This window comes from Pyrus communis, chromosome 14 (assembly GCF_963583255.1).
Source record: "Pyrus communis chromosome 14, drPyrComm1.1, whole genome shotgun sequence".
Classification (NCBI taxonomy): domain Eukaryota; kingdom Viridiplantae; phylum Streptophyta; class Magnoliopsida; order Rosales; family Rosaceae; genus Pyrus; species Pyrus communis.
The window spans coordinates 24,671,111-24,785,744 of record NC_084816.1 but is presented as its reverse complement, the minus strand read 5'-3'; the positions used below and the strand labels follow the sequence as shown (position 1 = coordinate 24,785,744).

Below are 114,634 nucleotides of genomic sequence, written 5' to 3'. Positions count from 1 at the left end.
TACCCCACAACAACACGAAATGAAATCTATCTCCACCTCTACATATTCAACTTTGTCAGTTTACCTTACCCCACAACATTAAAAACGAAAGAAAAGAGCGGACATATAGATGGTTCAGCTTGAAAACTGGTACAAGGGTTTTGCACTAAGCCAGTGCTGTAACCGATATACATCCCAGCCTCCGTATTTAACATTGGTGTCTAATGCGCGTAACCATTGTTAAATGTAGAGTCTCAAAATCCTGGACCCGGGTGGTCCGGAGACCACCCGGACGTCCGAAGAAGCGCCTGTGAGAACCTCTAAAGACCACCCAACAGTGTGAACGTGTAGTGGAAAACAGAAGACCACCTTAGCTCTGCTGTTCTTGGACCTTGGTTACAATGAAGAAGAAGGAAATTTCTCTCCATTTCCCAAGTGACCAACACTCTTTTTTTTTTTTTAATTGTTGTCCCATCAACTTGTGCAACCCTAGCATTTTAATTAGCAAACGGATGGTGCATCACTCAACAAATATTTTTATATCATATGTTTAACACCGTTACTTTTAAAAGTGCTTTATAAATTCATACTCTGAAAAGTATTTCGTAATGTACTATGAACTCGTAGTCCCTATCACTTTCATCTCTTACCATCAAATTCATTAAAATACTAAAGCAAAAATTATGATATTTTGTATGTTATATATTGAATAATAAACTTTAAATTCTCAATACAAGTATATATTTTTGTAAGTGTAAATAGGCACTTGCTTATATAATATGTAGTAAGTTTACTTAAATCACCTAACCTACCTATGCCCTTGCTTAGACTCCATCTAGGCGCATAGGAGGCTCAAGCCCGCCTTTGGACTAGCGCCTAATGTTCATTGATCAGGACCATCCGAAGTTAGAATCTTGAATCTGTCACTGCTCACCACTAAATTAAGTTGGGTAACCCTAGTAGGTTATACTATCAAAGATTTTGTAGATTGATAATGTTGGCGTGGCGCAGGAAAGAGTGGTGAGGGGGTTGAACAAATGCACGCTTGTTGCAGTAGCAGGGTTTGCAACGTTGCAGAATACAAGGATACGGTATGAGCTAATGCTTACATTAGAAGGAGCTTTGCCATGATCAGGAGGTGTGACATTGTTGAGGTCCTTATTTATGAAAGAAAGAAGCATAAATTCTGGAAGGGGAAAAGATGCATGAGGCCTAGTACGTATATAGGGAATGATCATATATCTATGTAGGGAGTAGGGAAACCCTAGCTGGCTACTTCAGAAACTCATCAAACAAAAACATAAATAAAATTAATACCACACTCAAAAGGTTGAGCCCTACACGCAAAGCCCTACGTGCACTCCTTACATTATTCATTTCATCTCTTCCCATGCTTGCACTATATTTCTTCCCAACCAAAAGGAAAAGGCTAGCTCAACCTCTACATGGCCCCATTCAAATTCCAATAGATGATCATGAAAACTTTCATGCAACAAGGAAGTTACTGTAACAATATCATTCAAGCTGGCAGTGCGTGGTTGATTTGAGATATTATTGGAACAACAAATTATAAGCTTTTCTCGTAATCTAGGGCAGCCTTGGAAGCATCATGGCTTATAGTCTTGATTGATCCAGGATTGTTATGCAACGAGAATGTTATTATAACATTATTTCAAACTTGTTACACAGTGACATGTGAAAAAGTTAAAACACATGACAATATGTGATTTATTTAAAATATTACCGAAATAACATATCTTGTAAGTTATTCTCGTGATCTAAGAGGCCTTGGAAAACATCATGGCCTGAGGTTCTTGATTTCCAAGGCTAGCTAGCAATAAAAGATTGAACAATATTTGGATATTCTAAAAAATATTGGTAGGTTCGGAAGGAAGAGATTGAATTTTTAAAGGTTTGTGTTTGTCTTCTTTGTGTGAGGGCATTGAAACTGAATCCTCCAAGACTCCAAGGAACCACACAAAATAATCGCATGTATGAATTTTATGAAAAAAGGCAGACAGGACTCACTTTTGGTCTCTCCTTTGATATCTCTATTTTGAAAATTTATTATTATCTTCACGTACTATCTTAACATCATGGCATGGCGTGGCTCGACAGAGCTTTCCTCCCTGCCATGCACTGCAGTACCTCCATCTTAATTACTCCTCTGCCATACCTCCTTCCTTCATCTCTTATCATGATGACACGATCTAAACCCTCTCTCTCTCTCTCTCTCTCTCCATTTGCAGCTATAAATACGTATGCTTCTTCCTTCCTTCCTTCATCCAATTCCAGTGAGTGAGTAGAGTTCCATTGTAGTAGCTAGGGCTTGAAACGGGTGAGACTCCTTGTTGGAGAAGCAGGGCACGTGCAAACCCCATTGGCTATGCTTCAAATGCGAGCGAATAAGTTCTTTGCACGTGCTCCCCCTCTCCAACACGGGTTCCTCACCTATTGCTTATCTCTCTCTCAGAGTTCAGACATCCATGCAAGTTCCTGATCTCCCGCTGTTACAGTGCAGGTAATATCCAGAACCACTCAAACAATTGTAACATATATTCTACTCTTTCTTATGCCGGAATTTATTTGCTCCCAAGTTCCGCAGGTGTCTATAAAATTTGTGTAAGTACTTAATGGGTTTTACTTTTTCTTTATCGTGCATGCATGCATTTTTTACTATCGGATGCATGCAAGCGTATGCCCAGTGCAATTCAATTGTCTTTTTTTTCCCTCTCTTCTTTACATTTTTCATGTACTTGTTTACTGGTACACAACTTTCTGGACCCTAGCTTATTAATCTGCACTGTGACTTGGTAAACCGACCAGTAAATTGTAAGATTCTGGAGCACTTCAAAGAACAAAGAAAGATGTCCCAGACGTTTTTTTAAAATTTCAAGTGATTTTCAATGTGAAATGCAATTCAAGTGGTAATCTTTACGATTGGAATAAATTCTATTTGTTCAAACAAATTAACACCGCGTGATGATTGTAGATATAATTCAACTTTTTTGACGAGTTCATGTTATTTTGATGTATTTATACTATAAAGTTATGTACTTATACAAGGACTAATGTAAAAGATTGACTATTAATTAGAATTTATACAGGTTGTATAGGCCAGGTATTGTGGAATAAGAAAACAAGAGAGGTTGGTGTTCTCCTCTTTCGTCGGATCATAAACTAAAACTTTGCTTGTTTGAGATGATTTTCCCTTACCTCATTAGGATGGGATTGAATCATAAATAATTTGGGATCTTTCTACCATTTTGTTTGAAACCTAGCTAGTGATGAATGTCTCCATGAAGAAAGGCTACCATATGAAGAAAGGATCTACTGCCATTGACATGATCGTTGCATGTCAAGATTTGTAATAAGCACTGTAAAAAATGGAGGCTTATAATAAATCTTGTAAAAATTTCCAAACTCGCCTTGAAAACGCAGGTTTTAACTCACAGTTTTTGCAATAAAAAAAAAAAAATTAATTTTTAGTTTAAAAAAAATATTTTGCATGGGAGCTAAATAAAATATTGCAAGACCCTTAGATGTATTCCTACCATTTATGTGGTCCCAAAACTATTTTTTATTGATTTTTAAAGTTGAAACTTTAAAAATCATATAAAATAATAAAGGGCTCCCCAAATATATTTTTAATCTTTAAGGTGTTGAAACCGAAATGTCCTAAACTAATATTAGCAAACATGTGGTGCGACGAAAATGGCTAAAATATTGTCTTATAATGAATCTTGTAAAAATTACAAAAATCTATTTGAAAACGTGAGTTATAACTCACAATTTTTGTGAAATTTTTTTTTTAGTAATTTTAAGAAATTTTTGATTGGGAGCTAAGAAAAATGTTGTGGGCTGGAAACTAATTTTATTGGTTTTTAAAGTTGGAAAATAAAAAAACATAATATAAACTAATAGAGGGTCCACCAAATATATTTTATGTGTCGAAAATCTTAGGATTGTGCTAAACTACTTTCAAGAAACATGGGGTGCAACAACAATGATTGGAATTTTGGCTTATAATGAATGCTATAAAAATTTCCAAAATCACTTTAAAAACGTGGGTTATAACTTACGATTTTTTGTAAAAATATTGAAATTTTTAGTCTTAGAAAATACTTTTATGGAGCTAAGGAAAATGTTGCAAGATTTTTTTTTTTTTTTTACGTGATTCTTCAATTTATGAGATCCTAAATGTAATTTCTACTAATTTTTTAATTTGAACAGTAGAAAAATAAAATAAACAAATAAATAAATTTTTATTTCTCTAAAATCTTTGAAATTTCTTGAGTAATTTCATGAAACATGTGGTGAAACGAGAATGACTCGAATTTTGGCTTATAATAAATCTTGTAAAATTCCCAAAATCACTTTTAAAATGTGGGTTATAACTCATAGTTTATGGGAAAAATAGAAAATTTTATTTTAAGGAAATGCTTTTCGTGGGGACTAACGAAAATGTTGCGAGATCTTTGGATGAGATTCTACAATTTGTTAGATCCCACAACTATTTTTATTAATTTTTTAAGTTGAAAAGTAGAAATAATTATATAAACTAACAACGGACCCCAAAATATATTTTATGAGAAAAAGTTCTAAATTAAAATAATAGGCAACGTGTGGTGCGAAGAGAATGACTTGAATTTTGACTTAAAAATTGAAATTTTTAGTTTAAGAAAACATTTTGCGTGGGACACAGGGACTAAGGAAATTGTTATAAGAACTTTGGATTTGATCCTACTATTTAAGTGGTCTTGAAACCATTTTTTATTGATTTTTGAAGTTGAAAAATATAAAAAAAAAACAATATAAACGAATAGAGGACCCTCCAAATATATTTTTATGTGTCGAAATCTTTGGAACATTCTAAACTAATTTGAGGAAACATGAACAAGAATGACTACAATTTTAAGTTATAATGAATTTTATAAAAATTACCAGAATCGTTATCAAAACATGGGTCATAACTTATAACTCATAATTTTTGTGAAAAAAATAAAATAAAATTTTTAGTTTTAGAAAGTTCTTTGCGTGGGAACTAAGAAAATGTTGCGAGACATTTTAATATAACTTTACAATTGACTATAACCCAGAATCGTTTTGAAAACGTGAGCGAGTTATATAATGTCACATTTAAATATTTTTACGCATGACATTTATTCAAACCGAAGGCGAAAAATAACTAAACTTGTTCAGTATAAGTCATTCTCCATCCAAAAATCACTTAAAATGACACACCCCGACCCAGAAAGTCCACTTGGACCCTGAATCAAGTTATGCTGGCCGACACCTAGAAGGTGACGAAACCATAAAATGTGATAGTGTACAAAAAGTGAATAAATTTGAATCTAAAAGTGTCTAAGTACCAGAGTGCGCTACGAGTGGGAGCGAACTCATTTCACACGCGATGTCAGAGCATAAGTAAGGTACAGTAGTGTGGGTAAGAATCATACCCTTAAAAGTAGCCACCAAAACTAAGATTAGCTATAGATTCTTGTCGATACAAACTCAGCAGCTAAAACCTGGAGGGCACCAAACAGAAGGTGTGAGTAAGCAATAAAACCAAGCTATCCAAAGTTATTACCTTTCTAAAAGTAATGCCCCTAAATGTAAAACCCGTATCGTTTTCCATAAGACAATACGACATATATACATATATCCAAACCATACTCAGAAATGACCAAAACCACGGTTTGCCATTAACTCCACCATACATTAATAAGTAGGCCAAATGAACTAAATCAATACAAAGTAATATATCAGTCAGAGTCATCTAAAATGACATGTACAACTTATCCGTATCTCATCAATCATGGCTAGCATATAAGTCGGAGTCACCTATAGTGACCTGTACGACTTATCCATATCTCATCAATCCTGGCTAGCATATAAGTCGGAGTCACCTCCAGTGACCTGTACGACTTATCCATATCTCATCAATCCTGGCTAGCATATAAGTCGGAGTCACCTATAGTGACCTGTACGACTTACCCATATCTCATCAATCCTGGCTAGCATATAAGTCGGAGTCACCTCTAGTGACCTGTACGACTTATCCATATCTCATCAATCCTGGCTAGCATATAAGTCGGAGTCACCTCTAGTGACCTGTACGACTTATCCATATCTCATCAATCCTGGCTAGCATATAAGTCGGAGTCACCTATAGTGACCTGTACGACTTACCCATATCTCATCAATCCTGGCTAGCATATAAGTCGGAGTCACCTCTAGTGACCTGTACGACTTATCCATATCTCATCAATCTTGGCTAGCATATAAGTCGGAGTCACCTATAGTGACCTGTACGACTTATTCATATCTCATCAATCCTGGCTAGCATATAAGTCGGAGTCACCTCTAGTGACCTGTACGACTTATCCATATCTCATCAATCCTGGCTAGCATATAGCTCAATAAGTATACCTGCACACGAGTCGGAACCACCTAAAGTGGTCTGTACGACAGGACTGGGTGTAAATAAATACGCTCAAGTGCTACGATCACGTGAAGACTGGGCGAATAATCGCGGGTCACCTACGAGTCGGAACCACCTAAAGTGGTCTGTACGACAGGCCTGGGCACCTACCTTGAATCCAAGGTGAGCATAAGGTGCGGGAGGTGAACATCACGTGAAGGACTGTGCCCTGGCTACGGGCGGGAGCACTAACACCGGGGGTGCAGGTTATGAGCTCTCAATGCATCTCAATATAACATGTGCAACTCATGGCAACCAGTACGACAGTATCGAAGTTGCCTAACACATAACTGTAGTCATGCTATAACGCAATCGATTCAACTAGTACCATAAACTCACCTGAACTTACCTGGGTGTCCTGAGTTCACCTTTGCACTTGAAAGCATTCCCAATAATTATATGCAAGTAATATACATATTGATATACTATGATGCAATCTAATACTCAACCATGTCGTAGCATGTTCAATTATAAACAATACAGTGAGAAGTGTACAATCAATAACGCATTACTCCCAAACTACTTATTTTCAAGGATAATTATCCATGACGACCCAATTAACATTAATTTAGCTAACTAATTCATAAAACTAAAACTTGCCTTTACCAATTTCCTTCGCCTTATTCAATTTCCCAAGCAAGGCTTTTGTCTCAAATATTTTATGGCTGCATCTAACGTCTCGTTAGACTGCCTACGTACCCTAGACAGGGATCAAGCCATTCGTAGTTCATATAGGTACTTCAAACATTCACAATAATTATATATGAAAGTAATATACCTAATCAATTTAAAAGTGTCGATAGAACTCTCAATAATATGTACGATAAAAAGGAAAAGATCCACTTACCTGGAGCCCACGCTATGATTCTCTAGCGCACGCATCGAGGCATCCTGAATGATTGGTCCCTGTGACCAATTATCAAATCACATCTCAGAACTCTTATCCGTAGAATATGTAATTCACATAAAACACAACCTCAACGACATTCTAAAATAGTTTGATACCCATTGACCACAAGTCAACCGTCGATCAAAGATCGACGGTAGGGTTTACAACCCTGTATAACTTGACCCGGAAGATCCGCATATCAGATTTCCAATCCGCAACTCCCAACGATCCACAATATGTTTCTAGAATAACATACTAAAATTTCATTACGATCCAACGGTCAGATCTCCGCCAATTGCCTAAAACAAGTGGCCGTGAACATTTATTTTACTAACTTACAAATCCAATTCAGGAAGATCCGTAAGTCGGATTCCCGATCCGTAAATTCCTATAATCTTTAAATATTACGTATTATAATGTATCCCATTTTGGTGACGATCCAACGGTCGGATCATCGATTCACATTTTTATCAAGTAACGTATCATAATGAATTTAGGTTCCAACTATCAACCTACGTCATTCAAATGACAAAACTGAAATCAAGACATTTGACATAGCCTAAAAATAGCATTGGCGGCCCACTGGCCACGCGCCGCCGCGGGTGGCGGTCGGCCGCCCCGACTCGCCGGAAAATTCAACTATTTCCAAAAATTCTCAAACTTCACAGAAATGAAGATCTCAGTGAGTGGAGCAAATTTCATACCTGCCACGAAGTCCAAAAGTGGACGGAAGATGGTCAATTTTGCCCACGAAGCCGGCGGGTGCCTAAAACTTCCCGACGTCGATTCGTCGTCCACGGTGGTCCAACGGGGTCAAGGTTGGTTGGGTTTTGCTCCTGGGATGATGGGCTACAAAGCCCAAGTGGTGGCATCGGCCATTGCTTTGCCGATTTGACGGAAAATCGAAAAGGGTGGCCGGAGCACCATTGATTTTCGTCAACTTTCGTGGCCTCAAACCGCCTCATGCCATGGTTAATCAAGGTGGTTCTTGGGTGGGTTTTGTAGAGGGGATTGAGAGCTTCAAGATGGTGGTGGTGGCATCGAAAAACTCCACCGGAGTTGGCCGGAATCGGCCTTGGAAGATGGGTGGTCGCGGGTTAGAAAAACCCACGGGAAAGCTTGTTTTTTTTTTTTTTTTTTTTTTTTTTCTTCTTTCTCTTTCCCCATTTCTGATGGGGCTTCACCTTAAATAACCAATTTCGAACGTCCGTAACTGTATCGTTATAATCCGGACTCGCAAACGGCTTTCGCCTATGCGTTCACATCCACAAGTATTACGAGAATATGTTAAAAGAATAAATCATACGTCTCTCTAGACGATGGTCAACGGAAGTCAAAGTCCTTACCTCTAGGGCAATTTCGTAAATTCACGCTTTTAAAATAAAATAAAAACGTAAAATTTGGAACGGGTTGTCACATAAAATGCTTTAAAACGATACATATTCAGTACATATTCAGACTAATGCATTCAAGATATCAAAATCCAAAACAGGTGCAATCAGAAGGCCAAATCTGACGATAAGAACCGAGCACATAAACATAAAGCATAAACTCTTTAAATTCCACCAACTCAAGTGACATTACAAAATCTAACATTAATGGATCCAAGTAAAAAGTTCAGAAAACAGGTAATTAACTAAAACAAAACTCCTTCGAGAACAGATGACGATTCTAGTGGCTCGTTGAAGGGTAAAAGTTCTCTATTTCTTTTCTTCCTTTTCGGCCTCAGCTGCCTTCTTAAGCCTGGCACCAACATGGCGTTTGTTCATCCTCTCCACACGGAGTTTGTCATATGCCTTGAATGACTTTAACTCATCAGTAACCTTCACAAGCTCAACTGTAGGCTTCTCGCGTGCAATTGGAAGGTAGGGGGCGTGGAGCTGGGTGGCATTGGCAAGCTCCTCTGCAGGAGAATCGCCGGCCTGTAACAATAAAAATTACACATGTAGATAAGACACCATGCACACACAAAAAGAGCTTTCAATTAATCTACATCAACCACTTAACATCACCTTGAACTGCTTAGCGCGTCTTGGGAAGACCACTAATTTGGCCTTGTATGTCTTCAGGCGCTGCACATTAGCTTGAAGTCCCTCAAGAGAACGATTCTTCCTGCGATGATCAACTGAAATTCCGATGGTTGGTGCAAGTTTCTTTGGAATCCCAGCAGACTGATAAGCAAGAAAGGTAAACAACTTGTTAAAACCATCATATAAAAATGCATTCGTTGAAATCTTAAGCAAATTAAACCAAAGTAAAGTTGAATTGCGAATTCCAATTTTTAGACCATATTTATAGCATGCATTCTTGAATAATCCAATGGAACTGAAATGTAAGGGAAGTGATCTCCACACACCTCCTACACTTGCCTATCAATTTCTAGCCATTAGATTGAATAAACCAAAGAAAATCATTCCCCTAACGTAATACACGGCAGATACGTTTAAACTTCTGATTTTCATAATTGACATGGGAAAAAAACCAAAGAACGAAATGAAGCAGTTCACATTAAGACATGCATACCAAAATCAACATATCTTCAACCCATAAGAAATAACACATGCATATTGTAAGCAACATATTAGCAACCCAAAAGAAATAACACTAGTTCCATAAAGTTATGGCATTGTCATAAAATGAACCGACCTTCAACTCCTCCAGAGTAAAGCCCCTGCCAGCCCTCACTTTCATGTTATACTTCAATGTCTGTCCATGAACAATGGGACGGAGCGGACCAGTGGTTGGACGGGGGAAGATCTTCACAGCCTTCTTCTGTCGGGCTGATGAAATTTCAGAACACTCAAAGTCAGTCGTACTACAAATTACAGTTCACAAAGTTCAGCAGACTTGACTTTCGTGTTATACTTGACAAAAATATACTGCCACTCACCAGTTCTTCTGCGGGTCTTCCTAGCAGGTTGGTTGAACCAGGTCTTGACATAGTTCTGCCAATGCTTCCTGAAGTGAGAGCTCGGGATAACGTTGTTGTGCTTCACCATGGCTTACCTATAACGCAATCGAATCTCATAATTCAGAACCAACCTCCATGGGAGCAAAATACATAATTTTCATTTTTGCAACTTCACAAAGAAATCCAAATGCACAAATCATGCAAAAAGCTCAGAATATTAAAAAACAAAACAAAACAAAAATTTCAGAAAATGCAATACATTTTCCAGCAGAAGCAGATTCCAACATAAAATTATTCTCCAGTTCAATCAATATATTGATAAGAGCTCAGTGACCTAACCGATACAAAACCAAAATTAAGGAAAATACACAAGATTGCAGAAACAATAAACCCTAAAGATTTGCAAATTAAAACACCTGGATCTTCGTTTGGAGACCCAAAAAACACATCGAAATGAAAATAACACTGAATCGAGACAGAAATAGTCATAGATTTCTACAGAAAGATAGATAGGGAAAGAGAAAATAGAGGGAGAACCTGATGAAATCGCCGGATGTTCTTCTTTCTCGCTCTCGCGCGGCAGTGAGGAAGACTGGTGTGCTAGGGTTTTTGGATTTTATAAAGATGGCATTGAGTCTTTTCGGGTCATGGGCCAGGCTTTGATGCTCATGACAGTTTAAATTGCAGTTGATTAAGGCCCATGAAGGCCCAATACACAAAGATGGTCCAAAACATATACTACGTTTGTTTTTGCTGTACAGAGTGAATTGCAATTCAAGTGATGGAAAATGAAACACACATTCTCTTTCAACTTTATACACACACGCTGTTTAATTATTTTGTTGATTCTGGAGACTTTGCGCAAAACATTATAGTTAACGGAGGACTTAGTGCAAAATCGAGTATACTGACGTTTTAGGATTTATACAGCTGACGTCACTTAGTGAGATAAAGTTTAATGGTTGTTGTTGCCCTATTGATTCTGTTTATTTATTTAATCTGCTACTAAATTTTTTATTTTACTATGGAAATATATGTAATTCACTCATTCCCTAACCCAAGGTGACCATTACCCCCTCCCGCTTCCAAAATATATTACTTTTTTTTTTTTTTTTTTGTTAACTATACAATGTGAACTTCACAAAATAAACTTAATCATGCCTACCACTCTGGAAATTCTTATCCGTTATATATGGAAAGGGATGAGAGAATCCCTTTCTCCTTATCCACTAAATTAAGGGATCCGTGCTGTTAAAATTTGATTCAATAGCTGAAGTTATTATAACTTTTAAAGTGGGCCCATGTTTGTAGCCGTTAGATCAAATTTCAACAACACAGATCTTTTGATTTGGTGGATTAAGAATAAGGGATCCGAATTCCGTTATATTTTACCATTAAATCACTGACGCGACGACGATGTAGTTCTATTGAAAAAAAAAGAAGAAGTAAATAACAAGACAGAACTTCCATGGGTTCTTATTAGAAAGGGAAAAATACATGGGCCGAGATGTGAGCCTAAAAAACGAGCCTAGATGAGTCTGAGAAGGCCCACTTCTTTAAGTTGGGTCAAATTTTTATTGAGAGATTATATTTACGCATTCAAAATTATTTCTTTTATATTTTTAATTTTTTTTAATATTTTTTACACACTATTAACATTTAAGACCAACTTCAATGGTGGGCTAAAAGCCAAATTACCCCCCAAAATTTCCCCCCAAACCCACTCCAACCCAAGGGGAAAATTGGGGCTAAATGCTAAATGCTAAACTAAGGCCAAATTCCCCCCAAAATTTAGCCCAGAAATCAGAGTGGACTCTACTCAATATTTATCAGAATTTAAATTTTTTTAGATTAAAATGTTTATAAAATTAATTTACGATAGTCTACATATTTATTTATTTTTTAAATTTAATTTAACAAAAAAAAATAGCCTAAGTTCATTCTTTAATAATATCGGGCTAAAATATTTGACTTTTAGCCAACCATTGGAGATGGTCTAATAAATAAATATTAAAAAAAATTAAAAATGTGTGAAACAAGTAATTTAAAATATGTGAATATAATATCTGAATGAAAATTTCTTCTACTTTTAATATTAATTTTTAAATTTATTGGAGGCCTGTTGACTCTGTTTCCAAGTAATAGGTTTGCCGAGTCCTCACTGCTCACCGTCACTACACAAATAAGCTGCAAATACGCCGCCCGAAACCGTGCCTTCCTTTCTTCACACTGACGACATGGCGCAGACGAAGCGAAAATCCAGGGACGGTGGCGGCGGAGACAAGGCAAAGGGAAAGAGAGGCAAGCCCGGCGGCAAGAAGCAGAAAGGCGCCGATGCAAGAGAGAGAAAAGGCCCTCGTTTGCCCAACGTTCTCCGAAAGGAGGTCGAACGCTTAAACCCTATCGAAGATGAAGAGATTGATTCCGATGAGGCGGAGGTTTATGGCCGGGACTTTTACGAGTACGAAGAGGAGCTACCGGAGGAGGAGAAAAGGAAGAACCGCCGGTTCGACCCGGTCGAGAACCTCGAGTACCAGCTTCCTGAAGAATTTGAGGTTCGCTACTTTTGGTTTACAATTTCTCATTCGTGTATTTGTGTGTTTTTTGTAATATTTTGCCCTGTAGTGATTGTTCTTGATTTGCATAGTACCTTGAATTTGTGCTATTTTCTCTTGAATTTCTGTTATCAATACTATCTGTATTTATAATTATACGATAGGAGGAAAATATGTTCTTTGAAGACGAGGATGTATCTTACTTTGCAGAGCTTGTTCTTGCGTTGTATAATAGCAAGAATTTGAGCTCGGTTTTCTCGAATTTCTGTCCTTGATACCATCTGTATTGATTGTAGGATGAAAATGTGTCATCTGATGATGATGACAATGACATGGGGGACGCTGGAGAGGGTGGGGATGAGGATGAGGATGAGGATGAGGATGAGGATGATGATGATGATGATGATGGAAGGCAAGGAATCGCACGTATTCCGGCTTTTGAAGGTAAGACAATGCTTACACTTTACAGCCAAATTTACTTTGTGTTTATGCTTTAGAACAAAATGGATGCAATTTCGAAGACGGGATTTGTTTAAAATCTTTGATTATGAATTCAGAGTTAACTACTCATGACTTGAGGATATTTGTTAGTGACTTGACTGCCTGTGAATATAATGTCTTTGTCAGGGAAGAAGAAGAGGAATACCAATGTTGTTGTATCAGAGGCATATCCCGAGTCTGAGTATAACCCTACTCGTGATACTTTGGATGGTGAAGGGCCCGTTAATATTGAAGACCTTTTGAATCCTCTACACGGAAAATCTGGTTATAGCAAACTGAGAAAGAGAATACATCATCTTGAAAAGAAATCCGTTCCTACTCCAGCTCCACTTCCAAAAGCAGATCAAGAGAAATTGGAGAGGATGGCAGCACATGAAAAATCAAAGGAAGAACTGCGAAAGTGGGAACCAATCATTAAGAGGAACAGGGAGGCGCCTACCATATATTTTGATGATGATATGGATTTACGGTCTTCAAGGGCATCTGATTTCAAACCTAGAACTGAATTTGAGAAGAAAATTGCTTCATTAGTTTATGATGACCAGGTTAAAGATGCTCACCTAAAAGACGGTTCAAGGCTTCTTGAATTAAATAAGGTATGTATCTCACAGGCGAGTACACTTGATTTAATTATTGTTTTATAAGATAATTTTCGGAAACTTAAGTGTCACCTATTGTTTTCACAGTTGTTAATTCATCTGGCAACTGTTGACTTGACACTAAAGCTCTATGAGATGATTTAAATGAGATTGTGATAGTTGATAAAACCTTCATGTTAACTTGATCGGTAACAAAGTGGCACCTGTTCTTCCTCGATTTTAACTACGATTTGTATTAATTTACTTTTCAGCTTTTTGTATCCTCTGTATGGTTGTCAATAATTTCTCATGTTCATATGACTATTTTTTACTTTTTGGTCTTTTACGATCTCTATTGAAAATGAACTAGTCTATGCTTGCACCAACCTAAATATAAATTCCTTGAACGTTTCTTGTTCTTGTTTGCTTGGCAGGTATCTGCTGAAGATGAAAGAGACCGCCATAATCGAATGGCCAAAATGCGCAGCCTTCTCTTCCGTCATGAAATGAAGTCAAGGCACATAAAAAAGATCAAATCCAAAACTTATCATCGTTTGTTGAAGAAAGATAGAGTGAAAGCAACATCTGCACAAAGTCAAATGGATCCAGACACTGCTAAAGAACTTGCAATGAAGCAAGAGTATGAACGAGCAAAGGTGATTGCTTTTTCCCCATATATAGGTGGTAGATTATTTGTATTGTGTCTTTAATGAATTACTTCCTCAAGAAACATTCTTGATTATTGAAGCAACAAGGCATGTGTTAACTTTTTGGCCCTTTTCAACTTGATCCAGGAAAGAATGACTCTGAGGCATAAAGGTACCTCCAAGTGGACAAAGCGCATCAAAGAGCGTGGTATGGATGTCCAAGATGAAGGTACTCGGGCTGCTATAGCTGAACAGCAGCACCTGCACGCTCAGCTGACAAGAAAAATGAATTCTATGAATGATGGTAGTAGCAGTAGCAGCAGTGATGACAGTAGTGATGAGGATGATATAGATGTATATTCACCTGGTTCAGACCATGCTAGGGCACTGAAGTTGTTAGAAAAAGCCAAGGAGAAGACACGTAATGTGCTAAAAGATGATGATGAAAATGAAGTGCCTAACTCAGGAGTGCTTTCATTACCTTTCATGGTAAAGCTTTGGATTTTCTTTCTAGTTTCAGAATATTAAAAAATCTAGTAGCAATTTACAACTACCACAGAACGAAGGGCTGTTAGTCGGATGCTTTTATGTGCGTAAATTAAAATATCTTCCTGGTTTGTTTTGACATAGGTGCGTGGATTGAAAAAAAGGAATGAGGCAGCTGCTGAAGAAGCTAAACTTGCTCTTCAAGAGTACGAATCATGGTCAAACCCGTTGGAGGATTCAAGTGGGGCAGATAATCTGAATGTGGGCCCTCCAAGTGGTAGAATGGTCTTCAATGGATCTAAAAAGAATGCTCCAGAATCAAGTAATAAGACCAAAACAGACAATAAAATGAGAACAGATAATTATTATGCTAACAGTGATAGTGAAGATGACTTGGAGCCCGAAGAAAATGTTGATGTCGAGAATGACAGAAGTAGTGATTTTCACAAGGATGTCAACATTAGTACTGCGTTACTTCATGAAGATTCTCAAAATCATAAAGATTCTCTTTTCAAGGTAATGAGGCTTCTTAATATTTCCTATCCTTGAACACCCCTCTTTTCATCCATGAGCATGAAATCTGCTATGTTGTGTTGTTTACAACAGAACTTCGGTGATATTGTTCAAGACCCAGGTCCAAAGACAACACATGAGGTTTCTATTTTTGCTTCAGGCTCATGGAAAAAGGTTAGTTTTGTCTTTCATTGATGAATATGCGCACTTCCCCACCACCCCCCGGGGGCTTTTTGGTAATTACCAGTGTTTGTGTGATGTGTGCAGATAAAAAGTAGCAATAGTGCGGATGCAAATGGTAAAAAGTCTACTTGTCGCGTGGAATCAGTTGAGCGCAATCAAAATTTGCAAGTATGACTTTGCATTTATAAAATTTAGATATCCTACATTTATGGTTGATTGCCCTGCTTAACTCTTTAAACACGTTCCTATTACAGGAACCTGTGGAGGATTTGGATGAGGATAGTGATGCAGGTAGCGAGGGGCAGATGGTAGATGGCATTCTTTCTTCAAATCCAAAAGATGAATACCGCCTTCCTTCTCAAGCTGAGCTAATTCGTCAAGCCTTTGCGGCGGATGATGTGGAGGATGAATTTGAGAAGGAGAAACAGGAAGTTCTGAATGAAGAAAACCCTGAACCTGAAAAGCCTACTTTACTCCCTGGCTGGGGTCAGTGGACTCATGTACAGAAAAAGAAAGGCTTACCTTCTTGGATGCAAAAAGAACACGAAGATGCCAAGAAGAAGAGAGAAGAAACCCTTAAAAAAAGGAAGGATGCACATCTTAAACGTGTTATTATCTCGGAAAAGTTGGATAAAAAGGTTCGGAATTTTTCCTAGCAGCATTCGCTTTTCATTATATTGGTGATATCGCATAGAAATTAATGTTTGAATTCACAGGAAACATTGAATGATAGGAATTAGTAGACAGAGAGCAATGGTTAATGGTCAAGTGTCTGCGATTCTGCTTTGGTGCTGAACTGGTTGTTTGTATTTGAATTTGACAGGCGGAGAAACTTTTTACAAAAACATTACCTTACCCTTTCACATCCAAAGAAGTTTTTGAACAGAGCATTCGCATGCCCCTGGGTCCTGAATTCAACCCTGCAAGTGCAGTTGGAGCTCTTAATCGGCCTGAAGTAAGTGCCTCGCTACAATTCTTCTGGAGATCGACAAGTATTGTAGTGAATTGTAACTCTTTTACATCTTTTACTATGCCATAAGGATATCCTTGAGGTTGCATCCAACGATGAAGTTATGCAATACCACATTTCATCTGTCTTTTGTTTCCTTAAGCCCATTGTTGGATGCTATGACGATTCTCATTCCTTACCTTAAATGCAATTGTGTGCAGGTGATGAAGAGACCTGGTGTAATTATAAGACCGGTCGAGTTTGAGGAGGTGAATCCTCAAGGAAAAGTAGAGGATCACAAACAGATTGGAAAGAAACAGAAAAAGAGGAATCAGAGTAATAAGAGTAGAAGCAGCAGCGACAAAATTGTGACAAAGGTGAAGACTAAGCTCAAGAGTTGAATAATGCAAAACTATTTTCGGGTACATTTTTTTTCCAGTTCCATTCTTTCCATGGCGTAAGCGTCATCAATTTTCTACGTCGTGGAAGATGAAAGAATGAGAAGAGAGGACAGATTGAGCAGGGAAACTTAAGCTATACGTGCCGGTTGAAATTTAGTTGCCATAATTTTTGTATCTTTTATTCTTTTCATTTCTCCTGTGATGCAAACAGTATATTGTTCTTGTTTAAGTTATAACACGTTAGTCGTTGTAGCTTGCTACCCCTGTGGGTTGGGTTGGGGTGCCCTTGTGACTCGATTGCCGCTACAAGAGGATAAAATAAATCCATCACTTGTATCTTTCTTCGTATGACCAATCGCTTAATTCTTACATGTTTTCATTAATTTATTTTTCTTGAATTCAAATTTTAAGTAAACGGTTGATTAGGGAAGTGTGTTTTCGTTATCAAGTTCAAATCTTTTTTTGTAAATCGATTTAGAAGAAAATATTTAAACTACATATTAATAAAATATTATTAGTAATACGATCTACTGTTATTCCGCTTCATTTTAAGTGAGAGGTTTTAGGTTCCGTTTTCGTCAAAAATGAATTTGAACTATATTATTGCTAGGTCATTGTAAGGTTAAGTCTACTCCCTCTCTTGTAGATAATATAAATTGTTCAAAAAAAAAAAATTTGTCAACCAAAAACTAATAAAGTTACTACTATACTCTTTAATACAAAAATGAAAGAAGATAAAAAAAAAAAAAAAAAGTGTTAAAGTAATTTTGGTACAAACAAGTTTTTGTCACTTTATCAGTACCCTTTCAACTCATTCTCTCTCTTCTCTAATTGCCAACCCCTATTTAAAAATATAAAAAATATATTTCTCGACACATAGAGTGTGAGAGTGTGTGATCTTTGCAATTTGCACAAATGACTTTTTATCATAATAGTAGAAAGGTGTTGAGTCTTTTATATGACGATGTGAGTTCAAACTTTATCGATAACTAATCTAACAAAATTTATCATTTAAAAAAAAAAAAAAAAATTGTGACCTTTGCTAGTTAGTTTTAAAGAAAACAAATTTCGAAAGAAGTATAAATTAAAATCCTAATAAACCCGCTCAAAATGATTGAAAATCCAAAAGCCCTCCCTCGTCTTTTCAATCAAGTAAAATACGGCCAGTTCCCACAAACCCGCCAAACTAGCCGGCGAACGGCGCTGTTTCGTACGTCTCCATCTTCCCGCTGCCCAGTGTCCGAGTCCAACCAATCGCTCAATTCGAATTCGCAGAGGAAGCAGAAGCAACAATGCTGCACGAGTTGCTCCTCGCACTGCTGGGCTACACCGGCGATCTGATAATCGACGACAGAGAGCACTCCAAGTCGCTCGGAATCGACGCTCCGATTTCCTCCTCGCCGACTTTCAAGCTCGCTTCCGACATCTCTTTCATCCAACCCAGCGAAAGGTGCATACACCCCCAAATATATTTCACCTAAACCCCTCCAACTTTCCCATATTCCAATTTCACACCCATCATTTTCTGCTTCACTTTTTGCAGGGATCTCGTAGAGAAGATCATCACATTAGGGTTTTACTACAGGGAGCTCGACCGCTTCTCCGTCAGGTGCCGGAATTTGAGCTGGATTAGGTCTGCAAATGCCAGTCCTGCGGCCTCCGATACCGAAAAGCCTAGCGTTTACAGGAGGGCCATTGCCAATGGCATTGTGGAGATACTGTCTGTCTATCGGTCCGCCGTGCTCCACATTGAGCAGAAACTGTTGGCGGACTCCGTCCCCATACTGGCAACTGTCACTCAAGGACTCAACAAGGTTGAATTTTTGAATTTGTATGCTGCTACATTGTTTGTTGATGGCAATATTGTTTGTGTTTTCTTATGATCAATTGGGTTTTGTTAGTTTTTTGTGCTTTTGCCGCCGTTATATGAGCTCTTTCTGGAGATTGAGCGGGATGACATTCGCGGTGGTCAGCTTCTTAACCTTTTGCACAAAAGATGCCATTGTGGAGTTCCCGAGTTGCAAACGTGCATTCAAAGGTATATGCCTCCTTGACAATAACTGTCAGTAACTGTTTTTTATGTTTTAGTGGAAAAGGGATTGTTAGCTGATCAGTTACCGATGCGTTTATTTCTCTGTGTTGGTATCGTAGGCTTCTTTGGCATGCACATCAGGTCATGTACAACCAGCTTGCAGCGTGGGTGGTGTACGGGATTCTTCAAGATCAGCATGGAGAGTTTTTCATTAGGAGGTAGAGACTGAAGATACTCCTTTGTTAGAAACTTGGCATTATCCGTATTTGTGAAACTTCCACAATATGTCTAATGCATTTTTTCTTCCCTTCTGATATTTCTTTCCACTTTTGAGTTACACACAACTTCAAATGGCCTATATGGCTGGTTGTATCACTTTTCAGGCAGGAAGATAAGGATGTAGGGCATGGCTCATCTCATCCAGACATATCTGAAAAGTTGGCACGGATGTCAACGGATGATACATCTTTAACAGATTGGCACTTGGGATTTCATATTTATTTGGTATGGCTGACCTGGTTTACTGCATTTATACAATACATATGCATGGCAGAACTGATGTTTTATTCCTATTCCCCCTTTAGCAAGGACTTCAATTTTTGTTATGACTGCCTCAAAGAGAAACCGAAGTGTGGAACTGTGTTACTTACACGTTGCATAATCTTCCCTTTTCTCTTTGTAGGATATGCTGCCCGAGTATATCCATATGCGTGTTGCAGAATCAATTTTATTTTCTGGAAAGGCCATCAGGGTTCTTCGCAATCCTAGCCATGCCTTTCGGTTCCAGGACATTGTATATCCTCAACAGGTGGCTAAAGGCTCTCAGAAAGTTCAAGGATTTTCAGGACGATTTCCTTTCCTCAAGGACCCTTTTGCGGATAAAGAATTGATTGGAGAAGAATTGCTTCCACAGTCTGAGGCTGATAAGATTGAAACTATGCTTCTGGAACTAAAGGTTTTCCATTTGTATCTTTATTTCGTATGCTTGCTAACTCTATCATGTCACCGCTTATGTGAAATAAGGTGTGTGAGATGTAATTGACAATCTTTATATTCGTGTCCTTATGTAAGATATATCTCTCTTAATACGAATTTCAATTATGGGTAAATTTATTTGTTCATTATGTGCAGGAATCATCTGAGTTTCACAAAAGATCTTTTGAATGTGCTGTTGATTCAATTAGGGCTATTGCTGCCAGTCATCTTTGGCAGGTGCTGAATGTGAAAATTTTGGTCCTACCATGTTGTAGAACAAAAAATTTAATGTATTCCTTCAATTTCTGCAGCTTGTGGTTGTACGCGCTGACTTAAATGGCCATCTGAAGGCACTGAAAGACTATTTTCTTTTGGCAAAAGGAGATTTCTTTCAGGTAAGGTTGGAATATATATAAAGATTGCTGACTTCTATGTTTTAAGTACAAAGTTCAAATTTTATTTTGGCAGGGGTGATGGTGTATTCCTTCCCAGAACATATAAACAAAAGTGGAAATTGCTATTTCTGATAATTCTTGTGAACACCTAGAGTGTTTCCTAATTAGACCTGATTCATTATGCCAGTGCTTTCTTGAAGAGAGTCGCCAGTTGATGCGCTTACCTCCTCGCCAGTCAACTGCGGAGGCTGACCTTATGGTCCCATTTCAGCTGGTAAGATTACTATGAAATTGTGAGGTATTAATTGCGTCAACATGGCTCATTTTCAAATGAATTCTAGTCATTTGAATCAACTTATTTGGCTCTACTTCCAATGCAGGCTGCAATTAAGACTATATGTGAGGAAGACAAGTATTTCTCAAGAGTATCCTTGAGGTTAGACTCCATATTTGATTGTTCTAGTGTCTGAATTAAATAAATTTTGATCACATTGCCTTTTTTTTTTTACCAGTCATTTCACTTTGAGGTTTCATAAAAGGTGTTTAGTCAGTTAACTGTCTGTATCTGCTAGGATGCCTTCATTTGGAATGACAGTAAGATCCTCCCAAGGAGATTTACCAAAGGCAGACGGGAATTCAGGCCCAAGTGCTTCCTCAGAAATCTCTCTTGACTGTTGGGATGGAATTGCTCTTGAATACTCTGTTGATTGGCCCTTACAGTTGTTCTTTACTCCGGATGTGCTCTCTAAGTAAGACTCTACTGCTAGTGCTACCTGTGGATGCCATTATTTCTTCCGTATTCTTTTAGTTTCAATATCGTTGGGGAACAGTCCTTAAAACTTTACAATAGTTTTCTATGCGCTGAAATATTTGATTATTATCTGAACTATTGAACTTCTTTTATGTGCATGCATGCTAACAGCGAATGTATCCCAGATACTGCAGGGTCTTCCAATATCTACTGAGGCTCAAGCGTACACAAATGGAATTGGAGAAATCATGGGCCTCTGTGATGCAACAAGATCACACAGATTTTGCCAAACATCGGAATGATCATGAAAAGTGCTCAGTATCTCAGCAGCGAAGGCAGCGATCTAGACCAATGTGGCGTATTAGAGAGCACATGGCTTTCTTGATTAGAAATCTTCAATTTTATATACAGGTTATGGTTTATTCCGTATAACTTTCACTTCCGGATACTCATAATTGTTTGGTTGCACACAAACCATGCAGAGGAAAAGTGCTTTGTACTTTCTTCACTCTTGTTATTCTCGCCTTACATGTTAACTGAAGTAGAAAACGAAGCAGTATAGAACAGAATCAGTGCAGAACCTAAAGTATTTTCTGTTTTTCAGGTGGATGTCATAGAATCCCAATGGAATGTTTTGCAAGAGCATATCCAAGACTCTCACGACTTTACTGGACTTGTGGCCATCCATCAGGAGTAAGTCGAATAAATGATTTCGTCATTCCTGGTATGATTTCCCTTAGTCATACTGTGTCCATATTTTATATTGAAGCATATGCTCACGGAATTCTTATATTTCATACAGGTATTTATCAGCTTTAATTTCACAATCTTTCTTGGACATTGGCTCCTTATCAAGGATTCTGGACAGCATAATGAAACTTTGCCTTCAGTTCTGCTGGAACATCGAGAACCAAGAAAGTAGTGCAAATACATCTGAATTGGAACACATTATAGAGGTTTGCGAAAATATTCTCTTGAAATTATGGTGAAGAATAATTTTCACATATTACTGTAACTATCCTGGGAATTGACTAACCCTGCATAAATTGATGGTTATGTTACAAGTTCTGCTTTCACCAGACTCATAGTGTACTAAGGACATAGCTTTGAGCGTTATATGTATATGTGGACTCATATACAATTCGTTTTCTTATCCATTGTTCAGGAATTTAACAAGAAATCAAACTCCCTATACACGATCTTGCGCAGTAGTAGGCTTGTCGGGAGCCAGCGAGCCCCATTTCTGAGGCGGTTTCTGATGCGTCTCAACTTCAACTCCTTCTTTGAGGTAATCAATCCCATACCACGTCGCTCATCCTAGATTCTTCCATTTTCGCACCGCAGTTTCCTAAGCGTTCATTCTTCCTCCTTCTCACAGGCAACAGCGAGAGGCGTGCTGAATGTTGTCAGACCGCGGCCTACACTTTCTGTCTTGAATCAACAGTAGCATCGTTTCTACTCAACTGCTTCAAAAGTGCCTCCTGCTAGTTTCTACAGTTTCAATATTTTTTTAGGGGGTGGGGTTATAGGGTGTTCTGGTTAACTCCATGCTGGTTGACTTGGGAGTGAACGGTTCTGGTAAGCTCCGAGACTCAGTTTCTTTGTGTCGTTCGCTTCTCGACTTTATGGAAAATGGCAATTAGGATGGTGATTTTGATTGGTGTGGGGCGGTTAACAGTCCAACGTTGCTGCATGCAGTTTTCCAGTTTTGCAGTTATACACTTCAGAATCATTGTGTATTTATGCGTGAACGACTTTTACTGGGTTGTAAACGGGTTTGTAACTGGTTCAGTTTGTGCATATTCTCCTAATTCCTTTCGTAGCACAATTAAGAAATCGACTCCAACTTCCGTTGTGTACGTTACATATAAGATTTTGTTGTACACGTGTAACAAATAGTGTACCAGCAAGTTTTATTCACATCAAAACTTATACAAGAAAGCAAGAGAAAGATCAACCAAAATTTGATTAAAAATTAATTTACAACGTAGCGTGACTAAATTAAAAGCAAGACCATAAATTAAGAAGCAAAATCTGTCATCTTAAGCTTGTAGCCCAAAATACCTAGTTATATTAGAGCTCTTCGAAACCTTCCTCATCCCCTTCTTCCTCGGTTCTTCGGAATTCCTTCCTCCAAGTTTCCATCTGTCAACGATAAAAGGACAGCGATTTCATGGACTAACGGTACTGATTCGAATGAGTAACTTTTGAGGAAATGCGGGAAAACATATAAAGTCGGAATATGAAGAGAGGATGAATTGAGAAGCTTGTTACCTGATCATCAGAAAACCGCAGTTGTTCTGCAGAAAATAGTATATTCTTATAGCTTCCTGGTGCTAAATCCTTGCCTAAACTCCTTGCAACTTCCTCATAGCAAACCATGTCCACCCGAAAGCCATTGTTCATGAATAGTTTCTCCAACCATGTCCTTGCACTAGTCTGTTGAAGATAGAAGGAAACAGGCGATGTATTTATTTATTGACAGAGAAGCAATTACGATATTGAGTCACACTTAATATAAGCAAACTGACCTTGGTCCCTACTTCAGTTTCTGCCAACCAAGCCGGCAATTCTCCCACAAAAAAACATCCGTTCATCGCTGAACCACTTACAGTAAGCAAAATGTCTTCAAAACTTGCTAATGTCATCAAAGGCAGCCCCTACAATAACACAGCGACATGATTTTCCTACTCGCGAAAACACAAACAGTTATAGCTACACACAAGAATATAACTATTGAATGATTTGCAGATAAATCAAGATACCTGCATGGCCCAAATACTAGGCCGGTTGCCGTTAAACCCTTTAGCACGCAGACTTTCCTGTATGTTGGAGGATTCCAAAGGAACATGAAGGGATAAGCAGCTTCTTGGAATCTTAGCCCCAACACCTGAGGGATTAAAGATAGTGCGATAAGAACTTTTAGCACTGCTTAATGCCTACTTACAAGCGGATAATGCATAGTAAAAAAATTATCCGATGATTTAGAATGCAACAAGGTCTGCATAAACAAAATAATCGATTTCCATGATATTAGAGTAACTTTTCAAGACGTGCAAAAGCGAATGAACTCAAGACTATGCCAGAACACAATGTCCTTTTTCAATCAGCCTGCAAAATCTTTAACTTCTCCCAATTGTCATATAGTTAATATTGTAAGTTTGCAATCACCTCGAAGCTTCTCAGTTGCTGTTTTGAACACCCGTTCCGGAGAAACATTAAAAATAATGGTTGAAGTTGGCCAACTGAGCCTATAGGGACGGGTATCCATTCCATCGGTTAGCAAAACAACCTGCATCACCAAGAACACTACGAGTGATAAAGAACAAGTCCATGAAGTTTCACCTATCTCCACATAAACAACCAAAAAGGATACTCAAGGAGCCCTTCCTCCTTTCTAAAGACGCATTTTGCCACATATGCAGAAATAACTCATCAAAAACACGAAAGGGTACGGGCTTGTTTGATACTTTACTTGAATCCAACCTTTTAAAGTCAAAAACAATTTTCAAGTTTTAGGCCTTAAAAACTTGTTTGGTAGAACTATTTTAAAAAACTGAACTCAAGACTAACTTAAAAATATAGTCTATTATCTAAAAACATAAAAATTGAGTTTTTAGAGTTTTTAAACTTTAACTCACTCATTTCTTTTCTCTCTCTCTTTTCTTCTTTCTTTCTCCTTTTTTTTTAATACCTTTTTCGTTTCTTCTCCAATCTATTCTCTTCATTCTCTCGATTCTTTCTCTCACTCCTATTCCTCTCTATCTCGTCTGATCCTCTCTCTTATTTCTCTTTCCTTCAATCATCGCTTACTTTCTTTCCCCCTCTCTCCTCTTTCTCCCTCTCATACGACCCCCTCTTTTTAGATCTTTTTTTTTAATTTAAGTCGTAAGATTTAAAATTTAAAATTACAAACCAATCAAATTTTTGAGTCTTAAAGAAAATTGTTTTCAAGAAATGTTCTTAAAATTTTGTGAAATGATAAATTTTTTTAAATAGGATACCAAAAATGCCCTAAATTTCTGCACGCGTGCCAAACTGCGATAGGAGCAACTTATCGTCCACGAATTTACCTGCTTAAGTCCATCAATATGGTTTACTGTTCGAAGCAACTTATCGTCCATGAATTTGGTAGCAACGCAATAATGATGTGAGCATTGCTTCATATCCATCTGAACATTAGGAGGAACAAAGCAACCAGCATACGGATCAACAAACAGAGGCTCTGCACATGAAATTATTAATCAAAAACTTATAAATTGCACAAATTTAAATAAAAAAAATTTCATCTTTCGAAACTCTGCGTCTCAACGAAACCCCACAACACGAACCATCCAACTGTTTGATAAATTCCCCAATGAAAAAACAAAGTAATAAATACGAAATCCTTTAGGATATGGGTTTACCTGGTCGATGGGTCTCTCGGAAACGAAGAGAAGCTGAATCAATGGCGGATTTCAGTATTGGGTCGTTTTCCTCGACGATTTTGGCTCGCAATTTCAACCCGCCATTTCTACCTGTTCTTCTTAAAGCGGCGTAGAGTACCGGTCGGCGCAAGATAGCAGTAGCCGGAGCATGTGAAAAACCCGCTAAACAGTCCATACAATTCAGATTAGTCTTCAGTCTCCGCCTACGAAAGAATGGGAGCGATCATCGTCCGCACGATGAGCTCAGTATTGAGTTGCAGTCGTAATCAGCCTCTTAATCTGCGCAAGGAGCGCCTTAGCGCGATGCGCGCATCCGACCCGACCTCCGGTCAACAAAGCCCAAAACGACACAGCGTTTAACTGCCATCAAACGGTTTTGGGATAATCAGAGGAGTATCGATTAGTAATTTTATTTTATTTATTTATTTATTTTTTTGTCAAGAGTATAGATTAGTAATTAAATTTCATTTATATTTCTCTCTTTTAAACATAGTATTAGTGGATAAATATTAAGAAGGCTCTTTTAAAATTGCGGCTATAATTCGTCACTTCATGTTTTTTTTATATAATATTTTATAATATTAATGCAGAAATTAATGTTAAACTAAGAACTTGCATAAAATTTAAGGAAAATTAATGAAAATGACTTGAAAACTTTGAGTTTTAACTATAAGGATAAGATATAAGGTAAAGTGAATTGTACCAGGATTAACTTTTTAATATAAAAATGTAATTTTTTATTAAAATAAACAATACCAAAAAAATTTCATTAAAACTCTTTAAAATTTACGTAGACTCTCACTTTCAGAAGATTTCTCAAACCATTTTTCAGGGTTGGAGTGTCCAAAATGATGTTTGGTTGTGAGTGAAGTTATTAGGATACCTTAAACGTCTATTCATGAATTGACATGCACCTAACACTTCGACCCAAAAATAAATAAATAATGCACCTAACAATTTGAGAGACTTGGCAACCAATTAGCCTAGTGAACAAATACCTGATCCACAACCCCAAATCTCGTGGGGATCGATCAAATTTATTTATTTTTCACTCTACAAGCATGCATTAAATTCTAGCATTTACAAACTACTAAGCGGATAGTGAATTATTTAACTTGATTATATAATAGGCCTTGAAGTGGTGATAAAATTTTCAAAAGAAAAAAAAAATCAACGAGCTACGATAATAGTGTTTATAAATATTACAATTGAGTATGTATTTGTATCGTAGTTGAATCTCAAATTTATGTAAATAGATTGATTTATCGAATTTATCGATCTTTCTGTTTTACAAATACGTATTAAATACGAAAAATGACCCGGCAAATGTACTAATAGTCTAACTAGATGGTATATGAACCCCTTGCGCTACACTTTCAATAGACAAAACATAAGTTTCTAAATATATGCATTCTTATCGTACCTGAATTCAAAATAAGAAGGCATAAAACTACACAAGAATAATGGATAAGTTATTATAAAAAAATGCGAGACTATTTACAATACTTACAAGTACTATATTAAGTACGATACAAACACGTATTACAAATTGATTTATTGATCTTTCTACTCTACAAACACATATCAAGTACTAATTATAAAATGGCTCAACAAATAAACAGTGTGTGAACCCCTTGCGTTACATTTTTCAATAAACGAAACATAAGTTTCATTCTTGTCGTAGCTGAATCCTAAATAAAAAAACATAAGATTACACAAAATTAACGAACAAGTTATTATAAAATACACGAAAATACCTAGAGTACTTACAAGTAATTAGTACGATCGCCAATAGAATTAACGACCAAATAATTATAATACTGGTCCTAGTAGTAAGTATCGAAGCCAAATCGTAAACACCCGTCTAACCATTCAAATTAGACTGAGGGGCTGCTTGAGTTGAAAAGTGTAGAAGTGGTAGGTGTGCAGGCAGATATGAAAGTGCACATTAGACAACGCATTGGATGTATTTCTTGACCAAATCCTTTATAAACCCCTTCAAAAATCACACAATGCCACCAACCGCGAAAAAAACACAGAGTCATACAATCTAGAGAGAGAAAGAGGAGTGACTGAGAGACGGAGGAAGCAAACCAGAGGCAGCTCTCAGTCTCTCCACCAAAAGCCTAGCAAAATGGCCACCAACTCCCAAATCCCAGAAAACCCAGAATCCAAATCGCAGGAGGAACAAAACCCACTTGCCATTGTGCCTTCCGCCGCCGCACTTCCTCCCTTCGCCACTGCCTCCCTCTCACTTTCTCTCTCCACGATTCTCCCCACCCACTTCTTCCAGCAACCCAAAGTTTCCACATTGTTTTCTTCCCAGCCGACCAATGTCAAGGTCCCCACGCAGGCATCGTCCCTGACCCATCTCTCTCTCTCCACGGCTAATGTAACTCCGCCCAAGCTCTCCTTCAAGTCCACCATCTCCGCCAACCCTCTGCAGAGCCCCCTCTCTCTGGGTCCGCGCCGCCCCCTCGACCCCTCCAATGGGGCCGCAATCCGTCGAGCTTCCATCGTCTGGTTCCGAAACGATTTACGAGTCCACGACAACGAGTGCCTCAACTCGGCCAATAACGAGTCCGTATCGGTCTTGCCCGTCTACTGCTTCGATCCGAAGGACTACGGGAAATCCTCTTCTGGGTTCGATAAGGCAGGCCCGTACCGGGCGTCGTTCTTGGTCGAATCGGTGGCGGACCTCCGGAAGAATCTCCAGGCGAGAGGGTCCGATCTGGTGGTCAGAATCGGGAAGCCCGAGACGGTTTTGGTGGAGCTGGCGAAGGCGATCGGCGCTGACGCCATTTATGCGCACAGAGAGGTTTCGCGCGACGAGGTTAAGGAGGAGGAGAAGATTGAGGCAGCGATGAAGGAGGAGAATGTGGAGGTCAAGTACTTTTGGGGAAGCACTCTGTACCACGCGGAGGATTTGCCGTTTAAGTTGGAGGATATGCCGACGAAATACGGCGACTTCAGAGAGAAGGTGAAGGGATTGGAGGTAAGGAAGACGATTGAGGCTTTGGATCAGATGAAGGGGCTGCCGTCTCGCGGCGACGTGGAGCCTGGTGATATTCCAACATTGATGGACTTGGGGCTTAATCCTTCTGCCACTACGTCTCAGGTATGTGTTTTCGGTTTCGGAGCTTTTGTATGAATTGATGTTTAAGTTGATCATGTACTTTTTCGTGTAATGTGATTTGGATGGATTAGAGATTGTTGTGTTTTGGAATGTATGATGTCGAGGTTGTAAATTAATTAGAAATGAGCAATCTTTCACAGCAGCTTGAGTTATTTCTAACAATTGTTGCACGAAATGGGCAGTGTCGATCGAATTTGTCAAAAACTCATGCATCTTGTTCGGCTCTAGCTTGTTCTGTAAATTTGTATAGCAATTCGATCTTTCTCCATTGCTGGTCAGCATAAAATAGATTCGAAGAACAAAAATATCGCCATTTGTTGGAAACTTTTACTTTCTGATTTCATTAGTTCTAATAGAGTTATTTGACATGTCCCTGAAGAAAGTGACAATGTTTTCTTCTATTGTCTTGTAGGATGGAAGGCCTGCTGCCATTGCTTCCGCGGTGGGAGGGGAAACTGAAGCCCTAGAAAGGCTAAAAAAGTATACTGCTGAATGCCAAGCACAGCCACCGAAGGTGGGTAAAGATGGAAGCCATGATAGCATCTATGGTGCCAACTTTTCGTGCAAAGTCTCGCCATGGATGGTCTTGGGATGCCTTTCTCCTCGCAGTATGTTTGATGAGCTAAAGAAAACGGCTAGCAGGTGTGCAAATGCCTTTCTTTTGAACGGTGTTATAGTTTCTAAAAGTTATATTCGATATTTACTCTGCTCACTACTACATGATATTTTATGATTGATAGAACCATTTCTGCTTCATCAAACCGAAATGATGACGGTGGCAGTGGAATGAACTGGTTGATGTTTGAGTTACTGTGGAGGGATTTCTTCAGGTAAATAGACAGACCACGAAAGCTCAAATCACATGAAACTATTATTTCATCTTGTCTTCCATATCTTCAAATTCTAACCCCACCGGATTGGCTCTTACGCATATTCTGTACTGAATTTTTTGCACGACTGGCCAATGCAGATTTGTCACTTGCAGTTGTGCAAAGAAGCAGCTCAGCGCTGCTCCAGCCACCGCATGTACGGGTGCCCTTGCTTAAGGAAGAACTTAAAATCGGACGAGGAAATGGTGAGATATGGCGTATTTTCATCTCTTTTTAATTTTCCAAGATGTAACAGTTAGATGTTGTAGTAGGGTTCCTGTGAAAGAGTTTTTCCTTGTTGAACTTTGTTTTCATCTCCAAATAAGATGGTTTAGAGTGGAGATTTGCCTTCCCCATTCTTCATATCTTGTCTTGTGAATAAATAACACATATCTCTACTTCTGCTTTCTACATTCTTTGGTTTGTACTCATCGACCGATGTAAGGAAACTGTACAACTCAAAGGCTCGTTTGATAATCATCTCGTTTTTAGTTTTTAATTTTTTAACCTTGTGCTCGAGAAATAAGGAAAGTTTATGCGGAAAATGGAGGGACGAAAGAGGGTGATGCGGATGGGGGAAGAATATAAAGAGAATGAATGAAAATAAAAGAAAACCAAATGTTAAACACGGGTGTGTAAGAGGCTGAAAGGGGGTGTGAGGAGAAAATGTCACAGTTTTGAATCGGTTTTGCAAAAACTCTCCTACCGTCAATGTTTTCTGAAAAACAAAAACATCGATTTTGCGAATTTCTGTATTTTGATTCATTAATGTTACAATGGTATACAACTGTATCAAGAAAAGAAAAACAATATAAGATTGTAACATACATTCTACAAAAAATAATTGAAAAACAAAAACCAAAATCTTTCATATGATATCAGAAACCTTGAGAGAAGAAAGCACAACAAAAATCAACCAAAGCAAGATGAAAAACGCACAGGTAATCCACGCCCAAAGCCTTGGCCCTCCGAGCTCGGCACCCAACGTTAGACGCCTAATTACCAGAACCGCGATACAGCCCACCGAAGTCGAGAAAAATACAAGCAGCGAGAAGCTAAGACCCGCTGCGTTCTCAATCCGCAGCGGTTCCTTATATACGAAGAAATTGTATGCAGTGTCAATCAGCCACGGAACACCAATGCCAACATATATATTCACCGAATTGCTACAAAATAACATGAGGAAACACAAAGGCAAGTTGAGTTCATGATGTACTTTATACTGCTCGAAAAGAAGTAAATAAAATGGAATGGATATGAGCAAGAGTGAACCTGCAAGTAATGTTTGCAATGGCAGAGTCAGCTGTAATCTGACGTTCAGCAGCAATCTTACTTGCAACTAAATCCGGCCACGAAGTTCCACTTGCTAATGCAGTAAATGCTATGACGTAAGGGTTTATTCCTGAAAAAAGAAGCAAGTAAAGGAAAGACAGATTTTTAGAGAACTAGCTAGATCATGAACAAAATCATATTGATCGTCAACTGTAAAGTTATCGTTTGAAATCTTAGAAACCTGTGACACAGCTTATGAGATCTGTGAGTTTTGTTACAACGTAAGCTATCGCACTGATGAAAATTAAGGAGCCGATAAAGGCGACCCAGCCATGAGCAATATGATAAGGAGGCACAAATGCGAATAGTAGTCTCCATGGAGCAAGAATTAACTGCCACAAAATTCTGGCTAGTCGCAAATAGATGTTCTTCAGTTTTCTTGATTCCGTACTTTCTAACTGTTGAAGAAAAAAGGAAGTTACCACAAACTACGCCTATGTTGATACAGATAATTAAACATATGCAGTGTAGAACACAACACCTTGACTGCGTCCACAAACTGTTGTCTCCAAATTGCAAACACATGATGGTCTTGTGATATCATATTCTCTTGGAAATCCTTGTTTGAGGGTTCGGGAGTTTCATCAATTCCAGGAACTTTTTGATACTTTGGACCTGCAAAAGAGAGATCCTCATGTTGGAAATGTTGAGTTTAAAGTTGCCTTGTGAGTTGCTGAAATGTTGAGTTTAGTACCTAAACCACTTTCTGAATGTATAGAAAAAATGTCAACAACGTTCTTGTTTTCATCTTCACCAACTTCAAGTATATTGGAGCACTCGTTGCAAGGATAAGTATCATGCTTGCCCGTAACAACCTCAGCTGGCACCCAATCCTCTGGTCTCTCACTTCTTGGGCTTAGGAAATACAACACGAAATGAAGGCAGAATACAGAGAACGTTAAACCAGTTATTTTTTTTCGATAGCAGCCAAGAAAAATCAGAAAGACAACAAAGATCTCAAATGCTAAAGATTTAAACATACAAAGGAAGAGAAAAGTAGGGCCAACGCTTGTCTTGAGCATAAGCATGTATCAGCAGAAATGCATATTGCAGTACTGTCAATAAGGCCTCCCATAGTGTAATCACGTTCGGTGTCCACACCTGCAGCGTTAAGTAAAAACATTTCAATACAGAGTTCTGAAAAAATGTCAGTCATAAATCAAAATGTTTTCATAGACAAAATGAAAGAAAAAACATGATTAACATACAAAGATTCCTTTAAATTACCTCTAAAATTATGTATAGCCAAATATAGGCCCAAAAAGACCAAAAGAGCTCAACTAGCCAGACTCCTATATCAGCTATCTTTTTCAGCTCTCCAGCTTTAGGAACGACAACACATACAGCATGGATGGGGAAAAGGTCGAATGCAGCAGAACCGACTAGTGTTCCAGGACCCAAACCTATAAATCAAGTATGAAAAACTGTGGTAGAGGATAATGTTTGTAACCAGCCTTACGTTGGAGGAAAAGGAAAACTTGAGAAATCATTGCAGGAACACGCAATAGAAACAAAAAACATAGTTCAGTAATTGTCCTTATGACCATTTCAGTGCATCCTTCACTGACTCTAACCACAAGGAAGATTTTGGAGATCATGTTCATCAGAAAGGGATGAAATGTGCTTCCCTTTTTTCTCCTTACGTCTATGAAACTGAACAAGAATAACAAACCATGAACTTCCCTCAACAGAACTCTATTCTACTCAACTCATAAGTTAGTATCCTACCTACTACCAGAAAACTCATGCTTCGTCCAGTGTATACGCGTATATGTGTAACTCAACGTTCTGACAATATAACATGTTCAAAGTAACCATGATTAGCAATACATAAACAGTGGCATGAAAAATCATGCAACAACGAAAAGAGTATACAATCCATCGGGGAAAAAAGTTAAAATATGAACCATGAAGCGAAAATCTCAAAGTCAGCAATGCGATTAATAACTCAGCAAGTTTTGGAAAACAAACCTCCGGCATAGAGGTTCCCAAGGTTTCTTATAGCATCAATCGTGGCCAATGATATTTGAGGAAAGCTAGTCCCAAAGGCCAGCAGGCTAATGTCTGCAATTGTGAAGTTCCACACTTTCTCATACCTAATAACTTCAGCACCAGTGCAAGGATCGATGTCTACCACCTTCCGCGAGTGGCTCACAACACTCTCCATAGACCGGAAAAAGCGAGCAGTTATAGCGGAAAGCCCAAGGAAACAGTACGCAAGACCAAGAAAGTATAAGAAAGTCCGAAAACCAGCCCCGAGGCCTGTTTCACCCTGGAAAATCAAGTAGCTTTCGCAATTTTCTCGCGCAACTATACTCGAAATTCCAGACATGGTTTGTGTTGTTTGGTCAAATTGCTTGCAAGTTCAGAAACTACAGAGCAGTGAAGTAAGAAAACCTAATCATCAGAAAAAGAAAAGAAAAGAAAAATTGGTGTACATCAGATACTGTTAAGCAGCTGCCATCTGAGCAATTCAGCTCTTAATACACAAAAATCAACATTGCTTCACTTTACCATATCAACAAGTACAACTTACATGACACGGGTACATCATGCCATTGTGGATAAAAACTCAAGATTACATGTACCCGTACCACCTAAGTCCTTCTCCGTTACAACAGAAGAACAAGTTTTAAATTGAATTCCGCAACATAAATCTCAATGCAATTTTCCCAGAAAACCCAACATTACCACGAATTTAAAATCCATGAGATATCATCGAACGGCGAAAAGTAAGAAACTTTAGCTATGGAATCAAACATACAACTGAATCTCACAAAACGGGTTCGAATACAAAAACAAAATTAAAGTTAAATTAACAAGGAAAAGAATAAATACATGTACGGACGAACCTGAGGAGCATACGTAAGATCGGATCGCAGGAGGCTTGTCGGCGCCGCCGCAACCGACGGCCCAAGCTCCTGCGGCGAGTGGCAGCGTGCGAATCCAAATCAAAAGTTGGAGATTTGCGATAGGAAATGAATGGTGTCACGAGAGATATCAATGTCTCAATTCCCAAAGCGGCGGAAAGCTTTGGGAATCCGTGAAATGAACAGATATTTTTACTGTTGACCATTTTTGTTATTTTAGGTTTTGGTCGGAGTCGGAAAACGAAAACGTGCATGGTTTTGGGCCCAACCTTTCCCCAACCTTTCCCCATTAATCAAGATTAATTGTTAAGTCGAATGATGAAGAATTTATAACTGTCCCAATTGGTGTTATTCACTTTACTTTGTCGACGTCCGGCCTCAACATTTTTCAGGGAAATCGGTATATGGATAGTACGTTATGTGTTATTATGTAAATGGTGGAATATATATGCTAAAAAAGTTAATAACTTAAAAAATAAAATTTCTCACGATTCTTATTAAAACACATAGTATACCACTGTGATTTATCTTGTGTTGCATTTTTCAGATGCATCGTGTGGAAAAAGGCAGGAAAGAATCAGGTCAAGAGTTGCGACACCAAACATGTCTTTTTATTCTTTCTGTTTTTGGTTTCATTATTAGCTGAAATCATGGTAAGACAAGCTCGTTTTGATATACTATTAAAATGATTGAAAATGTTTTTAGAACCAATTTTTAATAAAGATGTAAGTAAATCCTGAAAAAACACTTAAAGTGATTTTTGTAAGAAACACCAGTATGTACGTATGTGCTTCTTTCAGGAAACACTTTAAATGATTTTGGTGTTATTTGCTTGGGTTTATTCTGTTGACGTCTGGCCTCAACCTGTACTTGTGATTTGTGTTGTTTTGCATTTTTCAGATGCATCAACGTAGAAAAAGGCAGGCAAGAATCAGGTCAAAGTGTTGCGGCACCAAAGATGTATTTTTCTTCTTTTTTTTGTTTCATTATTAGCTGAAATCATGGTAATGTAGTTATTTTAAAGGAAAACTAATGAAAATAACTTGAAAACTTTGAGTTTTAATCAAAATGATAAAAATGTGTTGTAAGTGAATGGTACCAGAAGTGACTTTTTAAAGTAAAAATGTTCATTTCGTTAAAAGTGAACAATATAAAGAGTGTTTCGTTAAAACTCTCTTATTTTAATCTGATATTTTCAAGCGATTACTAATTTAATGCAATCAGGCGAACTAAAATTTAAACTAACATGATGCGGTGGACACACAATCCTAATCGATCTAATTGATTATGTTTAGGTCAACATCAAGATTATATAGGGAAATTTAGAAAAATAACCAAAATTTAAACTTCATATAGAATTATAGCCAACCTTTAAAATTTATGATAATTATAACTAAAAGTTGATACGAAAGTACTAATATTCCCTTAATGACTATAACTTTTTACAAAACAAATCCAAAGACTCTCAAAACTCAAATGATTTTGCTGCTCCACGCTTCCCGATCTTCAATGTTTTCCTTCACACTTGATTCTGATTGTTCTTGTTTTTCAACACAAAATTTAGTCCAAAAAATAGAAGGAAAGAGTTGGAGTTTTGTAAATGTGGGTTCTTGGGTGAAGCGAATGTGGTTCAATTGATTGAAGGTTTCTCATTTGATTGAAACTTCTTATGCATATTTGAATCTTGGTTGCTAAGTTCAGAAGAAGCGTGTGATTTGAGTGATTTTCTGGTCTATAGAAGGGAAAGAAGAATAAAGATTATATTCACACATCCCAAATTACTTCCCTCCCACCATTTTAATTTTTTAATATTTTTTTTATCAAGTGTTAGTAGTGTGTAGAATATTTAAAAAGTAAAAGAGTGGGACAAGTAATTTGAGTCGTGTAAATATAATCTCTCAAGAAGAAAAAGGAGTGAACTTTAGAGTGGAAAACAAGAGCAAAACCCGCTTCTCCTCCGTCGCCTTCGTAGCCCAGACCTTGTACTGGGGTGGAGAGTACAACATGCTCACCATTGACGGAGCGACAGCAACGAGGAAAACGGGTCTTTGAGGAGAGAGAGAGAGAGAGAGAGAGAGAGAGAGAGAGAGAGAGATATTGGAGAATGAGATAATCAAACTTGGGGGTCTCGGATTCATGATTGAATAACGCCAATTTCAGTCTCAACTAAACATGAGTTTAATTAACAACTAGATAAGAAAAGTCCAACTCAATCCCTACAATTAACGACTTGAAGTTCAATGAAGGTGAAAATTTTCACAGATCTTGTACATAAAACACCGTTGATAAATTCAATCCGCCATAACCAAATTCCTCGAGGAAATATGTATTGCACCAGGCACATAGATAATGTAACAACCAGATTCTAAATTTCAAAACAAAGTCTTCAAAGAAGCTTAATTTCATAGGAAGTATCAATCATGAAACAAGCTAAAACAGAAGTTGATAGATAAGACAGGTTAAAAAGCAAAAGACGGTCTATAGAACAACTACGCTCAACCGGAAATGCCACAAAACAGGAGGCAAAGTATTTAGTCTTCCTCCTCACCCTCGTTCTCAGCAATGTTGAAGTATCTCAATTCATAAACATTGCGGTCCTTGTTGGATGCAATCACGCGAAGCCAATCCCTCACGTTGTGCTTCTTCAAGTACTTCTTTGTCAAGTATTTAAGATACCTGATAAACAAGCGATACAAAGGTTACTCACAAAAGAAAACAGAGAAGACAATTACTGCTCAACAATCAACATAAGAGTATCCATTTTTCTAACTGAAACCGTTACCAGTCCAGATATAAGACTTTCACACACTTTAAGCTGAACTTCAATTTACATTCATAGAAATGCAACAAACCAAAAAAATACAATTGAAAAGAAATCTAAAATTCCGAGATATGGAGAAAATAAGCCATTGCAAATTCTCCTCCCGGCATCAAAGATTTCCAACCACCGAAACAATATCATTTTACAAAGAGTTAATTAGTTACAAACATCTTAGGTTCGATTCTCGCCAAATGCAAATTTGAACCACATTATTGCTAGCCCATTGTGAGGCTAAGCCCACTCTCTCCCCTTAGTGTAGATAATATCGATTGTTAAAAAAAAAAAAAAAAAAATTAGTTACAAACAAGTGAGCACCTGCATCAATTAGCCTAACATATGCAAATTATCAAGTTTCAAATTGCAACTAATACTAATCAAGGTGCGAGAAATTTAATTATTTTACGTTCGGCCTCAATGTACACTCATGTAAAATGCAATAATCCAAAACCTTGACTATTCAAAAGATTAAAACTTCAAATTGAAGAACAAACCAACGCATTATCAAATATTTGCTCAAAAATATACAAATAATAAACATATTCCACAAATAATTACAAGCAAATGAGGTTTAAATCATTGGGTTTTAATCAAAATTCAGATCTGCAAATGGGTATAAAGCAAAATGGTATTTGCAAACAAATAAATAAAATAAGGTAAGAGTGTGTGTTGGTACCTTTTGGAAAAGTTGGAGTCGGAGGTGACGGTGATCTTGTTCTTCTCGCGGGAGACGGTGACGGAGTCGCCGAGAGCGCCGGCCTTACCGCCGACCTTGATGCGCTCCTGGAGGAACTTCTCCAGTGAGGCGATGTCCATGATCTTATCCTCCACCGGCTTCGCGCAGTCTATCGTGAACGAGGCTCCCTTCTTCTTCCCTCCCTTCGTCCCTGCTGCCGCCCCACGACTCATCTTTGCTTCTCTCTCTCTCTCTCTCTCTCTCTCTCTGCGTGTGGGAGCTGCGTATGTTAGGGTTAGCCCTCAGTAGAATAAAAGGTGCTAGGGTTTTGGATTCGCGGGTTTTTAATTTATCTTTCGGGTACGGGCCCAAAGCCCGAGTATAAGACTTAACTACAAACACGTCTGGGCCTGTCTACCCCGGCCCAATCATCTCATAAGCCCGGATGGGTTTAACGCTGTCGTATTAGTGGATTCCCTTCCCACGTTTCGTTTCGTCTCGGATTGGTTACGATGAGTCAAGGGTCCACGGCGTCGTTTCGGCACCTGAGTAACGGAGTATTGCTTGTGAAGGCGGGAGCGGAACTGATAGATGGAGGGAGAGCCGTACGACGTCGTGCCCTGCTCCTCCGTCGCCGTCGATTCCATCCTCCGCATCGGAACGGTAAACCCAACCCCTTCCGAACTCAAGTGGTAAACAATCTACTCTAATTTCTATTTCTCCCAAGTCCTTCCTTCTAAAATACCATTAATTTCAGGCCGGTGCAATTTGGGGCCTATGTTCCGGTCCCCACGATGCTCGTAAACAAGGTAAAGTACCGAACTTTTCAACTGTTCTTGGCTCAAAAATGGCAAATTAATTTTGGGTTTTTTACACTGTATCTTTTTGCCGCGGATTTAGGCTTGACTGGAGCAGCTCAGGCGGCTTTTGTGGTACAGATTCTTTCGTGAAAAAATATGTTGTCTTTTGTGTTGTCAGTAAAAGCTTTGAGTTATACGTTTTCTTTGGTTCCGTGAGCAGGCGAGGTCGGCTGGAGCGTGTGGAGTACAATATGGTAAAGCTCAGATGTATAAATCCTGCTGCTTGTTTTTGTTTTCTGTTTGTATTGTTCTGAGCGGCATTGGGTTGCAGGACTTGTTGCTGGAATATGTACTGTTACTCATTGCGGGCTTCAAAGATATCGGGGAAAGAGTGATTGGGTTAGTGAGTATATCCATCGACATTGCCTTCGAATGTGTGTAATCTGTGTTTTAGGAAGAAACCCAATTCTTAGAAAGTCATTGTGATCTAAATGTGCTTTTGGAAAGTCCAAATAACGATAATCGTGATTATGGTTACTAATTCAAACGAAGCAATTGTTAGTAATTTGCGCAATGTAATCCAACTTGCATTGCTCATAAGCTCTTGCACTCGAGTTCTATATTGTATCCAGGACACACCATTGCTGCTGCATTAACATATTTCCTGGCAACACTAGATTCACCAGCTAGCCAGCTGGATAGTGGATTTCTATGTAAAACTTGCAAAGGTTGCACTTGATAATTTGTCTATATTGGTGGTGCAACCGGATTTTGAATCTTCATTGAGTCTCTAAAGAATAAAGTTTGAAATGCTAATTCTTTAAGCTAAAGGACATGTCAAGCAAGCTTTAAAACTCTGACATCCCATGAAATGGCAGCTTACATTTTTGTATGATTGTGATTATATGTTTATCGCTAGACACGCTCGTTGATATTCTTGCATATGTAGGAGTAGGACAATAATAACCTGAAGAATATTATGATGTGCAGAAGCATGATGGCCTGCTAAAAGAATTGTACTTTTCCCCTTCTGGCAGGTGAATGGTTTGGTTGCTGGTGCAGTAGCAGGGGGAGCCATTGCCGCTATGACACGAAGCTGGACGCAGGTGATTCCTATGGCTTGTCTGGTGTCTGCTTTCAAAGTTGCCTCTGACTATGCTAGAGCAATTTGAAATACCTCCTGGTGGAAAACTGCGGAGGAGCGCATCTTAGAGGAGGTTGTTCTCCTCTCCTTACATCATGTACTTTCCTTTTCCATCCCCTGCTTAGATCCATTTGTCTGTGTCACTAGCATTAGTTATGACTAAGCAAAGAAATGCTTTCTGTTATGTCTATAGGTTTAGCGTCTATGAACCAAGTGACTATTGATTGACGATTCAATTCTTTTGTATGCCTTTCAGTTTTTGTTTGTTTTGTACACCAGTAGAGGGGATAATAAAGATTCAGTGTTGTTGCAGATGTTCCCTTTAATGCATACTTAATTGAGAATGAATGCCCTTCAACCGATAAACCCCTTCAGTCTTTGAATTCTGGGTGAAACTAAACCAGGTGAGCATTGTACATGTTGATACCTGAAAAACCAAAAAACACACACGAAAGAATAGGCAAATCTCTGTTTATAATTAGTCAACTTAGACATTACTGCAATATTATAGAGCTTTTATCTTCGTTTTTCTGTAAGTTTATTTGTGATTGCATAAAAGACGGAGTTTCTACTCCGCGTAGGTTCATACCATCTCAAAACCAAGTGCATAAAATAACTATTTACACTTGAACATTGCGTTTTCGTGCATCATTGATTCTGTTTGAGTTGGCTTCGATACGATTCTTGCTTGATATGTAAGTATTAACAAGAAGCAGATGATGTAGGTTGTAATTTGGTAATTAGGAACCAATGAGGGCCTAGGCTATTTATGTGAAAGATAATGAGTGACTACCTGTTAACCTAATTTTGTGAAGAAAGCATGAGAAGTCAGTCTCTGGTTGAATGAATGAATACGAGGTCAATTGTTTAGGTGACGACTCAATAATTTGGTTCCTATTTTGGGTGTGAGGGTTATGCGGTTGGTGAAATATCAAAGTATTTATGAAAGATTATCAAATTTATTTTCAAGTATTTTTTCTCTTTTCATATTATACAAAGATATTTTAGGCCGATATTAGAAATAAGGTTTATTTTTAGCTATGTCTCTTGAAACTCGATTTTAATATCATTTTGCTCCATGTAACTAAAAAATCGTCACTTTACTTTCTGAAACTCATAGTTCGCTCCACTTTGCATCTTGGAACTCGATTTTGATCTCATTTTGCTCCCTAAAACTTCAAAATCGTCTCAATAAAACTTTAAATTAGCTCCACAATGCCTTACTGTTAGTTTCTTGTGTGCGTTTAAGTTGGGTGTGCAGGCTAATTAATTTTTTTTATCTCTTCAATTTTTTTTTTTAACTTAATATTCTCTGATTGTTGGATGTTAACTCATGGAGATTTATAATCAAATTTATTGCATATGTGGCATAGTCTTATTGGGTGTTGGATCCCACATATGTTTTAAGACGCGATTTATAAGTTTCAAGGAGAAGAGAAAGTATACAAGTCAAAGTGAAACCCATTTTGAGCTTTAGAAAATAAAGTAATAACTTTTAAGTGATAGGACAAAATAAAATTAAAGTGCAGTTTAAGAGGGCGTAACTAAAAATACAAGGTGGGTAAAAAAGAGAGGAGTGGTGGGTGGACTTGTCGCCATTCAAAATTAAACAGGGCACCCTAAAGTAGAAATGGTAGATGGTACCCTAAAGTCATTTTAAAGTCTTATCAGAATCTCTTGGTACCCTAAAGTAGACGGAGCAGGATTCTCTACGATCCTCTACTCTCCTAATCTTTTTACCCTTCTATGCTTTTCTATTTGAACGGTTACGGTTAAACCACGTCAACATCTTATATTGATTTTTTTTATAGAGATAATAAGACAAAAAACAATGTTTGAGAGGATGGGATGAAAGGAGATGGGAATAGGAGGGTAGAGAATCCTCTTCCTAAGTGGACAGGGTGCGGGAGAAGGATTATCTCCCCTCCTATTACCATCATCTTCCATCCTCTCATGTCACACTCTTTTTTTTGTCTTATTCTCCATATAAAAAATTCAAAACAAGATGTAGATGTGGCATAATCGCAACTGTTTAAATAGGAGGAGATAGAAGGGTAGACAATCCTACTCTAAGTAGAAAATAGTGCCCTAAAAATTAAATGATGTTATAAATTTAACTAGGCACAAGCAACTATATCAAATGACTTTAAAAAGTTTGGTGCTTGGTTGGTGACACAAATAAATAAATAGGTATCAAAGCAAAATGCATATCACCTAAAAGTAAAAGATGGTGCTCCCGTATATACAACTATACAAATTATACATTTTTAAGGATTTTTTCTTTCTTTTTTCCGTGAACTTTACTATCAACTTTTTCACGGCTCGTGATGCACTAAACGTCGAAACACATAATTGTTACGACACTAATTGCTTAGTTTTTTTTTGTACAAACGACAATGGAGGAAAAGACATTGTCCTTTTTGGGTCCAAATGAAGCGACAATGGAGAAAGTGACTTTTAGATTAACTATCAGTACATTATGTATAATTAGATATTAAACTCCTTCTATATGAGTAAAATTTGAAATCTTTCATTTTAAGAAACGCATTATTATTACATTAATGCACAAAACATCTTTATTGTATGCTACTGTATTATAAAGCCTTTAAACTATCTCCAACCCATCGGTGGAAAAGAATATCAAAAGAGGTGTATTCTGGGGGTGGAATAAACAAGATTTTGTTATTGCGGTGAGTATTTGGGTCTTGCGTCCACCTAGGGTGGATAAGATTTTGGGTGCAAGGGATCCGGAGATAATCTATTTCCGGAAAATGGGGCCGTTATGGCAATGAATCCAGGTAAAAAAGGGGGATAGCAGGGCCTACGCATCAATTCCATTGACGCAGGCTAATCCAGTGTGGCGCGGCACACAATAGGACTAAAATAATTTGTGGATGTGATTTCTTAACAATTGCCACTCATCGGTTGTCGCTCCTCTTGGGTTATGATTCAATGAGCCTTGCCTCTTGGGTTACTTTTAAAATCCAATGGCAAAAATACATTTTAATCAATTAACAATAATAAAAAAATCCAACAACTCAAATTTAAATTTAATAGTTAAAATAATATTATTAATTAATCTAAATTAGATCCAACGTAAAAAATTTATGAATACCCATCCATTTGTATGTAACCATAAAATGTTCCACAGAAAATTTTTAGAATTTGAATTTTTTACATCAAAACAATCGTAAAATAAAAGAAGATAGATTATACAAAAACTAAGTCTAAGGTTGTTAGCATACAAAAAAATATTAAAGAAATACAAAAATTTAACAAAATATAAAGTTCGGGTGAGAATTATAGGTCATTAACCCTTGGAGGAAAAAAGTAACTAACTTCATACATAAAAACAAATAATTAAAAAGGAATTGTTATTGACATTCTAAAAATCTCATTTTGCACTCCAAACTTTCTACAATTAGAAAGAAAAATACGTTTATGAGAAGCGTAGAATTAAATTTTTAGAGTGCTAATGATAGTTCTTAATTAAAAACTAGCATTTACCTACACACTTTGTGTGTATGAGCACATTTTTTTAGAAAATGAGAAGAAGAGAGAAAAAGAGAGAGAGAGAACGTGAAGGAAGTGAGAGGTTTTTTTTTTTTTTTTTAAATTTTAAATATTAGAGATATTTTAACATCACTTATAGGTGAAGTTTCAATAAAAAATAGTAAAATTTGAACTTGTGAAATTACATTATTGCCCATCATTTTTTTTGTATAATAGAAGACTAATTTGTCTTTTCATCCTCTTTTGATTGACAAATAATGTTTCATTAATTAGTAGAGATATGAGGCTAAATTTTGTCGATTTCCACCCAATAGTAGGAGATAGTCTTATGTATTTCCTTTTCCTTTCTTCATTTTTGGCAAAATGTACTAATTGGTCTCTTTACCACGCCAATCCACATTTTCTTTCATTTCATATATTTCGCAATTTGGGTTTTGGAAAAGAAATCACATTTCCAGATAAACACGTACCCACGGTCCCTCTGTCTTTCTCTCATCTCGTCTGTTTCAGAGTCTCCACTTTCTTCGCCATCTTCCTTCAGAATCTCTCCCTCTTTTGGCTAATATTATATTATAATTTATAACATTGCCGCTCATCAACCTTCTCTTTTTCCAAATTATCATCGTCACTACAGATCCACAGTTGGATAAAAAACATGGGATTCTGAGTCGTTTTCTTTTCTTTAAATTTGCTCTCTTGCGTGAACATGGAGGGAGAATATCAGGAAGTAAGTATATACACATATATTATACACATATATGTGTTTGCTTGAATTAGACAATGTTGATATATATAATATGTTTGTCTAGATTGTGTTTTCTCTAATTAATGGTGTTTATTTTGTTCCATGAGAGAAGGTATACATAAGGAATTCAAGAGGAGTGCAGCTTTTTACTTGCAGATGGTTGCCCTTTTCATCTCCAAAGGCCCTTGTTTTTCTTTGCCATGGTACACACTCTCTCTCTCTCTCTCTCTCTCTCTCTCTCTCCTCTCTTTTGTTCTTTCAAACTCGAGCAAATACACTGTTCTAACTAACTCGGCTACGTCCGAATCTGCATCCCTGTTTGATGGGAGCATGTGTGGATATTAATCGGTGCTCATTATGGAGTTGCAGGGTACGGCATGGAGTGCAGCGGTTTCATGAGAGGTATTAAATATCATCTTAAATAACTCATCTTCCTCGTTTTCCATTCCTTCTTTCTTCTTTCTTAATCTCCATTACCATTACTTCTTTAATTAATCTGGCATTTAACTTTTAATTATACTGTTAAGACAGTAATTCCCCTTTCAACGGTAAAACGGGAAAGAAAGTTTTAAGGTAACTTTCACCTTTCTTCATCTCCACCTTTTTCTGCATGAAAGGTAAGTCTAGTGGATGCAAAGACCCTAAAATTAGGCAAATCAATTCACGAGGTAATAATTTTCAATTCAACCGATGGGTTTTTTTTCTTCTAGGAAAGTGATTTTTGCAATTTTCTTCTCCCAAAGTACTCTCTTATTTTCTAGATTTTAAATTAAATAGATCAAACGCAAATAAAAAAGTATTAATACACAGGTATAAGTACAAAACGAGAAAACGAGAGTGAAAGTCACTACCTTTTTGCAGTAATTTGCCTCTCAAAAAGGGCATATGTCTAGTTGGTTATGTTATCGAATCAAAAGATGATAATATCTTTTGGGAAATAGGGAAAGAGATTAAAGAGATTCTCTCAAAAGTAAAACTCATTATGATTTTTTTGTAATTTTATGTTTTTAGCATAATATTTTATGATATTAACACGAAAATTATTGTTAAACTATAAGGTAGCTGAGAGTACATAAAAAATTTCACTTTAAGAGTCTCTCCTTGCCATTTCTCATAGAGAAATAGGCGCATGTGAATTCTGATGATATTGCTCTCTCATATGCTATTCCTGCTCTGCATTTTTTACGATTCACAAAGGAGAGACAGGAATTAGAAAAGAAACAAAGCGCGGATAAGCTCAAATCATTGCCAAACATGTGTGTTGCACCGTCCTTTTATGTCCTATCCCACCCACGCGGGATTATTATTGCCCATACTCTTCGTATTCCCTATGCCTACTGCACTGAATGACTGCTGCCATTCTGTTTCATCTATTTTGATAAAATGTTGAATTTTAAATAGTTTCTACGTAGACACGAAACAGTGAGTACCAGGACACTATATTACATAGTAGAATTCTCTCATTTCTTTTTTTCTCTTTTCTTTCCTTTCCTTTTATTTGAACGATCACAGTTAAGTCACGTCAACATTATTAATTTTTTATAGAAAGAGAAAAACAAAATAGAGAATATGAAAGGAGATGGAAAGAGGAAGGGAAAGAAATCTAATCTCTATATTACTTCGATTTTTATGAACAGGGAAGCGAGTTTCTAGCTAAGCTACATGTATCCCATCGAATCTTTATAATTGGCATTTAGTAGGTCAGTTGGGAAAAGGATCCTCGCTTGATCATTTTCTTGAGAATCCTAAAGATCGCGTGATCGTTACCGTTCATCATATATTGTGCGATCATAAATCATTTCAAAATATAAAATTTAAAATTAAATATAAATAATATCTAAAGAAAACTAACCCCACGATGTATGATGAACGATCATCATCGCGGTGGATTCTTTTCCGGTCAGTTACCCTTGCGTGCAGTCTATAATGCTAATTAATAAGCAATGAAAACGTCCTATCTACTTTAGACTTTATCTTAAATAATTGCCCTAATCTTTGACTACCTTTTTTTAGATAAATGATCCTTGCAGAATTCTTTTCGAATCCTTTTTTTTTTTCGTTTTTTCTGGAATCCTATAATAGTGATTATTTATAGTATATTGTGCAATCAGTTTTCGTTAAGTATTATTTATATTTAATTTTAAAGTAATTTTTAATCGCATAATATAAAATAAATGATCACGATCATAGAATCCCAAAGAAAATGATTCTTTGCATATTGTATATCAATCGCATTTAGAACATGTACCACTCACATAAATATATATCGCAAGAGAGACAGTTGCAACGAGTACATGTGAACGCAAATTTTTCTCAAGACATTTTCGGCATTTAATTTGCTATTTGAAAATTATAATGTGAGGTGTGCTTTTTCCTTTCAAATTTATTATTTTGGGCCATCATTGACAGCAACCCTCCATCGGGATTTTCAACTGCCATGTCGTCTGAACGAGGTACCAAATGAAAACGAAATTTTTGGTCAACCGGGTTTGTTTTGGTTTGGTTTGAATTTGGTTGGCAAACAAATTTTGGACCGTAGGGTCTCTAGTTTATAAATATTGATATGACTTAATTACTTTTTGATTTTGGGGTTAACCGTTAATTGATAAATTAATTCGATGTGCTATGATCATGTACATAGAGTGTGGGATTCGCCTAGCTAACGCGGGCTATGCCGTGTTTGGAATCGACTACGAGGGCCATGGACGTTCGAGAGGGGTTAGATGTTACATCAAGAAGTTCGAAAACATTGTCAACGATTGCAATGAATTCTTCAAATCAATTTGTGGTATGTATCCAATTCAATTACGAAGTTTTTAAGTGTGACAATATAAAGTTATTTTAGTTTTAATGAAAACGATTTTAAAATGGTATCGCAGCGGATGAGGATTACCGGGACAAGTGTAGATTTTTGTATGGAGAATCCATGGGAGGGGCAGTTTCCCTGTTGCTTCACAAGAAGGATCCTACATTTTGGAATGGTGCTGTTCTTGTTGCACCCATGTGTAAGGTAATAGTAACACACATTACAATTTACGTTTGGTTATTTCGCGTGTAAGTTTTGCTCGCCTAATCCGACCATCGGGCTGAAGTTTTGCTCACAATTTGCGAGTAATATTTTGGTAGATATCAGAAAAGGTCAAGCCACACCAGCTGGTGATCAATGTATTAACCAGAGCGGAGGGGATTATTCCCAAATGGAAGATAGTACCCACCAAGGACGTCATTAACTCCGCCTTCAAAGATCCTGTAAAGCGCGAAAAGGTGACAATTAACTCTACTTTAAATTTTGTACCAATCCGAAGACGTTCCTTCTGCGAGTCCGTCTAATTTACCTAACAGAAGTTGAACGATTCTCTCGGATTTGTACAATTTGCAAAACTCAATACCAATTTTGATGCAATCAAAAATACAGGAACGAAAGTGAATCTTTTGCGAAAGCTGCTGGAACTAAATAGCCTCAAACTTGTAACTTTTTTTTCGAAATGTTAGATAGAAATGGATCGAGTTTAAATGTTTAGATGGTGTCCCCTTCAGATAAGGAGCAACAAACTGATATATCAAGACAAGCCGAGGCTTAAAACAGCACTGGAAATGCTGAGAACTAGCATGACCCTTGAAGACACTTTGCATGAGGTATTTTCTTGCTACCATTTTATTCAATATATTTTGACCGACACACTATGTTGGCCAACTGGTCTAGCTTTCGTTTGCCTAGTTGATTCAGTAGTAATGCTAGACTGCTTAGACTGCTAATTGACCCGATTAGCGTTGATTTTTGGGATTCATTTGGGCAGGTGAGGCTACCATTCTTCGTGTTGCATGGGGAGGCAGATACAGTTACAGACCCAGAGGTGAGCAGATCACTGTATGAGAAAGCCAGCAGCACAGACAAGACCATAAAACTGTACCCTGGAATGTGGCACGGCCTAACGTCGGGAGAGCCCGATGGGAACGTGGAAGTCGTCTTTGCAGACATCATAACTTGGCTTGAGAAGCACACGACTGATGACAACTCCGTCGTGGTGCAACCAATCCACACGTTTAAGAATGGCATTCCGAAAATGAACGGCACGGCATCTCCACCATCCCAGACACCAAAAAAAAAGCAGCGACCGCGGACGCCGTCATATTTTTGTGGGTTGAGAGGGCGCAGATTGCTACATCACTCGCCAGTGTAGCCCTAGCTCTTAAATGTTGCCCCTTTTATTCACGGTCTCAAAATTACGGTGTTTCCATTAGAGATGTTTCATGGACCTCTCCATAACAGTTTATCTCCGAATATCAGATGCACTTAACTAATGAGTATCGTACTTTTAGAAAAATGATTTTCACACATCTCTGTTTATTTCGCTCGATCCATCTTTAATGTCTTCGATGTGAAGTCCAAAAATCAAAAGAGGTGCATAGGGGAAAAAAAAGGTCCTTCACAATTGTAACTGATACGGTTTACCCAAAGCGAGTTCGCTGCCAAACGTAGCAGCACCATCTGCTAAAAATTCTCCCTTTTAATACATTAACCTCGCCGAACCTGGGGCTTTTGGTGCATACAAGCATCTAATGAAATGGATCAATAATTTGGAGAAGCTAATTCAGAATACAAGAAGTAAATATCATGAAAATTTATGTAATCTTATCAATGCCGCCTCTAATGGGGACCGGTGGCACAGAAAAGAATAGGAAGACGGAAAAGAGAAGCTCTCGCTGTTCTATTAAGCTTTAAGACGATAACAACACAGAACGAACAAAAGGACATACAAAGGGGTGCTGGAACTTATACTCTACTGTTTTTGCCACTAGTGCAGCTGCGACATCTTTGCTGCTGTATTTTGTCTGGGAATTGGACGGGAAAGAAAGAACGAAAGAAAGGAATTGTCTTTCCCCGTTGCCGGTTTGCAAGTGAGAATTCAAGTATATTAGCCAATTGCCATGCCAAGACATTAACATCGGGAGATACATTACAGGGCGGTGGTAGCGCCACCTTCCTTGTGGTCACCGAAGATGCGTTTCCTGAAGTCAGAGACCATGAGAGGGAGACCCTTTTGAAGGGACACCTTTGGTTGCCAGCCGAGTAAGTCTTTAGCCTTTGTGATATCAGGTTTCCTCTTGTGGGGGTCATCCTCTGTGTTCGGCCTATACTCGATCTTTGCTGCTGGGTCGATTGTTTCTTGCACCACCTGCAAGCACCAACCAAAAAACAAGCAAAAAATACAAAATAAGTGATGAACCAGAAAATTATTAAGCTGCAACATTTGATTAGGGATGTCATCTGATCTTAATTTTACCTTTGCAAGTTCGAGCATGGTGAATTCACCCGGGTTTCCGAGATTGAAGGGTCCCACATGTTCACCTTCCATCAGACGCATCAGACCTTCCACCTGTTGTGGGTTGCGATACACAAAACGGCAGTGTCATATTACTTTTCAGCATCAGCAACAAGCAGTACTAAACCGGAAAATCACTTATGAGTGGAAGTAACTTCTCTCCGCTTCCCAGCATAACATATAAAAGCACACCCCAAACGCCCAACTACGAAGTATTCTATCCCAAATCACACTTGCACGTAAGAAAATCTCACTTGCAAGAAAATCTACCAAAAATTGTCCTACTACTATACCTGCTAAAACAGATCGCCACCAGGCGCCAGATACCCTAAATTGGACTGTTTACTTCCTCCAATATATTTATAAAAATTTCAAAAGAAACATCGCAAAAGACACGAACATCCTGCTTTTCTGAGGTTTACTAGTTTTGATTCTGAAAAATTCGTATTACTCCTCCGAGCAAACAACGATGGTGCAAAAACACAAACTAGTCAACCCAGACTTACCAACATAAGATGCAATTAACAAATGCATGTTGATGATTACTCTCATACGAAAAAACTGATCGAAATGCAAAACATTGACTAATTTTGCTTAGATCAGAGCTGAAGTGCGCAGCATGTGCACAAAAGCATCAATTATATTTATCTAATCTGCACAAATTTTAATTCACAAACCGATTTCAAATGCTTTGTATGATGCACATGGGCAACATAATGTTCACTAATAACTTTTAATCACCTTCTTAGTCTCTAATCTTGCATTATAAAATTTTCACATGGCTCGATTCTATAAACTCTAAAAAGAAGCAATTTGGAGTATTAAACTGCCAAGCTAAGCACAACGCAACAAAGCAAACATAAACAACACCGACTTCTTAATATATGGTATTGAAGTAGACTCACTCACCAGATCAGAAACATATTGGAAACTCCTTGTTTGCTTCCCGTCACCATAAACCGTCATCGGTTCTTTCCTCAACGCCTGCATTATTGCAACCATCCCGCATTTAGCATTAAAACAAACAGCTCACTGTTTCAACGAAAGATAATCAAAGATACAAGCAATTTACCTGAGCAACAAAGTTACTAACAACACGGCCGTCATCTATGCACATTCTTGGCCCGTAAGTGTTAAAAATCCTAGCAATCCTAACCTGCAATGACATACCAAATTGCAAACAAAAATCATTACATCTAAGATTTTGGATAAAAACAAGTTCGAATGTTTCTAGACCCCCTTTATAAAATGTGATCACTAACTTTGATACATGCAGTTTTTAAAATATCGATACAGGCGGAAATACCAATGGATATTGATATCCATATAATTACCTTTTATGGAAATTATGAAAATCTGCAACAGGTGGGTGTATCAACTCATTCAAATTTAGTCGAAAATTTCTCATTCAAAATTCAATAGTTCAAAATTCGCAATGAGTTTAGGCAAAATTTTTGTAGTGAATCATTAAATATCGTTGATATTTATTGATTTTTCTATATCTCGTCTATATGGGGTGAAGCTTGCATTTCATCCCCTTCCATATTAATTCTTAATTTTTCAACGAAAATATCAATAATTTGGTTGATATGTTGAACAAATGAACATTAGATCCATGTGACGTTAGTAAAACATTCAAACTTTGCATCTATAATGTGGGAACCGGATCCCCTCTGGACCCAAAGAAACCAAGCACAAGGATCAAATGATTCGGAATATTGAAATTTGATCCAACATCTATAATTATTACAACTTTTAAAGAATCCGTTGTAGACGTTGAATCAAATTTTAATAATGCGAATCATTTAATGAGTTGGCTCAGTTCTTTTGAGTCCCAAGGGAATCGGTTCCATAAAGGTGAAGGGTAAATGTGAAACACGCAAATGTTACCATACCTCAACTCCAGCTCCTCTGTGGTAGTCCATGGTCAATGTCTCGGCCGTACGTTTTCCCTCGTCGTAACAACTTCGGACACCTGGCAGCCATTCAGACAGCCAACTACCTTGTCAGGTAACAGACCAAAAACTCTGTACACCCTGTCAGATCTAGACCCACTCTAAACCTAATAACGCCTGTCGATTTTACATTCCTGCCCTCCCCTAATTACTTATTTTACTGCCAATCACCATTGGTCATGGCGGAGACGTGGAGAGAACACTAATCCCCACCGTCCGATGAGTGGACCCGCAAATCACGGATCTCTCGTTCACCGTGGAAACCGACCGGATCTAAGGAACGTTTGGCCACGTGGGCCCAACCCACCTTGTCCAACGTGCACTAGACTCCGTAACTTGTTTCAAATCAAAGACACGGACACCCGGCGCCCGTCCCGCGCAGTTTAGACTAAACGCACATCTTGCCGCTAACATACGCCGTAACGACAGGTAGAAACGGCTAAAGAAACCGAGAGAGAAGAGATGATGTTCGGAAACTCACCGATTGGATTAACGTTGCCCCAGTAGGTTTCAACCTGCGGATGCTGCAGAGGATCGCCGTACACCTCGCTGGTGCTCGTCAGCAAGAACCGCGCGCCGATCCTCTTTGCGAGACCCAGCATGTTTAGAGTCCCCACCACATTGGTTTTGTGCATCTCCAAAGATTCAGAATTAAGGCTTCAAAAAAATTTACAACAACAATTGGAACTAAAACGTTATGCATGAGTTAGGTCAGTTAGACTTGACAATGTTGCCGATCGGGCAATTGTCTGGCGGTCATTCTCTGGCGGTCATTCTGCCACGATGACCGCATTGGCCAATTGGTCAGGCGGGGTCACTCTTGTCAAGCTCAACTGACGAGATGATCAACTGACGAGATGATGTAACCGCCTGACCAACTGACTGTTCTGTACCCTGGCCAATTAACCAAGGAGTGTTGACCACCTGACCAATTATCCGACCGCCATAGTCAATTGGCCGCAACAGCAAGTCGGCCATGACCGCTGGACTAATTGATTGGTCAGGACTCTGCAACTCCTTAAATGTTAAATGAATTTAAAAAAAATGACAAGAAATTGTAGTAGGAAAGGATATAATGGTCTTGACAGGGTTGAATTTGTAATGAACAGGGGAGGCAGGGCAAGCGAGATGGTAGATCTGGTCGACCTCGAGCAGAAGCGGCTCGACGACGTCGTGCCGGATGAGCTCAAACCTCGGGTTTCCGAAATGGTGCATCACATTCTCCTTCCTTCCGGTGAAGAAATTGTCCACAACGATCACGCTGTCGCCTCGCTCAATCAGACGGTCCACAAGATGCGATCCGACGAACCCGGCCCCGCCAGTCACGACGATCCGGAGCCCCTTTCGTTTCAGTCCCAGGGGCACCTTGCCGCCAGAATTCCAGCTGTTCAACCCGAACCGTCGGTCGTAGGCCGGCTTGTAATGGGCCGTCGCCGACGAATCGAAGTCGTACCGGACGTACTCGTTCGAGATCGGGACGTTACCGGTGGCGTACGGAGAAATAGGGGCGGAAGACGGGAGGAGGGTGAACACTACGGTGGCGATAGCAATGCCCACAAGGATGAAAACGAGGCGCTGCTCTCGGAGCAAGTACTGAATCGGGCGGGTCACGGAGGCCCACGGCTTCGGAGGTTTGGGCGAATAGGTGTCCGCCACCTGTTGGTCCGCTTCGTGCCCTCGGAAAATCAGCCCCGAACCCATTTGTCGGAACTGCGTCGGAAGAGGAAGAGTGAGTTTTGAGAATCTGAGTTAAACGAGTTGGAATCGCCGGCAACTCGCTTTGTGCCGGGTTTTTGTGATGCAGTCTCACTCGTGTGTGTGCCGAGGGTATTTAAGCTGTGAGGGGGTGGGAAATAGGGTCTGGCTTTTGGCGGTATTTACAAAACGGCACTTGGCTCCTTTTTCTGTTTGAAAAGGAAACGGTTGTCATTTGGTGTGATTTTTATGGGAATGGATTTCATTGGTTTGTCACCTATTTTTGTTTTTTGTCAAATAATTACGTTAGTGTATTAAATTGGTAATTGATCGGTGAAAAATATCAAGGGATGTTGAATCCGCATTAGGATGCATATTTATTACAATTTTTTGTTAACGCGATAAAGCGTCGTTTATGTTTGTCATGTAGTAAAATATTTTATTGATATTTTTCTTTAACTTTAACAGAGTTTTGAAATTTGAATTACGAAATAACAAATTTCAATACTAATTTATAATATCAAACTTCGTTATGTATTTTAATCCAAATTCTTCACTCTTAATGCAAATATATTGTTGTATTAAAGATGTTTATTTTTAATAGTTGGGTGATTTGGTAGGCTTTGGATTTGGTTAATGTATTTCGATTTTTTCATTGATTAATTAACTAATTAATAACTATCACGGAGTAGTTCAATGGTTATAGACAAATTTCAGACTCGTATTTCACACAACACGTCCTGGATTCGATTCATGCCGCTAGTAAATCGCACGATGGTAAATGGGGAAGGCTGAAATGTCTTAATGAATATTTCTGACTCTCAAAAAGTTTGAGTGTCGTAGCAAAGTCACAAGCTAATTTAAAAAAAAAAGAAAAAAAAGAGAACTAATTGTAATTAATGGTTTAACAATTTAACATTGGTGGTCACTCGCTTTAACCAGAGAGATTTTTCAGTGTGAACAGTATACGAAGTGGTACATCATGTGTCACTATACAAATAATAAGTTATGTGTGCTAAAAAGTTAATAACTTAAAAAATAAATTTTTTCACTATTCATACTAAAACACGTAGTATACCACTTATATTCCAGTCATAATTAAAAATTTTCCCTTTAACTGGAGGCGGTGGAGACTCGGGGGGTATTATTAATTCTTCAGTTAGATATTTTGACTTGCTCTTCAAAATAATTATGAATGTCAAATCAAGTCCTTCGTAGGCACTGTTCATTTGACATGATTGAAGGTGCACCCCCGTATCATTCCCCAACACCCGTGTTTACCATGAAATTTTGATTTGTTTTATGCCATGCACCGAACAAATAAGAAAGCGTTAGATATACATTTAAGAGTTTAATTGCTAAAAATTTCAGTGTATAATTATACATGTACATACTTAAGCATTCTAAATCAACGAAGTTAAAATCCAAGTTCACTAAGGTTACAAAATGGAGTGAGCACTAGTGGATCCATACACAAGTCGGACGTCCAATTACACATAATTATTGTTGGATCAAGACGCTTAATAAAATATCTTAAAGTTATTGAGGCAGAGCTAGTAACTTAAAAGAAACTAGTCAAAGTGGAGTCGCGGATTTCATCTTGCCCAAAAAAAAAAAATATATATATATATATATAATAAAAATAAAAATAAAAAAACACCTAGATCGGTTGATGGGAGGCAAATGTAGTCTCAATTATTCAAGGAAAGTAGAAAGTACACATTACATTTCACACCAAGACTTCAATGATTTACTTACGGGGAACATTGGCAATAAGATCCATGTATGTTTGTTTGTGGCAAAAACCAGCATTATAAAGGCAACACTTATCAAGTTATGGATTTTAATTCAAGATTTTTACCCAGAATCATGACCAAAAAATATACAATTAGGGAAAAAGATTCTCGCCAGATCTTTTTTTTTTGGGCATCTTAGAGATCCTATGATTGTGATTGTTCATCGTATATAGTGCGGTCAGAAATCATTTCAAAATTTAAAATTTAAAATTAAATATAAATAGTACCTAACGAAAACTGATCGCACGACGTACGATGAACAATCACGATCACATGATCCCTAAGATCCCCAAGAAAAGGATCCGGATCCTTTTCCTACAATTAGTGCCACTAAATAGTGATTAGATATTGTTTTGGAGCAGGATTCACCATAAAGAAATTTTCTCATAAATTAATTATTCACAATTCAGAGTCTTAACCAATGTTAATGTTTATTTATTTTGCTAATATACAAACTACATTGAGGAAAGGAGATTCGAAGTCAAAACGTTATAAGCAAAGAAATGTTCTTAAACAATTAAGCTACAAATTTCTTGCGATAAAAATGGATGTTCAAACTTATGACAAGCACCTTAGAATCTCTAGTTCCAAAAAGGAAATCATTTTCACACTTTTTTAACCTCTTACACATTCATATTTAATCATGTTTGTTGTTTTCGTTTGACCTAACTAATCCAATGACCAAAAATTAAAGTAAACATGTGAAATCACAACTTCCATTCTTTTTCATGGAATGCAACGGATCTCTATGTCCGAAGGCGGCAGACTCAGAGACTCGAATGGTTCAACAAAGAGAGAAAGAGATTCGGGCAGTTCAAGTTTTTGAATTTTTGTGAAGTGAGCTAATGGTATGAGCTAATAAGAGCCCTAAACAAGAAATTAAGTGGTCTGGAACACTCGATTTATGGGTTTCAGACACAAAAGTGGGAAGTGAATCTCAATCTCCCTTCCAAAACTAAACCAAAAATAAGTTTGTGGTGTAGTCTTGCTGGCGACTTGAGTTGTGTGCACAAACTGGAAACATGATTAAAAAATTAACAAACTGCAGATTAACCAAACGTATAAAAGATTAAGGACCTCAGCAGTGCGGATTAATTAGTTTTTATAAAACTGGTGCAGTCTGGAGGACAGATGTTCATCTTGTACTTGGAGATTCAGAAATCACAAGGGAATGCGCTTGTTAGTACATACTTACAAGCCGCAGAAAATGCATTCTTCTACTTCTTTGTATTTTTCATTTTATTTTTTTCTTTTTCTAGTTTTCTATATCTGCAGGCTACATGTCACGCATCAACTTTTAGATCCATGGATTATAGAATATAAACACGCAACTGATACACATTCCACGTGCCTATTATCATATCGATGCAACTGATTACATTGCTATATAAAATATTTGGTACAAGCTATCGTTTACTTCAAATTAATCGAAACTATCGGTCTGTAGGAAAATATTGTGGTACACGTGAAAAGCCAACATAATTATTTGAGTTGAAGGTCTGTTTGAAACTGCTATTAAAATGGATCTAATCACGTTCTAAAAGGGTTGGTTAGAAAAATTTTAAAATATCTTTTGGGTTATAAAATTAGTTTTCTAAGATAACACAACGAAAGCAGTGGAAAAGTTGGGATTGTTCAACGATAAAACCCTAAACAAAGATACAAGGCAACCTCAAGTTTATTTGATAATAAAAATTAAAAAGTATGATTACAACTCCAAAAGTTGTTTAAACACTCCTATCAAACCCTACTTCCTAAAGAAAAATAAGGCTCGAGCCTCATAGGGAAGAACTTTGAGATTTCGTCCAAACTGCTTCTTCCTCGGCCTATGCTTGTCAAACTGCTCCATAAACTTATCCGCTAACTATTCTACGTTAGGAGAAGCACCTGCTAGATGTTTATTTATAAAAAATTGATGGTAGATTTCAAATTTCCACTAGTTGAGTTGACATAAAGAGACATATAGATAGAAAACAAATGTCTCTATTGTTGCACATAAATTGTTTTTATTCACTACATTTAGAGATTTTGGTTGTGCCTTTTTTGTGTTTTACATAAATGAAATCTTGGCAAACTAAAATAAACTTATAGAATACTTTTGACCAAGTTGGAATTTTAAATCGACCACATAACTCAATTGCTTTAATATTTTTTGGTAATTTACATAAAAGTCCAAGTTGTTGCTTTTTTCTACCTAACTTTTTGGTCTTAAGAATGTTGGCCTTTAAATGGATGATTGCCCTTCTCCGACCCTTACTGCCCAACCTAAAAACGAGTAGCTAATGTGGTCCACTTATTGAACGGGGTTCTTTTAGCACTGTGTGACCAATTTTAACTTTCAAAAGTAGGTAGATAAAAGTCTTACTTTTGAATCTCTCAAGCAATATTAAGAGCATATCATCCTTAGGCTTTAGCAAATAAATTGTAAAGAATAAGAATTAGGTCACAATGAACTACTTGAGTACATGTGACCCTAAAGAAAGAGGATGCCGCCTCAAAAGGTCAACAAATGACCTAACCCTACAATTAAAGGCAATTTGTTGAGACTTGGAGTCATTTGGACGCTTCATTTACCCTCACATCCACCATACATATAATACTTAATATTTGGTTCCACCGTCTAAGTTAATTTATACCTAATATGATCACGTACTTGACAAAATCTTGAGTATAACCAGTGTGATATATTTTTCTGTTTCTCACTCTCATCATATGAATCTATCCATGGATTCGTACCCTATTCTTTTGATTTTTGGTTTACGTTTTTCATTTTTTAGGTTTCGTTGTTAAGTTAATTTACCCCCTTTACGTAACCTAATAATTAGTCACGGTGCCCTTGATGAATATGGACACTTTCCCTTTCTTTTTTTCTTTTGGTCAATATGGACACTTTTTACCTTTCTTTTTCCTTTTGGTCAAGGGATACTTTCCCTTTCCCTTTACCACTTTATTATCCATGCACCCCTCGATTGACTCATTCTATTTGGTACTAAGAACAAACCAAAATGGGGGTACCTCCCTAGGGTAGGGGGTCCTTGAAATAAAAATATCACCACTTTTAATAAGGAGGATTCACGGTGAATTTCCGGTTTACTGGGTGGTGGTCTTTTTTGTTTTCTTTATTTTTTATTTATTTTAATTTTTCTGTTTTAATTTTCCTTTTATAGAAAAAGGATAAAAATAACCACGAGCTAGTGGCCTAGTAATAAATGACGAATTGCCAAACTTTCTTCAAATTAAAAATTAGAGGTCTTGGGTTTGAAACCTGTTGCTGGTGTGGAAACTAGACTTGTGGCCAAGAGAGGCTGAAATGCCTCTGTGAGTCTTCCCCGCAACTGGAAGGGGTGAATAACTGTGACTTGCCACCAGTTGTTCCCTTTTCTTTTCCTTTTTTTTTTTTTTTTTTTTAAAAAGGATAAAAATATTTAAGTGTCCGTGTGGGTTTTTTTAGTACCACGGGTGGCTTGCTTTTATTGGATGGTGTTAAATTTGAATATTGCATGTATAAGCAAATGTTCTTTACCAGTTGAGTTTCGATCACCTTAACCTTCATAGCTCAATTTACTTATGCAGATTTCATTTGATATTCTTGTCGTTTGTGTGGTCTACATGTCGTTTTGGTTATATGTTTATTTGGGGTGGGTTGTGTGGTAGTAGTAGGGTTTTAGGTGCAATCATGCATGGACATGATGCATGTTAATGAGACCCACAAATACAGGACTCGGTTTGCACGTCGGAGGAGAAGGAGCATTCATATACAAGTAACGCTGATGACCTGCGTCATACACTTGGCATGACTTCCCACGTCCCCGCCAAAATTGGCCACCAACTGCCATGATTGAGCCCAAAATAGTACTAAATTGACTATTCACACATTAGACTCTGGCGGAGCCACTAAATTCATCTTTATTGGAGAAGAGTAGAGGTTTAAAAGTAAAAAAAATTATCTGAGTTGTCTATAAATTCGTCTTCAACCGATAGTTGAACTATAATTTTATAGAGTTTACATGGCTATTATTTAGCCAAAGAGACATTACGCTGACCAAATGTATCCCCCTCTTAGCCCCTTTTTTAGGCCAAACTCCTCATATGCAATACTTGATTCAAATTCAATAGTTAGATTTGAAAACATCCAACGGTGATTTATTTAATTAACCAATAGATTTAAAGTATAAACTTAAAACTAATAAATTATTGAGGGGACTATGTTTAGCTTATTCGATAGATTTCAAGAAATATCATTCACAATGCAGCTATAGGCATGCCGATATCGTTGAAATAACTACAACAATGAAAATATAAAATCTTACCTCATATGAAGCTTCCTTTTATTGGTTAGGATTTTGTCCTATAATGGAGGATGAGAGTGGTTTTAATGCTCAACCATTGAGCCCTAGCAAAAAGAAGACCATCATATTTTCATTTACCAAAGAAGAATATAATTAGTTTTCGAAGAGAATAATATCATTTATGAATGTTTTTTTCTTTGAGAAAATTCATAGGTTTAGAGTTTGCTCCATAGGAGTTTTGGTCTTTAAATTAAAAATTCATGAATACCAATTTATAAACTCGTTACAATGTAGAGCAAAGATCATTTTGAAAAGAAAAAAAAAAAAAAAAAAAAAAAACACTAGTGTTAGAACTTTTAAAACAAAGGATATCAAGGAGCAAACAAGAGACGGAAATCATAACAGAGTTACCAAAATAATCATTTCTCCGCATTAGGGTTGTTTTCTTTGCCTATTCTATGACCAACGACCCAAGCCTTTTAATTAAACTAGTCCTCCCACCCACCAGAATTAGGCAACTTGTAGTGGACAAACCCTAACCCTAACAATTCTTCCTCTATTTTTTATAAATTTGTTAGCATGCATACATACATACAAACATATATATATATATATATATGGAATTGTCACATATGACTGCGATGTGCAACCTTTCTCATACATGAAAATTCTGGGGTTATCAGGCACATCAAACTTGAATTAACGTAAAATAAGATCAATTGATTCACTCGGTGCCAAGTTTATTAGTGAAAGTTTAGCAAATAAATACAATTAGGTACCTTTTAATTATATTATTTATTGTTTATTCTTGTTTTAGTTTATATATCATCATCAACTTTGTCTAACAAGTATATTAATATGAAGCCAAATATTACAAACGTGAGGTTTTGAACAAAACAAAAAGAGAACAAAGGAAGAGGATGCATGGACTGTGGAGGAAAATTTCGACAAAAGTTGCTTACTTTTTCTTGGCAACCAAACAGCCTCAATGGTACGATATTCTTCACATTAACTTTCCAAGAAAGCCTTAAGCTTTTCCAATTCTTATTGGGGTGTAGTCCCCACGAGATTCAAAATTACATATTTAGGTTTTTTCCATTTTTATTTTCTTATGAATATAGATAACATTCGAAATAACTATATAGCGTTTTAAAAATTGTATATATGTTATGTTACTAACTATTTATGACATGGAAAAATACCAAAGGTCTGGCGTGTTCAATCTACTGATATGTCGTTTATGGAATTTTGAATAATCTCTAAATTTAGTCATTTCTTTTAAGTTAAATTCTAAATTCTAAATTCACTTGACTAATAGGATCCATTCGGAAATTTAAAGTTCATTGATGACGTGTTAGTAAAACCACAAACACGCCTTTCATAAATTTGTTCACATAATCACTTAACGATGGCGATGCCATCACTTCACATTGGTTATGTCATCACTTACCACTTATTTTCGGCCGGTAGAAATAGTTTTTTTGTTAAAAGTAAAACTGTCCAATGCATAAAAATTGACCGTTCTATTTGTTTGACATATAGATTTCTGCAAATAAATTGACCTATCAAGGCTACACAAAACACAAAAGATGAACGGACATGGGGGCCGTCCATGCACTCCAAGCACTAAGGTCGATTAACTTGCTGTCAATTTTCTTCCTGGAAAACGACTTCCAATATTATCAAGTAAAAAGATCGAAGTTGAAGTCTGCCTAACTCAAACTCTTAACCTCACAAACAAGTTGTTTTATTAGCAATAAAAAAATACTCGACTATTTTCTTTCCAAAACTAACGTTGTTGATTTCTTGAAAAGGCATAGACTTTCAAATTTAATGTCCTTAATTTCAAGATGCGGAACAAGTTTATAAAAGTTGAAGTTGTATGATATCAATCCAAAATTAACAAGTCTCACAGTTAGGTCTAGCCACATATTTAGATAATTGAAAGCCCTTTACGCAGAATGAATAATTGTAGGAAATTGTACAAATCATAATCAACATATCTACTCGATTATGTAATTCTTGGAAATTTTTATGAGAAACTTTTTCCTAAACTCAACATGTCTCCGATTCGAAATCCGTTGCTGGTGTGGAAACCAGACATGTGATCAGGGGAAAGCTGAAATACCTCCGTGAGTCTTCCCGATCCCCGAAAGGAATGGATAACCGTGGCTTGCCACCAGTTGATCCCCTTTAAAAAAAATCACAATTTAGTTATTCACACAAATAATAGCTAGTTATTTAATAACAATAAAGCATAATAACAATTACTCAACATAAAAGTTAATTGAGATTAATATAAAATAAAGACTTGGTTCATGATTGATCTAAGGAAAGACATGGTTGAATTTGATGACATGAAAGAATATTGGAAAACTTGGCTCCAAGGCTGCACAATCCTCGTCGTAATTCCGGTGGAAGTTTGAATAGCTCTCTCTCAGGACGGTCTGTTCTCAATGTGTGCGTGTGAGTGTTTTTTTTATATTAGAATTTTAAAAGGATTAGTCGGTGATTTCGTCACGGCAAATCTATTGCCGCGAATGTATATATTTATATGATTACAAACTTTTAAGAGTAAGGAGTTAACCAATCCAATTAGGACTTGGATGAGGAATTCTCATTGTCGGCAAGGAGGAAAGTTACACTTTTCCTTTTCTTTCTTGCACTTGGCGGATCTCCCACTCCATCTTGGACTTTTAGCACAATTACATGCGTAATAATGGAAAGACCAAATTTGAGAAGCGATTGAAGCTGAGAAATCTGTGTGTTATTACCAAATACAGTCTTCATTTGTCGCCTTCATGTTACGTATTAACAAAGCCTTGCCAACAACTTCAATAATTGCTCGTTAACTAAAAAAAAAAAAAAAAACAGTATAAAAACGTGCACATATATTTTGTATGTTTGTAGTTTCACGTTGTTTGGTAATATTAACTTTCCACATGAAGAAGAAAATAAGATCTGCAACAACAAATGTTGGCCGAATTTATGGGCCTCATTTGCGAACCGAGATTTATGGGCCGAATTTATGGGCCTCAATTACTCTAATTTGTAACTGTTTAAATAGTAGTTGTTGCTTTGGTAGCAATGATTTTGCAAATGAGAAAATTGTGCCAAAAGTAAAAAATAAGTAATAGTCAAACCATAATGGTGACTAATGCATTTATATATATATATATATATAATTTTTTTTTTTTTTTGAATTTTTGCCACTATTTTCTCATTAACAATATTATTATTACTCCAATAATAGCTACTAAAATAATTACAAATTAAGGTAGTTGGTGCTCACTTTTCTTGTGGTGCATGTTGTTCGTTACACAACAATATGCAATTTGGTTGAGGTTTGTGTGGTTGAATAGTGGGTACAAGGCATTGGGAATCACTACTAGCATCAATGTATTCTTACACATTGCAGACAAAATCAAGATCAAATTTTGTTGTAGACCCCAAACTGTTCCATTGCACACTTTATGCAATTATGTCGCTTTGCTTTTATTTATTTCATAATATTAGTCATATTCTGCAAAACCCTAAACCTACCACCACCCAATCATATGTTAATTAAACTAGTATTTTAAAAATCAGCCTAGTCGGCACTTAAGTGGTAGACATTGGAGTTCCGTCGCAATTTTGAATAAAATGGTCACTAAAATCGAGGAGGGACTAGGCAGTGTAGTCAGCACACTAAATGGTTATTTAAGTTAAAGTGGTAAAACGTAACCTACCCAAAAGAATTTGTTAAATTAATTTCAGTTGTGAAAATTGTTCTTATATTTGTAATTTGTTAATTTGCTTACTGAGCTTATTGACTTGTTTAGCTTTTAAATTGTATATTTACTTACTGAGTTTATTGGCTTGTATAGCATTTTATCTTTATTTTAAGTGTCGATAGACACTTATTTATATGATATAATAATAAATTTATTTAAATTCGCCCAGTCCGCTTATGTTTGTAGACACTAAGCCACATTCCGCAGTCCAACTAGTACATAGCATCTTATAGAAACCTTTAATTAAACACAACATATATAGTCATAATCTCTTCCTATATAGTTTTGATATAGGCGCCTCGTTTTTTAATTTTTTAGACTAAACACACACTTGTGACAACCCGTTTCAAATTTTATTATTTTATAAATTTTAAAATGTGAATTTACAAAAATGCCCTAGAGGCGAAAGTTTTGACTTTCATTGACCAACGTGTTGTGAGACGTACTAAATATTCTTTTAGTATATTCCTGAAGTACTCGACGATATGACCGAGTAAGCGCAAGCGGAAGTGAACTTGGAATTAAGAACCCAAAGCATTTTGAAGAAATACTATTCTATTTATATTATTTTAATATATCCTAAAAAGGAGGACAATGGGTGGGTGTGTGTGTGTGTGAGTGTGTGTGTGTGGTTGCATGTGACGGAAAGGGGGAAGAAAAAGAAAAAGAATGGGGGGAGAAGAAGAAAGGAGGAGAAGGGAAGGGCTGCTGCCCAATCAGGAAGAAAAGAGAAGTGAGGGACCAACCAGGGAAGAGAGCAAGGAGGAGAAAGGAGGGAGAAAAGAAAAAGGGGGAAACCAGGTTTCCCTCAACCCGTGACCCGACCTGGTGGATTCTCCCATCTCCGGCCAGCTTGGACGACAAGGTTAGTGTAAAAATGACCCTTACCACAATGCCAACTGATCCCTCTTCCATTTTCATGTGAAAATTGGGTGGAAATTGGTGAATTTTGGGTAAAACCGTGCAAAAAGGGGGCGCATGGTTTGGGTTTCATTCCACCATAATTTGAAGCTACATCTTCCAATTACCACCATAAATAGACTCCCCTTAACCTCAGGAACAAAGCCCAAACACTTGTGGAGGCGTCAGAGTGAGCATAGAGGTCGAATCGAATCACACCCTCTTAATGGTTTTCGGCGGAATTATGTAAAATTGAGATGTTTCTCGGCAAAATTAGACTTGGCCACAGGCGCCAATCATTCGGGACGCCTCGATGCGTGTGCTAGAGAATCATAGCGTGGACTCCAGGTGAGTGGGTCTTTTCCTTATATCATAGGCATATAATTAATAGTTCCACAAACGCTTTTAAATTGATTTATGCATGTCACCTACAAATAATGGATGTGAACTACGAATGACTTGATCCCTATTTAGGGTACGTAGGCAGTCTAACGAGACGTTAGATGCAACCATACAATAAACGAGACTAAATAATTGAAACAATAGCCTTGTTTGAGGAATTGAATAGTGTGAAGGAGATTGGTAGAAAATGCAAGTTCTAACCTTAGGTTTTGGTAGTTAAATGTTGGTCATAAATTAAGATGTAAAGAATCAAGAAATTGAAGTAAGGAAAGGTAAGTAATGATAGTTAATCTAACTAGTGTCTAATTGGACTTATCATTGATGATTACTCTCGAAAGTAAATAGTTCGGGAGTGAGGTGTTACAGTTTATGCATTTCATGCCATTTGTATATATGTTTATATATCTCGAAGTATTATGATATGGTTGAATTTCAGATTTACATCATGGCATATTCATGTCTATATTACCTGAACCTAATTATTGTGAATGCTTTGAAGTGTCAAATGATGATGCGGACGTCTAGGTAAGTTTTAGGTGAGTACATGTTGATGATAGTGATAGTAGTGAGTATGATTGTGTTGAGATATGTTAGAGCTCATAAACCTGCACCTCGGTGTTAGTGCTCTGTCTGTGGCCAAGGCCTAGTCTTCACGTGATCGTTCAGCTTCTGCACCACACATTCCCCTTGGATCCAAGGTAGGTGCCAGCCTGTCGTACAAACCACTTTAGGTGGTTCCGACTCGTAGGTGACTTGCGATACTTCGCACAACCTTCACGTGATCATAGTACTTGAGCATATTTATTTACACCCAGCCTGTCGTACAGACCACTTTAGGTGGTTTCGACTCGTGTGCAGGAATTGGTATATGAGATATGTGATAAGATACAGATAAATTGTACAGGTGACTCCAACTTATGTGCTAGTATTGATTGATGTGATATATGTGTACAGTTGTACAGATCACCATAGGTGATTCTGACTTGCATGTTAGTATCGTTTATTAAGCACGTGATTATTTATATTGCTAATGAGATGTTGGATAGTGGTATACTTCCGGGTTTACTATTAGTATACTTTTGATTTCATACTTTTACATAGTATGATTTGTTAGAAACTATACATGTTTTACGGCAAGGGGTTACTAACTTTGATAACAGAAATGATTTTGAAACTCTTTGTTTTGACCACTCACGTTTTCTATTTTTGCACCTCTCCAGGTTCTAGTAGCAAAGTTCCGTATCGACAAGGACTTGTGGCACTCTCAGTTCAGGTGGCTCCTTATGATAGTATAATCATTATCTTACCTTACTGTGCTTACTTATGCTCTGTATCACGCGTGAAATGGGTCCATACCCACTCACTGCGTATTTGTGTATATAGGCACTTTTAAGTTTAAATTTATTCACATTTTACACATTATCACCTTTTATGGCTTCGTCACCTTCCAGGTGTTGACCAGCACAGCTCGACTCGGAATCCTAGTGGACTTTCCGAGTCAGGGTGTGTCAGTTCCGGCCCGGACCAGGATGTGACACAATTCTTTTGAAAATTTGATCAAACATTTTCCTAAAATTTTGGTTATTAATTTCAATTTTTCACGTAAGTTCAATTTTATTTAGAATTTTAGTTTTGCACGACTTTTCCTGTACATTTCGTTTTTTTTTTCTTTTCCTTTTATCCCTGTTTTTATGCATTTATTATCCATCTCTATGCATTTTTTTATTGTTTGTTATAATTTTACTTTTTTTTTTTTTTTTTTTTTGTGAATAGAATAGAATATTTATAAAAAAAAATTGTCAGATTTTATTATTTAGAAGACCCAACACATAATAAATATTTGTTTAATTATATAGCTACGTCTATTTACCTATAATATGGACACATTTAGTTTTATAGTGGGTTTGATTTTTTGTATTTCTCGGTACATTTGGAATGTAAATGTACCAAAAAGGTTATCTGATAGACACATTTGGGTTTGTGGTACATTTTTGATTTTTTGTTTATTTGGTCTTTTGATACATTTGGAATCTAAATGTACCAAAATGGTTCCTTGACAATGGGCACATTTGGTTTTATGGTACATTTGAAATTTTGGTACATTTGGTTTCTCTATACATTTGAAATCTAAACGTACCAAAAGGGTTACATTACATAACCATGGGTACATTTGGTTTTTTTGGTACATTTAGGTTCTCGGTACATTTGAAATCTAAATGTACCAAAAGTCGATACTTTTGTTCTCAAATGTACCATAAGTTTTAAGTATATCTTTTTATATATCTATACGTGGGAAAATATGTATTGAAAACTTCTTATTGAGACATTTTTAATAGAAAGAGATTTTTTTTTTTAAATACTGATAATAAGGTAATGAGGAATTTGTTAATTAATTTTTTATTTTATTTTATTAAAAAAAATGTCATTTGATGTGTAGAAGGGGATTGATGAAATTAAATTCTTATATTATAGGCAATTAGTTGCTAAGCTACCTTATACCTTTATATAAATGCATTTAAATTAATGACATGAAAATTATATAAATAGAAAATTATTGAGGTGGCAATTGATCAAAACACCTTAATCAAATATTTAAAAGGGATGAATGTTTAATCTAACAACTATATAAAAGATGTAGGGCATTCTAATTTTCCCTTATTTTAAGTGTAGATAGATAGACACTTATTTATATGATATAAGTGTAGATAGACATTTATTTATATGATATAATAATAATTTATTTAAATTCGCCTAGTCCGCTTATGGTTGTAGACACTAAGCCACATTCCGCAGTCCGACTAGTACGTAGCATCTTTTAAAAACCTTTAATTAAACACAACATAACAACATATATAGTTATAATCTCTTCCTACAAATTAGGAAGGCTTCCCAAGCCAGTAGTCGCAAGTTTGTTAACAAGAGCCAGTGCATTACTGGTGATATGAGTAACTTTCGAAACCGTCTTTTGTAGCAATTTGACTTGTTTTCCTTTCTGGCCCTCAAAGCCATCCAAGCAAGTGTATCCATCAGTTAGGGCAGCACTGAGCCAGGTTTTCAGGTCCGCCATTTCGGAGTCGAATGTCGTTTTAGTAAGCGTCCTGAGAACACCGAGTGATTTGTGAAGCTCGTCGATCGCGTTCCCAAAGCATTCAATGCAGTCGGACAAAGCAACTTTGTTTCTCCCTTGCATACCACGCCTGTGCTTTTTCAGAGTTACCTGTTGAAGAATGTAACAAATCTACACGTCAGAAACTTGACAAAGCAAAATACAAATATATAAGTGAACTGTTCTACTACTAATAATAGCACCAATTATTATTATTATTTTTTGATAAAACCCCACACTTATGCATGTATTAGCAAGTGGTTAAATATCAGTTGAGAACAACCATCGGTGTTAATTAGTAGTAGGCCCACTCATTTCTCTTTGAAATTTTGACATTACCAAGTAATGAGCAGCACTCTTGGTCTCGCTCAATGAAACTGAAACCCCGGCTCGTGCCCACCTGCTAGGGCTGTTCTTGGCCGATGTCGAAAACGATGCCAGTGAGTGGATGCAAAGGTCTCGATACCTGGTCACACTGCAGGCCTCTTCAACATAGCTTTTGTTCCCTTTTCCAGATACCAATTGAGTGGAAAAACTCAGCCACATAACAGGAAAAATGAGTGACACGAAGACGTAATTCGTACAAGATGCCATTTTCATTGCTGAAGGAAAAAATATTTTAACCTGTTTAATTTTCTCTGTATATCTAGGCAAAGCTTGTAAGAAAAGGCTTGAATGGTACGATTCCTACGTCACCACAGATAAAGTATGACGAAGAACTGAAGAGCGTTAAATCGGAGAAGATGGTGAAATCTGAGAGGGTTGAGCTAGCTTATTATACAGGGTCCCAGAGTGTGGGAACCTTTTTCATAGGCGAGAGGCTGATGATTGCAATAAAAATGCCAACTGGAAAGAGAGGGGATATGATTGATGAGCAGAAATCTTAGGTTGAAATGGTGAAAATCATGTGAAGGGGCTGCAGGGAATATTATTATGATTAATAGGATCTTATATTTCGGTTTTTTTCTAGTATTTTAACTGTTAAATTCATCGTATCTATGATCAAAATTAAAGAAAGAAAAACTTCAGAACAAAGAATTAGAATAGTACTTGAGAGCATAACAGAATGTTCGTAGATTAATTTAGACTACAAGAAGTTAGATTGATTAATATGAAAACAAATAAAGGTAAATATTCAAAGGGATTTAAATTTTAGCAGCCACATAAAGTGAGGTTACGGAGATTATGTTGAATATAAAGTTCTAATAGTATATGGTTAAGTTGGGACAATATCTATGTAGTTAGGAGTATATTATTGATCCGTCTCTCTAAATATCTGATTGGTTTAGTTCAAATGAATCAGAACAATTAGTCTTATTTCACGTGGATAAATTAATTTAGATCTTTCATAAAAAATGTTTTGTTCTACGTATCATTATCACACTCCCTATCATTACATTTTTCTCTTTTTCCTCATGATAGCTAAAGCTTGAGCCAAACCCTTTTCTTCCATCAACTTCCCTCGTCTATTTAGTTTCCTTTGGCACTTGGTATCGATTATCTTTTCATATCACATGCAGATGAGTACTTTTTTGGTTGGATTGTTGCAACGATACACTGCGTTATTAATGTGCTCATGTAATAAACGTTACATTGTATTAATGTACTCATGTTATAAAACATGTTATCACCGGATTTAAAATTTCTCAAATAAATGTACCATGTCGATTTCATTATTAGTGACAATATGAAGACCCATTTAATTAAAATGGTCCATGAGATTGATATAACTCTTTATTTTGGTCTCTGACAATAAAATTTATAGAAGTGATCATTGAGTTTGTCTACCAAAAACCATTTTGGTCATTCCGTAAATATCTGCTAATATTCTCGTTAGATTGTCAAGTGAACAAGCACGTAACCACATTTTTAAGCGAATTTTTTGTCAAACCAATCTCTCTATTTAATGAGGATATTGACATATTTTTTATGGAATAACCAAAATGATTTACAATGGACAAACTCAGGGATCACTTCTATCAGTTTTCATTGTTAGAGACCAAAGCAAATAGTTACGCCAATCTCACATACTATTTTGTCTAAAAACCACAATATAAAAGTTAGATTAAATTGTAGTAATTGTCCCTCAACTTTAATCAAATTGGAGCAATGATCCATCAACTAAAAATCCATTACCATTGGTCCCTTAACTTATCAAAATGTATAGCTATGGTCTTTTTCGTCAACTTCGTCGAAATTTTGTCAAAATGAGTTATGTTGGAAAAACCATTACTACAATTGGGGTCCCTCAACTCATTAAAACATGTAGCTATGGTTTTTTTCATTAAATTTGTCAGAATTTTGTCAAAATGACTTATATTGGAATGACCATTGCTACAATTGGGTTAAAGTTGACAGACCATTACTCCAATTGGATTAAAATTGAGGACCATTTCTCCAATTGGATTAAAATTGAGAGACCATAGCTGCACGTTTTGATGAGTTGAGGAACCAATAGTAATGAATTTTATGTTGAGGGATCATTTCTCCAATTGGATCAAAATTAAAAGACCATTGCTACAATTTACTCTAAAAATTAAGCACAAAATTCTAATTCCTCTCAGGCCACTCCAAGGGATTTAAGACCTAGGATTGAATTAAAGGGAAACTAATGAAAATGATATGAAAACTTTGAGTTTTAACGATAATGACAAAATAAAGGGTAAAGTAAATAGTATCAAGATTGATTTTTTAGTGTAAAAATGTAATGTAATTTTTCATTAAAAAGAACAGTACCTGAAACTTTTCGTTAAAGTTCTCTTAAATTAAAAGGCAAGCCACATCACTTTTTGTGGGACCAAACTTGGGGTTGCTGACATTATAGGCCGAAGCAGCCCAACCAAACCCAACGCTCCTAAGGTACCCAACGACGTCGTTGCATCTTGATTTCCTTAGTATGATTCAACGGTTCGGATGCGCCTAATAAACAACCTAATTTGCCTCGCGCGTCCTCGTCGCTGTTTCTCCTCAGTCATCACCTTCCTTCGTCTAAAACCTCACACGGAGACCGAGCTCCCCCAAAACCCTAAACGTCCAAAGGTAATTTTGTTTAATTTTTCAATTAGTTCTAATTATCTGACGAATCCCTAGCATAAATTCACTCTCTCTGTGCTCTAAATGCGTATAATTATTTTTGTTTTAATTTTTTGCAGTATTAATCACAAAGATACGAAGCTGAAATTGCAAACGCTGAAACTCAATATTCTTGAAATCCATGGCTCGCTTCAAAAATGTAAGCTTGAAATTTTGAGGTTCTGTTTGGATGTCGAGAAAATTGAATGAAATAGGGTTTTTTTTGTTAATTTTCTCGGAAACGTAGTTGATTGTTGTGTTTTTGAAAATTTGAAAACAGAAGAAGAAGGTGTTTGTGAAGCCGGTTTCGACGAAGAAGCAGGCTAATGTGGACCATATCACAGGGGATAAAATCCCAAGGAGCTTTGTGTTTTCCAGATGCAAGTTGCCTGGTCCTCTGAGGCAGCTTCAAGCTGATTTGAGGAAGCTCATGCTTCCCTACACTGCCCTTAAGCTTAAGGTATGCAAATATTTGTTCCGTCTTTATATATATTTCGCAATGCTTTATGATATTTGATTTGTTTAAATTTCAATTGATTTGAAGAGCTGATGAAAATGAGAAGTAAGAATGAAGTAAAGAGCTGAGCTTTTTCCGCAATGTTTTTGCAGGAGAAGAGGCGGAACAATCTTAGAGACTTTTTGAATGTGGCCGGGCCTATGGGGGTTACACATTTCCTCATGTTGTCGAAAACTCCAACTGCACCATACCTTAGGGTTGCGAGGACACCTCAAGGCCCAACGCTTACATTTAAGATACAGGAGTACTCTTTGGCGGTTGATATTGCGCGGTCTCAAAAGCGTCCTAGATGCCCGGCAGATCTTTTTAAGAATGCCCCCTTGGTAATCTTACATGTCTATCACAATATGCAAGAAAGAAAAGTAGACTGAAATGCCCCTTTATCTCTTTCATTCTCGAACGGCTGCTTAGGCAAATTCATCTTGTTTAAGGTTTCACGAAAAGGATATCATAAAATGGGTTCTAACAAACAGTGGTTTTTATTTCATAGATTGTTCTTTCTGGTTTTGGGACTGGAGAGCAACATTTGAAGCTCACAACGATACTGTTTCAGAACATCTTTCCAGCCATTGATGTTAACACTGTAAGTTCACGAAATGATACCAACCAGTTGTCAGATTTATGTTCCCCGCTGAGTGTGGTCTTGCTGTGAATGTTTCAGGTGAAACTTTCTTCATGCCAAAGAATAGTGTTGCTTAATTACAACAAGGACACAAAACTGATTGATTTCCGGCATTACTCCATAAGATTACAGCCTGTGGGTGTCTCCCAGAGATTAAGAAGATTTGTTCAGAACCATCAAGTCCCTGATCTAAGAAATCTTCAAGACGTGAGTGACTTTGTCACAAAGTAAGCCTCCCCCCCAATTTCCTTTCCCCTGCTCTCTCTAATTTTTTAGTTATTTAGTTTTCTATTATTGGGTTTGCATTTTGAAAGTGGATTAAACTTGATCTTTTATCTTATTCCGAAGGGCTGGTTACGGATCAGAGAGTGAAGCAGATGATGAGGCAGCGACCGTGACTTTGGCTAATGATCTAGGTAGGGTTAATCGGGCTTCCTCTAAAAGTGCCGTCAAGCTTCAAGAGATAGGACCCAGAATGACTCTTCAACTCATGAAGATTGAGGAAGGTTTGTGCACCGGTGGAGTCATCTTCAGTGAATATGGTACGTTAATCTTATCCTGTCGTACATTTCTTGTGATTTTGACAGAGTCTGCACTATGACATTATGATTAAGAGAAGACGAGTGACAATTATATGCTTATCCTTTTCTTTGATTAGGAAATGGCGATGGGAAGAAAAAGGAAGACAAACATGAAGATGAGGAAAACGATGATGAAGATGAAGAAATTGATGATGAAGATGAGGAAAATGATGAAGAAGATGGTGAAGATATCGACGAAGACTAACAATTTCAGAAGCTGTCTTTCCTGCTATACGTTGATATTCCGTTTGTAATCGTCAACAATTTGAGTGTTTGCAGTCTATTAAAAGACTGAAATTTTGATGCACCCATCAATACATATGTTTTGAGGATCCAATCACTTCACATTTCTTCTTTCATTTGCAAGTGCATTGTTTGCTTTCTGCAATTTAGTCTTTTTGATTGGTTCAACTCATTTGATGGATTGGCAAGGATGAAAATCCAAAACTGCGCACAAAGAATACCGGTTACAAATTTAATCGAAAACGACCAAAATTTTTTCAACAAGAATGGTTCAACTTAACTTAATTCTTGAAAACTTGGTAGCAATCAAATGGAACAAAACCCCCAAAAGCACCTGAACCCTCAAAAAACCAGTAAGCACGCCGCCATAAACTTGCAGAAACCATTGCTCGAGTCAAGACTTGGTGCGAAGAAGCTCTTCGGAAGGAACCTCAAGTGTTGCTCCCGCATGATCTTTATCCGGCTTCACTTCTGCAAAATTCAATCAGAGTTTGAACGTCAAACAAATCTCTTTGGAATGCTGTTGATGACAGAAGCAGACGCATTATGTACAACTCACCAATCTCAACATCCCGGTCTCTGTCGCGGTATCCCAAGTCAAGCACGCGATCTGGCATGTGAAAAACTAGTATGCGAGAAAGGTAGCGTGAATGACTTGAGATACCGCTGTAATGACATCGGGTGTAGCGACATTTCTCTCCTCAATCATTCCTTACACTAACTTACTAATGCCATTTTATTGGAGCTTCAGTGAAGCAAAAAGCAAATCAGATTTCGGCACCACAACAAAAACCAATCACTGAAATTTAACAGAAAATGCACACAAAAGCAGCCCACACAAGCATTTTAACAAACACATTCAAGGCACTCAAACGCCATCGATTCTTCTCCAACACGTACTTCCCACAACTTCAACAACGGAACGGATTTACGAGAGAGATGAATTGGAAGTGAAGATTTACCGTAACCGCCGCGGGAATTGAGCTTGGCCTGGACGATCATTTCGCTGATGAAACGGCAGGCCTCGCCTGCCTGTTCCAGGAGACTCTTGATCTCCGCGTCTGACGTCACGTGCCTGCTCTCTTCGAACTTCTTGCGGACCTCCGCCGCCGCGCCGTTCAGCATCGTCACGTCTCCGGCGAACGACTTCCGCGTCGCTCGTAGCAAAGCTTTGTACGCGTTCAGTACTTGTGCTCTCGCCATCTCAGACTCTCAGCTCCGCCCCTCTCAGTCCTCTCTCCCTGCCGTCGGGCCGTCTTTTGCTCTACTCGTACTTTCTCCAAGCACGATGTCGTTTTTGTCAACTTTTACTTTTCTTTTCTTTCAAATTTAGTTAATGTGATGGGCTATTTCAGTGAAGCTGCTTTCCTTTTGGGCCGGCCGGCAAGTGTTAGTATGTACGGTCCATTTAATTTTTTTATTAATATGAGAGGGATCGCACCACCTATTGTTGGCAGACGTATCTTACATTTACCTTCTGTAACATTAGTGAGTTAGACAAATAGTTAAATTTTAATTAACCATCAAATACGTTTTATATTTCTTCATTATAAAAAGACAAGAGTTTACAGCTCGTCGTATACTCAAACTGACCAAATTTTTAACTGGTAATTTTTTAGCATTGTTATAACACTCGTATCTGGATTGAGTATGTTATGGAACATTGCCAATTAGTTTTTAGGGTATACCCGGTATAGTGGCTCACATTCTAACGTTGAAGAGTAATGTTATCAAAACCGCTTATAACAACGTTGGCAAAAATATAAAAGCATCTCCAATGGGAACCCTAAATGGAGTTCCTACAACAGCATAGTCCTCACATTTAGAGACAAAAGGCTACCAATGAGTCAGAATAGAAGTCTTCAAAGTATCTCAATATATGAACTTGACGGATACCTTAAAGAAATCCTCAAATGCGAGGACTGTATGTATAGACTCAAAGAGTAGGCCCATTGTTGATTTCAAGTGGGAAACAACCCCACCCACATGAGAATGCCTTATATTTTCGGAATTTTTGTCTTTTTGAGAATGCTATACAATAGCTTTTCTTTTTAGTGTTTTATATTTTTCTGTAGTTTTTCTCTTCCAAACATAGAAATAACTTTTTGGTTTTTATCAACGACCACAATACTCCAACGAAATATTCCCTCAAAGTTATCCAAAAGCTAGAAGACATAGGTGATGACTATGCACGGTTCTAACTTTCTAACTTTTGTTTGACCAAAAGGAAGAAGGGACTCAAGAAAGCAGAACAGTCAGCCACGTGTGCGGGCAAAGATTGTGACCGATCTTCATGTAACCTTACGTTGCCTTCATTCCCTACAAGCTCAGACCACATCGAAAACAAACGCCAATAGGAGTCCCAATAATGACATCAATTTATATCGTATTGGTACACCGTTATTCTAGTTTATCCAAATTGAAAGGGATCATTTCCGGATTCCTTCTATCAAATCCACAAAGATCATAAATCTGGACCTTTGAAATTTGATCAAACGGCTACAAACAGGAGTTCACTTTAAAAATTATAGTAACTTTAGCCGTTGGATCAACTTTCAAAGGCTCGGATTTGTGGCCTTGGTGGAAGGGATCCGGAGATGATCCCTTTCCTATCTGAATATCGTCACGTTTCATTACAGAAGGATCCTTTCCTGATCCTTTCCACCAAATCCACAAAGACCACAAATCCGGGTCTTTGAAATTTGATCAAACGGCAACAAACAGGGGTTCACTTTAAAAGTTATAATAACTTTAACCGTTGGATCAAATTTCAAAGCTCCGGATTTATGGCCTTGGTGGACTTGGTGGAAGGGATCCAGAGAGGTTCCCTTTCCTATCCGAATATTGTCACGTTTCGTTACAGTTGTATTTCAATTTTTGTTGGTGACGGTGCAAATGACGTTGGCATGCTTCAAGAAGCTGATATTAGAGTTGGCATTAGTGGTGTTGAAGGGATGCTGCTAACTTTATTTTCTCTTTGTAATGATCGGACGATTACGAGGTTTTTACGAATTTCAAGATACAAACTCGGAATTATCGCACTTCTGAAAGCGAGATATATAATATATACAATACATATATATATATATATATATATATATTATATTCATGTTCTAGAAAATGTTTGTGGGCTTGGGCATGAGTTTGGGATGCGTCTCCCTGCGCCTAAACCATTAATTTTATTTTATTTTTTAGTTTTTGTTTTTTCCCATACCACAACACCAAACTATCATCTTCATGTTCTAGAAAATGTGTTTTTGATGAAAATTTTCTTATAATCCATGTCAAAAAATCTGAAAACAAGGATATAAATCTTAATCTAAAGGAATTTCAATCTAAATAAAGTAATGTAGGAAGAAAAAAATATTCAATGGAAAAGAAAAAAGGTGAAAAAAATAGAAAAGGATACGATCGGTACTTTGGTACTGATCCTTTTCACTAGTAGTTGCTAGTATGTTAGCGACAGTATTGCTAGTATGTAACGACAATACATGAACTAAGTCGCTAGTTACATACCGATCCACCCATTTTCATTTTTTTTCTTTTTCAGTTTTTTTTTCTTTTATTTCTCTTACCATAACAACAAACTATAATTTTCATGTTCTTCAAAATATATTTTTCTGTACACAACCTATTATAATTCATATTTAAACACTTGAAATCAACGATTTAAAACCTATATTTAAAGATATTTTTTGTAATTTTCAACTTTAAGAATCAATAAAAAATAGTTTTGAGACCTAATAAACGGTAGGATCACGTCTAAACATCTTGCAACATTTTCCTTAACTCCGAGACAAAATATTTTTTAAAGCTAAAAATTTCAATTTTTTCCGTAACAATTTTCCAATCGATTTTAAGAAATTTTACAACATTCGTTGTAATCCAAGGTTCGAGTTTGGGATGCGTCTCCCTGCGCCTAAACCATTAATTTTATTTTATTTTTTAGTTTTTGTTTTTTCCCATACCACAACACCAAACTATCATCTTCATGTTCTAGAAAATGTGTTTTTGATGAAAATTTTCTTATAATCCATGTCAAAAAATCTGAAAACAAGGATATAAATCTTAATCTAAAGGAATTTCAATCTAAATAAAGTAATGTAGGAAGAAAAAAATATTCAATGGAAAAAGAAAAAAGGTGAAAAAAATAGAAAAGGATACGATCGGTACTTTGGTACTGATCCTTTTCACTAGTAGTTGCTAGTACGTTAGCGACAGTATTGCTAGTATGTAACGACAATACATGAACTAAGTCGCTAGTTACATACCGATCCACCCATTTTCATTTTTTTTCTTTTTCAGTTTTTTTTTCTTTTATTTCTCTTACCATAACAACAAACTATAATTTTCATGTTCTTCAAAATATATTTTTCTGTACAAAACCTATTATAATTCATATTTAAACACTTGAAATCAACGATTTAAAACCTATATTTAAAGATATTTTTTGTAATTTTCAACTTTAAGAATCAATAAAAAATAGTTTTGAGACCTAATAAACGGTAGGATCACGTCTAAACATCTTGCAACATTTTCCTTAACTCCGAGACAAAATATTTTTTAAAGCTAAAAATTTCAATTTTTTCCGTAACAATTTTCCAATCAATTTTAAGAAATTTTACAACATTCGTTGTAATCCAAGGTTCGAGTTTGGGATGCGTCTCCCTGCGCCTAAACCATTAATTTTATTTTATTTTTTAGTTTTTGTTTTTTCCCATACCACAACACCAAACTATCATCTTCATGTTCTAGAAAATGTGTTTTTGATGAAAATTTTCTTATAATCCATGTCAAAAAATCTGAAAACAAGGATATAAATCTTAATCTAAAGGAATTTCAATCTAAATAAAGTAATGTAGGAAGAAAAAAATATTCAATGGAAAAGAAAAAAGGTGAAAAAAATAGAAAAGGATACGATCCGTACTTTGGTACTGATCCTTTTCACTAGTAGTTGCTAGTATGTTAGCGACAGTATTGCTAGTATGTAACGACAATACATGAACTAAGTCGCTAGTTACATACCGATCCACCCATTTTCATTTTTTTTCTTTTTCAGTTTTTTTTTCTTTTATTTCTCTTACCATAACAACAAACTATAATTTTCATGTTCTTCAAAATATATTTTTCTGTACAAAACCTATTATAATTCATATTTAAACACTTGAAATCAACGATTTAAAACTTATATTTAAAGATATTTTTTGTAATTTTCAACTTTAAGAATCAATAAAAAATAGTTTTGAGACCTAATAAACGGTAGGATCACGTCTAAACATCTTGCAACATTTTCCTTAACTCCGAGACAAAATATTTTTTAAAGCTAAAAATTTCAATTTTTTCCGTAACAATTTTCCAATCGATTTTAAGAAATTTTACAACATTCGTTGTAATCCAAGGTTCGAGTTTGGGATGCGTCTCCCTGCGCCTAAACCATTAATTTTATTTTATTTTTTACTTTTTGTTTTTTCCCATACCACAACACCAAACTATCATCTTCATGTTCTAGAAAATGTGTTTTTGATGAAAATTTTCTTATAATCCATGTCAAAAAATCTGAAAACAAGGATATAAATCTTCATCTAAAGGAATTTCAATCTAAATAAAGTAATGTAGGAAGAAAAAAATATTCAATGGAAAAAGAAAAAAGGTGAAAAAAATAGAAAAGGATACGATCGGTACTTTGGTACTGATCCTTTTCACTAGTAGTTGCTAGTATGTTAGCGACAGTATTGCTAGTATGTAACGACAATACATGAACTAAGTCGCTAGTTACATACCGATCCACCCATTTTCATTTTTTTTCTTTTTCAGTTTTTTTTTCTTTTATTTCTCTTACCATAACAACAAACTATAATTTTCATGTTCTTCAAAATATATTTTTCTGTACAAAACCTACTATAATTCATATTTAAACACTTGAAATCAACGATTTAAAACCTATATTTAAAGATATTTTTTGTAATTTTCAACTTTAAGAATCAATAAAAAATAGTTTTGAGACCTAATAAACGGTAGGATCACGTCTAAACATCTTGCAACATTTTCCTTAACTCCGAGACAAAATATTTTTTAAAGCTAAAAATTTCAATTTTTTCCGTAACAATTTTCCAATCGATTTTAAGAAATTTTACAACATTCGTTGTAATCCAAGGTTCGAGTTTGGGATGCGTCTCCCTGCGCCTAAACCATTAATTTTATTTTATTTTTTAGTTTTTGTTTTTTCCCATACCACAACACCAAACTATCATCTTCATGTTCTAGAAAATGTGTTTTTGATGAAAATTTTCTTATAATCCATGTCAAAAAATCTGAAAACAAGGATATAAATCTTAATCTAAAGGAATTTCAATCTAAATAAAGTAATGTAGGAAGAAAAAAATATTCAATGGAAAAAGAAAAAAGGTGAAAAAAATAGAAAAGGATACGATCGGTACTTTGGTACTGATCCTTTTCACTAGTAGTTGCTAGTACGTTAGCGACAGTATTGCTAGTATGTAACGACAATACATGAACTAAGTCGCTAGTTACATACCGATCCACCCATTTTCATTTTTTTTCTTTTTCAGTTTTTTTTTCTTTTATTTCTCTTACCATAACAACAAACTATAATTTTCATGTTCTTCAAAATATATTTTTCTGTACAAAACCTATTATAATTCATATTTAAACACTTGAAATCAACGATTTAAAACCTATATTTAAAGATATTTTTTGTAATTTTCAACTTTAAGAATCAATAAAAAATAGTTTTGAGACCTAATAAACGGTAGGATCACGTCTAAACATCTTGCAACATTTTCCTTAACTCCGAGACAAAATATTTTTTAAAGCTAAAAATTTCAATTTTTTCCGTAACAATTTTCCAATCGATTTTAAGAAATTTTACAACATTCGTTGTAATCCAAGGTTCGAGTTTGGGATGCGTCTCCCTGCGCCTAAACCATTAATTTTATTTTATTTTTTAGTTTTTGTTTTTTCCCATACCACAACACCAAACTATCATCTTCATGTTCTAGAAAATGTGTTTTTGATGAAAATTTTCTTATAATCCATGTCAAAAAATCTGAAAACAAGGATATAAATCTTAATCTAAAGGAATTTCAATCTAAATAAAGTAATGTAGGAAGAAAAAAATATTCAATGGAAAAAGAAAAAAGGTGAAAAAAATAGAAAAGGATACGATCGGTACTTTGGTACTGATCCTTTTCACTAGTAGTTGCTAGTATGTTAGCGACAGTATTGCTAGTATGTAACGACAATACATGAACTAAGTCGCTAGTTACATACCGATCCACCCATTTTCATTTTTTTTCTTTTTCAGTTTTTTTTTCTTTTATTTCTCTTACCATAACAACAAACTATAATTTTCATGTTCTTCAAAATATATTTTTCTGTACAAAACCTATTATAATTCATATTTAAACACTTGAAATCAACGATTTAAAACCTATATTTAAAGATATTTTTTGTAATTTTTAACTTTAAGAATCAATAAAAAATAGTTTTGAGACCTAATAAACGGTAGGATCACGTCTAAACATCTTGCAACATTTTCCTTAACTCCGAGACAAAATATTTTTTAAAGCTAAAAATTTCAATTTTTTCCGTAACAATTTTCCAATCGATTTTAAGAAATTTTACAACATTCGTTGTAATCCAAGGTTAGAGTTATCTACTCGCATCACATATTTCCTAAAATTAATTTAGGACATTCCCAAGATTTCAGACACCTACAAATCTCTTTTGGGGGTCCCACTATTAGTTTTCATTATTATTATTTTTTTCTATTTTGAACTTTAAAAATTAATAAAAAATAATTTTGGGACCTAATAAAGGATAATGTCACAACCCGGCCCGGGGGGACCACTTCCCCGGCCCGCTCCACCACCGTAGCACGATATTTTCCGCTTTGGGCCCCGACCACGCCCTTACGGCTTTGTTTTTGGGAACTCACATGAGAACTTCCCGATAGGTCACCCATCCTGGGAATGCTCTTGCGCGCTACTCGCTTAACTTCAGAGTTCCTACAGAACCCGAAGCCGGTGAGCTCCCAAAAGGGCTCGTGCTAGGTAGGGATGAGAATATACATTTAAGGATCACTCCCCTAGGTGATGTGGGATGTCACAATCCACCCCCTTAGGGGCCTGATGTCCTCGTCGGCACACACGTGGCCAGGGTTAGACTCTGATACCAATTGTCACAACCCGGCCCGGGAGGGACCGCTTCCCGGGCCCACTCCACCACCGTAGCACGATATTGTCCGCTTTGGGCCCCGACCACGCCCTCACGGTTTTGTTTTTGTGAACTCACACGAGAACTTCCTGATGGGTCACCCATCCTGGGAATGCTCTCGCGCGCTACTCACTTAACTTCGGAGTTCCTACAGAACCCGAAGCCAATGAGCTCCCAAAAGGCCTCGTGCTAGGTAGGGATGGGAATATACATTTAAGGATCACTCCCAATGTTATTGTGACATCCCACATCACCCAGGGGAGTGATCCTTAAATGTATATTCCCATCCCTACCTAGCACGAGGCCTGTGTCACAATGTTATTGTGACATCCCACATCACCCAGGGGAATGATCCTTAAATATATATTCTCATCCCTACCTAGCACGAGGCCTTTTGCGAGCTCACTGGCTTCGGGTTCCGTAGGAACTCCGAAGTTAAGCGAGTAGCGCGCGAGAGCATTCCCAGGATGGGTGACCCATCGGGTAGTTCTCGTGTGAGTTCCCAAAAATAAAATCGTGAGGGCGTGGTCGGGGCCTAAAGCGGACAATATCGTGCTACGGTGGTGGAGCGGGCCTGGGAAGTGGTCCCCCCCGGGCCGGGTTATGGTAATAAAATGTAACGACCCGTCCCAAAAAATTATGGTTTTTATAATTTTAAAATGTGAAATTAAGAAAAATGCCCTTCGAGGCAAAGACATTGACTTTTGTTGACCGCCTTGTCTTGTCACGTAAGAATCATTTTCTTGCTGTATTTAGATAGTACTCGTCGCTACGAACGCATGGACGTGAGCAGAACGTAATTTAGAGCTATAATGAAGGAGTTATTAACGAACGACGTCGAGGACAAAATTGTCAATTGATTATTTTTTGGAATGCTCCAGATTTTTGGAGCAAAATCTGGAATGCCACATGTGTGGCCCGGATTAATGGAAAGTGGGAAATGGATGGTGGAGATGCAAAGGAAAGAAGATAAAGGAGGGTGGGTGCTACCCAGTCAGGAGAGAGGAGAAGAAAGGGAGACCAATGTGAGAAGAGAGAAATGAGGGGAAAGGAGAGGGAAGAGGTGCACCGGATCACCTTGATCCGTTTCCAACCAACCAACCTGATTCCTTGACCCAGTCATATCTCCTCCGTCCGACGTCTGTTTGAGGTGATTTCGGTGTCTATGGAAAGCTCTAGGCAAATCCAACGTCCCACTGGTGTTGGATTTTTAAATTTCTAACTAAAATTTACAGATCGAAGTCACAAAACCCACCGTTGTCCTGACGATTTTCTCCCTTTTAAAGTGATTCCGACAACGATTACCGTCGACACCACCACGAATGGACTCCCCTCAACCGCAGGAACAAAGTCCATGCATTGGTTGAGGTGTCGGAGCTTGTTTGGAGTCGAATCAAGAACCACCCATTTCTAGGGTTCTGACGGGTTTTAGTGAAATTTAGACTTTTCCCGACCAAATTGGCCTTAGTCACAGGTATGAAAGTTGTTCCTCTCATTAAGATCTTTATTCCTGTAAAATTTAGGAATTTTTGGAGTTGTTGGATTTTTGGGGGAGTCGGGGCTGCCGACCGCCACGCGCGACGGCGCGTGGGGGAAAAAACCTGAGGTCATTGCTTAGGTTTTTCGACGTGCCAGACTAAATCCGCCCTCCATTTTCCAAAATTTGACTGTTTCAAAATAGTTTCTTTATTAGCCTACTTTGTATGAAAACGCGTTTATATATTAGTACGTTGCATATTTACCTAAATGGTTTCGTTTCTACGCGAAATGCATTGCAAGGATTCTCGATGCTACGAGGCGGGTTCGACTGGCCACATGATTTGTGAGTGGGCATTTGTTTATATATATATATATATATATATATGTATGTATAAACTTTGTGGTTGCCAGAAACATTTTTAAAATTGATTTATGCATAGTAGGCCATGGTTTGATTGAGTTATATCTAAATATGCATTATTATGAATTGTGATTATGCCACATGATCCTACGAGAGGCGCAGGTAAGTTCAAGTGAGTTATGTGTGATTGAAATGGTTGCATTATATTAGCATGCATATGTTCATTTAGAACTTATCATTGCTACACCCCAGTGTCAGTGCTCCCATTCCGGGCCGGGGCTAGCCTTCATGTGATGTTCACCTCTTGCACCGTACGCTCACCTTGGATCCAAGTAGGTGCTAGCCTATCGTACAGGTCGCATTAGGCGACTCCGACTCGTAGGTGACCCGCGCATAGCGTTAGCTTTACGTGATCGTAGCACTAAAGTGTATAATATTACACATAACCTGTCGTACAGGTCACATTAGGTGACTCCAACTTGTGTGCTAGCATAGACTGATGAACAATAGGTCCAGTCGAACAAGTCACATTAGGTGACTCCGACTGGCATGATTGTTTAGATTGATTCACACTTGACTTACATTTATTATTGCTGAGATACCATGGCATGGCATGCTTTTATTGTGCACTGATTTTCATACTTACGTAGTATTATTTTCTTGAAACTATACTGGTTTTAGGGAGAAGGGTTAGTACTTTTGGGAAAAGAGAAATGTGTTTTCTAAAGTTTTGTTTTTGCCCACTCACCCTTCTGTTTTTCGCCCTTCCAGGTTTTAGTAGCTAAGCTTCCGTATCGACGAGGATTCTTGGCATATCCTAGTATAGGTGGCTACCTATGATGGTATAATCCTTATCTTACCTTACTGTACTTTACTTATACTCTATAATCACGTGTGAAATGGGTTCATTCCTGCTCACATTGCACTCTTATAACTAGGCACTTTTAGGTTTAAATTTATTCACATTTTCCACATCACTACACTTTATGGCTTCGTCACCTTCCAGGTGTCGGCCAGCACAACTTGATTCGGAGTCCTAGTGGACATTCCGGGTCGGGGTGTGTCATAAAATCACATCCAAAGGTCTTGCAACATTTTTATTAATTCCCATACTAAAATTTCATTTTTTTTTTACAAAAACTATGAGTAACCCACGTTTTCAATTGATTTTGAGAACTTTTACAAAATTAGTTGTAAGCCGAAATTTGAGTCATTCTAAGTTTTGAATAAAAACAGAGCATGAAGCATGCAAAAAATTTTAGTATATTCATTCGATCATTTGTCAAACCCTTAATGGGCTTGTTATCGTAAGCCGAACCAGGTTGTGCATCTAACAAACAAATATCGACATATGACGAAACAATTTGATGAATGTTATCGAGAGAATTTGTTAAGTAACCTCAACATAACTTACCAAGTGCTTGCGAGATATGCCTAGCAGACATTACATGAAACATTTGGTGGGCACAAAAGAAATTCATATCAAACATTCAAAGAGTCTTCGAAAGACATTCACATACATATTTTTTAGCTTCCGGATGGTCTAGGAATTACTTGATCCCCATTTGTGACCGGCCAAGGATCTGCTGTCCCTAAAATGGTGTCTCCATTTGTCTATTTGTCTGACATGTGTCTTTCACTTTAATAGTGGTTAACTTCTGTTAAGATTTATTATTTTCTATTGAGAAATAATAAAAAAAAACCTCCAAAATACCAAAAGTCAAGCCGAAGCGGCCAAGACTGTTGCCCTCCCTCCCCCCCCAACAAAAACAAAAATACTCGCCGAACACCCCAACCATCCCAAAAGTTTCCATAATTCTCATTGATGGTGTCCACTCTAAAACTGATCATGTTCTAGGAAAAACTGGAAACGATGTCCCATGAAAAATATATCGATAAAGATTGGAATTGAATTGAATTGGAATTGTCGTTTAGAATCTAATTGAACTGAAGTTGGAGATTTGATTTGAGTCGAACTAGGGCCGGCGATTTAAATTGAATAGAACTGGATCCGTCGATTTGATTTGAATCGAACTAAATCAGAGCCGGTGATTTGAATTAAATTTTTGATGAATTGGGAGATAACGATATCGTGGGGATCAATTAGACTCTGAAGCGGGAGTTTAGAGGGAGGGAGAGATACAAATCGAGGCCGAGGGTGTTGTTGTCGATGAGGTGGGGTGGTTGAGGTGGTTGGCTGATGGCACCGGTTGCTTGGGAATCTGACACTCCTCATGTATTTTGGGGAATTTCCTTTCGTCTGAACTCACAATAATATTTATTAATTAATTAATGAAATCCTTTTTATCAACTAAAAGGGGATGAAAAGACTACTTAGTCTTCTATGCACAAAAAAATGATGGGTAATAATGTAATTTCACAAGTTCAAATTTTATTGCTTTTTATTGAAGCCTCACCTACAGGTGATATTAAAATACCTTCAATATTAAAAAAAAAACAAAAACAAAAACAAAAACCTCTCATTCCCCCACGTTCTCTCTCTCCCTCTCTCATTCTCATTTTCTAAAAAAATGTATTCATACACATAAAGTGTGTAGGCAAATGCTAGTACAACTTAACAGAAGTAACTTCTGTTAAAGTGGATGACACGTGTCAAATAAATAGAAAGGAGACATATAAGGAAAAAAGATGTACAACATCGACATGGAATGGAGGGAAGAAGATCCTCTTCGGATCCTCTTTATGGAGATTCTACGGATCCTCACATCCTAACCGTTCATCATACATCATGTTGCCAATTTTTGTCAGGTACTATTCATGTTTAATTTAAAATAAAAAAATTCAAATGATTATTGACCGAACGATGTACAATAAATGACTAAGATGTGATGATTCTTACTATTTGAATCCGGATGAGATCCATATCCAGAATGGAGGCCTATCGTAATTGCACCTGGCACAATTCGTGTGTTCCATTTTTACCTTTAGAATTTGTGCGTCCTAACACCTAAGCATGTGACTCTTTTTGTTGGCCAGACGAGGACTCACTAGGGTCGACTGCACCAATGTGACTCCTGAACTGCCCATTATTGCTTCAAGGAACTTGAGATTTAAGTTTAGAATTTATTTATTACATATGTAACATTAGTGAGTTAGACAAATAGTTGAATTTTAATTAACCATCAAATGCGTTTTATATTTCATCATTACAAAAAGACAAGAGTTTACAGCTCGTCGCATACTTAAACTGACCAAATTTTTAACTGGTAATTTTTTAGCATTGTTATAACACTTGTATCTGGATTGAGTAAGTTATGGAATATTGCCAATTAGTTTTTAGGGTATACCCGGTATAGTTGCTCATATTCTAACGTCGAAGAGTAATGTTATCAAAAACCGTTTTAACAGCATTGGCAAAAATATAAAAGCATCTCCAATGGGAACCCTAAATGGAGTTCCTACAATAGTATAGTCCTTACATTTAGAGACAAAAGGCTACCAATGGGTCAGAATAGAAATCTTCAAAGTATCTCAATATATGAACTTGACAGATACCTCAAAGAAATCCTCAAATGCAAGGACTGTATGTATAGACTCAAAGAGTCGGCCCACCATTGATTTCAAGTGGGAAACCACCCCATCCACATGAGAATGCCTTATCTTTTCGGAATTTTTCTCTTTTTGAGAATGCTATACAATAGCTTCTCTTTTTAGTTTTTTTTTTTTTTTTTGGTAGTTTTTTTCTTCCAAACATAGATATAACTTTTTGGTTTTTATCAACGACCATAATACTCCAACGAAATATTTCCTCAAAGTTATCCAGAAGCTAGAAGACCAAGGTGATGAAGACAAAGGTGATGACTATGCACGGTTCTAACTTTCTAACTTTTGTTTGACCAAAGGAAGAAAGGACTCAAGAAAGCAAAATCACAATCAACCACGTGTGCGGGCAAAGATTGTGACCGATCTTCATGTAACCTTATGTTGCCTTCATTCCCTACAGGCTCAGACCACATCGAAAGCAAACCCATTAATGACATCAATTTATATCGTATTGGTACACCATTATTCTAGTTTATCCGAATTAAAAGGGATCTTCTTCAAATTCCTTCTACCAAATTCACAAAGACCACAAATACAGGCACGTTTCGTTACAGTTCTATTTCAATTTTTGACACAGTTATATATTTTACAATTTACTAATGAATTTTAAATTTGAGACATAATCAATTTGTAAAACATTAAATGATAACATCACGTGACGATTTATCAAATTGTAGGGGGTGATCCCATGGTTCGCGTCCCATTTTATCTACTACAATAGATTATTTATCTCTCTCTCTCTCTCTCTCTCTTCACTCTCTTTCTCTCTCTAGATTTTAAGATGAAAACCAAACAAGCAGCCACAAGCAAGAGATCTTCGCAGAGCCTGCAATGGAAGTAAGGAATTCTCTGAAACACAACTTCTAGGGTTTCCTGAAATTCCACCCACCTGGTTTTCTTAGCCGTGTACAAAGTTTGCCATCTTTGCTCCAATTTATATCAACCTTTTTCTTGTTTTATTTTCACTTTTATTATTTATATATATATATAAAGGCAAAATTCAATATATATTTTAATAAAAGCAATAATATTTGAAACAAATAAACTCTTAGCCGTGTACAAAGTTTACCATCTTTGCTCCAATTTATATCAACCTTTTTCTTGTTTTATTTTCACTTTTATTATATATATATATATATATATATATATATAAAGACAAGATTCAATATATATTTTAATAAAAGCAATAATATTTGAAATAAATAAACTTTAAAAAAAAACAAAAAATAACAGTAAAACAGTGAAAAAAGCCAATTGCCACATTCAAGAGGCTAGGTTTATGAAACAAATAATCAGTGAGATAAATATGGATCTTAAAGATGTGAACTTTGTGCACCCACTTTGTTGCTCTGGGTAAGCAAGGCACTCAATCAATGTTCTGATGTGTTGCTCAAGTTTTGATCTTTGAGCTCCTCCTCCAATGGGGTTTTGTCGATTTCGGGTAGATTTGTGTTAATTGTCTGACACTCCATTGGCGTAGAAATTGGTGCAAAATTTCGCTTTCATAGGTGATATCTGGAGGCACTTGAGTTGAGATACAGGGGAAATTATGTTTCGACTACCAAGTACACGGCGGTGAACTTCATTCCAAAGTCATTGTTTGAGCAGTTTAGGAGGGTTGCAAATATATACTCTCTCGTTGTAGCTTGTGTTTCGTAACTTCGTTCAGTCCGTTGGCCCCCTTTAGAGCTGTTAGTGTAGATGTGCCATTGATAGTGGTGATCGGAGATACTATGGCTAAGGAAGCCGTTGAAGATTGGAGGCGAAGAAAGCAGGTAAACATTTTTGCAGTATTGGTATTACTAGTTATTTGAAGTTGTATAGCCATATTTGAAATAGGGCTCGTTTAGGAACTGCTTTTAAATGACTGAAAGCGCTTTTACAAATTATCTGTAAAGAATATAGAGTGTAGTTGCATTTGAATTGTGCTATATGCAGGGAAGGTTTAGAATATGTAGCCATTTTGGTTGTTGTAGGATCAATGCTATTAGGAAGTAGCTCGAAATTAATATTTTGGTTGTTTTTTTTTATTTGTTTCTCTTAATTGAATTGCAAATAATGAAAGTAAGTGAGGGCATAAAGGAAAAAAAATTATCATTCTGATTGCTTGGGCAATCCGGAATCCAAATACCTTGTATATGTTGGGAATCCAAATCCTCCAATTTCAGGAATTGGATTCCATTTTTTGTGTGGGCTCCACGCACTTTTGATTCCTCCCAATTTTAATAAACACAGATATAATCCGTAATCCGATTCCGATTACGGGTTAGTAAACGCTATTAGTGGCTTGCATTAAACCTACCTCTTGCAAAGTCATTTCTTTATTTTTTAGAGGGGTTAGGTCATCTTCAATCGACTTGGACAAAGGGTCATAAGACTAAAAATAACTCAGAATGACACGAAAACCGTTTTCAACCAAGGGCTAGGCCAAAGGGCTTATGAGCCCCAACGGGCCAAAACCCCCAAATCAAGTCAGCGGACTGGCCATTTCTAGCCCTCCAACGCTATAATGTCAAGCTTGACATTTTGCCAGCCCTCTAGCTCAACCCATTTAAATGCCAATGGCTACCTGACGTCATGTTACCATCAGGTTATCGTTGAAATTTGAATTTTTTTTTTGTTGGACGAATTAAAAAAAAAAATTCTAATTTTTTTTTTTCCTATAAATACCTAGATCATTCCTACACCATTTTTCACATACTCTTCACTTTAACGTTACTCACTTTAGCAACATGTGTCACTCGAAATCTTATCAAAAAATTATTGAGATTACATAAAGATAAGAAATCTGTAGTGTTACTCACGTTAGCGACACGTGTCACTCGAAATCATATCCAAAAAATTATTGAGATTACATAAAGATAAGAAATCTGAAGGCTTATTCATTAGGCGACAAATGGCACTCACAATATGTCCAAAAACCTTATTTTAATAAGATAGTTTAATTTAATTAACCATATTAATTCAATTAAAATAATAAATTATGTTTCGCCTATGATCCTTTGGCCTCCTTGGTTGGAGATGGTTTTTCGTCAAAGGGTTATGTTTGGCATATGACCTTTTAGCCCCCTCGGTTAGAGATGTTATAAAATATGATCTGACACTGTTCATTAAAATATAATTTATTGCTGAGCTGTAGGGCTAAAGGGAACCCTTTGGCCCTCCTCAGTTGGAGATGGCCTTAGTACAGGAATCTAAGTTCTAACTAGTTTGATATGTTTAAAGAACAGTTGTGGCATTATTAATATAATGGTAATGTAAGTTCAGCCCGGACCCTACAAACTCACTAGAAACATACATATGAATTCATCGTGCATTCAGACGCTAAAAGTCTAATGGCACATTCATAATCCTTTGCACACGATTTTAGAATGCAAAATTATACACCAAAACCTCTCACTCGCCAAATGGACCCGATAAGTGTGACAGCAGTGATTAGAGCATACACAGATTCCATCAGGTTGCCAACATCCTTCCTTCTGAATAGAAAGCCGATGCCTATATGATACAAAGGAACCTTTGCTTACCGAGAAAAAGGATATATAGAAGCCGTTTGTATGCTCCAATCAATTCGGCTACCTCAGTGCATCAACCATTCTGCAATCGTGTTTCTTACGCCGACATCTGTGATGGGACTTTTGATCCGCGAATGTATTCTCCCCCACTGTCTCCATCATAGAATCAGCATCTGAAGCAACAAGGGACGCATCAATATATATATATCCAGTTGAATCAAACAATTTGGAAAGCCTAAGGTTACGATTCTCAGGAATACAAACACAAGCAAAAGACCTAAACAAATTACAAGACTCTGTGATTTCCCAAACTACTTGACATTCTTCTTCTTCTTCTTCTTCTGCTGATCATTTTACTATTTTCTCGTATCCATATATTTGCCCACACTTAGGCCCTAATTGCCTACGTTGATAAGCTGATAAATCAAGACTGGAACACGAGCATCTACCCGTGGGTTTTCATTTTAGATCATAATATTGTTCTTTATAACACCGGCATAAAGAGACTAAAACAGTGCAAGCAAACACCCTGATAGATCATCATACTCCAAAAACGAAAGTCGGTCTTATCACTCAATCCTGACCATAAAGCTATGTCCTTGCTTGTCCAGATTATCTCAATCTATAAACTAGTAATGCAGAAACAACTTCATCGTGTGCCCGTTCTGATTACTGCCTACCATATTCAAATACTGAAATGCATCACTAATGATGCCACTATATATATGTTCAAAGTTCAAACCAAGATCCTGCTAGTTTACTAACCGAGCGTTAGAGCAAGCGGCAAAGCCTTCAATTTAGTGGCTTACCCCCTCATCCTAACCTTTCATTTCTGCCAAAATCTTCCATGTTCAGATTCTATCAACAAGCAAACTTGAATATCAAAACTAGAGCACAATGCAGAGAACTATAGCTAACAAAAATCACCAATCTCGTTCCCGAAACATTAGAATGAAACTATATCATTGCACAAGTGAAAAAGATGTACTCAAATCCATATAGGAAAATCCGAAATGCTTCGTTGTGCTTCAAATTAAATTGTTTGGACTAAATGTACCTCCAAATTGATCGCCCCAAAACAATACCCGAGTATCCTCCTCCTCCTCATCAAACTCATCGCCATAGCCGAACTCTGCGTCCCCGCGATAACCTGGTTCACTGCCGTACCCGGACTCATTCCCCTGAGCATCAAAACCCCCAATGGGACCAAACGCAACACCCACATTCTCCTTCTCTCCACTCCCCCCACCTCCATCTCTCTCCTTCCTCGAATTCCTCGCCTCACTCACATCCGACGCCCAATTCGCATCCCCATTCCCAAACAGCTCCCCACTCGAGTCCGTCCCCACCGCCACCGGAAAATCCGAACACGTCCCATACGCCGCCGAAGCGCCAACCGAGCAGCACCTCCGGGTCCCACTCCGCTCACTACTCCTCCCGGAAACCGACCTCGACCCACGACGCCGCCGCTTCTTCGCGATGAACCGGAAGCTCCCGTTCCTAGTATGGTGTCCGCCGGAGATCGTCCTGTCGTCGTCGACCAAGGTAAGCCGGGACATGTCGATGGCATCGATAGAAAAAGAAGTCGTCCTGTTGGAGAGGCAGGGGCGCTTGGTGTGGACGAGGAGGCCACTGGATTTGGGATCGGAGGAGTCTAGGGTTTTGGAGGTGGGCGTGGAGGTCTGCTGCTGCTGCAGCTGGAAAGGTCTCCAGCCATGGAGCTGGAACGCACAGGAATCGACGGAGTGCCGTGAATCCAGGGATTTGTGGGACATTGGGATGAGGATTTCAGTTTTTAGGGTTTAGGGTTTATGTAGGAGATGGAGGATCGGGTTCTTCAGCTTACTTGGAGGACTTTCAGGATTTATCAGAGAATTTGGAGTTTCGGAGAAGACTGACTGTTTTTCTGGAAAATATGAATTTCTGAATATTTTATGTTTTTTAATTTATTTTTCTGGTGAAGGATGCAGTTCCCACGCGCGGGAATGTATGAAGTTGACACGTGTCGCCCAGCCTTGATACATTATTGTGTATTTTCTTCTTTTTCTTTTTTTTTTTTCCTTCATTGGAGAGAGATACATTATTGGTTGTAAATTCCTTGTTCTTGTTTCACATTAAAATTCATTCGAAAACGGCTAGAGTTGTTCAACCATGTCATTTGTATGTCACTCCACACAAAATATTCCTTTTATCATAATCTCGTTTGTTTTTACCTAAGAGCAGGGTCGGCTTTGAGAGAAGATAGTTATAGGTCATTGCATAAAAACTCTTGCTACAAAGCTAATTTATATGCAAATCAACAAAATTATGAAAATAAATAAAAAGAAAATTTTGAGCAAACCCGACATAACCAAACTAAAAACATAAAAGCGATTTCTCCAATGCATATGGAGGTCATATTTCTCTTATTCACATGCAGAACCTAAGAAAAATTCCCTAATCAAGTGTATATATGTAGAAGATATGATATTTTAGGTGTCCTTTAGGATTGACAGCCCTAAACAAGAGCACCTATTGCACATGCCCAAAACCGTCACAACTTATGAGAGCTGCCCTAATCAGGCGCCATGTTGAAGAGTCACTGCTCACTCCAAACATGAAAGCTTACATTTGTGAACTTTAATCTCATTTTCTAGTTCGGATTAGGAATTTGTCAAACTAAAGAAAATTGAGCTTCTTGTTCTCTAAACGGATGATAATCTCCTTTTACCTTATCAAAATTATGAAGAATGATTCAAACCAGTATATACTACAAAAACAACAAATTCACTTCAGCCAATATTTCAATGGAAACGACTCTGACAGGAAGAAAAAGACAGAACATTCGATGAGTCTAGAAAGGGTAAAATTCGCAATCCGATTTCAAAACCTTAGCAACTAGTGAACAACTTTCAGTAATTTTCCTGGGTGTAATGAGCATAACTGCGAACTCCGGTTGCATTGTTGCCAAACTGAAAGTTCGAAGGCTTGTGAAAGTCGAAAACATATGAAATTGGCCTCGAAACCACCATCGGCTTCTTTGTCGTGATTTTGTCTGGCAACTCCCCGAAGCTGTGGTGATCGAATGGAAATGACTCTGACATGAAGAAGAAGCTTTCCCTGCCAAACTTTTCAACCTGAAACGAAACGATCATAACCAAATGTTTCAACCTATCATCTCATTGTCACAACCATGGTCGCTTTATTAACATCTTTATCTCTTTAAATTCTGAAACTATGAAATTTAGCGGGAAAAGAAAAATGCAGGATGTGAAAAGTTTGCAAAATAATTGGTTACCTGTAGCTGAGAAAACCTGATGTTGTTCATAGTGAGTACAACTCGAACTTTGTACAAGGCATCAGCTAACATTCGGATGGCAAGATACTCGAAGAAATTCTGCAAGAGAATCTTCTGTCCGTCCAGATTCTCACTGTATCTATCAAAATCAGGAAACCATAGCACGCACTTAACTTCGTTCCATGGAATCTGGTTCTCTCCTCCTTCTTTGGACACAATTGTCTCATATGGGTGCTGCAGCCCCCACAAAATTTTGACACCGGTCAGTGATGGGTCAAATATGGTTGTATCCGACAAACTGGTGGTGGATACTACTTTCGATGGATCACAAAATTTAGCTAAATTTGAGGAAAATTCTAGATTGGTGTCATCCAATACGAGAATGCATCCATCTGAAGTCGGAAACAACTGTAAAAGTGATGTAGCTTCGGCTTCACCACCTTCTGGTATGCATAAAGTTGACCTAGGTGATGGAATTGGTGGACCCTCATCATGAGAAAATAAGCAATTGTCTCCATATCGACAACCCTGTAATTATATGAAAGTAGATATAATGCAACAAGCAAAGTAACACGTGAAGAAAGATAGGCTTCAACTAAAACCATTTGGTACAGTTTAACATACTATACTTTCCAGAAAAGCTAATATATATCACAGCGAGAGTATCAATAAACCCATTCAATATAAAATAGATACAGAATACATTCAATTAAATAAAAAGTCCACTGCCTGAGAACATGGCCTAAGTTATTATTTTAAATTCTAAGTTTCTAACAGAAAAGTTGTGTGAGAAACTGATACGAGAAAGCAAACATCATGTGGTTTAAAGTTGTTGTCTACAGAAACTCATGCGGTTTATAGAGTTTTATTACTTCTACAGAAACTCCCAGTGTCATAAAACGGAAGATATTACTTATTCCATTAAAATTATAAGATTGTGTGCAAACCATAAGGTTGTAGTGCATCGAAGCAGCACTTGACCTCCAGGAACTTCTGTTTTCTGAAAAATTTTCCATATTGCACTTTTAGTTTTTTATGCATTATCTTGGAACAGAGAGTGCTTAGAAAATTTCATACCAAGATTTTTATGTCAAAACTACTGCATCACCGTACCATAAAAGTGCCAGAGCTACACAAAACCTTAAAAGGCCATACAGAGTTCAAGAAAAAAATGTGCATGCGCGATACCTGTGGCGAAGAGAAAAATTTGCATGGGGGTCTCCTTGCTCCAAGTGAATGAGAAAACTGGCATTGACTGCCATTTCTGCAGCTCCCATTGATAAAATATATACAAATAGGAGGCTCATCAGCATCCAGAACCTGATTAGCAGATACATCTTCTGTATACTGAACTCGTATCTGTTAAACAGGTAAGTAAGGGAATGTTCATGTGAAGGAAAATGCACACAAGGTATGCAGATGAAAGTACCTGTTTGATTATTGTTGCCAACTTTTCAGCCACATCATTGTTTCGGAAGGTATCTGGAGAAACAAAAGGTACAGAAATACATTTCTTTGTTTCACCAGATGGCTCAAGGTGCTGATCAGCTGAAGAAAGGGCATCTGTAGCTTCTTTTGGTTCTTGATATGCAAGGAGGCATGTATGCTCAAATTCATAAGGGTCATAGTAGGATGGAAGTCCATTAGATGTAGACAAAAATTTGGGCCGAAACCGGTGCACTGAATCTAGTATATCTTCATCTGCAAAGAAGGAAACTTGAAATAATTAATGCCACATTACTAATGCCACAAAGATTCCAGAATGATGGAGTAATGAGTATTGTCTGCAGAAGATTATCGTTAAGACTAAAGAATGTTGATAGGAATCATGATAGCAATGTACAACATACATATTTCAGATACATGTTTTAGTGACGACTGCACAAGATTATGCAAAGAGCACCAATCTTCTTCAACCTTTGGAAGCAGTACCGTAGTTGCTGTTGTCTCATCAAACATTAGTTGCTTCAATCGCTCCACACGTTGCTTATCCTTTAGGGAAAAAAATGTTTAAATCGTACACTAAAAACCTACTGGCAGTGGGCTGAATGTGTGTATATCAACAGGCATTGCAAAAGTGCATGCACATCATTACCTTGAAAACGCGTTGCCAAAATTGAAATGCACACAAATTTGCCATGAATATAGTCTCCTTCCTACCCCTTAGGGCAGTATTGTTCTCAGCTCCACAAAAGTAGCTGTCAGCATATTCTGAACACTAAAATTGTAGAATAAACTAAATCAATGGTCACTTCTCAAGCAATCAAGCACATCCACAAACTACAGATTTCATACCAAAATTTCATCTCCAAAAGGACGAACAATAGGTAAAGGCTGCGTATCCATTAATATTCCCAGAATAATTCCTTCGCGCAGCATTCCAATATCTCCAAACTTGAGTACAAGCAGAGAAGCATCAAAAGACAAGGAGAAACTGGCAAGCAAGCGCCCATAAAATGTAGGCTCATACCGGCCCCTTTGAAATGTTTTCTCCAATGCTTTCATTTGAACAAGCAATTCCAATGCATCTTCAACAACTTCAGGATATGGTGGATCTAGAGCCTTCAGCAATAAGCCTGGCACCAAAGCCCCCAAACGTTAGAAACACACCATAAATTCATGATAAAAGAAAATACTAAATGTAGCACTACATGCAGAAAATCACCTTAAATCACGATTTCAAGTTTAAATCAGACCTAGCGTGATACTGAACCAGATTGTATCGTTTCTTTTAAATGAAAACAAAAACAAAATTGTGACTTGCCAAACACAATTACCATCAAGAGACAAAAGCATCGCAAAATTAGACCTAGCGTGATACTGAACCAGATTGTATCCTTTCTTTTAAATAAAACAAAAACAAAATTGTGACTTGCTAAACACAATTACCATCAAGAGACAAAAGTATCACAACCTCAGTTAAAGACCACTCCAATGACTGTAAAGCAAATTATAAAAACCTAAAAGAAAGGATGAGTAAATTGACAAAGAAGTAAGAATGTATACCTTTGGGATCATTAATGGCTTTAGATTCAGCACAGCATATCTGAAGCACTTGCAGCCTCAATGATAACCTCAGTATAGACGGACCCTCGTAATCATCAATCAGGTTGAAAAATGGTCTAGTAACCAACCGATAAATCTGGCCATCACAAGTTCGGCCAGTTCTTCCTTTACGCTGCTCAGCCTGCAGCATAAATCAAAGTAAGGAATCAAGAGACCAGAAAGAATATCATCCAGTTAGATTCATCCAATACCTGAGAACGAGAAACCCAAACAAGCTTTGCAGCTTCCTTCTTCTGAAAACTGTTCCAGAAGACTTGTAAAGATCGGCATGAATCAATAACATAGGCCACCTTGGGTATTGTTACTGATGATTCTGCAATATTGGTAGCCAGTATCACCTGTGCAAATTATTCTTTTCAGAAACAGCAACAAGTGTGATGAAAACTAAAGCATAACAGAGGAAAAATCAAATCCTAAAAATCTTTACAGGGGTGGGGGTTGCAGCTACAAGTACAATTGTGTCTCACAAAGGAAAGTATTTTGATTAAACTACCCTTATATATCATTATAATCAACAACAGAAGTATAGAACAAACAACCACATAAACAAAATATACTGGCGAAGTTATGATATCAAACATACTTTACGATGGGTTTTCCATATCTTCATACTCATGAGAGCTTGTTCAGTGTCAATGCTGCTATGTAAAATATGAACTTTAAAAGATGAACTAAACGGCTTCAGAAGGAACCATTGCTGCTCCAGTGCATAGTATGTAGGAAGAAAAATCAAAATGCTCTTCTCAATGTCTGGCTCGTGGTCGTGAATATGCAACACCAAACGATGGATAAGTTGGTGCACTTCAGGCTTAATATCAGCTTGAGCCATTTTAGGACTTGCACCTGGACAATATTTTGAAGGAATCAACTCTGAGTCGATGTTGAGAAGATCGGTGACCTGTTCAGGAAAGAATCACAGAACCATCACATATATAAAAGAAATGGGATTGCATATCTGAAGTCATGTGCTAACTGGCTCTCTGACTTTCAATTAGTCCAAGGCCACATTTTCATGGCTTAAACTTGATATTTTTGGAAGTTGACATAAATTAAATATAAAAACTACCATATATTCCAAAGCGCATTAGATCAATAGGATGGTGGCACCGAAAAGTTTTAGCTTCCATCTTTGATATCTCTGTTTTATTAACCCTAATATACTTACCTATTAAATCTATTCAAAACTCTTATCTTATGTACTTACCTACTAAATCTCTTCAGAAAAATGAAAAATTATACGGAATCTTTTCTAGGAACTTTTATATACCAACACCATCATTTATTAGTTGGCAGACAACATTGTACCATATAAAGGCTATTCACATTTGTTATTTTCTTGAAACGCGCATCCGTTAGTTACCTCAGATGATCAAGGCAAGCAAACACACGCATCAATTAACCAAGGTGCCTTCAATTGAACATAATAAATTTCCAATAAAGATGCAAGTACATGCCTCTTCAAGATAAGAAACCCTTTTCTGAAAAATGGTATTTTGGCCGGTGGAAGGGATTGCAAGCACTTCCACTCGCTCACCCCTGCCAAGATCCTTAAAGTAATCCCTGTATCTCGCAATATCAGCAGTTGCAGACATCAACACAACCCTGAAAATTCATCAATCGATTAGATCCTTGTGTAACAGAATCCCGACAAACCCTGCTTATATGTGCAATATGTAGTTGTGCAGTTCATAGATAATGTCAGAAACAGCCAAGCATAATAGCCTATAAATAGGAACAGTCCAAACATCCATATATCGAAAAATTAAGACAAAAATAAAAGGGCAGGTAGATGTCAACCTCAAGTTGTTGTTCCTCGTCAGAAACTGCTTAACACAAACAAGAACAAGATCGGATTCAACAGATCTTTCATGCACTTCATCAAGAACAATGACCTTGTAATCAAGTGCATGCATCCCCTTATCTCGCATTTCATCCAATAAAACTCCAGCAGTTTTAAAAACAATCGAAGACCTGCGAAAACATTCGAGCCAAACAAATACATGAGCACAAACGTTATGCTGCTGCAACACAAACTCTGAAAGGAAAATTAGAACAATAACCATATCACACGGTACCTTGGCGATAAGTGCTTTGAATGGCCAATGTGATATCCAACCTCTCCACCAAGCTCGCAATTCCGAGCTTTCGCAACCATTTTCGCAACAGCAACGACTGCAAATCTCCTGGGCTGTGTGCATATAATTGGCTTCAAATTCGCTTCCAGAAGAAACTGAGGAACTTGCGAGCTTTTCCCTTTGATTAAACCAAATAAACCAGCAGCAAAACAATACAAATTAACAAGAAAATTACCAAAATAACGCCGTGACAGTGATCGCGTCCAAAAAATAAACAATAATAATACTAGAAAACAAAAAATTAAAGAAATGATGCGATTTCCGAACATTTTCACTAATTTTTTTTCTTGTCTCAGCTTTCTCGGGGACCAAACAGAAAGTAAAAGAAAATTACACGACGATATACAAACAGTTTAGCGATAACACCAAAAGCGTAGAGCCGTAGAATAAAGAGAGCAAGTAGAGAATGTACGTACCGCAACCGGTCTCGCCAACGATGAGAGTGACGCGATTATCAAGGATTTTCTCGACGATCTTCTCCCGGAGCGCCATTACGGGTAGAGACGAGAATTTGGAGTTGGCAAACGACGACGACGAGGAGCTGCCGACCGACGACGTCGGGGACGGAGGTGACGCCATTGTACGAAGTTCAGAACGATGTCGTTTTCTCTCTGGTTAGCGAAAAGAAAGGGAAAGGACTGAGCAAATGAGTCGACGAGCAGGCGATTAAGTCTCCCGCGCGACCTTTTGTCCTCTTTCCGGAGAGAGGATCGGAGGCGGTAAGCTTTACGTGAGCTCGAGACTCCGACGACTGAGGTCTTGATAAAGACAAACGAGTCAATGTATTTCCAATTTAGCATTGACTTCTTTCCAACTGTGGACCAATAGGGTTGCTGCGTTTGCGGTGTTTACGCTGTGATCGATGTAGGCGGAAAATGCTGGAATACTTGCTTGACAAGTCCATTGGGGAGTGTGGGACCCCGGTTATTGGGTTGCCGCACCTGGAAGGGACCCCTATCGTCATACTATTCAGTCGGTATACTAATTGTAACAATATAATTAGTTGAAAACACTTAATATACCAAAACGTATTTCCGACGTACTAAATATCTTCTAAGATTACATTATGGTTTTCTCAATTCACGTTATTTACAAAGTTTCGCTATATTCGAAGTCAAGCTAACATAGTTTATCATTTTGGCTCAGTTAGGGGTTTCTTTTAACATGAGAAAAACTTTGTTTCGAGAAAAATCTAGATTTTCTCTTTAATGTTATTTTTATGTTCGTAGCCCTCTATTAAGAAAAAGTCCATATGATTAATTTTTTTTTAAATCTATGGCAATCAATTTTTCATTTTTTTATTAAAAATGAAAAAAGTGAAAGTTTATTTGAGTTCCCAATAGCTGGTGAAAGTTAAATAGGAGACCTCAAGTTGCCATACTTAACTATGATAGACTCGATACTTAATTATTGCTTACTCAATTTGAAAGTTAGCGTGAACTTCACTTTTGTAAATATCGTTGAATTTAACAAAAAAAAATCGTTGATACCAATTTTTTGTAATTTCTCGAGTTAATGTTGATTTTACGTAGTGATCAATTATGTTAATTGTGACGGCATTTCATGGTGTCTCTATTAATTGTGCTTTATAACTATACTTATCTAATTACTTTGTGAAATCCTTCGACATTAAATCGCTTGTTAACTTTGTCGGATCTGGATTTGCCTACATATACTATGAGTAATTACTTTTTATTAATTTAATTTTTTGTGGTTAATTTGTTGCCATTTTTATTCTTAATTCTTAACTAAAATAATGGGAGCATTATTTGTCACCATCATTTAGTGTGATATATGTTCACTACCCTATTTATCACCGTTAGATGAGTTTGAATTTCGAGATTCATGTAATGGATAAGCACAAATCTCAAAATTCAAACTCATCTAACAGTTATAAATAGAGTGATGAACATACACCGTACTAAATGACGGTAAGCAAAAATGAACTCCTAAAATAATATACCCTTTTCATTCTTTTACCAATTTAATTTCTCCAATTAACTCGTTACCATTTTCATTCTTATTCCTTAACTAAAATAAAAAAACAGAAAGGGAAAGGACTGAGCAAATGAGTCAACGAGCAGGCGATATAGTCTCCCGCGCGACCTTTGGTTCTTTTTCCGGAGAGAGGATCGGAGGCGATAAGCTTTACATGAGCTCGAGACTGTTGACAACTGAGGTCTTGATAAAGACAAACGAGTCAATGTATTTCCTATTTAGCATTGACTTGTTTCCCACTTTGGACCAATAGGGTTGCTGCGTTTGGGGTGTTTACGCTGTGAGGGAGGTAGGTGGAAAATGCTGGAATACTTGCTTGACAAGTCCATTGAGGAGTATGGGTCCCGGTATTGCGTTTGCGGAATCTGTAATGCACTCGTCATACTACTAGGAGAGATTTTTCAGTATGTGGAAACTGCTCATTTCATTTAGTATAATATATTGAATGATGACATTCGGTAGACCGAGTCGTTTTTTTTGACATAGTAAAATATTTCTTATATTATTACATGATTTTACTGCGTTTGAAGTCAAGCATTTTTGGCTCAGTTAGGGATGTCTCTTAACACGAGAAGACTTTGGGCTGGTTTGGTATTACTGTGCTTTGAAAAAAAACTGCTTCTGCTGTGCTGTGAGAATAAGCAGCTGTGAAATAAAGCAGCAGAGTGTTTGGTAAACTTTTTTGTAAAAGTGCTTTTGAAAAAAAAAAGCAGTATTAGAGTGTTTGGTAAACTTTTATGTAAAACAGATGTGAAAAAAAGCTGGTTTTTCAAAGCTAGGTTTTGCAGCTTCTTGTTTTTGGCTTTTTTTCATCCAAAACTGTGAAAAAAAGCTGAAGCTGAGTGTTTACCAAACACAAAAACAGCTCCCAGCTTTTTTTGATAGCAGCTTTTTTCAGAATCACCTCAGTACCAAACCAGGTATTTGTTTCGAGAAAAATCTAAATTTTCTCTTAAATGTTATTTTTTAGGATTGTAACCCTTTATTAAGGATGAATTCGATATTTTATTATTGATGACTCATTTTGTAAATTGTGTGAACTTCATTTTCACAAATATCGTTAAATTTAACAATAAATCATTGATGCCATTTTTTTTTTCCTATCTTCTCGAGTTAATGTTGATGTTATACCTAACATGATAAATTATGTTAATCGTGATTGTATTTCATGTTGTCTCGATTAATTGTGCTTTATAACTTATACTTATCTAATTGCTTTATCAAATAATTCGACATTAATGTGTTTGTTAATTTTGTAGGATTCGGACTTGCCCACATATATTATGAGTAATTACTTATAAAAGTTAAATAATTTCTCCTGTTAATTTGTTACCATTTTCATTCTTATTCCTTAACTAAAATAATAATACCATTTTCATTCTTTTACCAATTTAATTTCTCCAATTAACTTGTTACCATTTTCATTCTTATTCCTTAACTAAAATAAAAGATACCATTTTCATTCTCTTACAGATTTAATTTATTCAATTAATTTGTTACAATTTTCATTCTTATTTCTTTGCTAATCAATTTTTTACCCCATTAACTTAATTAGGGATGTCTCTTAACACGAAGACACATTGATTCGACGAACCTCTAAATTTTCTATTACATGCTCTATTTGAGTATAGTAATAATATTAATCAAGGGTCATTTAGTATAACGGTCTAATGGTATTTCTTTTTACTTGTAAATGAGAGATCTTAAATTCGATTCTCGCTAAATACAAATTTAAACCACATGATCAAGAGTCAATTACAAAACAATTCAATTTCAGTAGCAAAAAAAAAAAAAAAAAAAGATTCATTTTCGACCGCCCATTTACACAAACAATACGAGATCGACGGACGTGATCAACTGAGTAACTAATTTTTTTCTTTATTTTTGAAGGACTATTTTTTACAGGCGAAAAGCGAACCAACCTCCACAACCGCTGATCACTCTTGACCTCCATCAACCGTCGATACAACCGATTTTCGATTTTCGATCCGCCGCCGCGCGAGAGAAGAAATGGCATCGGGGTGGGGAATCACCGGCAACAAGGGGCGGTGCTACGATTTCTGGGTCGACTTCAGCGAGTGCATGTCTCGCTGCCGTGAGCCCAAGGACTGTGTCCTCCTCCGCGAAGACTACCTCGAGTGCCTCCACCACTCCAAAGAGGTCGGTCAATTTCTCTTCCTATTAATTAACTTTTGTTTATCTCATTTCTAATATCACTCTGATCGTTTGTATTATTGTTGATTAATTATTCGTTAATCTAGCTCAGGTGTGTTTAATTTGAGCTCTGGTTTTCCTCAATTGATTTACTGTTCCTCCGATGCGTGTTTCGAGCTTGCTGTAGATAATGTGGTGTTTAAACCCTAGAAATCAATTGCCAGCTGAATTCCAAGTCTTCATTGCACGAGCTAATTTAGGGTTTTCTAAAGATTGATTTTATGATTAGGGTTTCGCTTATTACATCTTGTTCATTTTCCAAGTTGCATTTGGGGATTTAAGTGTTAGTGTCCTGAATGGGTTGGCTGTTGTGAAGATTAAGGAGAACTATACCTTTTTTCTGGTTCGAAGGGGAGGGAGACAAGTAGAATTGTTCCTGGAAAACGAGAAGTAAGTATGCAGAAGAACGGCGTTGCTTATGCATTGTGCATAATAGCTTTTGAAAACATTTCATACGACATTGTTTTCGTTAGGCATTTAACTTTAAGGAGTTAATTGCAAAGGTTAAATGAGTTTTTCTTTTATTTAGGAGGTTGACCAGTTATTTTCATGGGTGTTTTGTTTAATAGAATGAATGGCTCATCTTCATTTGGATCCTTTTGTATTGACTAGAGAAACAACTTACGGCCTGTTTGATAACCATTTTGATTTTTAGTTTTCTATTTTTCATTTTTTGTGATATAGATAGAGGCAAGGTATGTGGGAGAGAGGAGAAACGAAGAAAGGCGGATGGAATGTAAAACTTAGAACTAAAAACAAAAAGCAAAATGGTTATCAAACCTTATATCAGTAAGGGTTATCAAGGAAATATGAGCCTTACATCATTGAAATCAGCTTTGAGGAGTGTCGTAAGCCATGAATTAACTTGAGGATGAATCAAGTAGCAGTGGTCTTACATTGCAATAGTCACTAGTCAGTCCTCTTTTCTTGTCTATTTCTCCAATTATTTGGATGGGGACTTACATTGTTTTCAGCTTCTTTTTCGGTTTTTATATTCTTCACCTTTTAGTAAGCATTTAAACTGTAGAATTGGTTGGGGATAGTATTGAGTCTAAGTGCACGATAAAATGCTATGTCTCTCCTATCAAAGTTAGAGCAAAAGTATGAAGATAAAGGTCCACATATCAACTCTTTGGGTGATAGAAACCTAGGAGTTGCTTGTGTTTACTTTTTATGTTGTGTATGGCTGACTCCAAGTGATAAGTCTGCTGTGCTTTTTTTCGTTATTGTAAATCACATTATATTTTAGATTTCCGCCTCTACAATAATTCAATTTTATGTCATATGTTGAGTTCAATGACTCTCTACACCTTTCAGTTGCATCCTAAGAATAGGAGGTTAAACGTAATAGCAAAATGACAACACAGAAAGCATAAAGAGTATAATTCGAACAAAAGTATCTTCTACAGAGTTATGCTCTATCACCAGAGGTTCATCGGAGAAGGGAAAATGTCAAAAAAATAACTGAGTGAATTCATATTATCATCTTAGCTTCTTTTTTTCTTTCAATATGTGGTAATTAATGAGTAGGGTGAGGAGAACATCATACCTAGGTATGTTGCATAGCGAGACGAGAAGCTACATAGCGTATTCCCTGATTTCAGTGACATTTGTAACTTTTTATTCAAGTTTGCATTATCATCTCTCACACTATTAACTCTCCCAGTCAAGGTAACAGTCTTATTCAATGGTTTTGTTTTATTGCATCCATGTGTCATTCGTCGATGGCGCTGAACAAGTATGCGAGTTTGCAATTTAGGAATGTAGTTCAGCTTAGAAAGACATAACACGATATCACACATGGTCTTTACAGAGAGGAGGTTTTGGTCAAATTCCCCAGGTGTTTTATGTAATCAAATAATATAACTTGATGCGTATCTACATGAATACAGATTCTTTTTGTCTTGGATTCAATTGTTAATACTGATTCATGCCATGGTTTATCTGCATGTCTATTACTGCAGTTTCAACGAAGGAATCGTATTTACAAGGAGGAGCAACGTAAAATCAGGGCAGCTGCACGGGCCAAGGAGGGTGGGGAGGTTGATAAGCATCACCATCCGTAGCAGAAATCGATCTTATCCTTCAAACTGAAGAAGTAATAAGTACGTGGAGAACGGATGTCGTAATTTTGTCCAAACTTGTCCTTTTACTTGTTTATGAATGTGTGCCTCATTGGTTTATGCAAATAAGGTTTTGCTTGCAGTATGTGGAATATAAACCCGATTCCTTTTTAAACTCTTCATTTTTTTCTTCTATATTCCGGGAAATTGTTGTTACGGGCTGAAATGGATTTGTTCGTTTGAATTCTCTGGTGCTTTGTTAACTACACTTAAATTCTTTAGATTCTGAAAAAGTTTGAGGTAAATTTAGAATATTTTGCGTATTTTAAAAACAATGGAAGCCAGATAGCAATTTTTAAATACAGTTCGTATGTTGTTTTTAAAAGTTGCTTTAATAAAAAAAGGGATTTGAGTCTTTAATAAATATTTTCAATTCTTATAATACTCTCTTTAGTTATCAAAATTGACATTGTTTAACCTTTTACTTCTATTGATTACCTCATTTACCCCTACAAACACTAACCTTACACAGCCACTGTCATTATTACCACCATTGTTGCCGCCACAACTGCTGCCATTGTTGCTGCCACCGCTCCTACCACCATTATTACCTCTACGCCCCAACCACCACACCCCACATTTGCCACTGCTGCCACCATCACCATCACCGCACTCGTAACCGCTGCCATCGCCACCACCTTTACTGCCATGTCCAATTTTGTAGCAAACTCTCATAGTTCAAAGCGCAGCTCCTAAGTCTCTCATAGTTCAAAGCGCATCTCCTAAGTAATTTACTCAATTATATCACTTTTATATTAAAGTTACCAAATATTTTTACATTTCTTTTCATACTCACAAACTTTTTAATATACAATTTATCAAACATTTAACTTTTTTATTTCACAATTGATTATATTTTTTTCTTAAACTACAACAATCCCACACTTGTCCTTAAGCACAAACCTGCAACGTCATGGTTCGTTTTGAAGAATTTTTAACCAAATAAACTAGAGATTTTTTATAATGCTTTAGAGTATGGTGCTTTGAGATTTTTTTGGTTAAAATTAAAAAAATTAAAATCTAAGTGGTATATTCACCGGAATATTCTTTTTTTTTAAGAACTATTCACCGGAGTATAGGACCATAAAACTTTTGAAGTACATACTACAAAGTACAAAGACAAGTTCTTGTTGGTATTGAGAATGCTTAAACTACATCCGCACGAGAAATTTTTAGTTGTGATGAAAACATAAGTGGTACACCACGTGTTTTAATAGGAATGGTGGGAAATTTTATTTTTTAAGTTATTAATTTTTTAGCACATATATCTCACAATTTGTATAGTGACACGTGATGTACAACCCTGTGTACCAGTTATACTGAAAAATATCTTCATCCGCACGTTTGGTGTATACTATTTGGTCCCACGTGAGTTTCAACGGTCCAGATACAAAAAGGAGCAACCCGATAACGATCAGGCGGTTTAAATTAATAATTAAAACAGAGTCGTATATATTTGCCGTACTCAGCGCAACAGGTTATCCGAACCATAATTTTATTTGGTAGCTCCCAAAACGTTCTCTCCAATTTCAAAACCCTAATCCTCCAGCTCCAGCCCTTTCTGCTTCGCTGCGATCCCCAATTTTCATCGGAGGTAATATAAATTAAAACCCTACCCTAATCCTTTTCGTTTTTGATTTCGCTTCACAAGGATCGAAGTACAATAGAAATCGAAATCGAAATTTTGTTTTAATTATATTTTCCATGATTCTCGTTGACTGATGTCAAATTTTTTTAAGAACGCTGTGATTTGAAATTTTTTTTTTTTTTTTTTCAATTGAATGCCTTTTATCTAAGCAAATAGGATCCTTGAAGATTTCGATTTGCTCACAGTGGATGAAATTTTATATATCCGAATTTCCAATGGGTTTGTTTGTTTCTTTATCAGGACAATGAGCAGTCGGAGTATGAGCAGAACTCTCTATGTTGGGAATCTGCCCGGCGATATACGCGAGAGAGAGGTGGAAGATTTGTTTTTCAAGGTAATTCGATCTGTTGCAGCTTGAATTGATATGCCGATGCGTAATATTTATGCGGTTTTTGGATGAAATTATTATTTGGAATGCTTGACTGTACTTGTCCGTGTAGAAGTAGAACTATGCATTGATCGATTTAGTTAAGTTGTTTAAAACAAACAGAATTTTGAAATTAAGAATCGAGTTTTTTTTTTTTTACTTTTTGCTAAACCTGTTTAATATTCGTATTATATTTTTCGGGTGTGAACGATGGTATTGTAGGGCTGGTGTTACTGATGGTTATAACGTCTTCTAAAGATTCTAAACAATAAGATTTACAATAATAGTCATCAGTTGACTGACTGAAGTTCTAATCTTTTCCGCAGTATGGACGCATAGCTCATATTGACCTGAAGGTCCCCCCAAGGCCTCCTGGTTATGCATTTGTTGAGGTGAGAGTCCTTAACTACTTTCTTTAATTTGTTTACTTATGTTTTATTTATTCTGTGTTTAAATAAGTTATTTGGTACAGTTTGAAGACTCTCGTGATGCTGAAGATGCACTCCGTGGTCGTGATGGCTATGATTTTGATGGGCATCGTTTAAGAGTAGGTTATTATTTTTACATTCCACGGTACCTGTTGTACTTTGGCTAAACATTGTATTCTGATGTATAACTCTGTAGGTTGAACTTGCACATGGAGGGCGTGGGCATTCATCTTCTTCAGATCGTCATAGTAATTATAGTGGTGGTCGAGGTGGACGTGGGATGTCCAGGCGCTCAGATTATCGTGGTGTGTATTTCATTTGATATATTTTGTGCTGTTTTATATATGGTAGGATGCACCTGATATATTTGTAAACCTGCTCTGCCCACAGTGTTAGTCAGTGAACTTCCCCCTTCCGCTTCATGGCAAGATCTTAAGGTGTGCTATTGTATTAAGGTTTTTTCATTATTTATTGTTCCTTGGTGTGTCAACTGTCACTGCATATCTGACACATGCGATGCATTTATTCAGGATCATATGCGACGGGCGGGAGATGTCTGTTTTTCCCAAGTTTTTCGTGATGGTAGTGGTAAGTTGCTTTTCATATTCAAGGGTATTCCTTCGCTGTCATGTACGTAATATTGTGGCAAAGTTAGTATCAGAAACAATTGCGTGGATATTTTTTTTTCCACTGTCAAAAGGTGGATGCTCTTGCAAGAAATAATATGTTAGAAACTTAGAATGAGCATATTCAAGTTCCTACACAGCTTTATAGAATTTCCAGTTTTTCTCATACTGTCTCCTGCTAAATTTTGGTGATCTGGCTGGTTTTGTCTTGTTGGTGACTAAAAAGAATTCATAATACATGGTATGAATAAAAGTTGTTCAGTGGTTCATAGTGCTTCTCAACCAGATTTCAGACTGTTTTTGGGATATACGCTACTATTTCATATGGTGTTATTTCAAAAGTGTAATCCTAAGACCTAGCTCATGAGACATCAGAATTTGATTTAGCTTTTGTCCTATGCCTTTTTATTAGGCACAACAGGGATTGTAGACTACACAAACTTAGAAGATATGAAGTATGCGGTAAGTCCTTTTACTTTCTCTCTCCAGAGTCCAGACATTCATATTTTCTGTGACCTTCTATGGAGCATGGGTACTAGGTTATTGAATATTGCTTTTTCAATATGTCGATGTGTCTGAAGCGTCTATAGAATCTCAAACTTCATAAATAATTTCCTGCAGATCAAAAAGCTTGATGGCTCGGAGTTCCGAAATGCTTTTGACCGCCAATCTGTTCGCGTATGAATCTTACAAGCTGAAAATTTATTTTCTTTCCTCCTGTATCTTTGTTTATTTTTTGTTAACTTTATTTATTGTCTCATTTTGTTACACAGGTGAGGGAATATGATGCGAAGAGGGACTCGTCTAGGAGCCCTAGTCGCGGTCGATCTCATTCAAGAGGCAGGAGCTATAGTCGCAGTCGTAGTCCAAGTTATGGCCGGGGCAGAAGCAGGAGGTTTGACCATTGTTAATTACACGATTCTGTAGATGTGGGGACTAACATTTCTATTTTATGTTCTTACTTTTACATCTGATTACAGCAAGTCTCCAAAAACCAAATCTTCACGCCTCTCACCCGCTAGATCTCGATCAAGATCTGCTTCTCTCCCCCGTTCGCGATCAAGGTCTCGCTCTCCATCAGGGTATGTGTTATTTTTTTTCAATTAGTCATCTACCTATGGTTTGTTGATGTTCATTTCGTCTGGGTTTTCATGGGTTCGCGAGGTGAACAATGATGGAGATTATTATTACAATAATATATCTTTCCAGTCTATTTGATACTTCTGCATACTAACATTTTGTAGTTGTGCTATCAAATTGGTGACTCTACGTTATTGAAATTTAACCAATCACACTGTGTCAACAGTCGTAACTACTGACTCAGATCAACTGGGTCATTGAATGTGGAGTAATTCTAAAGATTAGGCGTGCTCCATTTTGCGTAGAATCGAATGTCGTCTTGCAGTTGTAAAGTATGAATTATGTTCTTTGGGCTGCAATATTTTCCTGTTGCTGCATTCCATTATTTCTTGCTCAGCGGTTGGGGTTGCCAAGAAAGAGTCAGATATCCACCTAGTTTTTATTTTCTTTCCCTTTTTGCTCGCATGAAAATTACCTTTGTTTTTCTTTTAGATATGGATATATGCGGCGAACTGGGGATTGGATATTAGGATCTTGATTGGATAAGGTCAATTGCTTACAACTCTTTTATATGGAGGTATGCTGTTATTTAGATAGGCAGCTTTGCAAAACCTTCACGGTGCCTCTGTTCTAATGCTTTTGGCATTTAAATGTCCATGGGTGCTAGATTGGGAACAATGGAGGTCTTGGATTGCACTAGTAAAGCTGGATATCTGTGAACTAAGTGCCATTGGGATTTGGAAGTCATCGTCAATGAGCAGTAGAGACAATTTGATTTTCGTTTCCTGCTCCAACATTTTGCCAAGCTAATAGGTCGCACTATCTGGATATCCTGGATTCTTGTGTTACAGTAGGGAAGAATGCTCCTCTTGTTTCCACTGGTGTCTTAAAAATAACTATATCCCTATTTTTTTTCACATATTTTTTCTGATTTTCTGATCTGTTTTGGCGGGGATATAATCAATTGTTTCGTCCATTTTTTCCTTATTGGTGTGCTAAATGTTTAAATCTTTTTCTTCTATCCTTATCGTATATGGTAACTTCACACGGAAGAGGCATCAAAGACCTTGGATCAAATTGGTAAAAGGAACATGGTTATTAAATTCGGTTGTTTCTGGAACTTTTGCAGATCACGATCAAGAAGCAGATCTCCAGTGCCTTCGGTAAGTGTTATTTTTGTAATATTGTTTCATTCAAAAAAAATAAAAAATAAATAAATCTTTTGTTAGTTGCCCCATTTTCAATAGGTTTTTGTATTCTGGCGTTAAACTAGGATATTATCAAGGCTTGTTTGACATTTTTGTACTATGATAGTGATGAAGCCTAATGTTTATAAAGTTTGGCTAGCAGTTGATTTGATTTCTCCTTTACTAATAATGGCCTCTCTGGATTTCGTATCATAACTGCAATTGGATTACGGCTCTTTGGCCCTTTATAATTTTGTTTCTTTGTCATAATCAGAAACGCATAAGTAAAAGCCCGAGGAAGCACATTAGTAAAAGTCCAAAGAAGCGTAGTGCCAGCAGGAGTCCAATCCGGAGCAGGAGCAGGAGCAAGAGTTTGTCACGGTATCATTCTTGAGCATTATATTTTCTGTTGTTAGTGTCATCATTGTCGCACCATCTTCTTCTCCACGCAACACATTGTCCACGAATTGCTCTTGCTTTGTGATCATTGAAGTTACATTCAACGATTCATTCTAGATTGTGATTGCAATTGTTTTTGACAGGTGATATGATGCTATCCCTGACCTGAAGTTATCGCTTGGGGCACGTTTTACCATCTTTGTTAAAGGACTGGAATTCGGGCGACTTTTATTTAGCGGACTTTTAAGTTTACGGATGGATTCGTTTTTAAAATCGTTGTGTCTGTTACATTGTTTATTGTGGCGAACTGTTGTTTAACTGAAACTGGTGTTTTACCATCTTTGCACTTTGTAATGCATTTGAGATTTTTAGCTACATTTTTGCTTGAAGTTTCATCATCTCCCTAATGCTTCGTTCATCTTTCCCCGTAGTAATGCAGTCTAGCGGATGCGTGCTAAATTTAGGTGCAATGGGGATGACAAAATACCTTGTTCAGCTGGTCTGGCTCACGTCTGCCTGATTTTGATCTATTTTAAGATGCATTATGGTGCGTCAAGTGATTAAGAAAGTGTTGGCGGAGAGACTCGTGATATTCACACTAGAGGTGTATCGGACGAGTAATTCTTTTTTTGAATGCGTAGCAAGCGTCAATCGACGAGTGATGTTGCACTGTGTTTTGGTTGCAAGGGAGAATCTCTCGCATTGTAGTGACGGTGATATGAAATGACATGAAGAGATGCAAACTGGCGGTGCAATCTGCGGAAAATAGTAATCCTCGGAGTGGCCCTTTTCGTTTGGTGTTATGCCATTCAAAACTTTTGCCCATTGTGAGAAAACGACAGCGTTCTGATTTGTGGACTCAAATTTCCTACATCTAACAACCACATTCCACCATAGGGGAGAGGGATCGTAGCCACAGGTGGGTGGGTCTATGAAATACAGAATCCAATGAAACAATATTATTATTTATAGAGGTCCAATATAATTTTTCGAGAAAACACAATACTATATTATTATTTTCGTCTACATCTTTATGCCAAAATACACACTCAGACCAACTTCAACTTTTCGAGTAAGTTTCAAAATTGCCTCCTATTCTCCCCAAAAAACATTCCAACCTTTGACCTAAAATTAAGTTATGGGCTAAAACTATATTTTTAAGTTAAAATCTTCATAAAATTAAGGGTAAAGTATAAAAAACTACCTCAACTATTGGGATCACGACAGTTTCATACCTCATCTTTTAAAATTGACAATGTCATACCGCATCTTACGAATTTGTGACAATGTCATACCTCCGTCAATTTTTCTGTTAGTTTTTCTGTTAAATGCTGACGTGGCAAGAGACGGGACCACTTTCTATTAAAAAATTATTAAAAACTAAAAAAAATATTTAATTTTTTTAAATATTAAAATAATAAATAAAAGTAAAATTAAAAAAAAAAGGGTAAAGTACAAAAAACTACCTCAACTATTGGGGTCACGACAGTTTCATACCTCATCTTTTAAAATTGACAATGTCATACCGCATCTTACGAATTTGTGACAATGTCATACCTCAGTCAATTTTTCTGTTAGTTTTTACGTTAAGTGCTAACGTAATATTTTTTAAATATTAAAATAATAATAAAAAGCAGAAAAAAAACCCTCATTTCGTCCCTCCCCTCCCCCCTCCTCTCTCCTCTCCCCATCTTCATCTTCTTCCCCCACTTGCAAATCCCAACAAAAAAAAAAAAAAAAATCCAATTTGTCTTCCCCCCACACCCACACTCAATTTCCCCACACCCACACTCTTCTTCTCCCTCCTGCAACCCAGAAGAAGAAAAAAAACCCAGATCCCGTCGGCGAGAAGATAGGTGAGAAGAGAAGGTGGAGGATGGGTCGGAAGAGGATGTAGAGAATGGATGAAAGTGGTGGATTTGGGGTTTGATGGGTTTTCAAATTTTTTTTTTTTTTCCTTCTTTTTTTCCTCTTCTTCTTCTTCTTCTTCTTCTTCTTCCGCAGGGGAGTTGATGGTCTTAAAAAAAAATAAAAAAAATTTCCTTCCTCCTTTTTTTCCTCTTCTTCTTCTTCTTCTTCTTCCTCCTTCTCCTTCTTCTTCTTCCGTAGGGGGGTGTTGCTGGGTTTTCAAATTTTTTTTTATTTTTTCTTCCTCTTCTTCTTCTTCCTCCTTCTCTTTCTCCCTTCTTCTTCTTCCGCGCCAACAGGGGGAATTTTTATTTTTTTTTTCCTTCCTCCTTTTTTTCCTCTTCTTTTTCTTCTTCCTCCTCCTCCTCCTCCTTCTCCTTCTTGTTCTTCCGCAAAGGGGTTGTTGGGTTTTCAAAAATTTTTTATTTTTTTTATTTTTTTGGGTTTACAGGTGGGGGGAAGAAAATGAAGATGGGAAGAAGAGAGGGGAGGGGGGAGGGGGGGAGGGGGGGAGGGGGGAGGGGAGGGACGAACTGATGGTTTTTTTTTTTTTTTTTTCCTTTGCTTTTTATTATTATTTTAATATTTAAAAAATATTAAATAATTGTTTTTTAGTTTTTAATAATTTTTTAATAGAAAGTATGTCCCGAATCAAGTCACGTGAGCACTTAACAAAAAAACTAACAGAAAAATTGATGGAGGTATGACATTGTCACAAATTTGTAAGATGCGGTATGACATTATCAATTTTAAAAGATGAGGTATGAAACTGTCGTGACCCCAATAGTTGAGGTAATTTTTTGTACTTTACCTTTTTTTTTTAATTTTACTTTTATTTATTATTTTAATATTTAAAAAATATTAAATATTTTTTTTTGTTTTTAATAATATTTTATTAATTTTTTAATAGAAAGTGGTCCCCATCTCTTGCCACGTCAGCATTTAACAGAAAAACTAATAGAAAAATTGACGGAGGTATGACATTGTCACAAATTCGTAGGATGCGGTATGACATTGTCAATTTTAAAAGATGAGGTATGAAACTGTCGTGACCTCAATAGTTGAGGTAGTTTTTTGTACTTTACCCTAAAATTAAATTAGGATAGTGTACATAATTTTTTTTTTTTTTTTTTTAAATTTACTTGAAAAAAATTAGCCTAAAAATATTTAAGTTAGACGATCCAGCTAGTTAGGTATGAAATCCAAATATTTAAGTTAGACGATCCAGCTAGTTAGATATTCACACAAGAGGTGTATCGTACGAGTAATTCTTTTTTCAAATGCGTAGCAAGCGTCAATCGACGAGTAATGTCGCACTGTGTTTTGGTTGCAAGGGAGAATCTCTCGCATTGTAGTGACGGTGATATGAAATGACATGAAGAGATGCAAACTGGCGGTGCAATCTGCGGAAAATAGTAATCCTCGGAGTGGCCTTTTTCGTTTGGTGTTATGCCATTCAAAACTTTTGCCCGTTGTGTGAAAACGACAGCGTTCTGATTTGTGGACTCAAATTTCCTACATCTAACAACCACATTCCACCGTAGGGGAGAGGGATTGTAGCCACAGGTGGGTGGGTCTATGAAATACAGAATCCAATGAAATAATATTATTATTTATAGAGGTTCAATATAATTTTTCGAAAAAACACAATACTATATTATTATTTTCGTCCACATCTTTATGCCAAAATATACACACTCCGACCAACTTCAACTCTTCGAGTAAGTTTCAAAATTCACCTACTATTCCCCTCAAAAACACCCCAACCTTTGACCTAAAATTGAGTTATGGGCTAAAACTCAAAAATTGGCCAAATTCCGAGCGCGCCCGCCCCCCCCCCCCCCCCCCCCCCCCCCCCCCCAACTTTTCCAAAACAAACAGCAAGGGTACCCACCCATGTGGGCAAGTCGGGGAAGATACATGAGCCCAATGGCTCTTCATTTCATCTAACGGTGTAGAGCAACACACCGTTGGTTCCATCCAATGGTTTAGATTTAAACTTTGTTAACTTCTAATTTTATATTTATAAATTTATTGAATCCAACGGCTGATATCTAATATGATCAAATCCAACGGTAAAAAAAAAGATCTAACAACCCAGATTTAAATCCAATGGCTAAAATAATTTTAAAAAATTACTTAACTCAAACTTCACCCAAATTTAGTGATTTTTTAATATTTATTGGAATCTAAATATTTTTAGGTTAAAATCTTCATAAAATTAAATTAGGATAGTGTACATAATTTTTTTTTTTTAATTTACTTGAAAAAAATTAGCCTAAATTTATTCTTTAATAACATCGGGCTAAAAAATTTAGGTTATAAGGGTTGGAACAGAAAAGTTGTTTCTGAGTTAAAACTTAAACTTTATGGGCTAAAATTTTTAGGTTTTACTCTAAGGATTGGAGATGTCTTAAGGAACTTGTTTTGTGATTAGATATGAGAGTTTTGTTTCAGATAAACTTATTACGTTGTAATAAAGACACGAAAGTTTCTTTACTTTTTTTTTTTTTAAATAGAAATGAGACGAGACTCATTTTCAGTGTGCCTATATGTCGTGATTGGGAACCAGAGTTTTGTTTCAATTAACTTATTCCATAATTATTCATGAGACCTTTTCAATGAACCTATTTTGTGATTAGGCACTAGAGTTTCATTTTTAATGTACCTATTAATGTCGTGCTTAGGTATGATAATCTCTACTAATTAATAAAACATTCATTGTCAATCAAAATCCTATGAAATTACTAGTTTAACCCTTTAATTAAAACATAACATGAATAAGAAATATGAGGCAGAAATATAATTTCACACAATCAATTTTACTTTTTTTTTTTCAAATCCTCATCTACATGTAATCCTAACATATCTCTAATTAAAAATTAAAAATAAAATCACTATCTTCCTCTCTCATTCTATTTAAAAAACAAAAAAAAAATTCTCTCACACACTTTGTGTGTGCCCATATGCTAGTTACAATTAAACGAACCTATTATGTCGCGATTCACTACGAGAATTTCATTTCAAAAGTACATGTGAGTTTTATTACGTATGAACTTATTTTTATTAAGATCAAAAACTTTATTTTCAATGGACTTATTTCCTAATTAGACACAAGAATTTTCTTTTCAATAAACTAGCTTTATTGAAAACTAGCTTTGTAATCAGACACAAGAATCTGGTTGCTAAC

General features: G+C 36.9%; 17 protein-coding genes across 27 annotated transcripts; 8 read left to right on the top strand and 9 right to left on the bottom strand.

Moving 5' to 3' along the window:
• Window positions 1-8,886: 8,886 nt before the first annotated feature.
• LOC137714957 (large ribosomal subunit protein eL13z-like) lies at window positions 8,887-10,892 on the bottom strand. The gene is made up of 5 exons (XM_068454139.1): window positions 10,801-10,892; window positions 10,243-10,358; window positions 9,999-10,132; window positions 9,365-9,523; window positions 8,887-9,274 (listed from the first exon to the last, which is right to left on the bottom strand). Exons 2-5 carry the CDS (start codon window positions 10,349-10,351, stop codon window positions 9,053-9,055), a joined length of 624 nt encoding a protein of 207 aa, XP_068310240.1. The 5' UTR covers window positions 10,352-10,358; window positions 10,801-10,892; the 3' UTR covers window positions 8,887-9,052.
• Window positions 10,893-12,390: 1,498 nt separating this feature from the next.
• LOC137715337 (U3 small nucleolar RNA-associated protein 14-like) lies at window positions 12,391-17,417 on the top strand. Its single transcript, XM_068454628.1, has 11 exons — window positions 12,391-12,818; window positions 13,115-13,262; window positions 13,446-13,915; window positions 14,332-14,553; window positions 14,692-15,033; window positions 15,175-15,546; window positions 15,637-15,717; window positions 15,811-15,894; window positions 15,981-16,364; window positions 16,550-16,681; window positions 16,897-17,417. The coding sequence occupies exons 1-11, from the start codon at window positions 12,501-12,503 to the stop codon at window positions 17,074-17,076; spliced, it is 2,733 nt and encodes a 910-aa protein (XP_068310729.1). The 5' UTR covers window positions 12,391-12,500; the 3' UTR covers window positions 17,077-17,417.
• A 783-nt stretch (window positions 17,418-18,200) lies between these two features.
• LOC137715240 (gamma-tubulin complex component 4 homolog) lies at window positions 18,201-23,058 on the top strand. The gene is made up of 16 exons (XM_068454493.1): window positions 18,201-18,526; window positions 18,620-18,890; window positions 18,978-19,114; window positions 19,228-19,326; window positions 19,492-19,612; window positions 19,791-20,063; window positions 20,240-20,320; window positions 20,395-20,478; window positions 20,666-20,752; window positions 20,859-20,914; window positions 21,051-21,227; window positions 21,415-21,640; window positions 21,834-21,922; window positions 22,032-22,185; window positions 22,395-22,517; window positions 22,608-23,058. Exons 1-16 carry the CDS (start codon window positions 18,369-18,371, stop codon window positions 22,674-22,676), a joined length of 2,205 nt encoding a protein of 734 aa, XP_068310594.1. The 5' UTR covers window positions 18,201-18,368; the 3' UTR covers window positions 22,677-23,058.
• A 118-nt stretch (window positions 23,059-23,176) lies between these two features.
• On the bottom strand, window positions 23,177-26,097 carry LOC137715241 (O-methyltransferase 1, chloroplastic). Its single transcript, XM_068454494.1, has 7 exons — window positions 25,636-26,097; window positions 25,303-25,454; window positions 24,401-24,521; window positions 23,995-24,119; window positions 23,761-23,889; window positions 23,504-23,668; window positions 23,177-23,374 (listed from the first exon to the last, which is right to left on the bottom strand). Exons 1-7 carry the CDS (start codon window positions 25,829-25,831, stop codon window positions 23,303-23,305), a joined length of 960 nt encoding a protein of 319 aa, XP_068310595.1. The 5' UTR covers window positions 25,832-26,097; the 3' UTR covers window positions 23,177-23,302.
• Window positions 26,098-27,562: 1,465 nt separating this feature from the next.
• LOC137715059 (blue-light photoreceptor PHR2-like) lies at window positions 27,563-30,074 on the top strand. Its single transcript, XM_068454281.1, has 4 exons — window positions 27,563-28,774; window positions 29,205-29,434; window positions 29,533-29,622; window positions 29,763-30,074. Exons 1-4 carry the CDS (start codon window positions 27,791-27,793, stop codon window positions 29,836-29,838), a joined length of 1,380 nt encoding a protein of 459 aa, XP_068310382.1. The 5' UTR covers window positions 27,563-27,790; the 3' UTR covers window positions 29,839-30,074.
• Window positions 29,760-34,063, bottom strand: LOC137715058 (magnesium/proton exchanger). Of its 3 annotated transcripts, none has more exons than XM_068454277.1 (9): window positions 33,846-34,063; window positions 32,965-33,390; window positions 32,221-32,396; window positions 31,976-32,094; window positions 31,688-31,848; window positions 31,475-31,608; window positions 31,175-31,391; window positions 30,934-31,063; window positions 29,760-30,827 (listed from the first exon to the last, which is right to left on the bottom strand). In XM_068454277.1, the coding sequence occupies exons 2-9, from the start codon at window positions 33,323-33,325 to the stop codon at window positions 30,530-30,532; spliced, it is 1,596 nt and encodes a 531-aa protein (XP_068310378.1). In that variant the 5' UTR covers window positions 33,326-33,390; window positions 33,846-34,063; the 3' UTR covers window positions 29,760-30,529. The 3 variants fall into 3 exon arrangements, with proteins under 3 accessions (XP_068310378.1, XP_068310380.1, XP_068310379.1); XM_068454279.1 differs by having other exon boundaries at window positions 32,965-33,365; XM_068454278.1 differs by lacking the exon at window positions 33,846-34,063 and adding an exon at window positions 33,530-33,813.
• Window positions 34,064-36,165: 2,102 nt separating this feature from the next.
• Window positions 36,166-37,653, bottom strand: LOC137714835 (large ribosomal subunit protein eL22z-like). The gene is made up of 2 exons (XM_068453966.1): window positions 37,358-37,653; window positions 36,166-36,539 (listed from the first exon to the last, which is right to left on the bottom strand). Exons 1-2 carry the CDS (start codon window positions 37,588-37,590, stop codon window positions 36,395-36,397), a joined length of 378 nt encoding a protein of 125 aa, XP_068310067.1. The 5' UTR covers window positions 37,591-37,653; the 3' UTR covers window positions 36,166-36,394.
• A 209-nt stretch (window positions 37,654-37,862) lies between these two features.
• LOC137716038 (outer envelope pore protein 16-4, chloroplastic-like) lies at window positions 37,863-39,935 on the top strand. Of its 6 annotated transcripts, none has more exons than XR_011065628.1 (7): window positions 37,863-38,020; window positions 38,115-38,166; window positions 38,258-38,289; window positions 38,378-38,411; window positions 38,489-38,560; window positions 39,195-39,398; window positions 39,615-39,935. XR_011065628.1 is itself a non-coding variant. In XM_068455428.1 (6 exons), the coding sequence occupies exons 1-6, from the start codon at window positions 37,949-37,951 to the stop codon at window positions 39,327-39,329; spliced, it is 393 nt and encodes a 130-aa protein (XP_068311529.1). In that variant the 5' UTR covers window positions 37,863-37,948; the 3' UTR covers window positions 39,330-39,613. The 6 variants fall into 6 exon arrangements, 2 of the variants coding, with proteins under 2 accessions (XP_068311529.1, XP_068311530.1); XR_011065626.1 differs by having other exon boundaries at window positions 38,489-38,556; window positions 39,615-39,921; XR_011065627.1 differs by lacking the exon at window positions 39,615-39,935 and adding an exon at window positions 39,495-39,613 and having other exon boundaries at window positions 38,489-38,556.
• A 3,325-nt stretch (window positions 39,936-43,260) lies between these two features.
• Window positions 43,261-47,879, top strand: LOC137716339 (caffeoylshikimate esterase). The gene is made up of 8 exons (XM_068455777.1): window positions 43,261-43,541; window positions 43,672-43,762; window positions 43,929-43,961; window positions 46,201-46,347; window positions 46,439-46,569; window positions 46,686-46,823; window positions 47,097-47,195; window positions 47,357-47,879. Exons 1-8 carry the CDS (start codon window positions 43,521-43,523, stop codon window positions 47,738-47,740), a joined length of 1,044 nt encoding a protein of 347 aa, XP_068311878.1. The 5' UTR covers window positions 43,261-43,520; the 3' UTR covers window positions 47,741-47,879.
• Window positions 47,880-48,249: 370 nt separating this feature from the next.
• Window positions 48,250-52,657, bottom strand: LOC137714949 (UDP-glucuronic acid decarboxylase 2). The gene is made up of 7 exons (XM_068454114.1): window positions 51,913-52,657; window positions 51,320-51,467; window positions 50,779-50,858; window positions 49,956-50,039; window positions 49,793-49,867; window positions 48,845-48,937; window positions 48,250-48,736 (listed from the first exon to the last, which is right to left on the bottom strand). Exons 1-7 carry the CDS (start codon window positions 52,537-52,539, stop codon window positions 48,518-48,520), a joined length of 1,326 nt encoding a protein of 441 aa, XP_068310215.1. The 5' UTR covers window positions 52,540-52,657; the 3' UTR covers window positions 48,250-48,517.
• A 13,836-nt stretch (window positions 52,658-66,493) lies between these two features.
• LOC137714913 (pectinesterase inhibitor 6) lies at window positions 66,494-67,485 on the bottom strand. The gene is made up of 2 exons (XM_068454073.1): window positions 67,139-67,485; window positions 66,494-66,910 (listed from the first exon to the last, which is right to left on the bottom strand). Exons 1-2 carry the CDS (start codon window positions 67,397-67,399, stop codon window positions 66,563-66,565), a joined length of 609 nt encoding a protein of 202 aa, XP_068310174.1. The 5' UTR covers window positions 67,400-67,485; the 3' UTR covers window positions 66,494-66,562.
• Window positions 67,486-69,723: 2,238 nt separating this feature from the next.
• On the top strand, window positions 69,724-71,945 carry LOC137715973 (peter Pan-like protein). 2 transcript variants are annotated; one of them, XM_068455352.1, is made up of 8 exons: window positions 69,724-69,838; window positions 69,952-70,031; window positions 70,155-70,331; window positions 70,481-70,711; window positions 70,879-70,971; window positions 71,050-71,237; window positions 71,359-71,552; window positions 71,669-71,945. In XM_068455352.1, the coding sequence occupies exons 2-8, from the start codon at window positions 70,014-70,016 to the stop codon at window positions 71,794-71,796; spliced, it is 1,029 nt and encodes a 342-aa protein (XP_068311453.1). In that variant the 5' UTR covers window positions 69,724-69,838; window positions 69,952-70,013; the 3' UTR covers window positions 71,797-71,945. The 2 variants fall into 2 exon arrangements, with proteins under 2 accessions (XP_068311453.1, XP_068311452.1); XM_068455351.1 differs by having other exon boundaries at window positions 70,152-70,331.
• Window positions 71,946-72,039: 94 nt separating this feature from the next.
• LOC137715974 (mitochondrial zinc maintenance protein 1, mitochondrial-like) lies at window positions 72,040-73,169 on the bottom strand. The gene is made up of 2 exons (XM_068455353.1): window positions 72,797-73,169; window positions 72,040-72,305 (listed from the first exon to the last, which is right to left on the bottom strand). The coding sequence occupies exons 1-2, from the start codon at window positions 73,035-73,037 to the stop codon at window positions 72,229-72,231; spliced, it is 318 nt and encodes a 105-aa protein (XP_068311454.1). The 5' UTR covers window positions 73,038-73,169; the 3' UTR covers window positions 72,040-72,228.
• Window positions 73,170-88,670: 15,501 nt separating this feature from the next.
• On the bottom strand, window positions 88,671-90,897 carry LOC137716358 (uncharacterized). Its single transcript, XM_068455799.1, has 2 exons — window positions 90,046-90,897; window positions 88,671-89,161 (listed from the first exon to the last, which is right to left on the bottom strand). The coding sequence occupies exons 1-2, from the start codon at window positions 90,761-90,763 to the stop codon at window positions 89,049-89,051; spliced, it is 831 nt and encodes a 276-aa protein (XP_068311900.1). The 5' UTR covers window positions 90,764-90,897; the 3' UTR covers window positions 88,671-89,048.
• An 816-nt stretch (window positions 90,898-91,713) lies between these two features.
• On the bottom strand, window positions 91,714-98,210 carry LOC137715417 (DExH-box ATP-dependent RNA helicase DExH8). The gene is made up of 14 exons (XM_068454746.1): window positions 97,883-98,210; window positions 97,407-97,584; window positions 97,129-97,302; window positions 96,786-96,933; window positions 95,915-96,229; window positions 95,523-95,669; window positions 95,272-95,452; window positions 94,561-94,841; window positions 94,361-94,483; window positions 94,116-94,257; window positions 93,695-93,966; window positions 93,454-93,624; window positions 92,266-92,793; window positions 91,714-92,104 (listed from the first exon to the last, which is right to left on the bottom strand). Exons 1-14 carry the CDS (start codon window positions 98,043-98,045, stop codon window positions 91,880-91,882), a joined length of 3,048 nt encoding a protein of 1,015 aa, XP_068310847.1. The 5' UTR covers window positions 98,046-98,210; the 3' UTR covers window positions 91,714-91,879.
• A 3,177-nt stretch (window positions 98,211-101,387) lies between these two features.
• LOC137714864 (NADH dehydrogenase [ubiquinone] iron-sulfur protein 5-B-like) lies at window positions 101,388-103,934 on the top strand. Its single transcript, XM_068454022.1, has 2 exons — window positions 101,388-101,624; window positions 103,643-103,934. Exons 1-2 carry the CDS (start codon window positions 101,475-101,477, stop codon window positions 103,742-103,744), a joined length of 252 nt encoding a protein of 83 aa, XP_068310123.1. The 5' UTR covers window positions 101,388-101,474; the 3' UTR covers window positions 103,745-103,934.
• A 1,335-nt stretch (window positions 103,935-105,269) lies between these two features.
• LOC137714863 (serine/arginine-rich-splicing factor SR34-like) lies at window positions 105,270-109,913 on the top strand. 3 transcript variants are annotated; one of them, XM_068454019.1, is made up of 14 exons: window positions 105,270-105,395; window positions 105,690-105,783; window positions 106,143-106,208; window positions 106,289-106,363; window positions 106,441-106,549; window positions 106,635-106,681; window positions 106,775-106,832; window positions 107,283-107,332; window positions 107,492-107,548; window positions 107,644-107,765; window positions 107,851-107,952; window positions 109,080-109,113; window positions 109,412-109,518; window positions 109,680-109,913. In XM_068454019.1, the coding sequence occupies exons 2-14, from the start codon at window positions 105,694-105,696 to the stop codon at window positions 109,681-109,683; spliced, it is 921 nt and encodes a 306-aa protein (XP_068310120.1). In that variant the 5' UTR covers window positions 105,270-105,395; window positions 105,690-105,693; the 3' UTR covers window positions 109,684-109,913. The 3 variants fall into 3 exon arrangements, with proteins under 3 accessions (XP_068310120.1, XP_068310122.1, XP_068310121.1); XM_068454021.1 differs by lacking the exons at window positions 109,080-109,113; window positions 109,412-109,518; window positions 109,680-109,913 and adding exons at window positions 108,443-108,527; window positions 108,618-109,073; XM_068454020.1 differs by lacking the exons at window positions 109,080-109,113; window positions 109,412-109,518; window positions 109,680-109,913 and adding an exon at window positions 108,443-109,073.
• The last annotated feature ends 4,721 nt before the right edge of the window (window positions 109,914-114,634 follow it).

Excerpts from the sequence above, each read along its gene's own strand:
- LOC137715059 (XM_068454281.1), top strand. The coding sequence starts at position 27,791 with ATGGCCACCAACTCCCAAATCCCAGAAAACCCAGAATCCAAATCGCAG. Across the intron at positions 28,775-29,204 it reads CTTCTGCCACTACGTCTCAG|GATGGAAGGCCTGCTGCCAT; the intron begins GTATGTGTTTTC and ends ATTGTCTTGTAG. Across the intron at positions 29,623-29,762 it reads CTGTGGAGGGATTTCTTCAG|ATTTGTCACTTGCAGTTGTG; the intron begins GTAAATAGACAG and ends TGGCCAATGCAG.
- LOC137714913 (XM_068454073.1), bottom strand. The coding sequence starts at position 67,399 with ATGAAAATGGCATCTTGTACGAATTACGTCTTCGTGTCACTCATTTTT. Across the intron at positions 66,911-67,138 it reads AGAGTGCTGCTCATTACTTG|GTAACTCTGAAAAAGCACAG; the intron begins GTAATGTCAAAA and ends ATTCTTCAACAG.
- LOC137715973 (XM_068455351.1), top strand. Across the intron at positions 70,332-70,480 it reads ACACTGCCCTTAAGCTTAAG|GAGAAGAGGCGGAACAATCT; the intron begins GTATGCAAATAT and ends ATGTTTTTGCAG. Across the intron at positions 70,712-70,878 it reads TTTTTAAGAATGCCCCCTTG|ATTGTTCTTTCTGGTTTTGG; the intron begins GTAATCTTACAT and ends TTTATTTCATAG.
- LOC137715337 (XM_068454628.1), top strand. The coding sequence starts at position 12,501 with ATGGCGCAGACGAAGCGAAAATCCAGGGACGGTGGCGGCGGAGACAAG. Across the intron at positions 15,034-15,174 it reads TGCTTTCATTACCTTTCATG|GTGCGTGGATTGAAAAAAAG; the intron begins GTAAAGCTTTGG and ends GTTTTGACATAG. Across the intron at positions 15,895-15,980 it reads AGCGCAATCAAAATTTGCAA|GAACCTGTGGAGGATTTGGA; the intron begins GTATGACTTTGC and ends TTCCTATTACAG.
- LOC137716038 (XM_068455428.1), top strand. The coding sequence starts at position 37,949 with ATGGAGGGAGAGCCGTACGACGTCGTGCCCTGCTCCTCCGTCGCCGTC. Across the intron at positions 38,412-38,488 it reads AGCGTGTGGAGTACAATATG|GACTTGTTGCTGGAATATGT; the intron begins GTAAAGCTCAGA and ends ATTGGGTTGCAG. Across the intron at positions 38,557-39,194 it reads ATCGGGGAAAGAGTGATTGG|GTGAATGGTTTGGTTGCTGG; the intron begins GTTAGTGAGTAT and ends CCCTTCTGGCAG.
- LOC137716339 (XM_068455777.1), top strand. The coding sequence starts at position 43,521 with ATGGAGGGAGAATATCAGGAA. Across the intron at positions 43,763-43,928 it reads CCTTGTTTTTCTTTGCCATG|GGTACGGCATGGAGTGCAGC; the intron begins GTACACACTCTC and ends ATGGAGTTGCAG. Across the intron at positions 46,570-46,685 it reads TTGTTGCACCCATGTGTAAG|ATATCAGAAAAGGTCAAGCC; the intron begins GTAATAGTAACA and ends ATATTTTGGTAG.
- LOC137715241 (XM_068454494.1), bottom strand. The coding sequence starts at position 25,831 with ATGGACTGTTTAGCGGGTTTTTCACATGCTCCGGCTACTGCTATCTTG. Across the intron at positions 24,522-25,302 it reads ATATTGATGGACTTAAGCAG|GTTGTTTTGCTAACCGATGG; the intron begins GTAAATTCGTGG and ends TTGGTGATGCAG. Across the intron at positions 24,120-24,400 it reads AGCAACTGAGAAGCTTCGAG|GTGTTGGGGCTAAGATTCCA; the intron begins GTGATTGCAAAC and ends TTAATCCCTCAG.
- LOC137715417 (XM_068454746.1), bottom strand. The coding sequence starts at position 98,045 with ATGGCGTCACCTCCGTCCCCGACGTCGTCGGTCGGCAGCTCCTCGTCG. Across the intron at positions 97,303-97,406 it reads TCAAAGCACTTATCGCCAAG|GTCTTCGATTGTTTTTAAAA; the intron begins GTACCGTGTGAT and ends ATGTTTTCGCAG. Across the intron at positions 96,230-96,785 it reads GGGTTTCTTATCTTGAAGAG|GTCACCGATCTTCTCAACAT; the intron begins GCATGTACTTGC and ends TTTCCTGAACAG.
- LOC137714957 (XM_068454139.1), bottom strand. The coding sequence starts at position 10,351 with ATGGTGAAGCACAACAACGTTATCCCGAGCTCTCACTTCAGGAAGCAT. Across the intron at positions 10,133-10,242 it reads GAAGACCCGCAGAAGAACTG|CCCGACAGAAGAAGGCTGTG; the intron begins GTGAGTGGCAGT and ends AAATTTCATCAG. Across the intron at positions 9,524-9,998 it reads TTACTCTGGAGGAGTTGAAG|TCTGCTGGGATTCCAAAGAA; the intron begins GTCGGTTCATTT and ends CTTGCTTATCAG.
- LOC137714835 (XM_068453966.1), bottom strand. The coding sequence starts at position 37,590 with ATGAGTCGTGGGGCGGCAGCAGGGACGAAGGGAGGGAAGAAGAAGGGA. Across the intron at positions 36,540-37,357 it reads GACTCCAACTTTTCCAAAAG|GTATCTTAAATACTTGACAA; the intron begins GTACCAACACAC and ends CTTGTTTATCAG.
- LOC137715240 (XM_068454493.1), top strand. The coding sequence starts at position 18,369 with ATGCTGCACGAGTTGCTCCTCGCACTGCTGGGCTACACCGGCGATCTG. Across the intron at positions 20,753-20,858 it reads TTATGGTCCCATTTCAGCTG|GCTGCAATTAAGACTATATG; the intron begins GTAAGATTACTA and ends CTTCCAATGCAG. Across the intron at positions 21,228-21,414 it reads ACTCCGGATGTGCTCTCTAA|ATACTGCAGGGTCTTCCAAT; the intron begins GTAAGACTCTAC and ends AATGTATCCCAG.
- LOC137715058 (XM_068454277.1), bottom strand. The coding sequence starts at position 33,325 with ATGTCTGGAATTTCGAGTATAGTTGCGCGAGAAAATTGCGAAAGCTAC. Across the intron at positions 31,849-31,975 it reads CCCTACTTTTCTCTTCCTTT|CCCAAGAAGTGAGAGACCAG; the intron begins GTATGTTTAAAT and ends GTATTTCCTAAG. Across the intron at positions 31,609-31,687 it reads ACATTCAGAAAGTGGTTTAG|GTCCAAAGTATCAAAAAGTT; the intron begins GTACTAAACTCA and ends TCTCTTTTGCAG.
- LOC137714864 (XM_068454022.1), top strand. The coding sequence starts at position 101,475 with ATGGCATCGGGGTGGGGAATCACCGGCAACAAGGGGCGGTGCTACGAT. Across the intron at positions 101,625-103,642 it reads GCCTCCACCACTCCAAAGAG|TTTCAACGAAGGAATCGTAT; the intron begins GTCGGTCAATTT and ends CTATTACTGCAG.
- LOC137716358 (XM_068455799.1), bottom strand. The coding sequence starts at position 90,763 with ATGTCCCACAAATCCCTGGATTCACGGCACTCCGTCGATTCCTGTGCG. Across the intron at positions 89,162-90,045 it reads TTGGGGCGATCAATTTGGAG|ATGCTGATTCTATGATGGAG; the intron begins GTACATTTAGTC and ends TTGTTGCTTCAG.
- LOC137714863 (XM_068454019.1), top strand. The coding sequence starts at position 105,694 with ATGAGCAGTCGGAGTATGAGCAGAACTCTCTATGTTGGGAATCTGCCC. Across the intron at positions 106,209-106,288 it reads CTGGTTATGCATTTGTTGAG|TTTGAAGACTCTCGTGATGC; the intron begins GTGAGAGTCCTT and ends TATTTGGTACAG. Across the intron at positions 106,682-106,774 it reads CTTCATGGCAAGATCTTAAG|GATCATATGCGACGGGCGGG; the intron begins GTGTGCTATTGT and ends GCATTTATTCAG.
- LOC137714949 (XM_068454114.1), bottom strand. The coding sequence starts at position 52,539 with ATGGGTTCGGGGCTGATTTTCCGAGGGCACGAAGCGGACCAACAGGTG. Across the intron at positions 50,040-50,778 it reads ACAGAGGAGCTGGAGTTGAG|GTTAGGATTGCTAGGATTTT; the intron begins GTATGGTAACAT and ends ATGTCATTGCAG. Across the intron at positions 49,868-49,955 it reads TTAGTAACTTTGTTGCTCAG|GCGTTGAGGAAAGAACCGAT; the intron begins GTAAATTGCTTG and ends GCAATAATGCAG.
- LOC137715974 (XM_068455353.1), bottom strand. The coding sequence starts at position 73,037 with ATGGCGAGAGCACAAGTACTGAACGCGTACAAAGCTTTGCTACGAGCG. Across the intron at positions 72,306-72,796 it reads CAATTCCCGCGGCGGTTACG|AAGTGAAGCCGGATAAAGAT; the intron begins GTAAATCTTCAC and ends TGAATTTTGCAG.